Here is a 121,155-nt window from a genome sequence, read left to right on the forward strand (position 1 = left end):
TTCTGTAGGATTTCTTAACACATCAAAACAAAGCGAACTGCTAACGCGGCGCACTAGTGTGACAACGGACAGACACACACAGACAAAAGAATAGACTGCTTTTAAACTCTTTCCGTATTAATTTTGAATTGAGAAAAGAGTTTATCTTAAATATTAAAATAAATATAATTAATATTTAATATTTTCTTCGCTAGTTGTTCGCCTTATTGAGCGTTACATCGTTTTAAAAAAGAATAATTAAACTATCTTGAGAGATTTGACTAATATTGGCGTTTGAAATGAAGCATACGCCGGTTGCGTCGCCTTACTCAAATAGGTAGTATATAAAGGATTCGAATCGCAGCTGTAGATAAGAACATCGCATTTGCGTGAACCTTGGAGGAAGACCCCTCCATTGGAAGGCTAGACGTTTCTCGTAACCCTAGCCGATCGCCGCGTATGTCTTAACCTTAAGGATGATGGTGTTGTTAGAAGCCAGGTGTACAGACTGGTGTCCATGTGGGATGGACAAAAACAAAGACCGGAAGATGGTGGTGTTAGAAGCCAGGTGTACAGACTGGTGTCCATGTGGTATGGACAAAAACAAAGACCAGAAGATGGTGGTGTTAGGAGCCAGGTGTACAGACTGGTGTCCATGTGGAATAGACAAAGACGAGAAGGTGATGGTGTTTAGAAGCCAGTAAGTACAGACTGGTGTCCATGTGGGATGGACAAAAACAAAGACGAGAAGGTGGTGGTGTTTAGAAGCCAGTAAGTACGGACTGGTGTCCATGTGGAATGGACAAAGACGAGAAGGTGGTGGTGTTTAGAAGCCAGTAAGTACAGACTGGTGTCCATGAGAAATGGGCGAAAGACCAGAAGATGGTGGTGTTTAGAAGCCAGAAAGTTCAGACTGGTGTCCATGTGGGGTGGACAAATGAACAGAGTTGTTAGACAGGCTATGGAGTAATAGCCTGTAAGTTGAATACAATTTCCGGGACTGTAAATGCGGTCTGGAAATTGAATACACGTTTGCTCCGATTTGCAAACTGCGAACGCGGTCACGTGGGTGTAACAACAGACAGACACACAGACAGACACACAGACACGTCGAAATTAGAACCTCTCCGTGACATACGTCACTCGGAGAGGTAATTATAATAATTATGTCGGATTGGCGTAGTTTACCCAATTCTTTCCCGCCAATAAAAGGGAAAAATGATCCGTTGAAAATTGCGAGTACATCAGCGGTGGTGCCAGACCCGGAAGGCAAATCTTCGGAAGCGACTGACGCGGAAATCTTACAACCATTTCATTACATCATGGAAGTTCCCGGTAAAGAAATTAGAACTAAATGAACTAAAGCCTTTAACCATTGGTTAAACGTTCCAACTGAGCTATGCGTCCAAATTGGTGAGGTTATTAAAATGCTGCATAATGCTAGTCTACTAATAGACGATATTGAGGACAATTCTAAATTGCGCCGCGGTATCCCAGTAGCCCATTCCATTTTTGGTATCGCTAGCACGATAAACGCCGCGAATTACGCGTATTTCTTGGCTCTAGAACGTTTGCAAAAGCTTGGACACGCGGACGCTACCTTAGTTTATACAGAACAATTACTAGAGCTACATAGAGGTCAGGGTATGGAGATTTATTGGCGCGATAACTTCATTTGTCCTACTGAAAAACAATACTGCGAGATGGTTAAACGTAAAACCGGCGGATTATTTGGACTGGCAGTTAGATTACTTCAACTTTTCAGTCAAAATAAAACAGATTTTAATAATCTAATTGGCTTAATGGGACTTTATTTCCAAGTTCGCGATGATTATTGCAATTTAAAGTCGACGGAATATACCGTTAATAAGAGTTTCTGCGAAGATTTAACCGAAGGGAAGTTCTCATTCCCCATAATTCACGCTATTCAAACTCATCCTGAAGCGCCTCAAGTTATGAATATTTTGAGACAACGTACTACCGATGTTGATTTAAAGAAATATACAGTCGAATTACTGGAGCGTTTAGGCTCTTTCGAATATACCAGGAATTTTCTAACTAATTTGGATCAAAAAGCGCGCGAAGAAGTTAAAATAATTGGCGGGAATCCGCATTTACTCACTGTTTTAGATGAACTTATGAATTGGTGATTGTACTTAACAAAAAAATGTAATTTTTTGTGGCCTAAATGGAAAATAAAGTTATTTACTATGAAGTTACGTTGTTTATATTTCAATTATTAATTAGCTTTAAAATTTAAAGTCTTCAGCTATAATAGTTTTTTTTTTATAAAAAATAAAAACTATTATAGCTGGAGACTTTAAATTTTACAGGATAATATCAAACCTTTCAATGCAAGTCTCATTTAAAATTCAAGAGATTTGAACCAGTGGATGCACTATTTGGGCAAAAACTTTGAAAAAACTGGTCCCCTCCCATAGAGGCCCATGTTAAAACCAGACGGGTTTGAAAGTTTAGACCGAACCTATGTGACGCGCCGCATTCGCGAGTTAACATGTAAAAAAAATCGTTTGGACGGGCTTCTAGAGCGCGTGATCAAGTGGGCTATGTTACAACATAGGCCTATTTGAAAATAAATATAATTATTTAAAATTCTTGATTTATTATATAAAAATTCTTTAAATACAAATGATTGACTCGACGTCACATTAAATACATTTTCCTGACCGCCATTTTGTTTTGATAATATACAGACTTTGTGGTCGTGAGGTATGAGAGGTTGACTAGCCGGAAGGCTTTTAAATGATTTTAAAGCGATCGGGGTTGGCGACGATTTGTTTAAAAAAAATTCGGCCACTTGACCATTGGTGGATAGCGGTGGAATCTGAATTTCAATTAATTATACTTTAATTTAATATTAAAGAAATTAATTTTTTTTATTTAAATTATTCTAGGTTAGGGGAAGCTAACTTACAGGGGGAATCGTTATACAGGTTTACAGGTTTACAGGTTTAATTGTTCGCCGTACAATGGTACGCCCTTTTGAAACAGGGCGGCTCCCTACAATTGGGGGAGCGCAGCAGAAGTTAATAAGTCCAACAAAATGCGCAAATGTTTGTGGTGGCAGCGGGGGACGGAAGTCTTGAGACCTATCGGTCCAGATAATGTGGTATGGACGAGTCAGGGTGGGCGCGTCGCCAGGCTTCATTTTTGGTCCACCAGGTCGTGAGGATGGCCCGAACGGCGTCGTGGTCCCACACGGAGCCCTCCAGACCTAGGACACACCGATTTGGGGTAACAAAGTACCTCATTTCCATGAGTGAGGGCCGGGACTGCAACGGATTTCCATAAGGTTCGACCGACGGAGTATTCATTGTAGGACCCTTCCGCAAGGTTGCGGACGGACCAGCGGAGGCGGTTACACTTCTGTGCGAGCACGTTGGCGGCCTTGGACAGGTAGTTGCCGACATTGGTTAGCACTACCCCCAGATAAGCGTATTCGTCCACCTCTGGGACCCGGAAGCCTTGAAGAACGTAGCCGGGGTGCTGGACTAGTCGACAGAAAGCCATAGAGTTAGACTTTTCACGGCTAAACCGAAGGCCTGTCTCCAAGGCAAAGGAACTGCAGGCGTCCAGGAGGGCTTGCATGTCGCGGGGGGAGTTCGCGAAGAGAACGATATCATCAGCGTACAGGACGCAGGAGATGATAATCGCCTCCCCGTTCCCCACAGCCGGTAACGTTGCGCCACATTTGAGATGGATAAGACTAGCCACCAACCGATCAATGTATACCAGGAACAGAAGAGGCGAGAGGGGGCAGCCCTGACGAAGGCCAACGAGACTGGGAATGGGCGCGGTGGTGCAGCCATGCAGCGTATACTCATACGACGACCCCGTGTATAGGCGCCGGATCTCCTCTATAAACGCGGGCGGAATGCCTTTCGTAGCGAGAGTCGCCCACAGACGCGTTCTGTCCACGCTATCGTACGCCTTTTGGATGTCGAGAAAGACGACTTCGAGCGGAGTACCTGCCCGTTGGGCCAGATCTACTAACTGTGTGACAACGAAGAGGCTGTCGGCAAGGCGACGGTCGGGGCGAAAACCGCCCTGGGCTTCCTCCAAGAGGTGGCCGGTTTCAAGGAAAGGGCTTAGCCGGTTTTTCAGCAGGAGGGCATACATCTTGTAGAGGATGGATGACACAGCGATTGGGCGGTAGGAAGCGAGGTCGGCCTCGTCCTTGGACTTCCCCTTGAATATGAGAGAGACTCGGGCGCGCAGCCAGGACGCAGGGACTACGTTCTCTGCCCTCATGGAGTTGATAATGTTGAGAAGTGCGAAAGCGGCTGCTGGCCCAAGTGCTTTTAGCGGTTCGGTGTAGACGCCATCGGGGCCCGCAGCCTTACCAGATTTCAACTGGAGGAGGACATGGCGAAGTTCCGCAATATCAAACGCGTCACAGAGGTCCGAAGGTGGAGTCGGGAACGAAGGTGGGGACGGGGTATGTCCCTGAGACCCTGGCCCGCTGCCGGGTGGAGCAAGCAGCTCAGCTTCCAGGTCCTGGACATATTCGACTATGCGGAGGATTATGTCCTGGCGGGCCGTTAGGATGGCACCTTGCTTTGTTTTTATCCCCTATATAATGGAAAACCCATAGAACGCCTGTAAAAGTTTTACCCGCAATACACGCGTGTAATACAGCCCCGCGAACATAGTAATTTTGCCAATCTTCTCTTTGCTTAAAATCTCTTGGGCAAAAACTTTCTCAACAAAATAACGTTTTTGATGACAATATTTCCAGCCGTAAATAATGGTTGAAATTAATATTAATGCTAAATCTAATTAGAATTAAATTAAAAAGTAAATTAAACTTACTGGACAGTTTTTATTATTATTATAGCTTTTTACAAATTCTTTTTACAAATTCAGTTTAAATTCTTTTTACAAATTCAGTTTAAATTCTTTTTACAAATTCAGTTTAAATTCTTTTTACAAATTCAGTTTAAATTCTTTTTACAAATTCAGTTTAAATTCTTTTTACAAATTCAGTTTAAATTCTTTTTACAAATTCAGTTTAAATTCTTTTTACAAATTCAGTTTAAATTCTTTTTACAAATTCAGTTTAAATTCTTTTTACAAATTCAGTTTAAATTCTTTTTACAAATTCAGTTTAAATTCTTTTTACAAATTCAGTTTAAATTCTTTTTACAAATTCAGTTTAAATTCTTTTTACAAATTCAGTTTAAATTCTTTTTACAAATTCAGTTTAAATTCTTTTTACAAATTCAGTTAAAATTCAGTTAAAATTCAGTTAAAATTCAGTTAAAATTCAGTTAAAATTCAGTTAAAATTCAGTTAAAATTCAGTTAAAATTCAGTTAAAATTCAGTTAAAATTCAGTTAAAATTCAGTTAAAATTCAGTTAAAATTCAGTTAAAATTCAGTTAAAATTCAGTTAAAATTCAGTTAAAATTCAGTTAAAATTCAGTTAAAATTCAGTTAAAATTCAGTTAAAATTCAGTTAAAATTCAGTTAAAATTCAGTTAAAATTCAGTTAAAATTCAGTTAAAATTCAGTTAAAATTCAGTTAAAATTCAGTTAAAATTCAGTTAAAATTCAGTTAAAATTCAGTTAAAATTCAGTTAAAATTCAGTTAAAATTCAGTTAAAATTCAGTTAAAATTCAGTTAAAATTCAGTTAAAATTCAGTTAAAATTCAGTTAAAATTCAGTTAAAATTCAGTTAAAATTCAGTTAAAATTCAGTTAAAATTCAGTTAAAATTCAGTTAAAATTCAGTTAAAATTCAGTTAAAATTCAGTTAAAATTCAGTTAAAATTCAGTTAAAATTCAGTTAAAATTCAGTTAAAATTCAGTTAAAATTCAGTTAAAATTCAGTTAAAATTCAGTTAAAATTCAGTTAAAATTCAGTTAAAATTCAGTTAAAATTCAGTTAAAATTCAGTTAAAATTCAGTTAAAATTCAGTTAAAATTCAGTTAAAATTCAGTTAAAATTCAGTTAAAATTCAGTTAAAATTCAGTTAAAATTCAGTTAAAATTCAGTTAAAATTCAGTTAAAATTCAGTTAAAATTCAGTTAAAATTCAGTTAAAATTCAGTTAAAATTCAGTTAAAATTCAGTTAAAATTCAGTTAAAATTCAGTTAAAATTCAGTTAAAATTCAGTTAAAATTCAGTTAAAATTCAGTTAAAATTCAGTTTAAAATTCAGTTTAAAATTAGTTTAAAATTAGTTTAAAATTAGTTTAAAATTAGTTTAAAATTAGTTTAAAATTAGTTTAAAATTAGTTTAAAATTAGTTTAAAATTAGTTTAAAATTTAAAGATATCCAAGTGTTCGTCCGATTCGTCCAAATCCGGAACTTTAAGCTGGCCACGGTTTTTGTTCTTGACCCTGTGTGTTCTCTTCTTTTGCGCGGACATTTTTTCCATCAATGGCTCACTATCAAAATCATCATCATCTTCGTCATGGTCTAAAATAATGATGTCCGGAACTTTACGCTGGCAATCGTTTTTGTTCTCGACCAGTTGGGGAGACGGAGTCAGCGGTACAATGTCCTCGTGCCCCTTAGTTTTGGCAAGAACCAACTCCTGCGCGCGCAATTAAAACGTGCAAATTAAACCACCTTTTAGGGTGTCGCCGAGAACATCATTTTCAAGGCCACTTACCGCCTGCAATTGGTCAACTTCGTCCGCCTTCTCTTTCAAATTGCGCGTCAACTTCGAGACGAGATCGTCTGAGCTCTTGCTAGATTTCTTGACCGAGCTAACTTGATCCAAAAGGTCCATCATCTAAAGTCGCGAAGGAAAACTCGACTAATTCATATCTTAAGCCTCGGCTCGTCAATGTCGCAAAAAAAAACCCCTAAGCCTCGGCTCGTCAATGTCGCAAAAAAAACCCCTAAGCCTCGGCTCGTCAATTCCCAAGTAACCAACTAACTTACCTGGACATTGTGCTCATCCGTCAACTTCTTGATGGTTTCTCGCGACTCTTGAGCGGCTTTCTTCATCTCTCGATCGCAATCGCGGTGTTCTTTCCTTATTTGATCGAGGCTCGATCGAGCTTCGCGATAATCCCGAGTGACGTCATTATTCTTGGAGATTTGTTGCAACAGCATCTCGAATAAATAAGACAAAGCGCATTTGAATTCGGCCACTTTGCTCAACTCGTTCCATCGACTCTTTTCGTTTAACGTCAAATCTAAGCGAGCAAACAAAACATGAATGAATGAATCTAGTTTAGCGCGCAGATACTCAGGCGCACGCGTGTCCGTACCGTCCGATCCAGTCAGCATATCGCGATGAATGGCTTGTATGCTCGACGTGAATTCCTCCATACTTTGTTTAATTCGTGAAATGTCTCGTTCGATTTCCAACCTTTTTTCCAACGTATCCGAGGAATCAACTTCGGACAAGTCGAAGATGTCAATCGAGATGTCACACGAGACGCGTTTCTAGCCCCCCCAGAGACATCATTAGATATTCATTGATGGTATAAAGAAAACTAATTAACCCGGAGCAATTAGCGAAGGTTAAGTACCTTTGAAGGCGATTGAGACAAGTCTTCTAATTGTTCTTGCAAGTTTTCGAGTTCTTGGGCTAATTTAGCTGTTTTCTTTCAGAACTTCGATATGCTTTCTGGCCTCAATTCTGTTGAATTCAACGTCAATCTCTTGGTTCAACCAATCCTAGAAATATAACTTCACTTAGGACTCGAACGGCGATTCCAGTTTTCTACTATACGAAACTAGCGTAATCAGGACTGGCCGAGTCCAATTTTTCTAATACTCTAAAGGCTCTTTCAGACGATCCAACTTTTTGACTCAGCTCGATGGGTCAAAAAGTTGTATCAACTTGCCCTTGAACTTTTGAATGGAAAAGTGAAATAAATCCTTCCTATTCACACGACTAAACTTTTACCGCCAAATAAAACTTTTTAAGCGCCACCTACTTACGAAATAAGCCGCGAAAAAGGCTCTCTTTTTTGTAATTAATTTTGATTGGCTGGAGAAATGAACTTAAAAAGTTGAGTCAGCAAAAATTGGATCACTGATCGAATTTTTCCTAGCCAACTTTCTTGGTGACTCAACTCATCCAGCGTCTGAAAGAGCCTTTAGTTGAACTCGAAACCAGCGTAATCAGGACTCTAAACCGATTAATGATTAGGAAGAAACGAAAATACGTTCTTACCTTGACACGTTCACTCAAGTTGGCTCCTCGGAAGGTGGCGCCATCTTTAGCGAGCGCAGTTTGCTTAGCCAACGATATTTCTAGTTTCTGTTTGGCCGATTGCGCGGCTTTGAGGTTCATCGTGACTTGAGCCATTTCCTCGTTATGCTTCAGCATTTTGCGTTGTTCGTTTTGGATGCGGACATCCTGCGTTTGCACTTTGCGTTGAAGTTCCTCTATTCGTTCCGACTCTTCTTGCATTTTACGCATTAAAGACACTCGAGTGCTCTTAAGCTCCTAGAAAAGGACAATCGAACGACGACCAAGGCCTCAGAGACGATTTTAAAGCGAATAGAGCAGAGCTATCTCGGAAGCTTTAGTACGACGTCATCCGCGCTATTTTCCGGGCATAGAAGCGAAGCGGCGTACCCAAAACATGGCCGCCCATTGAAAGCGTGACTTACCATGATTTCATTCTCCAACTCCTTCCTCGGTTCCTGTTCTCTCTTCATGGACTGCAACCGCGATTTAATCTGACCTTCCAACGCTTTGATCTTTTTCAGACTCTCCTCGCTAAGCCTTAAATGAAAGTGTTTCGTAACAAATTAAATTTAATTTAATTAAAAACAAGTTGGGAAACCAAAATAAATAACTTCTCCTAAGAGTCGAGACCAAATTAAGAGGTTTTTCTTCAATAATTAAATAAATATAATTGAAATTAATGATTTTAATCGACAGTAATTTACTTTAATATTAGTTAAATCGTTTTAAGAAACTTTATTCATAAAATAATTTTAAACATAGCTATTGTTGACGTTTTAATTCTAGCGTATGCCTCTAACAATGTTTCCAAATTTAGGGTATATAAGTTAGGCGATTAATTCACGATAAATGATATTAAGAAAACCCGCAATTGCAATTGCGGCGATATAATTATGAAATTCATTGCAACCAATCTCAAATAGTCCCCCCCCCCCCCAAAAAAAAAACAATTTAATAAAAAACGCAACTCACTTGGCGTCAGCGTTCTTGGATGTTGATGGCACTCCGGATATTTCCAATTTTCCACAAGTCGCTCCTTCTCCAATCTCTTGATCTCGGATTGCAATTGCTTAACGCGAGCCTGCAACAACAGTATTATTGCCGGGTTGGTTTGAAGTGATTCGCGATAACAGGAGGAGTTATAGGACAACTGGGCTTCTTTTAAGTCCCTTTAACTTACGTTTTCTTCTTCAGTTTTCTCATCCCGTTGCTCATTGTCATTTTGGTAACGTAACAGCAACAATTGCTTCTCCCGGATGTTATCTTCGACGGACTGCAATTCTTTGCTGATGGCCACGCTCGCTTCCAGTCGCTTCATATCGCTTTCCTGATCGCCGCCGCTCGCCAAAACTAACTCTCTCTTAAAATTAAAATAAATCAATATGATTAAAGTTTCGGGGGTGGGGGGGGGGGGCGACAACTTGACCCCGCTCGAGAAAGGTCAACATGAGGCGGTGGTACTCACGGGGTTGCGTTTAGGATTCGGAGTCGGCTCATTAACAACGTTGAGAGTTTGGTCTATAGAATTTTTGGCGAATTCTGTGAATTGCCGTCTCGTGTTGTCTAGAGTATTTTCTGTCTGTTTGCGAAATTACGACAATTAATGTTATTAAATAACAATATACCGTTATTGAGGCGCGAAAAACGATAATAGCGGCGCGCATCAATAAATAATAGCAGCACCCTAGTCTGCGCATAGAAAGATAATACTCACGCATATCATTCTGCCACAGAATCCGACAATTTGGTTCATGGCACGTTGCAATTCCTCTTCGACTTTATTCTTTTCTTCCTGGAGTTTATGCAGTTGTTCCTTGAGGCGACTGTTGGTGGGGTCGTGATGGGAGACGGGCGAATTGTCATCGTAAGAGTCGCAGGCAGGAGGAACGCTCAAAGTATCGTAGGCGATGTAGACATCCAAATCATCATCATCATCTAAATCTCCATCTTTGACTTTAGTCGGCTCGTCTTTCAAGGGACATTTGGCGCGATGTCGAGACCATTCCATTTCCATCGTCCTGATCTAAATCTCCATCTTTGACTTTAGTCGGCTCGTCTTTCAAGGGACATTTGGCGCGATGTCGAGACCATTCCATTTCCATCGTCCTGATCTAAAGAACACCCAAGTAATTACTCCCAGTTATAAATAAACCAAAAATGCTCCCGACCTGTTTTTTAAGTTCCTCAATTTCCAGGATTCGGGGATCTTTATTGACAATCGGTTTGTTTCGGATTTTTTAGCTCGATCGGCGTATCGAAGCGTATTCAAAGTTTCCTCCAAATTACTATCGGCGGGACTGACGCAAGCCACCATCACCGTATAGCTATTACCTCCCAGCGAATCTTAATTGGCGGGACTGACGCAAGCCACCATCACCGTATAGCTATTACCTCCCAGCGAATCTTAATTGAGATTAATTCAAATTATGATTTATTGTTGTTCATTTTACGAATTTCAGTAGGATAAAGATGTATGCCTATCAATTATTAAATTAAATACCTTGTAGAAGTCTGGTTAGTTTCGAATCTCGATAGGGTATGTGCGACTTTCGGTCACAGAGGGCGCTGATGACGTTGCCAAGTGCCAATAATGCCTTATTGATGTTAACACCTTAAGTGACATTGAATTAAAATTTTAATTAAATTATACTTTTAGGACCAAATATTAAATTAGTTAATACATTTCAGGGCCAAACATTAAATTTAATGATTATTTTTTAATTTTTAGTTAATTTGCTTAACTACTCGGGCCCTAATTGTCGTAACCCCAAGTACTTAATATCATTGGAAAGGGGAGAAATTGGACTATGAAATACACTCGGAGGACTTCTAGTAGAACCAGAGTTATAACACTCCAAAGTTGCGTGTCAATAATATTTGCGCTATATTTTTCCTATTTTGCTTAATTACTGACAATAGACAAAAGAAATCTCAATGTCCACGATCTAAAATCCCGAGATTTAAATCCTGAAAATGAGAATTCCCTTTGTCTCCCGTCACTACACACAAACCTAGGCTTAGCTTTACGCGTCGTGACAACCGAAGCTGAAACCGAGTAACACTCTGACCATGGATTTATAATAGAAGCTTACGCTTCCTGGATATTTCACTGTAGCCTTCAGTAAGGCATTTTGATTTTAAACACATTTATGCCATAAAAACTCGCGCGCGTGGGGACTGGGGGGGCTGATGACGTAGAAATTGAGGCAAACTTTTTTATCTCGGAGCGCGTGTGCGCGCGCTTTTATTTATTTATTTATTTATTTGAATGTGTTGTTCACAAAGTCAACAGTGTGACGTATGTGTGAACATCGTAAGTCAATACATAGGCATGTTACGGAAAGACACTATGGGAGCACAATTATATGAGAACAAACAAACGGTTAATAATGTAATATTAAAAAAAAAAAAAAAAATAATAATAATAATAATAATAAGTATAACAATAAAATAGTAATTATACAATTAAATAATAATACTGATAACAATTAAAAACAATGTCAGAAAATTTAGAAAATTTAGAATTCGCTGCACAATGTAAGTTTTATATAATTATTAGGAGGAGGGTTGAATAAGTAGAGAGCTCACAAATTAGCACGGAAAATGTCTAATAATTTACGACGAAAATGGGATTTATTAGTTAGAGTGACAACATCATTGGGCAACGAATTCCAATCGTCAATGACAGCACATGCAAAGTGTGTTTGACGGAATGTAGTTAGCACCCTAGGTTTGACTAGTTTGTGTGAGTGACCACGGGTTCTAGCATTATTATGGCGGGTGAAAAATAACGAAAAATCTAAATCAAGGTTGTTATGTATAATGTCAAAAACTAAGCATAGGTTATTAATTTTATGTCGTAGAGTGATAGAATCAATATTTAATAAGGAGAGTCGTTGGGGAGCCGGAAGCTTACTAATTTTGTGTGGGAGTTTCGAATATGCGTTTTGAGCTTTTTGCAAAGCCTGTAGATCAGTTAAGAAATGGGGGGACCAAATTGGCGAACAGTAATCAATTATAGGGAGGACCAAGGAGTTGTACAGAGTTTTAATGAGAGGTATAGAGTTAAAATTTAAATTACGACGAATTATACCCGTTAAGCTCCTAATGCGTTTGGCAATTTTATTGGAATGGGCTGTATATTTGAGAAGGGGATCTATAAGGACACCTAAATCCCTCTCACAAGTGGACGTAGTTATAGTAGTGCTATTAATTGAGTAATCAAACATGGGATTGCGGCGTCCAAGGTGAAGAGTCTTACACTTAGTAATATTAAAAGATAACCCATGGTTGTGACCCCACTGAACGATGGCATCAAGATCAAGTTGTAGGGCAGCACGATCAGTAGAATCACAAACCCGGCGATAAAGCTTGGCGTCATCGGCAAACAAGATGACAGAGGAGTGCCTCACTACCGATGGCAAGGAGTTAATAAGTATGTTAAACAGAAGGGGACCCAAAATAGAACCCTGGGGAACTCCCGTTTCAACACATTTCCAATCAGTATTTACACCGTGAAGGACAACTCTCTGTTTGCGGCCGGAGAGATAGTTAGTTAGCCAAGCTAATGCTTTGCCAGTGACGCCAGCACCCTGAAGGGCAGAGAGAAGGGCATAATGAGGAATGGAATCAAAAGCCTTACTAAAATCAAGATATAAAACATCTACAGAGTAACCGTCGTCTAACCAGCGGGTCCATTCATTAGTTGTAGAGAGTAAGTTGGTTAGGCATGAACGACGAAATTATTTCTCGCGCGCTATTAAAAATTAGAACTCGATCGCGTGAAAAACTTCCACCCCCTCTGAATTTGCCTCAATTTCTACGTCATCAGCCCCCCCCCCCCCAGTCCCCACGCGGGCGAATTTTTATGGCATAAATGTTGTGCGCGTTTTAAGGCGAGTACAATATCCAGGAAGCGTAAGCTTCTATTATAAATCCATGCTCTGACAATAGACCACGTGGAGCTAAGTCCTAAATCTAACTGGCTTCACTATTCGTTGTCAGAAATCTTATATAACTTAATAATTAAACATTAATTACATACCTTCAACGTTGTTACTCCTTATCTAAGAAATGGAAGCCGAAAATATTCGACACGACTTAACGCGTACTGTCCACTCTACGGCCGCTACCGCGTTACTCAGTCTCTTCTTACTCAGTCTCTTCTCTAGGTCGTCTACGGGCACGGCGTCAGTGTCTTCTCTTTATAAAGCTAGCCAGCGCGGGATCACTGACAGCGTCACGTGTATCCGAAACGGATGAGATCACGCCCCCTTCCCGGCTAAACCATTGAGTTGAGAAAATTACCACTAGAATGGCCTTTGCGTGAACCTGCCTTTTGAGGAAACGGGGGACAACTTTTAAAGCAATGGGACGGACGGACAGGCACCAAGTTTATCAAACGATGGTGTCGCCATCTCGAAAACGAACTTTGAATTTCCGCCTTTTACATGTATTCTTGAAATTAGTCAAATTTCCCGCCTTTTGTTTTAGTTCTCTTTTTTGCACCACGATGGCGCCACAAGCGCGTGATAGAGTTCATTTCGGTCTACAATCTACATCCTTGCGGATGAAAGGCTACTCTAGTGGTAATTTTCTAAACTCAGTGGGCTAAACAGTTGTCTCGTGATGCGCGCGCAGTACTGAAAACACAACCAAACAGTTGATTGGTGGATATTTCCCGCTCATTCTCAACCGCGAATTTTAAAAATTATATACGTTATTTAGCAGTTAAAAAACTATTTATATTGTCATTTCCTCCCAAATTGTTCAGATGTAGGCCTACGTTTAATTTATAATAATAATAATAATGATTTTTTAAGCCTAAAAACATTTTCTTAAATCCAACTTTAATGGCGATTTTGTGTAAAACTAAACAACCAATGATAACTCTAGAAATTTGGCGCCTCTTTTTAAAACCGCAACTTCCAAAACGATTTGTTTTTTAATATAGTAGAAAGAGAAAATTGCTTCCCCAGAGGAATAATTTTTCATATACTTACCGACTCCCAAAAAAGAAGGGTTTGAAATATTCACGACTCGAATTCCCGCGGTTTTAAATTAATTATAGAAAGAAAATGGAATTTATAGTAGGGATCTTATAATTCCAAGCTAATCAGGGTCGCTGAGGCGTAGAATTGATTTTTCGAAACAAGCAAATGAAGTGAAGAGAAAAATCGTAAAAATTGCGTCATTAGATATGTTCAAGAAGTTATATCAGTATCTCAGAGAGAAGATATAAATTCGCCAGATTTCCAGCTTTATCTCCAGTCCTAACGTAGGTCCGCAGTCAATCCCCGTCTCTAAATTACAACCAGCATCTCATTGGTTCTTGAAAACTCACGTCAGCGCGACGACGCGAGTGAGGAAAATTTCCGACTGAGGAGAGCGAAATAGCCCGGCGCCTCCTTTTACGTCCCCCCTTGTATTTTGAAAGGGGGACTGGGACTATGGCGCGCGAATACAAAGGCATCTTATATCTTCTCTCTGAGATACTGATATAACTTCTTGATATGTTCCTTTCATAAGTATGACACTACCTATACTTCATAATGCTAGAGAACTCGTTCGAGAATACGCGGTTTTGCAGTCCATTTTCCCTATTTAGTTCGTGATAAGCCTTTGAACTTATGCTTGCATGCATTAAAAATAAAAACTTCTATCAAGAAATCCCATGCAAAGCTAAAGCATGCCTAGAATTGCAAGTTTATATTACCCAAAATAAATTCTTCCAAATTGATGCTATATTATTCCTTTATTTTTAATTTTTCTTTTTGTTTTCCATGATTTAAGTAAGGTTATTTCTTTAATAGTTCAACTGAATCATCGATAGGTTGCACCTTTTCGACTCGAAATTGTCCTTTTTACAAACTATCAGCTGTTAAACAAAGGCAACGGATTTTGTTTTAAGTTTACCGTTTACCTTCAACCAAAAATAAACTTATTAGAATTAAACACAGTATAATTGGCACGTTCTCTAGACGACGAATAAGCTCTGCAACTTGACGTCTAATTTCACTACGACTGCACAAATAACCGAACAACAAAATCTTTCCATTAGTTTCCTTGGCACCCTTCTTATGAACGTTCCACTGTAATTAAACCATAAAGGGAACAATATTATTTAATGAAAAAGGTTATTTAATTTTACATTCAAGAATTCTAATTAAAAGTCAAAACATTATATTAAAAAATTTATTATACCCAATTAAAATGTAATCCTCCGGCCACGTTCAGATGAACCAACAGCTAACAAATCTTGCCATTGACGTTCGGAGATATTCAATAAATGTTTAACATTGACCCCGGTACAATGAGGGGTGACTTGCGAGCTTCCATCATCCAAAATAAACTTGGCTTTAGCAGGCGGTATTTGACTGGCCTGACTAACACACTCCAAGATTTCCACGGATAAAACTCTGATGACAGTACTAAGCGACCTAAATGGTTGATTGTCATTAACGCGCATAAAGTACTTCAAAGGCGATGGGCTTCTGCAAAAGAAAAAAAAACTTACAACAATTAGCAATCAACCAATTGAATCTATCAATGGTGTTTAATCTTACTTTGTAGCATTCCAAAAGCTTTCTTCTATCATAGCGTTTTTGTCAACCACCTGAAGACCGAATCTTTTGGCCGATTTCGAATAATACGATCCACTTTGTTGGGCTTTTAAAACCTTAACACCCGATAAAAGAACGCAACTTCCGGGTAAAAGCCCATAAAGAGTCCAATCCGGGTGACTTTCAGTGATGTACAGAGTTAAAGTGGCGGAAGTGTTTTCTTTGTCGGCTAAAACCAAACTTATTTGCAATGGAGGATCACATTCTAAACAGAAAAATTATCAAATAATCCTCAATGAACTTTAAAAAACGGTATTTAAAGATAAATACCATTTTTCATTTCTTTATTTTTAACAATCCATTTTTCCTTTACAAATCCTTCAACCTCAATTGAATCAAATGGATTGTAAATTTCGCTAAAACATAAAAAGTAATTAGAAACATTTTTTAACTAAGATTTTATTTTAATTTAATTTAATTTAATTTATAGTTACCCATGAGTCGCCACTTCATCTATTGAATGATATTTGGTAATGAAGGAACAGAAGCAAGCTTCCTTTACAAGTTTAATTTTAGTATCCTGAAAACAAAAGAAGAAAAGAATCCATTTTAAATTAATTAAACGCCAACTAAAAAAAATACTACTTTTTTATCCAAAGGGGTAGTTGAATGTTTAGGGCAGAATTCCTCAGCTTCTCCATAGGGTTGAATAATAGTCCCTTTCACCAACGTCATTGGATTATTGGAATAGATGATGAATCTCCTTATTTCGGTAGTAACTTCCTCAATCTGTACCTTAACAGGAATCTTAACCAGTACTGCCTTGCCAACTTCAAACCACGGGTGCAAAGAAAGACACTCGTTGCTAACCAACAAATCCTTCTTTCTTCTTTCAAGAAACTCAGGCAAGTTACTGGCAACGTCACTATCAAAGATATCAACAAACTGGAAGCCAACGTCTTTTCTGTAATCAGGATCTCTTTGATCCATTTCCACGACAGTGTTACTGATGGTAACTCCCTCCACAACGAATTGATCCTTCCATTCGTCATTACTTAAGACTGCGAGGGATTTCTTCCTTGGTAAAAATACTTTACAAATGTTCATTGAGACTTCAGTTCGTTTCTTCTCTTCTTTATCGGCCACGGGTATTTTTCTTTCTTTCTCATTGAGGGAGATGATATCAGCGTCTTTGACGAGAATGTAGGTATGAGGAGAGGCATCCGTTAGGTTGCTCTTCTCCGTGACAACTTCGTAAGTGGAAATGGACACCAAGTGATTCAAGTTACTGCCTTGGCGGTTATGAGATACGGGGCACAATGAGAGTTTCTCCTCGTCTGGAGAATTTGATGAGGTTCTAACGACAGTGCAAGGAATGGCGCAAGATTGATCTCGAAGGTACACTGAACCATCCTCAGTGTTTGTAAGACCTAGAACCTATAAATCCGACAATAATCCATAAATAATAATTAATTAAAATTAGTTGGGAAATATAATTGGAGAGTTTAAAAACGGTTACATTTTTTTCTTCCTGAAGGGCATCCAATTTTGCGGAAAAACTTTTACTTTCTAAATGAAATTTTTCAGCTCTTAATGTTTCCTCACTTAATTTTGAGTTTGACTCGAGCAATGTTTCCTTAAACGATTCCATTTGCTTCTTTAATAGCGCATTTTCCTTCATTTCATAAAATAGCCAGGTCAATTAATTTTAATTCAAATCTAATGAAAGTAGGTGAAAATAGGCCAAAAATAAGGATCTTACTTTTTCTAATTGCAAATTATTTTCGAAGAATATTGCGTTCTCCTCTTTCAGTTCTTTATTTTGTTCTTGGAGCTCGTTGAAATTGCTCATTTTCTTTTTCAGAGATTCAATTGTACTTTCGTACAGTTGAATCTTTTCGGTTCTATATTTCAAGAAATCTAATTCGTCTGCTGCAACCTGCTCAGATAATTTCACATTCGACAATCGAAAATGAGCAAGTTCTTTCTCTAATATCTGAACTCTCGACTGATAATCATTTCGTTCCTCTTCAACCTTGAAAAAGCTTTCTTGTAAAACTTCGTGTTTTTGTTTTAAGTTTTGGAACTTTCTTCCAGTCTCAGTGCTAAATTTGTTTAATCAAGAATTAAGTTTATTAAGAGGATTATATTAAAAGTTGAATATTTTTAAGCAAGCACCAAGTCTAACGCGTATTTACATTTGAGATAGAACCTCCGCAAGTGCTACTCCATCAGAGAGTTCCTCAGCGGTGCTGTGTGGGGCTTGCACTTTGAATGTTTCAATCTAATAAGGGATTTAATTTTAATTATTTTCTAACCAATATGTAATTAGTTTATATAGATCGTATTATTCAGACAAAAACTGGCTGGCCCTGGGGACCCTATTCCCTAAAAATCTAAATCATTTGGACGAGGATCCAAATCAAAACGTTTGGATCGGTTCCATTTGGACAGGGCGCTTAAAACCGTATTCTCTAACCCAAATCCAAATCGACGTTTGGATCGGTTCCATTTGGACAGGGCGCTTAAAACCGTATTCTCTAACCCAAATCCAAATCGACGTTTGGATCGGTTCCATTTGGACAGGGCGCTTAAAACCGTATTCTCTAACCCAAATCCAAATCGACGTTTGGATCGGTTCCATTTGGACAGGGCGCTTAAAACCGTATTCTCTAACCCAAATCCAAATCAAAACGTTTGGATCGGTTCCATTTGGACAGGGCGCTTAAAACCGTATTCTCTAACCCAAATCCAAATCGACGTTTGGATCGGTTCCATTTGGACAGGGCGCTTAAAACCGTATTCTCTAACCCAAATCCAAATCGACGTTTGGATCGGTTCCATTTGGACAGGGCGCTTAAAACCGTATTCTCTAACCCAAATCCAAATCGACGTTTGGATCGGTTCCATTTGGACAGGGCGCTTAAAACCGTATTCTCTAACCCAAATCCAAATCGACGTTTGGATCGGTTCCATTTGGACAGGGCGCTTAAAACCGTATTCTCTAACCCAAATCCAAATCGACGTTTGGATCGGTTCCATTTGGACAGGGCGCTTAAAACCGTATTCTCTAACCCAAATCCAAATCGACGTTTGGATCGGTTCCATTTGGACAGGGCGCTTAAAACCGTATTCTCTAACCCAAATCCAAATCAAAACGTTTGGATCGGTTCCATTTGGACAGGGCGCTTAAAACCGTATTCTCTAACCCAAATCGACATTTGGATCTCTCGCCAAGACTTTATCCAAACCATTCATTACGTAATTTTACTTAGTGTTTATTGGTCAATTCTTTTGCAGCGTTTAAAATAAAAGTAAAATGTTTTTAAGCCTTGCATTTTTGCATGTTAGATTGAAATAATTTTGTAAAATTAAGAAACCTCTTAATTTGATAGTTTGAGCTTATGCGTTAGTTCTTTCTCCAATAACTAATCATAATATTTTCCCCCATATAATGCCCCGAAATTTCCCCCAACTTGTATGAACCTTATTATAAAGCCCGCTTTGAGAATTCCTCACCTTGTAGTACTCCACGTAACTGATCAATCCGGTCTTCCTCGTTTCGAACGTATCAGTTGGACACTTGGTACTGTCAAAATCATCCAAGGAGTAAGTCTTGTTGTTGTAAGACGTCATGACGATGCAACCGGCCAATTCCTTTGAGCAATTTTGAAGGTAATTGTTCCTATCTCTAGCGTAATGTTGGCGGAGCGGTTGCAAAACAGTGTCCATGCGTGGCACGACCTTGTGAATGACGTCCACCACCATCAAAAGGCTGTTCTCGTACATGCGAATGGCGGTCAAAACTCCGGGCCATAGCTCAATCCTGAAAAGAAAACGGGCCATTCAAGACCAACCTCGACAACTAATCCCAAGGTCGCCACCGTAAACTATATAAAGGTTCTTACTTGTATTGTTCAATTGGAAGTGCCGCTTCTTTATCAAACATGTTACGACCCATGGCGACAAAACCCATATGCAAAAAGTTCTTTCGTTGCTGAGTATTCATTAAACGCAACACTTCGGGGTGACGCCCATTCAACTTCCCAGTACGCTTAACGGTGATCTGAATGTTCTCGTCATCCGTTCTACGTTTGGACCATAAAATCATCTCCTAAACACAAACGAGAAAACCATTATTAAAGACACCTAGCGGGACAAAACTAGTCATTATATTTTTCCCATATATTCCCCGAATTTCCCCCGAGTTTTCCCCCATATAACGCCCCGAATTTTCCAATTACTTACATCTTTTTCAAGACTAGTGGTTGTTTTCACATCATCCATCCCATCAAAAACGAAACTTCGTCCAATGACGTCCAAATGATCAAAGAGCATGGCTCGACGCATTTTTGACGATTCAATTGACGGACTAAAGTCCACGCGATACTGATAGAAGATGAAGTCGGATCCAAAGGCGGACGTGACTTTGACGGGTGGGCGTCCTCTCATGGCGCCGCGTCCACCCGGTTGGCCAACTGTAACTGCCTCCATACCAGTGGTTATGGCTTGGACAGAGGCAACGGCGGGCCCATCTGATCTAGCTTCTGACGTCACACCGCCTCGATGGAGGGCGCGTCCAGCCCCCGCTGGTTGAGGGGGTTGGGCAACAGGGGGGCGAACTACCGTCGGGAATTGGCTGGCTGCAGCCGTAATTGCGATAACGTCAGTCGGACGTCTGGCTGGTTCAGGTGGTTTTTGACCCCTGGCACGTCCGCGGGCGCGTGCTCGCGACCATCCAACAGGGTTGTCAGAATCGTCCATTTTTCTACAGGATTTAAAAGTTAATTTCACAGTGGGTTCATGCAAGGAATACCGAATTCCCCGACAGGTCTTTTCGGCTGTACATTTGCCTAAGTTTAAAACGTTTTTCCCCCATATATTGAGTAATAATACCTGGAGCAACCACCTTAGAGCAAACTTAAAAATGAGAATTCCCTTTGTCTCCTGTCACTACACACAAACCTAGGCTTAGCTTTACGCGTGGTGACAACCGAAGCTGAAACCGTGTAACACTCTGACAATAGACCACGTGGAGCTAAGTCCTAAACCTAACTGGCTTCACTATTCGTTGTCAGAAATCTTATATAACTTAATAATTAAACATTAATTACATACCTTCAACGTTGTATATTAGTGAGAGGGGGAAGAGGGAGAGGGGGCATCCCGCTCGGAGAGAGAGGAAAGAAAGGTAGTTTAAATCTCGCGGGCTTTTTTGAGTGAAGGGAAACAAGATGATAATTTTCGTGCACTACTGCACTTTGTGCGCGTGATACATCAGAGATTATGCTGGATGGTTAGGTTAGGTTTCGTAAAATAGAGGGGACGCTTTACGGTCATAGTGATTTCTGGTTTAGGGGATCCAGGATTTTGTTTAAATACATTATTTGATTCGTATGGTTTTTAAAAATTATACTTTAGTGGGGTGCACAATTTAGTTTCATTAATATTATTTGAAATGTGACGTTATTAGAAATTAAAGGGATACACGATTGTGTTTCAGAAATGTTTTTAGTTGTACGATTTATTGGAGATCAACTATACGGGGGGGGGTCACGTGAGCCGTGTAAAATTACTATTAAGGCCCAGCCCTTGGGCCATCTTGTTCTGTTATGTTAAGAAAGCACGGTGTTTCCCGTCGGTGTTTGCACTCCTGATCGTGAAACTTCAGATGGACTTGGTACTGATGTACAATTGTTCAACTTTCCCAATACTCACATTACAATGAATATTTTTATCATCTGCAAAAAGGAAACTAGTAGTAGTATCTGTTCTATGTATCCATATTTGAGAGCTTATTACTTAATATCATAAGTTTATATGATATGTTCCATAAGTCTGTACTAAGCCAGGCTCGCTATACGGGATTTACGAGAGGTACTTCTGTGGGCGCTGACATTCGCTGTCGTCGAACGCGCTCCGTAGCCTTGGCAGAACAACTCTCCGAAAAGGGGGCGGTAACCTCGTAAGTCCCGTATACGAGAATCTATGAACTACGTCGCTTCATGACCAGCTCTCAGTAACCAGTGGCAAACGTATGGAACATATATTATGAACTTACGCTGCTATATCTGTAGCTTGATTGTCATGAAAAGAATAATTTCACAAGATAATAATACAACTCCAAAGGACCAACTCCTTGTTTCCGACAGAGACTCAAGTTCTGAAAGTTGTAACATAGAGCGTGCATAGATTACCAAATGGAGTTGTTGCATCATTGTATTAGAAAACAGGGAACTCAGAATGCATTTGATTAGGCGCTGCTCCGGCGCGTAGGGGGCCTCTACAGCGCCCCCCTCCTGCCTTCATCCCTGTGCCCAAATGGTACCTGCGGAACCGCCGTCAAGGCATACGGGATCGGCCAGCGGGCCCGGCAACGCCCCTTAAGCAGGTGACAGAGGCGGGACACCGTCGGCGGCGAGCCCAGCCAGGAGGTGGTCGGTGACAGGGCTCGGACTAAGGCAGCAGAAGGCTCGAGGGGCCGAGAAAACAGGGAACTATGATGATAAACGGGGGAATACGATAGTATCAGAAAAATACCAAAGGATAACAATACAACTCCAAGGGACGAACTCCTTGTTTTCGCCATCGACTCAAGTTCTGAAAGTTGTAACATAGAGCTTGCATAGATTACAAATGAAGTTGTTGCATCATTGCAGCTAAGCTTCTAGTATTGGGAAACAGGGAACTATGAAGGTAAAACGTGTATACGATAGTATATAAAAAATACCAAAGGATATCGATACAACTCCAAGGGACCAACTCCTTTATTTCGTCATCGACTCAAGTTCTGAAAGTTGTAACATTGGGTATTAGTATCGAAAAGAGAGTATAAAGATGGGAAACAGGGTATTGCAGACTTAAGAAAACCGTGTATTAATTAGGCTAGGGTGGTAAAACATTCCTAATGAATTCTTTTAAAGTTATATTTGACCAAAATGGAGTCGAAATCCCTTATACCGAACGTTTAAATTATCTACATAAATTAATCTGTTGAGAACGGAATACTGTTGTCCGCTTATTTTTTACCTGAACTAATAAAAAATTAAACCAATTTAAACATTATATAGGCCTATTTACGAGACCCGAAATGAATGAGATTTTGCGTTTGTTGGTATAAACATAACTTCCTATACTTCGTAATGCTAGAGACTTAATGAGAGCTGGTTCGAGAACGACGCGAGAATTGACTACACGCGGTTTTGCAGTCCATCTTCCCATTTAGTCTGTACTAAGCCTTTGACAGCGCATAACCAGGAGTCGCTTTACGAGAATCTATGACGTTTCATCTACGTCACTTCATGACAAGCTCTCAGTAACCAGTGACAAACTTATAGAACATATCTTATGAACTTATGGTATAAACAATAGGTAGATAAAATATAAGGTAGATAAAATATCTATATTTTTATTACTTTTATAAAAAAAGATACAATTTTTTTTTTCGATCTTGTAATTTTTTAATTAAATCTATGGGTGAAATCGGGAAAGAACAAAAGTAAAAGCATTTTATTTGTAAAACAGAAATTAATTAAATTGGATACATTTTAGCTATTTTTTAATTAATTTTTGATTATAGAGTAAAACATAAGTTTAATTAAATTGCCTTAAATACAGGTCTACGGTTAGTTGGTAAAAATATTAGGCTAAAGGGCAAAATCATAATTTAACAACAAAAACCAATTTTTACCTATTTTTGTTACTATTATAAATATTTATTACCTTACTAAATCTTTTGGGAATCTGAAGAAAGAATTGTCGCAATTTTTAATAGCGCAACATTGCTTGATACTGTTTGTAGGGCCCGCCATCAGGGCTCTACATAAGGCACTAGTCAAGGCATTTGACTACTAAAATAAATCGAAATCTGGGGGCTCACTAGTCAACTTGACTAGTAAAATAATGTCCCAAATATTCGTAAACCATGCGTCTCAAAATAATTTTTAATAGAGCTAAACATTTGACAAGTCTATACGCGTTTTCATATAACGGCAAAGGAACGGAATTTAAGACAGGGGGAAGAGATTAAGAGAATCCCACGACCCTTTAGTCATTTACTCAACTGGTATTAATAAAATCCTACTTTCATTCAGACGTGTCACGTTTCTGTTTTCTGTGCTTTAGTGGTAAAGCAAATATATACATTACCTTACCATCTTGTTTTTATACCCCCAATTTTTCCCCCACTAGTCAGTGACTACTAAAAAAAATTGGGATAGGGGGGCACACTAGTCAGGCTGACTACTAAAAAAAAGTACCCTCGTGAGTCGTGTTTTACCTTAGGCTCGCGTACCAAAAAAATGAGGGGGGGGGGAAGAGAGTGGGGGTTTACAATCAACTGAGAAAATATAGGAACGCTAGTGACATCTAGCGTAGAGTTAAACGACTAAAAAAAATGCTAACACCCTTGAACTTGATAACTTCATGAACGGTAACTTTCTTAGCGACTGCGTGATAAAAAAAGAACAGTTTCCCTGCCAGTAGTCCAGTGTTGGGCAAATCGCGAATGATGTTTTACTACCAAGCCGAGGGGGGGGGGGGAATTCGGCGAATGATCGAAAAATTCGCGAATTTGCCCACCACTGCAGGCTGCCACAAATTACTACTTGCAGCCAAATCCGAGTATTTCAAAACTATGTTCTCAAGCGACATGAAGGAAGCCAAGGAAAACTTAACAGGCTGGACGACGGTGTCCGCACCGTCTACGATTTACTATATTTCATCTACACCGGAAAAATTCCATCAAATATAGACAACACTTGCCAAACATTGATACACGCCGCCTATCTCTTTTTCATGAGAGATCTACGAGAGATATGCGGTGACCGACTGCAAACACTGATCAACCGGGAAAACGCCGTAGAAATTCTGCTAATTGCAATAAAATACGAAATGGAAAAACTTAAAAAAGTCGCCGTTAAATTCATCGCTAATCATGATATATACATTTTCCAGACAACTGCTTGGAATGAGGCTAACTTGGAAATAACACGTGATATGTTTAGTGCTGCAATGGATGTATTGCGCGATGTAATGCCAGAAGAGGCGCCCGAAAACTTAAGTTAGGTTTCATTTAAGTTTGTATTCTGAACGTGTACCAGAAGAAGACAACAGAATGGTCAACAATCCCCTTATCAATGATTGAAATGAGCTCCTTTTAGAACAATCCTAGGCCTAAATCTAACTTTTTCACGTTCAAATTTGATCAACTTTGGTCAAAACATTGGTTAAATACCGTTTTTTGTATATTTCTAATTCTTGTACTTAAAAAATTAAACAAAACTTATTTTCATGAAAATTTGTGTATCACCAAACCACGTCTAGTGAACATTCCCCTGTAGAGTATTCTAATAATTACTTGCAAAATGTAATAGGACATTTTCAACTCAAAAACGCCCTTTTTGGACTTATCAGACATTATTTATAAAAATAGCATACGAACGGCTTAGGGCCTATTCCATATTAAAGACGTTTCTTGTTGTCAGGACCTATCTTGGAACTTTGCCATCGGCCTTTGCAATGGAGGCCCGAGAAGCTCGTTCCAAACTCAGGTACCTCGGCCGCCTAAAGTTCCTCCCCCAAGTCAGATTGGCCAAACAAGTGTACGAGTCCATTCGTGCCAACGGTCTAGAGACCTCATGGACTTTCCGCGTCGCGGCGTTGGATAGGAAATATGGGGTCGGCACCGCTAGGGGTGACGCAACATCCTATGACACCTGGGCCAGCCAAGTCGACGGGGAAACAACCGAGCACGCCGAACGGACGTGGCGCTCCGCAATCTCCGCCAAGCAAAGCCTACGGCACTACGCGGCTAAAGCGCATCCCTCAGTGGAGGCCTGCTATGATGGCTCTCACGGAGGAGGCCTCCTTTTCCAGGCACGGACGGGGTCCCTGCTTACGGGTGTCCGCCGCGCCGACTTCGGCGATTACCAGCGCACCTGTCGCATCTGTGGTCCTAATGGCGTGTCCAGAGACGTGTGCCTCATCCGCGACCTCCAATTGGCGCCGTGTCAATCGTGGTAGCCCGTTGGAAGTCGTCCTGGGTCTGGAGGGCTCCGTTTGGGACCACGACGCCGTTCGGGCCATCCTCACGACCTGGTGGACCAAAAACGAAGCCTGGCGACGCGCCCACCCCGACTCATATATACCGCATTTTCTGGACCGGTAGGTCTCAAGGCTTCCGTTCCCCCGCTGCCACCACAAACAGTGTAACATTCGCGCATATTGTTTAACATATTAACTTCTGCTGCGCTCCCCCACTTTTAGGGAGCCGCCCTGATTCAAAAGGGCGTACCATTGTACGGCGAACAATTTAAACCTGTAAACCTGTATTGCATGACCATTGAAGGTCGTGTTGAAGTGTTGCGGTAACTTAAGAGACCCAACTCATAGTCTTGCTTAGCTTTCTTGAGCAAACGTTTGGCAATTTGTACACCCTTTTCCGCCAGCCCATTTGATTGCGGGTATTTGGGACTAGAGGTGGTGTGCGTGAACCCATACTCCTTAGAGAATAACTGGAACTCTTGTGAGCCAAACGGAACGTTATCCGAAAGAACCTCCCGTGGGATGCCGTGCCTTCCAAAATGCTTCTTTAGGCAATGGATGATGGTTGGGGCTCCAAGTGACTTAATGTCATCTACTTCCAGGTAATTGGAATAGCCATCAATTACGACGAGATAGTCCTTATCTTGATAATGAAATATATCAGTGCCCACGCGCTCCCATGGATCCATTGGCAACGGGCGCATAATTAACGGCTCTTGGGGCTGGGTATACTGATACTTGTCGCATGTTGAGCAACTCTTGCAAGTACGCTCAATATCAGCGTTGATATTCGGCCAATACAACGCCTGTCTGGCGCGGCGTCTGCATTTTTCAATTCCCAGATGGCCATCATGGATTATGTCCAGCATGCGTTCCCGGAGCGACGTCGGTATAACCATGCGGGTTCCTCTGCGTGCACTGTGGCATATGGGGTTTCCAGCCTGTTCTGATATGGTCTCTAACCCTCGTTAAAACGGGATCCTTACTAGTCTCTTCCTTGATGAGCTTTAACATAGCGTCACTAACTGGTAGGGACCTGAGTACGGAATTGACGTGAACCTCGAGCTCGTCAGATCAATATCTGACATAGCGTAGCGTCGCCGTGAGTTAATGGCAAGCTCGATCTGGATAGAGCATCGGCTACAACTAGGTCCTTCCATTGTTTGCCTCTCGCAACTGTTGATCATGATCGTTCCGAGTTTTACCCCATACTAGAACGTCATCATGCTTGCTTGCTTGACTCCATCAAAAATTTGACTGAACACCTTGTAAAATATTTCAGGTGCCGATGAGATTCCAAAAGGCAAACGTGTGAAGCAGTAGCGCCCATTCGGTGTGTTGAACGTCGTCAGTAACCGACTGTTTTCGTCTAGTGGGATCTGATAAAAGCCAGACGCAGCGTCCAACTTCGAAAAGTATTTGGCGCCTGCTAATTCCGCTTCGATTTCCTCTTTAGTAGGAATCTGATAATGTTCCCGACGTATGTTCTGGTTTAAAGGCTGCGGGTCCAGACACAGTGGGCTTTTCGCCGGACGCCGCGTTTCCAAAGGACTATTCGAAATTTTGAATTTAGAAAATGTAAAATCATCTTTTTCCAGTCTTGTATCGCGATGCCCTGGTTTTTAACTGCAAAATAAAGCTCAATTATTAGAAATTTCGATTACGATGCTTTTCCACCAATTTAGGCTATTTCTTAAAAATTCCCGGGTAATTTAGGCTATTTTTTAAAAATTCCCGGGTAATTTAGGCTAATTTCTTCCGGACCTTACATCCCTACTTTCAAATTTCCCCCGGAGCTGATAAGCCCTACTGGCAAATTTCCCCGGACCTTACATCCCTACTTTCAAATAATAATAACGGCTTTTATTTCGGAGAAATCCTTTCAGATAAAATCTGGTTTACAAAGGTGTCCTTATAATTTAAATTAACTCAAGACTAAAATAGAATAAAAAATACATTTAAGTTTTTAAAAATTTAGTTAACTCTTTTTTAAATAGGGTTATCGATTCAATGTTTTTTAGATATTGGGGCAGCTTGTTCCATAAGGTTATACCGCGAAATTTTGCACTTTTTTTTCTTAATGTTGTTTGAAGGTCTTCTACGTGGAAATTATTGTTGCTGGATCTAGTTGAATGGTTATGCATTTCCGTTTGTTTAGTAAGGAAGTCGTTCATATAGGCCGGAGTTTTCCCCTTATTGATCTGATAAGCCCTACTGGCAAATTCCCCCGGAGCTGACAAGCCCTACTGGCAAATTTCCCCCGGAGCTGATAAGCCCTACTGGCAAATTTCCCCCGGAGCTGATAAGCCCTACTGGCAAATTTCCCCCGGAGCTGATAAGCCCTACTGGCAAATTTCCCCCGGAGCTGATAAGCCCTACTGGCAAATTTCCCCCGGAGCTGATAAGCCCTACTGGCAAATTTCCCCCGGAGCTGATAAGCCCTACTGGCAAATTTCCCCCGGAGCTGATAAGCCCTACTTTCAAATTTCCCCCGGAGCTGATAAGCCCTACTGGCAAATTTCCCCCGGAGCTGATAAGCCCTACAAGCTCCGGGGTTATTTGAAAAGTGGGGCTACAAGCTCCGGGGTTATTTGAAAAGTGGGGCTACAAGCTCCGGGGTTATTTGAAAAGTGGGGCTACAAGCTCCGGGGTTATTTGAAAAGTGGGGCTACAAGCTCCGGGGTTATTTGAAAAGTGGGGCTACAAGCTCCGGGGTTATTTGAAAAGTGGGGCTACAAGCTCCGGGGTTATTTGAAAAGTGGGGCTACAAGCTCCGGGGTTATTTGAAAAGTGGGGCTACAAGCTCCGGGGTTATTTGAAAAGTGGGGCTACAAGCTCCGGGGTTATTTGAAAAGTGGGGCTACAAGCTCCGGGGTTATTTGAAAAGTGGGGCTACAAGCTCCGGGGTTATTTGAAAAGTGGGGCTACAAGCTCCGGGGTTATTTGAAAAGTGGGGCTACAAGCTCCGGGGTTATTTGAAAAGTGGGGCTACAAGCTCCGGGGTTATTTGAAAAGTGGGGCTACAAGCTCCGGGGTTATTTGAAAAGTGGGGCTACAAGCTCCGGGGTTATTTGAAAAGTGGGGCTACAAGCTCCGGGGTTATTTGAAAAGTGGGGCTACAAGCAAGGTTAAAATGTTAATATTCAAATAACCCCGACTAACCATTTTTCAGTTGCAAATTTGTCAGTTCTTTCCTCAAAACCTGGACTTCCGCCTTGTATTCATATATGGCGTTTTCCAGGTGGAAGACTTCTTCTTGTAAACAATGAAGCCTACGATTCTTTTGTTGAAGGAGTTTTCCAGCCACAGTGCTAAATTTGTTTAATCAAGAATTAAGAGTCTAAGAAATAAATTGCTAAAGTCTCTAACGAACCTAGCATCTTGTAGAAGCTCTTCACGTTCAAGGAGTAACGCTTTGTTTTCATCTTGGACAATTTCAAAATTAGTTTCAAGCTCTTGACATCGAGCGTTTAATTTTTTTCTTGCTTCATGATCTAGTTGAAGATATTCGGTCATTTTATTAACATCCCTGATGTCGGTCCTGAGAAGCTAAAGGATTTAAATTATTTTATTATTTAATCACGGTTATTTTTCGGGAAGAAAATAAAGATCCGATACCTGTTTGATCGCGTTCTTAACAACTTGTTGCGCATTTACCTCCAACCCAAAAATGGCTTCGTAGTAGTAGCAGTAATAAACACACTAACTCCGTGGGATCTGAAATTGTTAATAATTGACGTGGTTAACTTAATTTAATTTAATTAAATTAAATTAAATAATGACCAGGGCATTCGATGCAACAAAGTTTCTTGATGGCGTCATAACGATCCTCTTTGTTGTTTGGCACAATGGCCACAATAAGGGTGGCTCCCATCTTAAACGCCTCTTTGATTTCGTTGAGGAATGACGTCGTTCTGTCGTCACTGACGCTCATTCTAAAATAATTTAAAATTATATTTTTAAATATAGTACTTCATACCTTCAATGTCAGTACTCTCTCTCTCTCTCCACTTTTAATAATAAAATTTAATTTTAAATAATAATTTTAAAAATAGGAAAGTAAGTACTGTAAGATAAAAGTTTTTGCAGCCGCGACGCGAATACTACAAGTTAAAAGCAAGTACTATTAATTAAAAATCAATAAAATTACATTTTTGGAGCAGCGACATTCATCTTGAACGTTTCATACAACTCGTCGCAATTTGGACGATCGCGTTCGGTCGAAATGATCGCGAACTTGTCCATGTGACGAGGATTATCCTTGCCAAAATCCCTGTCTTTGGCAGAAAACTCCGACCTTCCTTGAATGATTTTTTCTTGCAACTGCAATGGTTCGCTTCCGTAACTTATTCCCCATTTTTCCATATCCTCTTTAACCTGAATAGTTAATTAAGTTAGTTAAGAACGCGACGCGCCAATTAAAATTTGACAATAATTTACCTTGGCGTTGGTAAGACAGCGATTCATGAAGCTCTTGACCATTTCAACGCGGCTTCTAGGTCCGGGACGAGTCGTTGTCGCCACTTCCCTCATCAAATTGAAATGGCTTCTCATGATGTCGGTTAAACCAGTCATGACGCACAGTTGAGGAATCAAATAAACGACGTCTTTAGCGTCCGAACGAAAATCTCGTTCTTTAGGTTGAAGATCACTAATGGTAATATCGTATTGCTACAAAACAAGAAAAAGAAACCGTAGATACCATTATTTCATACAACTTTATGAAAACCGATTTCCACGTTTTTTCGCCCCAATTTTTCCACGTTTCATCGCCCCAATTTTTCCACGTTTCATCGCCCCAATTTTTCCACGTTTCATCGCCCCAATTTTTCCACGTTTCATCGCCCCAATTTTTCCACGTTTCATCGCCCCAATTTTTCCACGTTTCATCGCCCCAATTTTTCCACGTTTCATCGCCCCAATTTTTCCACGTTTCATCGCCCCAATTTTTCCACGTTTCATCGCCCCAATTTTTCCACGTTTCATCGCCCCAATTTTTCCACGTTTCATCGCCCCAATTTTTCCACGTTTCATCGCCCCAATTTTTCCACGTTTCATCGCCCCAATTTTTCCACGTTTCATCGCCCCAATTTTTCCACGTTTCATCGCCCCAATTTTTCCACGTTTCATCGCCCCAATTTTTCCACGTTTCATCGCCCCAATTTTTCCACGTTTCATCGCCCCAATTTTTCCACGTTTCATCGCCCCAATTTTTCCACGTTTCATCGCCCCAATTTTTCCACGTTTCATCGCCCCAATTTTTCCACGTTTCATCGCTCCAATTTTTATAGAAATAGATAAAAAATACCGCATGTCACCCAAAAAGAACAAGGAGAAAGTTCTATTAATGTTACCTAATTGTGATATTAAGATTATAATATCAACAAGCCATTTTCCACCTTTCCTAAAAGTGTGATTCCCTTTTAGAATAAATATTGGTAAATTAGACCTAATTTAATTGAGATCTTTAATTATACTAATCTGAAACAATTTGAATTAAATTCAATACAAAGGTCCAGTTTACATTAAGAACAAACTAATTAACAAACATACTTTCAAATATTTCTTCTTCAGAGTCGTCTAATAATAACACCCCATTTGAGTTATTCAGACAATTTTTCCGCGTTTCATCGCCCCAATTTTTCCGCGTTTCATCGCCCCAATTTTTTCCGCGTTTCATCGCCCCAATTTTTTCCGCGTTTCATCGCCCCAATTTTTTCCGCGTTTCATCGCCCCAATTTTTTCCGCGTTTCATCGCCCCAATTTTTTCCGCGTTTCATCGCCCCAATTTTTTCCGCGTTTCATCGCCCCAATTTTTTCCGCGTTTCATCGCCCCAATTTTTTCCGCGTTTCATCGCCCCAATTTTTTCCGCGTTTCATCGCCCCAATTTTTTCCGCGTTTCATCGCCCCAATTTTTTCCGCGTTTCATCGCCCCAATTTTTTCCGCGTTTCATCGCCCCAATTTTTTCCGCGTTTCATCGCCCCAATTTTTTCCGCGTTTCATCGCCCCAATTTTTTCCGCGTTTTTTTCGCCCCAATTTTTTCCGCGTTTCATCGCCCCAATTTTTTCCGCGTTTCATCGCCCCAATTTTTCCACGTTTTTTCGCCCCAATTTTTCCACGTTTTTTCGCCCCAATTTTTCCACGTTTTTTCGCCCCAATTTTTCCACGTTTTTTCGCCCCAATTTTTCCACGTTTCATCGCCCCAATTTTTCCGCGTTTCATCGCCCCAATTTTTCCGCGTTTCATCGCCCCAATTTTTCCGCGTTTTTTTCGCCCCAATTTTTCCACGTTCTTCGCCCCCGCGTAAACCACGTTTTTCCCCATAAATTTCTCAGTTTTTTTCCCCCGACTTGTATGAACCTTATTATAAAGCCTGCTTTGAGAATTCCTCACCTTCTTGTAGTCCTCCACGTAACTGATCAATGCGGTCTTCCTCGTTTCGAAAGTATCAGTTGGACACTTGGTGCTGTCAAAATCATCCAAGGAGTAAGTCTTGTTGACGATGCAACCGGCCAATTCCTTCGAGCAATTTTGAAGGTAATTGTTCTTATCTCTAGCGTAACGTTGGCGAAGCTGTTGCAAAACAACAACCTTGTGAATGACGTCGACCACCATCAAAAGGCTGTTCTCGTACACGCGAATAGCAGTCAAGACTCCGGGCCATAGCTCAATCCTGAAAAGAAAACGGGCCATTCAAGACCAACCTTAACAACTAATCCCAAGGTCGCCACCGCAAACTAAAAAGGTTCTTACTTGTATTGTTCAATTGGAAGCGCCGCTTCTTTATCAAACATATTACGACCCATGGCGACAAAGCCCATATGCAAAAAGTTCTTTCTTTGCTGAGTATTCGTTAAACGCAACACTTCAGGGTGACGCCCATTCAACTCCCCAGTATGCTTAACGGTAATCTGAATGTTTTCGTCGTACGTTGTGCATTTGGACCATAAAATCAGCTCCTAAACACAAACGAAAACCATTAAAGAAACCTCACCCATATAACGCCCCGAATTTTCCACGTTTCCCCCATATAATGCCCCGAAATTTCCAATTACTTACATCCTTTGGAAGACGAGTAGTGGTGGTTTTCAGATCTTCCATGCCATCAAAAACGAAACTTCGTCCAATGACGTCCAAATGATCAAAGAGCATTTTTGACGATTCAATTGACGGACTAAAGTCCACGCGATACTGATAGAAGATGAAGTCAGACCCAAAGGCGGACGTGACTTTGGCGTAGTTGGTTAGTAGATCGGTTCCCCTTTTATCAACGCAGCTCGGGGGTCGGCAATGAACCTCGTCCTTGGCGGGTGGGCGTCCTCTCATGGCGCCACGTCCACCCGGTTGGCCAACTGTAACTGCCTCCATACCAGTGGTTATGGCTTGTACCGAGGCGGCGGCGGCGGCCCCATCTAATCTAGCTTCTGACGTCACACCTCCTCGATGGAGGGCGCGTCCAGCCCCCGCTGGTTGAGGGGGTTGGGAAACAGGGGGGCGAACTACCGCCGGGAATTGGCTGGCCGGAGTGGTAATTGCGATAACGTCCGTTGGACGTCTGGCTGGTTCGGGTGGTTTTTGACCCCTGGCACGTCCGCGGGCGCGTGCTCGCGACCTTCCGACAGGGTTGTCTGAATCGGCCATTGTTCTACAGGATTTAAAGTTAATTTCACAGTGGGTTCATGCAAGGAATACCGATTTCCCCGACAGGTTTTTCACCCATACGTTTGCCTAAGTTTAAAACGTTTTTTCCCATAGGCAATCACCTCAGATCAAACTTAGTCAAACCTCACAAATTTCCCCGAATTTTACTAAAAATTCCCGAGTTTTGACTAAGTTATTGTCAACTTTTTATTTCCCTGAGTTTTCCAGGTTTGTATGAACCCTGTTACCTTACAAGCCTTTTGTTGAAAAAAAAAAAAAAAATAAAACAAATCTACATAAATTAAATTAATTTTAAACTTCTTAAAACAAATTAATTTATTGATTAATTAAATAGTTCAAAATAAATTAAGTTCTAGTTTCAGTTTGAGTTAGAGCCAAGTTCAAACAGTTCTAGTTCTAGTTCCAGTTTGAGTTAGAGTTTGAGCTAAATTCAAACAGTTCTAGTTCCAGTTTGAGTTAGAGTTAGAGTTAGAGCTAAGTTCAAACAGTTCTAGTTCCAGTTTGAGTTAGAGTTAGAGCTAAGTTCAAACAGTTCTAGTTCCAGTTTGAGTTAGAGTTAGAGCTAAGTTCAAACAGTTCTATTTCCAGTTTGAGTTTGAGTTAGAGTTAAGTTCAAACAGTTCTATTTCCAGTTGGAGTTTGAGTTAGAGTTAAGTTCAAACAGTTCTATTTCCAGTTTGAGTTTGAGTTAGAGTTAGAGCTAAGTTCAAACAGTTCTATTTCCAGTTTGAGTTTGAGTTAGAGTTTGAGCTAAGTTCAGACAGTTCTAGTTCCAGTTTGAGTTTGAGTTAGAGTTTGAGCTAAGTTCAAACAGTTCTAGTTCCAGTTTGAGTTAGAGTTAGAGTTTGAGCTAAATTCAAACAGTTCTAGTTCCAGTTTGAGTTAGAGTTAGAGTTTGAGCTAAATTCAAACAGTTCTAGTTCCAGTTTGAATTAGAGTTAGAGTTTGAGCTAAATTCAAACAGTTCTAGTTCCAGTTTGAGTTAGAGTTAGAGTTTGAGCTAAATTCAAACAGTTCTAGTTCCAGTTTGAGTTAGAGTTAGAGCTAAGTTCAAACAGTTCTAGTTCCAGTTTGAGTTAGAGTTAGAGTTAGAGCTAAGTTCAAACAGTTCTAGTTCCAGTTTGAGTTAGAGTTAGAGTTTGAGCTAAATTCAAACAGTTCTAGTTCCAGTTTGAGTTAGAGTTAGAGTTTGAGCTAAATTCAAACAGTTCTAGTTCCAGTTTGAGTTAGAGTTAGAGTTTGAGCTAAATTCAAACAGTTCTAGTTCCAGTTTGAGTTTGAGTTAGAGCTAAGTTCAAACAGTTCTAGTTCCAGTTTGAGTTAGAGTTAGAGTTAGAGTTAGAGCTAAGTTCAAACAGTTCTAGTTCCAGTTTGAGTTAGAGTTAGAGTTAGAGCTAAGTTCAAACAGTTCTAGTTCCAGTTTGAGTTAGAGTTAGAGCTAAGTTCAAACAGTTCTAGTTCCAGTTTGAGTTAGAGTTAGAGTTTGAGCTAAATTCAAACAGTTCTAGTTCCAGTTTGAGTTAGAGTTAGAGTTTGAGCTAAATTCAAACAGTTCTAGTTCCAGTTTGAGTTAGAGTTAGAGTTTGAGCTAAATTCAAACAGTTCTAGTTCCAGTTTGAGTTAGAGTTAGAGCTAAGTTCAAACAGTTCTAGTTCCAGTTTGAGTTAGAGTTAGAGTTAGAGCTAAGTTCAAACAGTTCTAGTTCCAGTTTGAGTTAGAGTTAGAGTTAGAGCTAAGTTCAAACAGTTCTAGTTCCAGTTTGAGTTAAAGTTAGAGTTAGAGCTAAGTTCAAACAGTTCTAGTTCCAGTTTGAGTTAGAGTTAGAGTTAGAGCTAAGTTCAAACAGTTCTAGTTCCAGTTTGAGTTAGAGTTAGAGTTAGAGCTAAGTTCAAACAGTTCTAGTTCCAGTTTGAGTTAGAGTTAGAGTTAGAGCTAAGTTCAAACAGTTCTAGTTCCAGTTTGAGTTAGAGTTAGAGTTTGAGCTAAATTCAAACAGTTCTAGTTCCAGTTTGAGTTAGAGTTAGAGTTTGAGCTAAATTCAAACAGTTCTAGTTCCAGTTTGAGTTAGAGTTAGAGTTTGAGCTAAATTCAAACAGTTCTAGTTCCAGTTTGAGTTAGAGTTAGAGTTTGAGCTAAATTCAAACAGTTCTAGTTCCAGTTTGAGTTTGAGTTAGAGCTAAGTTCAAACAGTTCTAGTTCCAGTTTGAGTTAGAGTTAGAGTTAGAGTTAGAGCTAAGTTCAAACAGTTCTAGTTCCAGTTTGAGTTAGAGTTAGAGTTAGAGCTAAGTTCAAACAGTTCTAGTTCCAGTTTGAGTTAGAGTTAGAGCTAAGTTCAAACAGTTCTAGTTCCAGTTTGAGTTAGAGTTAGAGTTTGAGCTAAATTCAAACAGTTCTAGTTCCAGTTTGAGTTAGAGTTAGAGTTTGAGCTAAATTCAAACAGTTCTAGTTCCAGTTTGAGTTAGAGTTAGAGTTTGAGCTAAATTCAAACAGTTCTAGTTCCAGTTTGAGTTAGAGTTAGAGTTTGAGCTAAATTCAAACAGTTCTAGTTCCAGTTTGAGTTAGAGTTAGAGCTAAGTTCAAACAGTTCTAGTTCCAGTTTGAGTTAGAGTTAGAGTTAGAGCTAAGTTCAAACAGTTCTAGTTCCAGTTTGAGTTAGAGTTAGAGTTAGAGCTAAGTTCAAACAGTTCTAGTTCCAGTTTGAGTTAAAGTTAGAGTTAGAGCTAAGTTCAAACAGTTCTAGTTCCAGTTTGAGTTAGAGTTAGAGTTAGAGCTAAGTTCAAACAGTTCTAGTTCCAGTTTGAGTTAGAGTTAGAGTTAGAGCTAAGTTCAAACAGTTCTAGTTCCAGTTTGAGTTAGAGTTAGAGTTTGAGCTAAATTCAAACAGTTCTAGTTCCAGTTTGAGTTAGAGTTAGAGTTTGAGCTAAATTCAAACAGTTCTAGTTCCAGTTTGAGTTTGAGTTAGAGCTAAGTTCAAACAGTTCTAGTTCCAGTTTGAGTTAGAGTTAGAGTTAGAGTTAGAGCTAAGTTCAAACAGTTCTAGTTCCAGTTTGAGTTAGAGTTAGAGTTAGAGCTAAGTTCAAACAGTTCTAGTTCCAGTTTGAGTTAGAGTTAGAGCTAAGTTCAAACAGTTCTAGTTCCAGTTTGAGTTAGAGTTAGAGTTTGAGCTAAATTCAAACAGTTCTAGTTCCAGTTTGAGTTAGAGTTAGAGTTTGAGCTAAATTCAAACAGTTCTAGTTCCAGTTTGAGTTAGAGTTAGAGTTTGAGCTAAATTCAAACAGTTCTAGTTCCAGTTTGAGTTAGAGTTAGAGCTAAGTTCAAACAGTTCTAGTTCCAGTTTGAGTTAGAGTTAGAGTTAGAGCTAAGTTCAAACAGTTCTAGTTCCAGTTTGAGTTAGAGTTAGAGTTAGAGCTAAGTTCAAACAGTTCTAGTTCCAGTTTGAGTTAAAGTTAGAGTTAGAGCTAAGTTCAAACAGTTCTAGTTCCAGTTTGAGTTAGAGTTAGAGTTAGAGCTAAGTTCAAACAGTTCTAGTTCCAGTTTGAGTTAGAGTTAGAGTTAGAGCTAAGTTCAAACAGTTCTAGTTCCAGTTTGAGTTAGAGTTAGAGTTAGAGCTAAGTTCAAACAGTTCTAGTTCCAGTTTGAGTTAGAGTTAGAGTTTGAGCTAAATTCAAACAGTTCTAGTTCCAGTTTGAGTTAGAGTTAGAGTTTGAGCTAAATTCAAACAGTTCTAGTTCCAGTTTGAGTTAGAGTTAGAGTTTGAGCTAAATTCAAACAGTTCTAGTTCCAGTTTGAGTTTGAGTTAGAGCTAAGTTCAAACAGTTCTAGTTCCAGTTTGAGTTAGAGTTAGAGTTAGAGTTAGAGCTAAGTTCAAACAGTTCTAGTTCCAGTTTGAGTTAGAGTTAGAGTTAGAGCTAAGTTCAAACAGTTCTAGTTCCAGTTTGAGTTAGAGTTAGAGCTAAGTTCAAACAGTTCTAGTTCCAGTTTGAGTTAGAGTTAGAGTTTGAGCTAAATTCAAACAGTTCTAGTTCCAGTTTGAGTTAGAGTTAGAGTTTGAGCTAAATTCAAACAGTTCTAGTTCCAGTTTGAGTTAGAGTTAGAGTTTGAGCTAAATTCAAACAGTTCTAGTTCCAGTTTGAGTTAGAGTTAGAGTTTGAGCTAAATTCAAACAGTTCTAGTTCCAGTTTGAGTTAGAGTTGGAGCTAAGTTCAAACAGTTCTAGTTCCAGTTTGAGTTAGAGTTAGAGTTAGAGCTAAGTTCAAACAGTTCTAGTTCCAGTTTGAGTTAGAGTTAGAGTTAGAGCTAAGTTCAAACAGTTCTAGTTCCAGTTTGAGTTAAAGTTAGAGTTAGAGCTAAGTTCAAACAGTTCTAGTTCCAGTTTGAGTTAGAGTTAGAGTTAGAGCTAAGTTCAAACAGTTCTAGTTCCAGTTTGAGTTAGAGTTAGAGTTAGAGCTAAGTTCAAACAGTTCTAGTTCCAGTTTGAGTTAGAGTTAGAGTTTGAGCTAAATTCAAACAGTTCTAGTTCCAGTTTGAGTTAGAGTTAGAGTTTGAGCTAAATTCAAACAGTTCTAGTTCCAGTTTGAGTTAGAGTTAGAGTTTGAGCTAAATTCAAACAGTTCTAGTTCCAGTTTGAGTTTGAGTTAGAGCTAAGTTCAAACAGTTCTAGTTCCAGTTTGAGTTAGAGTTAGAGTTAGAGTTAGAGCTAAGTTCAAACAGTTCTAGTTCCAGTTTGAGTTAGAGTTAGAGTTAGAGCTAAGTTCAAACAGTTCTAGTTCCAGTTTGAGTTAGAGTTAGAGTTAGAGCTAAGTTCAAACAGTTCTAGTTCCAGTTTGAGTTAGAGTTAGAGTTAGAGCTAAGTTCAAACAGTTCTAGTTCCAGTTTGAGTTAGAGTTAGAGCTAAGTTCAAACAGTTCTAGTTCCAGTTTGAGTTAGAGTTAGAGCTAAGTTCAAACAGTTCTAGTTCCAGTTTGAGTTTGAGTTAGAGTTAGAGCTAAGTTCAAACAGTTCTAGTTCCAGTTTGAGTTAGAGTTTGAGCTAAATTCAAACAGTTCTAGTTCCAGTTTGAGTTAGAGTTAGAGCTAAATTCAAACAGTTCTAGTTCCAGTTTGAGTTAGAGTTAGAGTTTGAGCTAAATTCAAACAGTTCTAGTTCCAGTTTGAGTTAGAGTTAGAGTTTGAGCTAAATTCAAACAGTTCTAGTTCCAGTTTGAGTTAGAGTTAGAGCTAAGTTCAAACAGTTCTAGTTCCAGTTTGAGTTTGAGTTAGAGTTAAAACCATGAATAAAGAATAAGCCGCGTGAGGAAATTTGTTTTAACGCTGTAGGATTATACTCCGTTGTCAGTACGCGCAAAGGTAGGACTATAAAAACGAAGCTTTGTAAGTGCTGACAAGGGACAAAAGAAACCTCAAGGTGCACGATCTAAAATCCGTAAAATGAGAATTTCCTTTGTCTAATGTCAGTACGCACTAACCTAGGCTTAGCTTTACGCTGGTGACAACCGAAGCTGGAACCGAGTAATTCTGACAATAGACCACGTGGAGCTAAGTCCTAAACCTAACTGGCTTCACTATTCGTTGTCAGAAATCTTATATAACTTAATAATTACATACCTTCAACGTTTTTATTCGTTATCTAAGAAATGGAAGCCGAAAATATTCGACACGACTTAACGCGTACAGTTGAATCCGTTCTTTACTTCTTTGTTCTTCTTATCTCGACTCTGCCGCGTTTACGACGTTACTCTTACTCTACGGGCACGGCGTCAGTGTCTTCTCTTTATAAAGCCACAGAGAATATAAGGGAGGAGTGGAAGCTCCCCCGCTCCACAAGCGTAAATAGTTATGTCTCGCTTAAATTATACTAGCGGCAAGGCTAGCGGTACGAGGGAGTTTCCGGCTCAATAGCGCCACCTACGATACCATTTAATGTCTCAAACGGAAATGCCTCGGTACTGCGCATTGAAGATGCGCGGTAGAAAAGCGAGACAAGTTTTGCCCCTCTTTCCACTCCTCCCCTATTTTTTTTGTCCACCAACGTACACTAGTGCTTAGCCGTGAGGCCTTGAGCACCAGGAAGAAGTGAGCGTGAGACCCTACGCGGCCCAACACTGACGGGGGCCGCTAGGTCGTATGTGTGTAAACAGGGAAGGAAATGAGGTTTACTTGGGAGGTGACGGAAGGTGGAATTGGGGTAAGTCACCTCCGGCGGACACGGGACAGTCGGCACCTATAGGGTAGGATCGCCGACATGTGTCGTATTCCCTCAAACTTTGCCGCCCAGAAGCCTGGCTTACAGGAGTGCGCCACACTCCCGGCCTATACTCTCTTTGATAAAGCTAGCCAGCGCGGGATCACTGACAGTGTCACGTGTAACCGAAACGGGTGAGATCACGCCCCCTCCCCGGGAAACAGTTGTCTCGTGATGCGCGCGCAGTACTGAAAACACAACCAAACAGTTGATTGGTGGATATTTCCCGCTCATTCTCAACCGCGTATTTTAAAAATTATATACGTCATTTATCAGTTAAAATAACTATTTATTTTTTATTTTCACCCAAATTGCTCAGATGAACGTTTAATTTATAAAAATAATGATTTTTTAAGCCTAAAAACATTTTATAAATCCATCTTTTACCAGCGATTTTGGGTAAAACTAACCAACCAATGAAAACTCCAGGAATTTGGCGCCTCTTTTAAAAACCGCAACTACATAAAGGTACAAACATAACAATATATATTCAAATAAAAAAACAATATTCACTGTAAAGGTAAGATTCTAAAACAATAAACGTTTTTCAAAACCACATACCCTGAAATCTAACCCATAAATAAATGAAAATGGCTAAGCCTAATTTATATTCAAAAACCACGTGTAACTGTCTCGGTAGCTCAGCGCACCCACTTAAGTCGCTCTTACAAAGCCAAGGCCTGGCTTCGTTTACGCAATGCAAAGAAACGTGCAGCCTCCTCATCCACATTGATAAAACTTCGTGGCGACTATTGTGCGGCTCGCAACGCGCACACTACACATTATCGCAATGAACGGCGTCGTTACGAGAACTCACTTGTACGGCTTATTCATAAAAACCCTAAGTCCTTCTACTCCCAAATAAATAGCTTCCGCAAATGTCACTTCAAACTCCTCCAACTAACTTATCCTGATGGTTCTCGCACAACCACAGTTCCCGAAGCTGCTACCGTTCTTAACGACTATTTTGCCTCTACAGTTCAGTCCTTAGCCTGCCCTAGCTTACCGGTCCCCCCCAATACCTATTGCCCCTCCTCAAACCCTCAACTCTTTCGTGTGTGACCCTTGCGACATTCCGCGACTCTTCTCCCAATTGAATATTTGCAAATCCCCGGGTTCCGACGGTATCCATCCAAACCTTTTGCGGCAACTCGTGTCCACGTTGTCCCTTCCCACTTATCTCCTTATTACGAATTCTTTTTACACGAGTCGTGTTCCTACGGTGTGGAAAGAAGCCAATTTGACCCCCATACACAAAAAGGGCTCCAGAACAGACCCATCCAATTATCGCCCCATTAGTTCCCTTAACCAAGTTTCCAAAATATGTGAACACTTGGTCCATGAACAGTTAAAATCCTTCCTCGATCGTACCTCCTTCTTCACCCCAGCCCAGCATGGTTTCCTCCCCCGCCGTTCTTGCCTTACAAACTTACTGTGTGCCACTAATGACTGGACCCAATGGCTAGACGATGGTTCCTCCGTTGATATCTTATATTTGGACTGAGATTCGCTTCAGCCATAGCGGCTGGTCGTACCCGCATTGCCCCGCGACCAATAGATCGGTCTCCTAAAGAGATTTGTTGCATTCCAGCTTCTAAGAACGCTTCGGCGGGTCGTACAGATTGCGCTCCTCCGCCCCTGTGTAAAGCTCTCCCTGAGCCTGATGTAATTAAGGGTTGTGCAGCCGCAACAACCGCTTGTGGAACAGGTACTTGTGCCATAACGGGGACATCAGTGGGTCTACGAGCTGGTTCGGCTGGAGGCTGACCTCTTGCCCTCGCTCGAGCGCGTCCCGGAACCGCCGCCGCCGGTGGAGGATTGTTATCCATACTTTAACTCTAAAAAATTAAAAGCAATTACAGCTTATAAGCTTAATTTAATAAATTATATTATGATCAAATTTCATTTTAATTAACTTACGAAGATTATAAAACTATAAATAATAGATTTATTGGTGGTAAGTTGGTATAACTGACGTGGTACGTCTATCCCATGCGTCCCACGTTATAAATTAAAATGGCGGAGGGCCGGGATAGGTCCGGTTTGGACTGAGTACTAGTCGCAAACTATAACTAGAATCATGGACATATCTTATAGCCGGAAGCGATAAACTTTTATCTTATTGGCTATAAAGTTAAAGACTTGAAACATTGTATACAATAGCGAGATAAGATAAGTCAAAAGTTAACTCCCATTATTTATAGACAAGCCTATTCCGACTATAATGTAAATATTATATTAAAATATTAGACGCGGATATTTGCTACAATATAGAAACTAATTAACTACTAAATTAAGAGTATGAGTCTTAATTAATTACAAATGTAGAATAATAAAATAATAAATATGGTTAAGCTTAAGCCTAATCTGTAAATTATTTATTATATTAGTTAAGATTCATAATTCCGAGCGGATATTGGCTTCAAAGTAGAAACTAATTAACTAATTAGAGTAATAGAATAATTAGTCTCAGCTGTAGAATGACATAATGACGGATACGGTTAAGCCTATTCTGTAATGTAATGTAAATTATATTAAAATATTAAGATTTTGTTCCGAATTTCATAATTTCGCGCGGATATTGGCTACGAACTAATTATCTACTAATTAGAATAAAAGACTAATTAATTACAGCTGTTGAATGACCGAATAATAGATTTCATTAAGCCTATTCTATTCTGTGATTTAAACTATATATTATATTAAAACATACAATATTAGCTAAGCCTTTGTCATTAACCCATATAAATATAAACAGTTTAACTATTCGCTAAGCCTTTGTCATTAACCCACGAGGATATTAGGCCTAATTTTTAATTAAGAAATCGGATTTTTCATGAAACTTTTAACCTTTACTAAAGTTTTTACAATAAACACAAACAAAATTTTATTATCGAAGAAAAAACTCCGAACAACAACTTCAGTATTTGGCAACAATAATAATACACGAGGTAGTTTTTGATTTTGACAAGTTCGTAGTTGGCACTCTTTTGGTGTGTGTTTTAACTTTTAAGGCACTTAATATTTTGAGTTTAATGTGTTAAGTCTTATTAACATGCACAGGAACATAAAAAAATCACTAAATAAAACTGAAAAACAAAATTAAGATCAATGACCATATTTGGAATGTTTATAGAAAAATAACCGAAAATAATACTGAAGTATCGGAGAAGGAGACTCGTTCAAAAATGAGTTTTTTTTTTTTTTTAAAGTATCAAAATGTAATTGTAAAAAAATCAGGGAGGGAAAGGGAAGTCAGTGACTCAATATTTTGACTTAAGTTTTAAACCGAAAACAAAAAAACACCCGATTTTTACCTTACGTTAATAAATTGGAAATAGGAACATTTTAAACGGAAAAATTATCGAAGAAAGAACTTTTTTCTTCATTTAAAAAATAAAAAAGGGGAAATGAGGATGGTACTTAACTGACAGTTAAGTAGCAGTACTTATCTGACAATACCATCGATTGTTTTTTTTTGGTCGTCCTTTAAAGGAAAAACAACTGGTTACAGAGAATATCAGCGGGTTCTCTGTGCAAGGATTGGCCGACTAAGAAAGCCAATTTATGAGTGTATTGACAAGGAGCGGGGACTCTGATGGTTCCTTGCCAATTGACGTACATGTGGGTCAACTTGTAAGCGATTCTCTGCATGTGATCAGGTTTCAAACCAGTTGTATCCTCAATAACATTGAAGAGTGTCGGAGAGACAGTACCCTGACGAATGCTTTGTGAGATCAGGTAGAAATCATATCTAAAACAGAAGAATTAAAACAAAACCACCAATTAAGTTCAAAGCAATAACAAGAAAGGTTTTCCCTGTTTGTATGAACCCGCTAATTAATGAAGAAATGATGAAAAATAATAATTACCGCTCCGGTTTGGTCACTTCGGTATCAACAATAGTCCCAGGCGGCGGATTATCATATTGTCCCCTTCCATTGGTAAAGAAACGCGTACTAATCCTCTTATTCACGACGACAAAAGCGAATCTAGGAACTTTGTTCCCTCCGGTAACATCGGCATAAGCAGCCAGCAACTGTTTCACCTCATACTCCTTGGCATACTCCAACTCTCCATCGGAAAGTCCGTCGCGATAAACGATAATCAAATCAGGCGTATCCTTATTAATTCCATGGTACTTCTTAAGCAAGATGACGAAATTGGCCCTCAACTGGGAGGACAATTCCTCCCGATTATTATGGAAAGCCACTCGACTCGCCCAACAGGTGAATAGTTCATTCATGGAAGCAACGAGTCCGCCGACCGATCTCCCTTTTACCGAGGAATCGTGGTAAGTATCAATGCCCAAAATCATGGTCCTTTGTTTCAAAGGAATGGTCAGGGCCCAAGCCTCCCCTCCTAACTTGCAATTAATCTGAATGGCGATTTTAGTCGCCACTGACATCAACATTTGTTTCTTCGATAATGTTCGGCTTACGACGACTTGAGAAGGAACTGTTAAAAAAATGGTTAATAATTGACGAGGTTAATTTAATTAACTTAATTAAATTAAATAATGACCAGGGCATTCGATGCAACAAAGTTTCTTGATGGCGTCATAACGATCCGCTTTGTTATTTGGCACAATGGCCACGATAAGGGTGGCGCCCATTTTAATCGCGTCTTTGATAGCGTTGAGGAATGACGTAGTTCTGTCGTCACTGACGCTCATACTAAAATAATTAAAAATTAAATTTTATTATTAATTAATTATTAATTACAATTAAAAGTATAAGATAAAAGTTTTTGCAGACGCGACGCGAATACTACAAATTAAAAATTAAGTACTATTAATTAATTAAAAATCAATTAAATTACATTTTTGGAGCGGCGACATTCATCTTCATGGGTCCGCAAACCCTCTTGAACGTCTCGTACAACTCCTCGCAATTAGGACGATCGCGTTGAGTGGAAATCATGGCGAACTTGTCCATATGACGAGGATTATGCATGGGCTTACTCCTCATGTCCTTTCCGAAATCTCCGTCTTTGGCTGTGAACTCCGACCTTCCTTAAATAAATTAAATAGAAAAATTAATTAAAATAATTCACTTACTGTCGCTAGCCCTGAACCGACGCTAAGGGACCTTCTTTTTTGTTTCAAATTGGTTTTCTTTTGTGGCAATTCTAATATGGTTTCCTCCAAGATATCCAGTTCTTCCAGCGAATCCGCACCGACGCTGGTATTAGCAGGCTAGGAAATAAGACAGGTTTACGGGTCAAAAACCAGTTTATTAATAGCTTGGAATGAATTATTATGGGATAATGGCTCAGCTTTGAAATCTAGCTTTTTTTATTGGACTTTAAGGAAAAACAAAGACCCAAATTGGACCCGAAAGCTAATTTTGGGGATTTTGCAGGACCCCAAGTTTACCCGACTCCCAAAAATCTGGACGTTTCCATCTGGCCAGTTTTCTTCATTTCATAAATTAATTTTTATTCTAATCTAATCAAAGTAGGTGAAAATAGGCCAAAATAAAATATTAAGGATCTTACTTCTTCGAATTCTAAATTAACTTCATCAATAACCTTCTGCTTTGCCAGCTCCAGTTTTTCGCTGAAACATTTGGCCTCCAATTGAAATTTTAAGGCTTTTTGAGTTTCCTCAAAGAGTCTCATATTTAACTCTTCTAATTTTAATTTGGACATTCGGACCTTATTTTCCAATTCTGCATTTTTCTTCATTTCATAAAATAGTCAGGTCAATTAATTTTTATTCTAATCTAATCAAAGTAGGCGAAAATAGGCCAAAATAAAATATTAAGGATCTTACTTCTTGTAATTTCAAATTCCTTTGAAAATAGGTGCTGTTCTCTATTTCCGATTTTTTCAATTGTTTTTTGACATATTGAAAGTCACTAAGCTTAATTTTTAAATTTTCAATTACATGTTCACACTGGTCAACTTTTTCAGCTTTATATCGCAACATGTCTAGTCTAAGAATACTACAAATTAAAAGTAAGTACTGTAAGATAAAAGTTTATGCAGACGCGACGCGAAGCCTACAAATTAAAAGTAAGAACTAAAGAATTAAAAAATCAATAAAATTACATTTTTGGAGCGGCGACATTCATCTTCAAAGGTCCGCAAACCCTCTTGAACGTCTCGTACAACTCCTCGCAATTAGGACGATCGCGTTGAGTGGAAATCATGGCGAACTTGTCCATATGACGAGGATTATGCATGGGCTTACTCCTCATGTCCTTTCCGAAATCTCCGTCTTTGGCTGTGAACTCCGACCTTCCTTGAATGATTTTTTCTTGGGGGACTACGCGACCTTTTAGTTGCAACGGTTCGCTCCTGTAACTGATCCCCCACTTTTCCATATCCTCTTTTACCTGAATAATTAAATTAAATTAGTTAAGAACGCGACGCGCCAATTAAAATTAACAATAATAATTTACCTTAGCGTTGGTAAGACAGCGGTTCATGAAACTCTTCAGCATTTCAACCCGACTTCTTGGTCCGGGACGGGTAGTTTTAGCGACTTCTCTCATCAAATTGAAATCGCTTCTCATGTTGTCAATTAAACCAGTCATGACGCACAGTTCGGGAATCAGATAAACGGGATCTTTAGCGCCCGAACGAAAATCTCGTTCTTTAGGTCGACAAATAATCAATGGTTGTTGAAGATCACGAATGGTAATATCGTATTGCTACAAAACGCAAAAAAGATACGATTATTTCATACAACTTTATGAACACTGATTTCCCTAGTTTTCCACGTTCCCCCCCCCGACTTGTATGAACCTTATTATAAAGCCTGCTTTGAGAATTCCTCACCTTCTTATAGTAATCCATGTAACTGATCAATGCGGTCTTCCTCGTTTCGAACGTATCAGTTGGACACTTGGTGCTGTCAAAATCATCCAAGGAGTAAGTCTTATTGTTGTAAGACGTCATGACAATGCAACCGGCCAATTCCTTTGAGCAATTTTGAAGGTAATTGTTCTTATCTCTAGCGTAATGTTGGCGGAGCTGTTGCAAAACAGTGTCCATGCGAACGACCTTGTGAATCACGTCAACAACCATCAACAGGCTGTTCTCGTACATGCGAATGGCGGTCAAAACCCCAGGCCATAGTTCAATCCTGAAAAGAAAACGGGCCATTCAAGACCAACCTTAACAACTAATCCCAAGGTCGCCACCGCAAACTAAAAAGGTTCTTACTTGTATTGTACAACTGGAAGTGCCGCTTCTTTATCAAACATATTACGCCCCATGGCGACAAAACCCATATGCAAAAAGTTCTTTCTTTGCTGAGTATTCGTTAGACGCAACACTTCGGGGTGACGCCCATTCAACTTCCCAGTACGCTTAACGGTGATCTGAATGTTCTCGTCATCCGTTCTACGTTTGGACCATAAAATCATCTCCTAAACACAAACGAGAAAACCATTATTAAAGACACCTAGCGGGACAAAACTAGTCATTATATTTTTCCCATATATTCCCCGAATTTCCCCCGAGTTTTCCCCCATATAACGCCCCGAATTTTCCAATTACTTACATCTTTTTCAAGACTAGTGGTTGTTTTCACATCTTCCATCCCATCAAAAACGAAACTTCGTCCAATGACGTCCAAATGATCAAAGAGCATGGCTCGACGCATTTTTGACGATTCAATTGACGGACTAAAGTCCACGCGATACTGATAGAAGATGAAGTCGGATCCAAAGGCGGACGTGACTTTGACGGGTGGGCGTCCTCTCATGGCGCCGCGTCCACCCGGTTGGCCAACTGTAACTGCCTCCATACCAGTGGTTATGGCTTGGACAGAGGCAACGGCGGGCCCATCTAATCTAGCTTCTGACGTCACACCTCGATGGAGGGCGCGTCCAGCCCCCGCTGGTTGAGGGGGTTGGGCAACAGGGGGGCGAACTACCGCCGGGAATTGGCTGGCCGGAGTGGTAATTGCGATAACGTCCGTTGGACGTCTGGCTGGTTCGGGTGGTTTTTGACCCCTGGCACGTCCGCGGGCGCGTGCTCGCGACCTTCCGACAGGGTTGTCTGAATCGGCCATTGTTCTACAGGATTTAAAGTTAATTTCACAGTGGGTTCATGCAAGGAATACCGATTTCCCCGACAGGTTTTTCCCCCATACGTTTGCCTAAGTTTAAAACGTTTTTCCCCCATAAATAGAGTAATGAAAAGGGGAGTGTTCTTTAATACTTGAGGCAACCACCTCAGAGCAGACTTAGTCAAACCTCACAAATTTCCCTGAATTTTACTAAAAATTCCCGAGTTTTGACTAAGTTTTAGTCAACTATTTATTTCCCTGAGTTTTCCAGGTTTGTATGAACCCTGTTACCTTACAAGCCTTTTGTTGAAAAAAATAAAATAAAACGAGTCTACATAAATTAAATTAATTTTAAACTTCTTAAAACAAATTAAAGATTATTCATATTGATTAATTAAATAGTTCAAAATAAATTAAGTTCTAGTTTCAGTTTGATTTAGAGCTAAGTTCAAACAGTTCTAGTTCCAGTTTGAGTTTGAGTTAGAGTTAAGTTCAAACAGTTCTAGTTCCAGTTTGAGTTTGAGTTAGAGCTAAGTTCAAACAGTTCTAGTTCCAGTTTGAGTTTGAGTTAGAGCTAAGTTCAAACAGTTCTAGTTCCAGTTTGAGTTTGAGTTAGAGCTAAGTTCAAACAGTTCTAGTTCCAGTTTGAGTTTGAGTTAGAGCTAAGTTCAAACAGTTCTAGTTCCAGTTTGAGTTAGAGTTAGAGTTAAGTTCAAACAGTTCTAGTTCCAGTTAGAGTTAGAGCTAAGTTCAAACAGTTCTATTTCCAGTTTGAGTTAGAGTTAGAGTTTGAGCTAAGTTCAAACAGTTCTAGTTCCAGTTTGAGTTTGAGTTAGAGTTAGAGCTAAGTTCAAACAGTTCTAGTTCCAGTTTGAGTTAGAGTTTGAGCTAAGTTCAAACAGTTCTAGTTCCAGTTTGAGTTAGAGTTTGAGCTAAATTCAAACAGTTCTAGTTCCAGTTTGAGTTAGAGTTTGAGCTAAATTCAAACAGTTCTAGTTCCAGTTTGAGTTAGAGTTAGAGTTTGAGCTAAATTCAAACAGTTCTAGTTCCAGTTTGAGTTAGAGTTAGAGTTTGAGCTAAATTCAAACAGTTCTAGTTCCAGTTTGAGTTAGAGTTTGAGCTAAATTCAAACAGTTCTAGTTCCAGTTTGAGTTAGAGTTAGAGTTTGAGCTAAATTCAAACAGTTCTAGTTCCAGTTTGAGTTAGAGTTAGAGCTAAGTTCAAACAGTTCTAGTTCCAGTTTGAGTTAGAGTTAGAGCTAAGTTCAAACAGTTCTAGTTCCAGTTTGAGTTAGAGTTAGAGCTAAGTTCAAACAGTTCTAGTTCCAGTTTGAGTTAGAGTTAGAGCTAAGTTCAAACAGTTCTAGTTCCAGTTTGAGTTAGAGTTAGAGCTAAGTTCAAACAGTTCTATTTCCAGTTTGAGTTTGAGTTAGAGTTTGAGCTAAGTTCAAACAGTTCTAGTTCCAGTTTGAGTTTGAGTTAGAGTTTGAGCTAAATTCAAACAGTTCTAGTTCCAGTTTGAGTTAGAGTTTGAGCTAAATTCAAACAGTTCTAGTTCCAGTTTGAGTTAGAGTTTGAGCTAAATTCAAACAGTTCTAGTTCCAGTTTGAGTTAGAGTTTGAGCTAAATTCAAACAGTTCTAGTTCCAGTTTGAGTTAGAGTTTGAGCTAAATTCAAACAGTTCTAGTTCCAGTTTGAGTTAGAGTTAGAGCTAAGTTCAAACAGTTCTAGTTCCAGTTTGAGTTAGAGTTAGAGCTAAGTTCAAACAGTTCTAGTTCCAGTTTGAGTTAGAGTTAGAGCTAAGTTCAAACAGTTCTAGTTCCAGTTTGAGTTTGAGTTAAAACCATGAATAAAGAATAAGCCGCGTGAGGAAATTTGTTTTAACGCTGTAGGATTATACTCCGTTGTCAGTACGCGCAAAGGTAGATCTCTAAAAACGCAGCTTTGTAAGTGCTGACAAGAGACAAAAGAAATCACGATCTAAAAACCCCGAGATTTCCCTCCGTAAAATTAGAATTTCCTTTGTCTAATGTCAGTACGCACTAACCTAGGCTTAGCTTTACGCTGGTGACAACCGAAGCTGAACCCGAGTAACACTTAATTCCGACAATAGACCACGTGGGAGCTAAGTCCTAAACCTAACTGGCTTCACTATTCGTTATCAGAAATCTTCTATAACTTAATAATTAAACATTCATTACATACCTTCAACGTTTTTATTCGTTATCTAAGAAATGGAAGCCGAAAATATTCGACACGACTTAACGCGTACAGTTGAATCCGTTCTTTACTTCTTTGTTCTTCTTATCTCGACTCGACCGCGTTTACGAGTTACGACGTTACTCTATGGGCACGGCGTCAGTGTCTTCTCTTTAATAAAGCCATAGCCCACTTGATCACGCACGCTGGCTGCACGCGCTTTAGAAGCCCGTCCAAACGATTTTTTTACATGTTAACTCGCGAATACGGCGCGTCACATAGGTTCGGTCTAAACTTTCAAACCCGTCTGGTTTTAACATGGGCGTCTATGGGAGGGGACCAGTTTTTTCAACGTTTTTGACAATATTAGTGCATCTACTGGTTCAAATCTCTTGAATTTTTAATGAGACGTGTATTGAAAGGTTTGATATTATCCTGTAAAATTTCAAGTCTTCAGCTATAATAGTTTTTTTTATAAAAAATAGAAATCATCACATAGTAGTGAATTTTGCCCCTTCAATTTCTCTACTATGTGATGATTTTTATTTTTTATAAAAAAAAACTATTATAGCTGAAGACTTTAAATTTTACAGGATAATATCAAACCTTTCAATACACGTCTCATTAAAAATTCAAGAGATTTGAACCAGTAGATGCACTAATATTGTCAAAAACGTTGAAAAAACTGGTCCTCTCCCATAGAGGCCCATGTTAAAACCAGACGGGTTTGAATTTTAGACCGAACCTATGTTATTCTCATTTTTAGGGTCGATTGAGCGGGCTTCTATAGCGCGTGCAGCCAGCGTGATCAAGTGGGCTATGATAAAGCTAGCCAGCGCGGGATCACTGACAGCCAGTGTGGGAAATAAGGCACTTTCACAGGCCAATAGCCAGTTTAAAAATTACTTGGGCCAGTTTAAAAATTAAACGCTTTGGGGTCTACTGGCCCTGGTGGCCACTTAATTAATTCAAAGTTTTCCCCCTCAAGATTTTGGATCATTAAATAAATACTATGTTAATCCCTAAAATTGTCTCGTCTTTGCTTCTATGCTTTTTGCTTGCTTGGCCTGAATTGTGTATGTGGGAGTGGGATTATGGGTGGGTTTCGTATGTCTGTCTACGCTCAACACAGTGTAGAATCTGTAGATGAAGTGATTTTTTGCAGTTAGCTAAAGCATGGCTAAAGGGAAGATAATCTCTCCGTAGTCTTGTTTGGGTCTGGTCTCTAGGGAAAGGCAGCCTGCTGCCTTTCACTGTATTAGGGTCTATGGGAAGATAACAATGGAGTGTCAACTCCCTCCCTACGGGTCGAATTTTTTAATTTAGTATTACCAGAAGGGGATAATGGAAGAAGGATGCCACTCTGTATCCTCTTAATGCTTTAGTTATGTAACGTCATTCTTCCCAGGCTCACCCTTTTAGTTTGCTTTCCCGCTCATCGAACTACAAATGGGCATCGCACCGTAAGGTGGATTCTATAATTGTTTGGCACTAAATCCCCAGCAATCACCCCAGAAACCTCGTCTTGACATGGGACAAAATGCACAAGCGCGTCTTGCCAAATATTTAAACGCTAATAGAGTAATGATGAGGGAACTATTTATCGTGTATGTGATTCGGTTTAGTAACCTTGCTCTAAATGATCCGATGTTGGGAAGAGTGACGTTACACTTACCCCGCTTTGTGGTACACTTCTCTCGAAGAGATATATTATATACTTCTGGTATTACTCAATAAAGACTTATAGTTCATAATTTAAGACTCCAATATTTTTAAATACCCATAACTATAAAAACTAACCTACTAAGCCTACGCCCTAGCAAATATTGTCCAAAATAGATAATTTGGCCCTAAATTACGAAAGCCTGATTTTTGAGGCTAAAAGTGGTAGGTGGCACCGTGGCCAGTTTTTTAATTAAAATACCTAGGCTCTACTGGCCACAGGTCCAGTTTTAAAAAAATCCTTATTTCCCACACTGCTGACAGCGTCACGTGTAACCGAAACGGGTGAGATCACGCCCCCTCCCCAGGAAACAGTTGTCTTGTGATGCGCGCGCAGTACTGAAAACACAACCAAACAGTTGATTGGTGGATATTTCCCGCTCATTCTCAACCGCGTATTTAAAAATTATATATGTTATTAATTAGAAGTTAAAATAACTTTTTACTTTTTATTTTCACCAAAATTGCTCAGATGAACGTTTAACTTATAAAAATAATGATTTTTTAAGCCTAAAAACATTTTAAAAAGTCAACTTTTACTGGCGATTTTGGGTAAAACTAAAAAACCAATGAAAACTCCGGGAATTTGGCGCCTCTTTTAAAAACCGCAACTTTCAAAAGGAGTACATAAAGGTATAAACATAACAATATATATATTTAAAATTCAAATAAAAAACAACGAATATTCACTGTAGAGGTAAGATAACTAAGATTCTAACACAATAAACGTTTTTCAAAACCACATAGCTAAGCCTAATTTATATTCAAAATCTATTTGGCCAAGGCGTCATTCCAAGGCGTTTCGCGCCATAGAGATACAAGAGGAACAGTTGAGAGTCATTTTTGTGACGGTTTTAGGGCATTCGCCCCTTCGCATGTGTGATGGGGTGAAAGACTGGTGGCGCCCCCCTATCGACGAGCGAAGGAGTTATTAATAAGGATGAGCTTAGAGTAGTGGCACTCTATGTTAACTCTCTATAGGGAATAATAAGTCAAAACCTCGGAGATGCCATTACTCCATTTTATACGAGCTAAGAGCGGAAAAACGTATTTTATAAATTTTACACCTGTAAAATCTTTTAAAAAACACTTGGAACTTGTATTTCTACTTACTTTCGAGGAAATACCACCGTTTTCTGAAGGTAAGAGTCTTTTTTTATACATTTATTAGTAATAAAAACATTTAAGGCGAGCTAAGCCTTGGTCTTGTAAAACACGGCAGATTAGTGATTAGCGCGAGGATTAGCGTCGTTTTCAAAATCACTAATCTGCGGTGTTTTACAAGACCAAGGCTTAGCTCGCCTTAAATGTTTTTATTACTAATAAATGTATAAAAAAAGACTCTTACCTTCAGAAAACGGTGGTATTTCCTCGAAAGTAAGTAGAAATACAAGTTCCAAGTGTTTTTTAAAAGATTTTACAGGTGTAAAATTTAAAAATACGTTTTTCCGCTCTTAGCTCGTATAAAATGGAGTAATGGCATCTCCGAGGGTTTGACTTATTATGCCCTATAGGGAGTTAACATAGAGTGCCACTACTCCTTATTAATAACTCCTTCGCTCGTCGATAGGGGGCGCCACCAGTCATTCACCCTATCACGCATGCGAAGGAGGAGAAGCGAAAAATCCCTCACAAAAACGTTCAAGGACCGCTTTCCCCAATAGTTTGTCTAGGCTTTAATAGTGTTATAATGTCTATGTTTCGCGCCCTACAAAACAATGAAAAAGAAACAACAGTACATCACAGGGCCCCCAGCCGAATTTTGAAAATATTTATCGGAATTATAGGATTTTTTTCATAAAAATATAGGATTTTATAGGACGTTTTTCCAGAATTATAGGATTATATAGGACACTAAAATATTAGTTTTTATTTTGTTTTAAAGAACCTGTACTGCAAACAAAGGCCGAGTAATTAAACAAAATGTTCAAAAACATACCCTCCATAGGATAGCATTACACTAAACTTTGGAGGCTCAGAACTCTGGTTCTACTAGAGATGCGGGGATCTCCTTTGTGTATGTTATAGTTCTATTTGCCCCCCCCCCATACAACCATACTTAAAACTTAGGGCTACGACAAACAGGGGCCGAGTAATTAAGCAAAATGTTCATAAACATACTCCCCTCCATAGGAAAAGCATTACACGCAATTTTGGAGGCTCATAACTCTGGTTCTATTACTAGAGATACGGGTATGCCCCTTGAGTATGTTATACTCCTATTTGCCCCCCATCCAACCATACTAAAAACTTAGGGCTGTGACAAACAGGGGCTTCCAGAATAATAGAATTATATAGGACAATAAAATAAATGGTGGTGCACACTGAACGTTCTGTTATCAGAACCATAATATACCGAGCTATTTTTAACTAGTTAAGATACAATACGAGGGAAACCATCCCCATTTCATGATATTTTATAGACCCGAATCCTGGTTTAACCGATGGTTTGCTTAGAATTCGCCCAAATTTCAAAAATTATATTATTTTATAGGATTTTTGGCGATTTTGACCATAATTATAGGATTTTATAGGACAGTTTTAAAAATATAGGATTTTATAGGAATTATACGACCTCTGGGGGCCCTCTATCACGTGCAACTCTCGCGTGAAACGAAAAGAGTTATGAATGATAGAAACCCTTAAAGTTAGGCCTAAATGACGAAATTGAAAACCATAATTAACAATTTCAAATACATTTGAAGAAGCTAAAACCGGTTGATTCACAGCCCCTCGCGCGTGTTTTTTTTTTTAACCAAGTTTCAAGCCATATTTGTATTTCACATAAAATTTAAAATTTATTAATATCTAATTAGTGTCTAAAACTATTGACTCGAAAAAAAAAATGACTTGTCATTAATTAACAAATTGCTACATGGTATTTTATAATTATCAAGATTAACCCTAAGACTAAAATTAATTAATTAAAATAATGATTTCTTTTTTAGAAGTTAAAATTTTTAAAATATCTAAAAACAAGTTTCTTTTTTTTAGAAGGTAAAATTTTTAAAATATCTAGGAACATAAGTTTCTTTTTTTTTTAGAAGTTAAAAGTTTATGTTTTTCGATTTATTTATTTTTGTCCGAATCGCAGGGAGTTGATGGTTTCCGATACGTTTTCCGCCTCCGGACCAACTGTGATTATCATCAAGATCCTAGCTGGATCTACCACCCAGCGAATTTTTCAGTACGCGTGTTAACGGACTATCTCAGTAAGGTATATGGCGCGCCTAATAGAAAATACCCAAAATAATTTTTAATAAAACAAACGAGTTACAAAAAAAAAGTAGAGGAGTGTTACTTTTTGTGATAACGCCATCAACACATTCCCGAGATGGGTTAATGATTGGTTTATGCCAATCGTTTCCGTTTTGTTTTTATGTGCCTGTACCAAATTTCCTTCGCCAAGTTTCTCACTTCTCAATTTAACGCAGCTAGATATAAAAGAAATCCAAAGTTATGATCATTAACCAAAAATAAATAATGATGCCAGAAACTTACCCTTGAAACTTTGGCCCGAGGCTTTTTAAATGAGGTCTTCAATATGTATATGGAATGAGACCGCGAGGAAGCAACATTTTTAGTTGTTGGGGCAATATTCCTTTGTTTCCGTGCTTGAACTATTATTTCCATGGCCTGAAATAAATTATTTAATTTTGAGACCGAGAAAAACGAGTGTCATCGTGACATCAGTTTGGTGGCCTTACTTCTTTCGCTGTGAGGACTCTGTGTACAGCTAAATTTTCCACTGTGATCTTTCCCCCTCTTTCATTTGTATTCAAAGCCACTTTTTCTGTTCTCGTCAAATCAAATATTGAATCGCCGTAAATCTCCAAAGCGCTAACATCGATTTCAAACTGCAAAAAAAAAAAAAAGAAAAACCAGGTTTTATAACACATGTAAAGGACTTCACGCAACAATACCATAATAACAATAAGTGAAAGGCTTGTAACCGTAAAATTTAAAACTAGGAAAGGGGCCCAATTTTCATGGCTCGCAAAGATAATTGCGGTGGACAGTTACAGGCTACCAGAAATAACATTAAGAACAAGTGATACGAACATGATAATACCAGTAAGCGAGATACTATCATAAGTAACGCAATATCAATAAGTGATAGCAGAAGTAATATAAGAAACCTTAGGGAGGTTGCAAACTCACTCAAACCTAACAAATCTCCCCGATTTCCTTAAATTTTAGTGAAAATTATATTAATCATTAGGCTTTAAAATAAATTAAACAACATTAATACTACGGTCTTAAGTATTTAAACGTTACGGTAATTATTGAAACTTAGAACTTGTTACCTTCCATCCATCAAGGGCCATTTCTTGGGAAAGTTTAAATGCTTCTAGCATGCTCCTCGGGATGACCCCTATATCCGGGTCGTCGCTAACGAAATTGTTCGCCGCCAGGGGACCTTCCATTGTGTGAGTCAGGCTGGGAAATAAGGATATTTTTTAAACTAGTCCTTTGGACCAGTGACCCCCTAGTGTCTGAAATTATTTACTGGTCTCCGGACTGGTCCCAGCCTTTGCTGTCCAATAGATTTGCAATTAATAAACTGGTCCCGAGGACCAGTAACCCCCACTTATTGAATTAAAAAACTAGTCCAAGCAATTAATAAACTGGTTTTGGACCAGAGGAAGTGTGCTATTTCCCAGCCTGGTGTGAGTCTTCCCTGACCCCGTCTGGCCATAAGCAAAAATACACACGTTGTTGCCTTTTAAAACATATTCTACGCATTTTCGCACTTCTTTAAAGACATCCATTTGTGTGGCGTCTTGCGCGAAAATGCGGTCAACCACGTAATCTCTTTTCACCTGAATAGTTAATTAAATTAGTTAAGAACGCACCGCGCCAATTAAAATTTAACCATAATTTACCTTGGCGTTGGTAAGACAGCGATTCATAAAGCTCTGAACCATTTCGACCCGGCTGCTAGGTCCAGGGCGAGTCGTTTTCGCCACTTCCCTCATCAAATTGAAATCGCTTCTCATGTTGTCGGTTAAACCAGTCATGACGCACAGTTCAGGAATCAAATAAACGACGTCTTTAGCGTCCGAACGAAAATCTCGTTCTTTAGGTTGAAGATCACTAATGGTAATATCGTATTGCTACAAAACAAGAAAAAAGAAGCCGTAGATACCATTATTTCATAAAACTTTATGAAAACCGATTTCCGAGGTTTCCACGTTTCATCGCCCCAATTTTTCCGCGTTTCATCGCCCCAATTTTTCCGCGTTTCATCGCCCCAATTTTTCCGCGTTTCATCGCCCCAATTTTTCCGCGTTTCATCGCCCCAATTTTTCCGCGTTTCATCGCAACACTTCAGGGTGACGCCCATTCAACTCCCCAGTATGCTTAACGGTAATCTGAATGTTTTCGTCGTACGTTGTGCATTTGGACCATAAAATCAGCTCCTAAACACAAACGAAAACCATTAAAGAAACCTCACCCATATAACGCCCCGAATTTTCCACGTTTCCCCCATATAATGCCCCGAAATTTCCAATTACTTACATCCTTTGGAAGACGAGTAGTGGTGGTTTTCAGATCTTCCATGCCATCAAAAACGAAACTTCGTCCAATGACGTCCAAATGATCAAAGAGCATTTTTGACGATTCAATTGACGGACTAAAGTCCACGCGATACTGATAGAAGATGAAGTCAGACCCAAAGGCGGACGTGACTTTGGCGTAGTTGGTTAGTAGATCGGTTCCCCTTTTATCAACGCAGCTCGGGGGTCGGCAATGAACCTCGTCCTTGGCGGGTGGGCGTCCTCTCATGGCGCCACGTCCACCCGGTTGGCCAACTGTAACTGCCAACTGTTACTGTAACCAGTGGTTATGGCTTGTACCGAGGCGGAGGCGGCCCCATCTAATCTAGCTTCTGACGTCACACCTCCTCGATGGAGGGCGCGTCCAGCCCCCGCTGGTTGAGGGGGTTGGGCAACAGGGGGGCGAACTACCGCCGGGAATTGGCTGGCCGGAGTGGTAATTGCGATAACGTCCGTTGGACGTCTGGCTGGTTCGGGTGGTTTTTGACCCCTGGCACGTCCGCGGGCGACCTTCCGACAGGGTTGTCTGAATCGGCCATTTTTCAACAGGATTTAAAGTTAATTTCACAGTGGGTTCATGCAAGGAATACCGATTTCCCCGACAGGTTTTTCCCCCTAAGTTTAAAACGTTTCCTCCCATAGAGTAATAATAAGGTTAAAGGGGAGTGTTCTTTAATACTTGAGGCACCCACCTCAGAGCAAACTTAGTCAAACCTCACAAATATCCCTGAATTTTACTAAAATTTCCCGAGCTTTAATGTCAACTATTTTTAATGTCAAGCCTTTTGTTGAAAAAAATAAAACAAGTCTACATAAATTAATTTCAAACTTCTTAAAACAAATTAAAGATTATTCATATTGATTAAATAGGGAGCTAACAACTGGCTAGGGGAAGAGATAGTCTGACGTCACTCAGCCCCTCTCTGGTTGGCATTTTTGCGCGTAGCCGTAGAATACTGTTGCCAACCGTTAGGGGCGGGGGGATGAAACTACAGTAAGAGATAGAAGGGTGTCAGAACTGTTAGCTCCCTATAGTTCAAAATAAATTAAGTTCTAGTTCCAGTAGTTAAGTTCGAACAGAGTTGAGTTATATAATATAAATATAATAACAGGAAATTGGGGCGAAGTTTAAGTTTATATATTTAGGAATAATTTTAAATGACTCTTAAAATGGTTCACTGAAGTAATGGAAACTAGGTAATCAGGAAAAAGGAGTTACGTAAGATATTGGTACGGGAAGGGGGAAGAAAAAGTTTACGGCTGTGGCCTCTAGTACCCTTACTATGGGAAGCAAATAAAAAATATTTCTGGGAGGAGTGGGATAGGATTTTAAAAAGGCTCACTAGGTCGAGGTAGGTACGACGGAGAGAGAGTGGAACCCAGCCAAGAGCGGACAAACGGAGTACCCGAGGTTTAGAGCGCAGGGCAGAAGGAATGCGGGAAGCACGCGCAAGAACATTTTCGAGCATATCAGTATCCCTGTTGGTACTGGGGTTCCATATTTGACTTCCGAATTCTAGGATTGGACGCACATAACACTGGAATAAGCGCGTTAAGAGAGGGAGGGAAATACCGGGGAAATTGGCCTTAATCACAGATATGAGACTGTTAGCACGCTTACACGTATGCATAACGTGAGATCGCGAAGATAAATTATGGGTGACAATTAAACCTAGATCGCGGCATTCATTGACCCTCTTTATGTTATGACCGTGGAGGTAATATGGTGAGGGAGTAGATAAGTCTGTGGGGCGACGTTGGAGCGTCAGGACTAGGGATTTATCGGTGTCCAGGTTTCGAGAGAGTTAAGATCCCGCTGTAGGCATGCAACATCATCATAATTATTAATAACGCGAAAGATCTTGAGGTCGTCAGCGTATAAGCGGGGATGTGAGGTAAGAACTTGCGGAAGATCGTTAACATAAAGGACAAATAGTAGAGGGCCAAGATCGCTTCCCTGCGGAACTCCACTCAACACCGGAAGAAAGTCACTAAGGGAGGATGCCACCCTAACTGCCTGGGTACGATGGAGCCTATTTTTAAAATCCCCGGGCAATTTGGGCTCCGGGGGAATTTGAAAAGTAGGGTTATAAACTCCGGGGGAATTTGAAAAGTAGGGTGATAAGCTCCGGGGGAATTTGAAAAGTAGGGTTATAAGCTCCGGGGGAATTTGAAAAGTAGGGTTATAAGCTCCGGGGGAATTTGAAAAGTAGGGTTATAAGCTCCGGGGGAATTTGAAAAGTAGGGTTATAAGCTCCGGGGGAATTTGAAAAATAGGGCTATAAGCTCCGGGGGAATTCCCCGGGCAATTTGGGCTATTTTTTTATAAGCTCCGGGGGAATTTGAAAAGTAGGGCTATAAGCTCCGGGGAATTTGAAAAGTAGGGCTATAAGCTCCGGGGGAATTTGAAAAGTAGGGCTATAAGCTCCGGGGAATTTGAAAAGTAGGGCAAAGTCCCTGGACATTTTGGGCTATGTTTCAAAGTCCCTGGACAATTTAGGCTATTTTTTAAAATCCCCGGCCAATTTTGGCCTATTTTTTAATCCCCGTGCAATTATTGCCTATTTTTAAAATCACCGGGCAATTTGGGCTATTTTTAAAATCCCCGGGCAATTTGGCCTATTTTTTAATCCCCGGGCAATTTTTGCCTGTTTTTAAAATCCCCGGGCAATTTGGGCTCCGGGGGGAATTTGAAAAGTAGGGCTATAAGCTCCGGGGAAATTTGAAAAGTAGGGCTATAAGTTCCGGGGGAAATTTGAAAAGTAGGGCTATAAGCTCCGGGGGAATTTAGGCTATTTTTAAAATACCCGGGCAATTTGGGCTATTTTCAAAGTCCCCGGGCAATTTGGGCTATTTTCAAAGTCCCCGGGCAATTTGGGCTATTTTCAAAGTCCCCGGACAATTTGGGCTACTTTTTAAAATCCCCGGACAATTTTGGCCTATTTTTTAAAATCCCCGGGCAATTTGGGCTATTTTTTAAAATATCCCCCAGACCTTATAGCCCTAGTTTCAAATTTCCCTGCTGGGCAGTTTTCTTCATTTCATAAAATAGTCGGGTCAATTAATTTTTATTCTAATCTAATCAAATTAGGTGAAAATAGGCGAAAATAAAATATTAAGGATCTTACTTCTTCTAATTTTAAATTCCTTTCAACATAAGAAGAGTTCTCCATTTCCAGTTTTACAATTTGTTTTTTGACATCAGTTAGGTCACTCAGCTTAATAGTTGAGGCTCTCCAGGTTTGTAATAAAATAAATACTTGGCATTTCGCAATTTTGCTCAAACCTCCGCCTTTAACCAATGATAAACGTTTCCCAATTGAATTTAGTTCCTTAATATCAGCACCACGACTTGTAAGTAGCTTAGTAGCCAGTAACTTATCATCTAAAGTTACTGGAGGATTGGGATATGGCAACAAAGCCATATCCCCCCCGTCTTTAAATATAAAATAACAACCAGACGGTTACTATTTCAATAACTATGGTCAGTAGCCCTATCTTGGAACTCTTTCTCAAGCTCTTTGGAAAGTGAGATTTTTCAGTACCAAATAAGTTACTGAAGTGAACAAGCAGACCAATACAATAAGTTTGAATTATTGCCGATCGATTGCACCCATTTTCAGATTGCAAAGACGCATACTTTTCCTGCAAAATGAGTTTTAGAAAAGGTCGATTTCAGCCCTAACTTGGAACGGTCCGTCCTAAATTGGAACGCCCCCGTCCTAAATTGGAACACCCCGTCCTAATTTGGAACACCCTATTTTAAATACAAAAAAATCTGAGTTTTTGTAACTAATAATAAGCAAATATAATTTGTTAGCGGTGCTACGACCATCTAGCGACCAACGTTTACCCTTTTATACCTGTACATATATTTTAAAGGGCACTGAGTGTCATCTGCTTAGAGCTCCAAAAATTGGCGCGCTCTCATGTTCATTACGGTTAAACATTGTAAATTAAATGCACTCTAACGGTATTTCGAGTGAAATAATTACAAAGTTAGATCAAAGTAACCTACACTGTTAAGTTTTTGTGGCGTAATTGTGTCGAATCCTCATTTTACATCAAGTGAGTCATGATACGGTGTTTGAAACCCAATATCACTAGGCGAAACATGCTAAATCAGCTAAAATTGGCATCACGTTTATGACTAAATCTGGATACTGGGCTAATAATTCCCGTATCTTTTTTGCATCTTAATCTACGCTTACGGGACCAAAATTATTAAGCAGGTAATGAATCAACGCATCTTCTAAGGTCTTTTTTGTTGTCCTTTAGTGAGTAAAACATTAGTTATGGAAGTAAAAAGATAGAGTAAATTTTCGTGTTTCGGGGTGTTCCATTTTAGGCAAATGAGGACATATTTTCAATTCGAGTTTTCTCAATAATTTTTAGGCCTAACCTGGCGTTTAAAGTGTTTAATTTGAAGAGAAAGATCCGAAGTTTTCAATGGAATTGTTTTCGTAAGCCTATGTTTTTCCCATTGGCCGTGAAAGCTTATGTCCCGAGACCCATGGGCATTTTGGAAAAAATAAATTATGCGAAATATGAGGTTGTCTAATTATGCTTGTATCTTCTCTGGATTTTATGATAGAGTCTTAAGGCCGTGTTATATGGATAGAGGGATTTTCAATCTTCCAAATAAGCCCTTAAAATATTTATTTGAAGCTCACAAACTTATGTTATGACCATTTTAAGAAAAGTGTTCCAAATTAGAGCTGTTCCAAATTAGGGCTGCTGACCCTAGTAGCGTAATTAAAACATTTAAACGTCCCTACCACTGATTAAAATCATTTGGTGATGGGGATTCAACGCAATTGTAAATTGATTTTGCAGCGTTTGAGGCATCATTATCTGGAAGATTGTTCTTATCGCCTTCGTGAATTTCAATTCTGCTCTCGGGGTTATTAACAATGTAGCTTTGTTTCATTCCAATTGGAACAGATATAATCCCACCCATCAAATGTTCGCTAACAACTTTCTCTAAGGCACTACACATACCAGTTACGGCTTTACCAAATCCAACGATATGGATATTTTTACGCAAATGATATTCGTGTTTTTCTACCTGAATTTTATCGTGGTCTAAAGGTTTAACAAAGTTTTTCATCAAAACATCGGACTTAACCGCCTCGGTGCCGTACTTTAAAATATCCCGAACATGCGTTTTTCTAAGCATTTTTTTAAGAAATTATTGTTAAACGTTTGTAAGTTTAGACTGGCGATACACCCTTCTTTTGTTCCTAAACCCTATAGTGTGCTACCGCGAAGCTGGGGGGGAGGAAACTGTGACGTCAATATTGGGTCCCGAATTTGTATTGCCCAAGCTGACGACCTCGCGACTGCCAATATGGTCGCCTGAAAATAAGATAAGAGCACGTGACGTCACTACAAAGTTCGTGGTAACACACTATTTTATGATAAGAAATCCAATCAGAAAATCTTTGCTTCACTAAGCCTTGGTTAGTCAACCGCTTTTGGCTGAGTGATAACAGCCATCTAATCGTAATCGCTTATCAAACACATTAAAAACCAATAAAATAGTGATGTATATTTACCCTTAATCCGGAATAAACGCGATAAAAACTGATCTAATTAATGAAAATTAATTAAAAGGCTAAACAAACTCTAAAAATAGCGCTAATAACTTGGCGTGGCGGTGGCGGCCATTACTGTGCAAAGTTCAAGCAAAGAGAATATAGGGGAGGAGTGGAAAGAGGGGAAAATCAAGAGGCTCTTTTCTACCGCGCATCTTCAATGCGCAGTACCGAGGCATTTCCGTTTGAGACATTTACGGAATCGTAGGTGGCGCGACTGAGCCGGAAACTCCCTCGGGCCGGAAATAAGAAAACTTTTTTATGGGACAAGTGTCCAGTGACCCCCTGTTTGAATGAGAAATTTATAGGACATTGTCCACTGAGTTTGCAAAAATAGTGTCGCTTCTCCATAGCCAAGCTATCAAAAATTCGGTAAATTTATTGGTCAAACTGTCCAGTGACCCCCTTAGTTTTTAAAAATTTTTTGGACATTTTAAAATTTTATTGGACAATGTCCAGTGTCCTGTGCTTATTTCCGGCCCTGACCAAGCGGGGGAGCTTCCACTCCTCCCCTACATTCTCTTTGGTTCAAGTGTTCAACCTGCAGGGCTCAGTCTTGGAAATAAGGATTTTTTTGAAACTAGTCCTCGGGACCAGTGACCCCCAGCGTCTACAATATTAAACTGGTCCTTGGGACCAGTGACCCTATCCCTAATTTATTTTTTACTAATCCTATTGAAAAATTAAGGGAGTATTTCGTTGACGCACAGCCCACTCGATCGGGCTATAGATGCAAAATTATGTCAAAAATCAGAGTTAACTCTTAACATTTCCGTCCTAATTTTGAAAATACTGGTTGAAATCTCTTGAAATTTTAATGAGATTTGCAAAATAATGTTTGGTATTTTTGTGCAAAGTTTTTCTCTTACAAAGCTTTTTGTAACAACATTAAAACGAAAATGAACCATAATTTAATGGCTTAGTCTCAAACAGTTTAAATTTGTTTCTTTCAGCTTCACTGGTTCGAGTCTCTTGAAATTTTAGTGAAAGGCATATTTAAAGTTTTTAAATTATTGTGGAAAATTTCGAACTTTTAAAACGAATAGTCCTTTTCCTAAAATTTCCCTAAGCGACTAAATAGGTTGTAGGATTATGCACAAGCACAATTTTAATGAATTTTTTGGAAGTGAATTGTTTCTTTGAAAACTTTGAAACTTTGCATCATAACTTAAAACCGTTCAATGTGCCTCTCACTAAAATTTTAAGAGATTCGAACAAGTGAAACGGAAAAACTTATTAAACCGTTCCAAGACCAAGCCCTTTAAGTAGGGCTAATTTTCGTTCTAATATTTATACAAAAAAAAGAAGGGAAACTTTTCAAAATTTCCAAAACATAGCAAACGTTGTTTTTTCACATCTCTTTAAAATTTCAAGAGGTTTGCACCAATAGTTTCAAAATTATGGCAAAATAACGGTGTTCCTCCCATAGCCGGTCATGTTAAAAGCTGGCTCCTTGGATTTTTCGAGCGAAAAAGCTCAAAATTACCAACACGCGCTTTTACATAGGAAAAACATTGTGTGGAGGGGCTTCTATAATCTATAGCAAAGCGTGTGAAGCCAAAGCGTGATCGAGTGGGCAGGAAAGAATTAGAAAATGTCAAGGCTAGGAGACTATATCCATGGAGTAGAAATTTATAATGTCTAGAATTTTTAAACTGGTCCCTCCTGAATTTTCATAAAAATTCTCAATTAATAAACTGGTCCCAAGGACCAGTAACCCCCGGATTTTGAATAAAAAAACTGGTCCGAGCAATTAATAAACTGGTTTTTGACCTGTGGACCTGTGCTATTTCCAAGACTGGGGCCCAGGGCTGAGCCGCTAAGGGCTGTATATAAGTCATTTTCACGAACCACAATGGCAAGAAATCCACGAAAATACGGTTTTTAGAAACCTCATACTAATTAAAAATGGTCAATTATTGAAATATTATATAACATTATTTGACTGTTATTTTCTTACTTTCAAATGAACATAATAATCGAATGGTAGCCGACATCCAGGGGAAATTCGCTCCATGTATTTCCTATGGGCGCCTGTAAAACTTTAACCCGCAATACTCGGGAGTACCTGCAAACTAAAATGAATAAACCAAGTCATTATCTCATGAATATCATTAATATAAGTTTGGCCGATTGAGGGGTTAGACATTAATTTGGGGTATATTTTGTTTTTCGACAAAAGAATGGTTTTTATTTTTTAGTTTGTTTTTGGGGGGAAATTTTTTGTTTATCTTTCTCACAAAAATGGGACATAGAAATTGTCAGTAGCATTAAAAAAATATTTTTCAGCCTCCAATTACACAACAGGCACGACAGTTTTTTTATTTTGTAATCAACGTTTTTATTCCTTATTTTTAATTATTTTTTGTTGTTTATATATTAATATTATTATTATGTTTGTTTGTTTGTTTACCTGTTTTTCAATTCACCACCAACACAATAATTTCGGTTTATTTATTTCAGTATGTGTGTTGCTCGTTTAGTTCTGTTATTTTAACAACAATGCCGTGTTGTTGTTGTTGAAAAATGTTCTAATTGTTATTTATTATTGTTATTTTTGGTCTGAGTGTCTGTAAATTGTTTCTTTATCTTTCGCACGTATTAAACATATTTATTATTTATTCCTCGCTTTCAAAAATGCAATTCGGGTTCATGTTTATTTTAAGCTTTGTTGTTTTATTCATCAATTAAATTAAATTAAATACTTACCTTAATTTTAATTAGTTTTAAATTATTTCCAATTTAAAACTAATTATATTATGGAATTAAAAAATGATAAATACGTCATCAAAGCTTAAAATTTATTAAATTCGGTTAATTTCTTTCTTTTTAAATTCGGTTAGATTAAATGCGCCCTTAGTTAATTTATTTTTTAATTAAACTTTATCATTATTGGTTGGGGGAGGGAGGAAGTTGGCATTATCAAAGTAGGTGAAGTTCATGACAACTTTCCTTGCTTCATGATCAAGTTGAAGATCATTTCGTTCACCTCCGTGAGGTCCGTCCTGTGAAGCTAAAGGATTTAAATTATTTTATTATTTAATCACGGTTATTTTTCGGGAAGAAAATAAAGATCCGATACCTGTTTGATGGCGTTCATAACAACTTCTCGGGCATTTACCTCCAAAGCATAAATGGCTTCCAAGTAAATTTCTTTGTTAGAGCAATTTATTGCACATCCTAATACGAGCAGCAACAAACAGGTAAACTCCGTGGGATCTTGTTTCTTAACAATTTCATTGACATTTGGCTCGAGCAGACTCAACATTTCATTTCCCAATGACTCCATGTTATAGCGATGGATGCGGCTGAGAATTTCGATTAGGTTTCCTCGCTAAATAAAACGGTTTAAAATTATTATTTCTCAGTTACTATTATAAAGAGTATTTAAAACAAACCTTGATTTTGCTATTAAAAAAAGAGGCCTTTTTGATGCGAACAAGCCAATTGGAATTGAAATATTTTGGCTCACTGTAGTTTATTAAGAGGATTATATGAAAAGTTGAATATTTTTAAGCAAGCACTAACGTGTATTTACATTTGAGCCAGCACCTGTGCCAGTGCTACTCCATCGGACAGTTCAAAAGCGGTGCTGTGAGGCGCTTGAACTTGGAATGATTTGATCTAATAAGGGATTTAATTTTAAATATTTTCTAATCAATATGTGATCAGTTTGGCAAAATTTAAGAATAGCCCCTGCTCTTCCAAACTTAATAAATCATATACCAAATGAAAGCTCACGCCTTCCTCTATTCATTGCACACCATTATAGTGAGCGCAAACAATAATTAACATTAAAAAACTAATTATATATTTAACAGTGCCAAAGACTTTGCCGGGACTCGCTGTGATGATACACGCACGCCCGTTACCAAAAAATGAATATAAATATAGCTTCAAACATTCGAAGTTTCAGTGATCAAAGAATCGCATTTTTAAAAATACAAAACGCACCTAACCTAATAAAACCAAACCAAAGCTAAAATCTATGATTTAAGGTAATTTTAACAAAATTCATTGCGCATAAATTATTTTATTTTTACATAATTTACACGTTATTTTAGGGTAGGTTTGGTTTGGTTAAGTGCGGCGCCGCTGCGTGTATCATCACAGCGAGTCCCGGCAAAGCCTTTGGCACTGCTATATATATAATTAGTTTTTTTAATGTTAATTATTGTTTGCGCACACTGTGTGCAATGAATAGAGGAAGGCGTGAGCTTTCATTTGGTATATGATTTATTAAGTTTGGAAGAGATCATATTAATCACACAAAAACTGGTAGATTATTTTATACAGGTCTTATTATTAAAGGGCCATTCTAATCTTCCTTCCTTCAACTTCCTTGCATTAACAAAAAGCCAAGACTTACCCAAACTATAAGACTGTCTAGGATATCCTCCATAGAGTCCATCTCGGATGAATTCGAAGAACTTGGATTATTTTGTAATTCTAATTCCGTCTCCAAACGGGAATTTTTATCGTCTGAAAGAGCTTGTAGGAAAGTTACCCGCTGTTCATCAGCAGTCTGTTTCTTTCTGGCTTCGACAATTTTATTCCATAACTCTTCGGGTACATCGCCACAATGTTGCCAACAGGTAATAGCGGAAGAATGAAGACTGGATAGGTAAGAGAGACGGAATTGGGGAAACCCTTCCGATAATAGATCAATTACAACTATCTCCTCTTCGGCTAAAGCTATTAAAGCTTTGGGGCTACCTAATTCTGCAAAATTAACTTAAGTCATTAGTTTTAACTAATAGGCGGCTAAATAAGAGATTATTTTGATATTACCATCATCATCTATCGTAAAAAAGTCAACAACTTTGGAAGTAAAATCGAGAACTTGGTGTTTTTCACCACCGATTATGGACAAAGTATGTCGGTCGCCATAACTGGCGCGAGGCATACCACCCGTAAATACGATGAAATCATCCCTAATTTCATTTAAAATAACCTTTAAAACCCAACCCGAAATACTTATAGATCAATAATTAACAACTGTACCCGTCTTCCCCAGCATTCAACACCAATTTCGTGATGGATTTGCAAGGAAATGGACCATGAGGCCATTGAGGCTTTTCCTTTGGTTTGGATGGATCGGAAACATCCCACGTAATATAGCTGCCATCATTATGGGCACTAATAAAAGACTTTCCATTCCTGCTCCACGAAATGGACTCCAACTGCTGTTGGTTGCCCACAAAAGTACTTTCAACAGCCATTTTAGTACAATCCCACAAGACGATTAAACCGCGATTATAACCAATTAAAATCTTATCCGAATCGGCTGGGTGTTGCGAAATGGCTTCAACCGCGCCAGGGTTGACTTTAAAGTCGTCGGGAACGCTAGAAAGTTCGTTTGTTTAAGTCTTATTGAAGAGTCCTGGACGATAAGGATAAGATACCTGTGCATAACTACATCCTGGCAAATAAGTTTTTCCTCAAGAACCTTCAATTTCAATACATCGAGAGTGTAAATGTTGCCCGATTCGGTTCCCAACCATAGCTGCTCATTATTGGACCGTACGCAAGTCGCGGATACTTTTTGTAGCCTAAAATATTTTAATTAGTGCCCAAATACTTAAAAATATTTTAGCTGAAGCTAATAATTTGAAGTTTAAATATTGCGTTCACAATAATCATTTTCTGTACTAACATTACGTTCTTGTGAAAATTTAGAGAATAATGATTAAAAAAAAAATAGATTCAAGGCAAGAAGTGATATCTAGTTTACTAGGGAGAAGGTATAAATTCGGCACATTTCCAGCTTTAACTCCAGGATTACAAACGTAGGTCCGGAGTTAATCCCCGCCGCCTCTAAATTACAACCAGCATCTCATTGGTTCTTGAAAACTCGTGCACGTCAGCGCGACGCGAATGACGAAAATTACGTATTTTCCGACTGAGGAGAGGCGAAATAGTCCGTCCTCCTTTTACGTCCCCCCCCCGTTTTGTATTTTGAAAGGGGGACTGGGACTATGGCGCGCGAATACTTAGGCATCTGATACCTTCTCCCTAATAAACTAGATATCACTTACTGTAAAAGGTAATGTTTAAACTTCAACTACTGTCTTCTAGCCACAAAATTTAACTTACCGCTTCTCTAATTCTAACTCTTTAACTTCAATTAAGACGGATTTATCATTTTTAACATCAATTTGCCACAAATGTAAAGTACTATCATCAAGAAGGGTAATTAACCTTCCCTAAAGTCCAATTAAAAATAATTTAATAACAAAACTAGTCTCCGAATTGCTAAAAGACTAAAACATAGACTACGGACTTGATTTTCCAAGAACTGAATACGAGTAACGGCAGCTTCATTTTCGTGTTGATTACTAAATTCCACACCTGGTTTCCCATAAACCCTAATTTGCCCATTACGGGTACCAATAGCCGTTAATTTTAATTTCGGGTCCCATGCTAATGCACTTGGGCGATGTGGGAAGCCGTGTGCTATGGTCTGTTTGTTGAAATTTCTCAGTAAAAAGTTTCATATCACTTAATCCCCTCAAAATACCACAATACCTTTGAAAATTGAGACAACTCCTTTTGTAACTTCAACAACCTTTCAGCGCTAGGCTGATGTCCTTTCCCTTTTATAAATCTAAGCATTTTGCAGCATCTACAAACCCAACCAGAAAACCCAAAATTTTTCAAAGGTACAAGATTTCCTTTAGAAAAAAGAGGGGCTATACACTCCAATCAGAAGCGATACATTGGTTTAATAAGCTAATGAAAAGGTTTTTGAAAAGGTCGTGGGTCTGAACTCATTTGACAGAGTGAATGACTCAAGTAAAATTAGGTCTACTTAAATTATAGAACATGGAAAGTGCTCCAAGTTTGACTGTATGAAGCAATAACATGATGTGCCATTAGCCTATTTCAGCGTCTAGTTTTTGGCTGTTATGATAACTGTAACATCGTTTTCAGACTAGGAGGATTGATACCATTACACCAGGAGGCTAGGCTACTTGGTACTACACTTTGTCCACCAAGTAGCCCAACCTCCCCTTTTAAAGGGTATCAATAGTTCTACTGAGAAACACTACATCAGTTCCCGAAAGAACCCTTCTCAAATGTTCTTGGGGGTATAATCATTTAAAAATATTTTGTAAGAATGATATCACGCATTTTGTCCAATCTGAATGGAAGTAACAAAAGCAAAACACTTTAGTCTGTCACTATGAATTCATAATTTGCATCTACTAATAACTTGTTTACACACATGGAGGATTCATTTACACCAATCACCAGAAGGCCAAGCTACCTGGAGGACAGAAACCCGTCTGCTTTTGTCCTTAAGGTAGCCCTGCCTCCTGGTGTAAATGGTATGAATCCTCCATGTGTGTAAACTATCAATTCCGAAGTGAGTAGCCCCTCGGTTACAATTTTTAAACCCTTCGTTAGCCCCAACACAGTTAAGTATTTCCCCCGGTTTTTTTTTAATCTTTAGAATATTAAGTAAATCAAATGGCAGTGTCACACGCTTGCAGATAAAACCAAGCGTATATGATACGCTCCTAGGAGCATTGAGAAACCTTTTCATGAAGCCAAATATTTAAAAACATAAAAAAAAATCGACAATTTCTCTAAGCCTAACTTAAAAATTCTAAAATAAAAATATTCCCAATTCATACCCCAATGGAATTCCTTAATTACGAAGTATATCTTCGGCGAGTCTTGGCATAAAAAAACAACACACGCAACTTATAAAATTGATGAGAGTTCGCTAGGCCTAAATAGTGGGTTGTTTGGTCGAAACGGATGTTCACCTTACGCGTACATGTACCCACCAAGTTTTTGGGAAACCGTAAAAAAAATAGGTGATTATATAACTTGTTAAAAAATAAGAAATCGTCATCACAGTTGCGCGCGATTTTGCACGTGACGTGAGCCTGGTTTTTTATTGTTAAGCCATGGATGTAGAATTTTTTCACAATATCTTATTGCAAGAAAACAAATTTCCTCACGCGCATTCTTTCCAAGATCTTACGAATTTGAGCGCGAGCGTCATTTCTCCAGACTTTGAACTTGACTCGTGACAATTTGTTATATTTTTCAATTAGCTCCTCCTACTTTATATTTTTACCTATTGCAGGCCTACAATATTATATCCAAGGTCTTTGACAAAGGGGGGGGGGGTCATAACACGAGGGGATAAGAGACAAGACAATGTCTAGGGCTAAGAGCTAAACCTAATTTTTGACATTGTTCTCACGTACCTATGAATCAATCTTGCCAAAAAGCCGTACAAAAGAAACCCTAAAAACGCGTCTAGAGACAAAGCACACCCTTTTAAAAACACAAAAACGGTTTACTCACGGATAATGAACCGTAGTTTGGGGGTTTATTTTACCGCACAATGATGCTAAGTAAAGTTGCGCAGGTTTATTTCAGGTAAAACCGTACGATGCACTATAAAGCTACACAAGGCTTACTGGTTTAGTCTGAACTGACAGGTGTAACTAGCGCCGAAAAGGTAGAGAACGCAACACCAGGTAAAACCTATACGAATATCTGTCGTTTTGCCGCAAATGACAGCCGCACTTGAACACCGGCGTCTAAAAATAAACTACTACACCACGAACTGACAGCCGCTACGGACGAAGCCACCCCAAAAATGTCTTTAACTTGAAGTCTGTAGACAAAAGCAAAGCTTGCCCAGCGCGCGAAAGCCGACGGAGGCGAGGTACTCTATTCCTATTGGTCGAGATAATTTATTATAAAAAACTAATTACACGTGATATTTAATTTACATCATAGTTTTGCGTACAAACGAGATAAGTTTCGATTTTTATAATAAATTTTAAATCTATTTTTACTGATTTATCATTCAAATATGACCTAATAATAAGGGAACTATTTTATTCAGTGACAGTGAGAGAGGTATCTCGGGGCGGCACCCGTTTTATCCCACGTGACCTTTGCACGTGACGTAATGAATGGCGCGTAGGTCTTCGTTTCGCGCCTTATAAAAAAATACTTGTAGCAGTTGCTTAATTCCTATTTAAACGTTTCGAAAATAGTGAGGTGAATTAATTTTTATTCTAATCTAATCAAAGTAGGGGAAAATAGGCCAAAATAAAATATTAAGGATCTTACTTCTTCTAATTTTAAATTCCTTTCAACATAAGAAACATTCTCCTTTTCCAGTTTTTTAAGGGAATCCAAATTTTCGGAGAAACGTTTCATAAAAAAGTCAGGTCAATTAATTTTTATTCTAATCTAATCAAAGTAGGTGAAAATAGGCCAAAATAAAATATTAAAGGGATACTCTCAATGTTTTCCGACTAGTACATGATGAGGGCAGTTTTAGGTAAAAAACAAGTTGGGAAAACCAAAATATTACCTCTCCGAGTCTAGAGGTCTACTACTACAAACTTATTTACCTAGATATGGAATTATTTCTCTTTTTTGAAGTAAAAATTTACGAAATATTGAAGCAGTATTCCAAGCATAGCGAATATACAGTAAAGCAGACGACATTTTACATCCAATAAGGATAAATCTTGGACATATGGAAAACAGTCAATGGGGAAAGAACAGGAAATGAAGTCTACGCTTCAGCTGTTTACCGTATATTCTGATAGCTACATTCACAACTGGTTTGCAGTGTAAACACTATCGTCTCGTCTCACCTCAACAATATTCTTAGTTTGCCAACATGAATGTTAACGTTAAATAACACCAAAGTTATATTGTAGCTAGACGCACTAATAGTCAATGCGCACCATAAAGAGAATATAATGTCTGTAGGTACTACCCGTTTACCATTAGCCCTTTTACTATTCTAATTGCCACCATGATCTTTTCTTCTATTATAAAATCTTAACCCGATTATTTAAGAGTGTATTTAACTTTCGGCTCACTCTGAACCGTTGATGTCTCTTCATTTCAGACACGAAAATCAAAGCCCAAAGTTTACTTCACCTCAGGCCTCAATTATATACTATTTGCTTCACTAAGCGTATTGCGGATAATACTTGATATACCCGCCGGAGTTTCAGTCTTAATTTTCTTCATGAAATCACTAAACCAAGGATTATTCTATATACAGATGTAGTATAGCTTAAGTAATATATAAACAGCCATTTCAAATAATAATATTAAAAAACATCCTTGGAATATCAAAATGAAACAGAGCTTTAAAGCTACAAAAGTACTAAATGCATCGTAACTACGAAAACGATTTCCACATATTCACTTTATATTATGGAAAAAGTGAATATTAAGGTTTTGTAGGATTTTTTAACACATCAAAACAAAGCGAACTGCTAACGCGACGCACTAGTGTGACAACGGACAGACACACACAGACAAAAAAATAGACTGCTTTTTAACTCTTTCCGTATTAATTTTGAATTGAGAAAAGAGATTATCTTAAATATTAAAATAAATATAATTAATATTAAATATTTTTTTCGTTAGTTGTTCGCCTTATTGTGCGTTACATCGTTTTAAAAAAGAAAAATTAAACAACCTTGAGAGACTTGACTAATATTGACGTTTGAATTGAAGGATATGACTGCTGCTTCGCCTTACTAAAATAGGTAGTATATAAGGGTTTCGAATCGCAGCTATGGATAAGAACATCGCAATTGCGTGAACCTTGGCGGAAGACCCCGTCAATGGAAGGCTAGACGTTTCTCGTAACCCTAGCCGATCGCCGCGTATGTCTTAACCTTAAGGATGATGGTGGTGTTAGAAGCCAGGTGTACAGACTGGTGTCCATGTGGGATGGACAAAAACCAAGACCAGAAGATGGTGGTGTTAGAAGCCAGGTGTACAGACTGGTGTCCATGTGGGATGGACAAAAACAAAGACCAGAAGATGGTGGTGTTAGAAGCCAGGTGTACAGACTGGTGTCCATGTGGGATGGACAAAAGCAAAGACCAGAAGATGGTGGTGTTAGAAGCCAGGTGTACAGACTGGTGTCCATGTGGGATGGACAAAAGCAAAGACCACAAGATGGTGGTGTTAGAAGCCAGGTGTACAGACTGGTGTCCATGTGGGATGGACAAAAACAAAGACCAGAAGATGGTGGTGTTAGAAGCCAGGTGTACAGACTGGTGTCCATGTGGGATGGACAAAAACAAAGACCAGAAGATGGTGGTGTTAGAAGCCAGGTGTACAGACTGGTGTCCATGTGGGGTGGACAAAAACAAAGACCAGAAGATAGTGGTGTTAGAAGCCAGGTGTACAGACTGGTGTCCATGTGGGATGGACAAAAACAAAGACCAGAAGATGGTGGTGTTAGAAGCTAGGTGTACAGACTGGTGTCCATGTGGGATGGACAAAAACAAAGACCAGAAGATGGTGGTGTTAGAAGCCAGGTGTACAGACTGGTGTCCATGTGGAATGGACAAAGACGAGAAGGTGGTGGTGTTTAGAAGCCAGTAAGTACAAACTGGTGTCGATGTGGAATGGGCGAAAGACTAGAAGATGGTGGTGTTTAGAAGTTAGTAAGTTCAGATTGGTGTCCATGTGGGGTGGACAAATGAACAGAGTTGTTAGACAGGCAATGGAGTAATAGCCTGTAAGTGGAATACAATTTCCGGGACTGTAAATGCAGTCTGGAAATTGAATACACGTTTGCTCCGATTTGCAAACTGCGAACGCGGTCACGTGGGTGTAACAACGGACAGACAGACACACAGACAGACACACAGACAGACAGACACACAGACACGTCGAAATTAGAACCTCTCCGTGACATACGTCACTCGGAGAGGTAATAGTAAGTTCAGATTGGTGTCCATGTGGGGTGGACAAATGAACAGAGTTGTTAGACAGGCAATGGAGTAATAGCCTGTAAGTGGAATACAATTTCCGGGACTGTAAATGCAGTCTGGAAATTGAATACACGTTTGCTCCGATTTGCAAACTGCGAACGCGGTCACGTGGGTGTAACAACGGACAGACAGACACACAGACAGACACACAGACAGACAGACACACAGACACGTCGAAATTAGAACCTCTCCGTGACATACGTCACTCGGAGAGGTAAAAAATGTGCCTAAAATTATGTGTGCCAAAAAAAATCGAATTAAAACGTTTAAAATTAAGAAAAGTACGTTAGATATTTTGAAATTCAAACCAACCGCGGAATACCGGCCAACTTGTTTTCCCCGTAGTGACGTCGCTAAGGGGACTATGATTCATTGGTTGTTTGTAAATAGGATCGTTTGAAATTCGCCAATGGAGTGAGGAAAATTCGAATTCGGATGATGGGCAGGAAGAATTCAATATTCAACCTTACCAATTTGAGCCTTTGCTTCCCGAAGAGCCTGCTTTGGTCCTTTGGAAGGCGAAAACCAATGGCGAAAACTTGCTGGTGATGGAAGTTGATCACCCCAATTCAATTACTGTGAACCAGGGCTGAGCCGCTAAGGGCTGCATATAAGTCATTCTCACGAACCACAATCGCGAGAAATCCACGAAAATACGGTTTTTAGAAACATCATGCAAATTAAAAATTAATTACGGTTAATTTTTCTAATATTATATAACATTATTTGTCGATAAAATACTGGTAATATTCTTACTTTCAAATGAACGTAATAATCGAATGGTAGCCGACATCCAGGGGAAATTCACTCCATATATTTCCTATGGGCGCCTGTAAAACTTCAACCCGCAACACTCGGGAGTACATGCAAACAAAAAATGAAGAAACGGTCTTCCCTTTTATTTTTGATATCATTCTAATATTATAAAAAAACGTCTTGGTTTGGACCAAGGCCGAAAAAACAAACGATATGTGTGAGGTTTATCAATTGGCTGAAGTTTCAGATATTGCAATTTTTTTAGTTATTTTTATCCATTTAATCCTTAATCAATATTAAATTCAATCAACTGATTTTACTGTTAATCGATCTATTCCCTCTAAATTAATTGAAAAAATTACATATCTACGCTTTTTCAAGAACAATTACATTTTCCGAAAACATTTTATCATGAAATTAATTATTTTGAAGGGAGTACGTGTTGAGGGATTTAATATTGAATATTTGAAATACTGTGTCTAAGAAGGCCAAGCGAACTTTGACATAATTCGAAAGGAAGATGTAAATATTTAATAGTGGATGCCAAACCAGGGTGTTGCACGAATTCATACATTTAATTTCGTATATCGAAATGCTACATTTCTAATGTCGCGACTGTGAAAGAAAGGTTGCACTGCAATTTTCATCTTCGTACTTTATACTTTCTTGGGGCGGGGGGTTAAGTTAAGTGTGACCTTCTTCGTTTAACTGGTAATGAATGGAAATGAATACAAAAGCCATTGGTACTGAAACGTATTTCTTTTTATGTAATCTTTACCTATACCTTTGGTTATATTTATACCGATATCATATTTTTCCAGTGCTACAGATAGCTACTTACTAACAAAAACCACACAGGATAAACGATGTTGCTTTGTCTTAAGTATACGGCATTCGTTTATTAACTAGTCTGAACAAAATAAATTTAAATTATCATATTTTTTTTAACATCAGTCTTCTTAGCAACTTACCGATTTAAAGGAATAGCGACGTAATTTAAAAATTATCTCAAATCTAAAGAAAACCTTACTTTTTTGAGAGTATAAACTCTTCTGATTCCAAATATATGCTTGATTAATATTTAAATATGAAGGAAAACACAGAAAAAACACTTTGAAAACTTGAAATTTGGGGGGCAAAAGCAAATTTGCGGAGAAGATTTTTGGCGGGGTTTCTCCTTGCTACGTCACTCACGGCATCTCGCGGAAAAGCCAAGCGCGCGCGCCCGAGACTCCCGAGTATACCAATGCCGCGCGAATCTGAATAAAATAGGCTTAACGCGGCGCTGAGACACTTATAGGCGTCACGTGAGCGACATCAAGAGTGAAAGTTTCTCCTTACTACGTCATCAAGCGAAACAAAATTTTAACTAGGCCTTTTCCAAACACTAAACTTTGATTGCAATTTAACTAATTTCTACGAAACCAAATACAAAAGTAAACATATCATAATAAACTAGATTTTTCAAGGATTTTTTTAGCATTATAAGTTTGTGGGTGACGAAAATTATGTCGCTAACACTTTAAGTTTTTTTTTTTTTTTGATGCAAACTTGAAAATTTGTCAAGCCAGCAACAATTAAAACTATGTCCGTCAAGTGCTTACACGAAATCCCTTCAAAATAATTAATTTCATGATAAAATGTTTTCGGAAAATGTAATTGTTCTTGAAAAAGCGTAGATATGTAATTTTTTCAATTAATTTAGAGGGAATAGATCGATTAACAGTAAAATCAGTTGATTGAATTTAATATTGATTAAGGATTAAATGGATAAAAATAACTAAAAAAATTGCAATATCTGAAACTTCAGCCAATTGATAAACCTCACACATATCGTTTGTTTTTTCGGCCTTGGTCCAAACCAAGACGTTTTTTTATAATATCTGTTACTTCAGTCTTAATGTAATTAAATTTTGAATAATTATGTTTGCTTTACCGTCATACATTTGGGGTTGATCTATTTCTAATTGCTTAAAGAAGTACTTCAGTATCGTTAATTACATTTAACTTATATCCAATAACATTGATTTCGATAAGCATATAATGTTGCACTTTATTTATGAAAGAAGCTTAAAAACGACGGTATTTGAAATATGGAAGAAAAATATTTGTTTCGTACACTGTATACGTATACAGTGGTGTCGAGATCAGACCAACAGCTTCCTTTATGTACAACCCCCAATACTGCCAACGGGTGATGTCATACTAAATTATACAGGGTGTAAATAAATGTTTAGAATTCATGTTTTATTGTATGCAAGTGACAACGAGTGACAAGGTACAAAAAGAATACTGGAGAATGCAACAAAATATTTTAAAGCACTGTCCTACGATTAGTCTTAGAACGTGGGCCTCAAATTGCAACCTCTTAACTGTTTGGTAAACACCTCAACGTAAATATTCGACGTTTCTACCATTGTGGTTTAGGCAATCTTCCAGACGACTGTCCATGTCTTGCAATACATTTGCAAGCAGTAAACTCATGACGCATGGTAAGACTAATGGTATTGCCGTCTTGGGAAATCCTCGTCCGTTAAGGCTTGATGTAGGGGGTATGATAATGCCAGTAATGATGCCCTTGTAAACTGGCACAAACAGTAGAATGGCTTAGTGCAACTTCTTGTTCCACCGCTCTACTATTAGCATGAATTGGCTTCAAAACGTGCTACGATGTCAAAATCTATATCCTCATTACAGACTATACAGTCTCTTCTACGTTCATGATCTTGCACTACCGAAATCACGAAGGTGCTCGCCAATGTCGGAAAAGGTGCTTCGCACCGGATGTTGTCGGTGTGGAAACCGTTCGGCATAAAGCACTGCCTTTAGTTGAACGTTACTGCGACCTTCACCCAAAAAAACATCCTGTCCAATTTGTCCTGGTTAGAACAGGTTGGCATTTTGCTAGGAAACGAGACTAACTACTGTAATTCTACTACTTAGCTCCTACACTGAAGACCCTGTATATCAAAAGGGACCGGAAGTACCTCAAAGTTGAGTTTTCAAAGATTGCCAGATTGAGCAGGTCATGGGATTTAAAGTGATGAAGGTCGCTTTAACGTTCAACAAGTGACACCGCGGTATGTTTTTGGTGCTCCAATGTCCTCACCCGATAGGTCCAAACAATTACCATCCTGGTTTTTCGGCTCAGCGTTGCGGTATTGCCGGTTCCATTAGAAATACAAGGTCTGTAGTGTTACAATTGTAACAATACTCCTGTTAAAAAGGCACACAAACTGTACCCCCGCCCCCTCCCCCCAAAACACTTTTAAATTTCGCGCCTTTTCAATGGCTCTCTTTTCAATATGGGAAAAATGATTTTAAATTTTTTAAGTGTAAGAATTAAACAGGAAAATGGAGGCTGAGTGAAAGATAAGTGTAGTTTTAATTATAATTTGTTAGTTTAATTATAAGGTATCCATGAATTTACCAAAAACATTCGTGTTTTGGGTTAATTTCACATTAATTATACTTAATTAAGTTTAATTTAACGGTTTATCTAGTGTGGATTTAGTTTATAATACAAGTTTCAATGAAATATTAACTTTAATTGCAATTACTCTAAAATAAGTATGAGCTTTTGATGTATTTTAATGATGAATTAAATTAATTCGAAAGCGAAATAGGAAACATCTGTGGCTGTGCGAAAAACTTGCGTTGTTTTAATCTTAATTTGAGCGCAGTTCGGGAGAGTGGATTAAGCTTAAAAGTATAATTTATTGGAATTTTTTACCCTAATTGGAATATTTTGTGCAGTTTAACATTTTTGCCACAGTCATTATTTTACCCTAAACTTTTGAATTTCGCGCCAATTAATGTACTTTAAACATAGTTGAAATTAACTGAAGTGTGAAATAGAAAACATTGGGATTTACCAACGGCTTGGGTAGTTTTAATCTTAATTAAACAGTTTATTTAAAAGTTATTTGAGCTTTTAATCCAAAAAATGAATATTTTTGGTTTAATTTCACGTTAATTATATTTAATTGATTTAAAATTAACGTAAGATTGTATTTCGGCAGTGTACATTTAGGTTATAAATGACTTTCAATATATACTTAACCTTAATTGCAATTTTTAGTGGGTTTTGACTCTTATTTTACCTTAAACTTTCAAATTTCGCGCCTATTAATGTACTTTAAAGATAATTTAAATTAACTAAGTATGAGATAGAAAACATGGGGCTATACTAACAGCTTGTGCAGTTTTAATCTTAATTAAGTATTTTATTTCAGAGTTACTCGAGTTCTCATCCAAATATGTATATTTCATGTTTAAATTAACGTTAATTATACATAATTAAGATGAAATTAATGAAGGATTGAGGTTTGGCAGTGTTGATTTAGCTTATAAAATGAGTTTCAAATCACCTTAATTGTAAAGTTTAGAAGAGTTTTTCATTCTTGCCAACACAATGTGTTAAACTTTTATCATACCACGTGCTAAATTTGCGGTAACATAAAGATCATCTATAACATATGTTAATGAATGATGTGATTCTATAGTTTAGCAACTTTGGCTTCAATAACAGTAATTAAATTAAATACCTAAACAATTCATAGCAATTTAGACAAATAAATGTGAACTGTGGAGATAGCCAACAACGTAACCCTCCGTTGCTGACGTGGTTACGTTGGAAAAATCTGCGCTGATGTAAACATGGAAATTATTTGACTAATTAAATTACATAACGACACTGACCTCCTGGATTAATCAGCACCACTGTTACTTATATTTATGAATTAACAAAATCCACTGTTGGTAACAAATAGTTAAGCTGCGCTAACGTAAACATCACGACTCTGCAGTAGGGAAAACATATTAAACTTTTTGTCATCTTACGAGTAGTATTTTGAAGTTTTCGATCTTTTCACAGGGTGAAAAGCATTATCTTTATTTCAACACGTTAATAATTTGAATAGGTATGCCATTTATTGGAAGCGCACACGGTAAATACAGCATAAAAAGCCTAGTGTTAACCCGGTTAGGCTATGTTTCTAGCATAAAATTGAGCAGACTATACACAGGATTCCAAAACAAATGAGAGCTGGAAATCAGCCTTTTTAATAATCTTTAAAGAGTAACTAAAATAGGGTAATGGCAGCCCTCTGCCTTCGACTGTATTAAGCTCTATGGGGAAATAAGATGGGGTGCTATTAGTCTATACAACTTAAGCCTTGGCCGTAAAGAACGTTCAAAAACTTACTTTAAATGATATAAAAACCTCTGTTAACTGTAATTATTTACCTGAATTACTTTTCTAGACGAAAATTCGACCTGATAACGACGTATTTCTTATTAAGGGTGCTACAGTTAATTAGAAAATACATATAAAGGTGCTCAAGCTCGGTTGAAATACCAAAGTAATTTGTTAGCGTCCACTGCTAAGAAATTAGGAAAATCAGCAAGAAAGCCAACATTTGAAATATGTCAACGTAACTTGTTAGCACCCACAAACCTAGGCCCTTCTAGTTGTCAACGAGAACGAAATGTAGAATTAGGTTTAAGCGTGCTATAAGGTTAGGCTGACTTCTGGCCCAAAAGTAATTTTTTGACGTACTATCTTAATTAGTTAAATTACAAAAATTAGAATTCATTAATTAAAAATCGAAACACGTAAGTTTCCCATTTAATAAATGCTTGTTAATTTAGAAGTATTGCGAAAACTAACTTCGCTATACTTTTCCCGTATGACCTATGACCATTTCGTTAAAAAACCGAAAATTTTTTAATGCTTTTTCTATGGGACGCTAACCCTAAAAGGTGTGACTTTTTCTTTAACATTACGGAAGGGTGTCATGTCATATCTACAAGGGCCTACCGGCCCTGTAGAATAAATCGTTAATTGTATTAGAAACTCTAAGGTTTTTATACTGGTGTTTAAAATGTTGTATATGCGGATCAAATATATTTGGATCATCAAAGTATGGGAGTTCCTTATTAGCCGTATTTTGCACTCGAGTCATGGGGCTTAAAAGTAATATTTGTGAAATGCCTATTTTAAAAAACTATAATTGAAATGCACCCGCCTATTGGTATGCCCAATGGAAACGTTGGTACCCCGACTAAAGTCTTCATGGATCTAATACGTCAATGCCGATTACCTTCTTCGGTAATTGGGAAACTGGGCTTGGAATTCCCTCGATCGAGGGCCAAACAAAAGTACAGTAGTGTACCATTCGATTATGGACCAAAGTGGACAGCCGAGAATGGGACAGGAAGTACCCAAGATGGAAAACACGAGTTCGTCAGGACATCGAGGGGACATCTCAAAAACCAGTTTATTAATAGCTTGGAGCACTTTTTTTATTCAAAACGCGCGGGTCACTGCTCCCAATGACTAGTTTATTAAAAATTGCTATGGGGACCTCTTTAATTATTTTCATTTTAACATAAATTTCGACTCCAGGAGTCCAGTTGTGTATACAACCCTAAGCCGAGGGAGATTTTTTTGGAAGAGAGAACGACCACAAGTCCTGGGACCAGTAGAAAATTAAATTGGGACCAGTTTCGTATTTAAGACATCAGGGGTCACTGGTCCGGAGGACTAGTTCAGAAATAAACCTTATTTCCAAGCCTGCATCTAATTACTGATAAGTTCGTGGACAGGAAACAACAACCGATAGAGGATGAACCGCCGCTAGAGGATATTAGCCAATCAGGGGTAACTACTTGAGGCTTCCATAAGTTTATAAATGGCAGAGTGACGACGACAATGATACTTGCAAAGAATGGGAACGTCACGAAAGCCTACATAATGACGTAACACGCAGTCAAGAGCGCGCCAAAGAGCGTCTCTTTGAAGAAGAGATTGAACTCAAATGGGAAAAAGGTGGATCTGGTTTGCTTTCCTACACGGATGCCCAGTATTGTTTGATGAAAAAACTGCCGATGACGTCGATATGAGTATTTATTACGAACAAGGTAAATTAAGATCCAATCACAAGTCCAAGAAATATTTCCTAACTTCTTAAGGCGCTGGTGACAAAGACGCCAAAGGCCATGAGGCAAGAAACTAGTTTAAGAAGTGGCACTAACGATTTTCAACGCGATACGGGCAAAATTGGTGGTTTCGAACGATACGCGAAAGTGAGTGTACCAAGAAGAGTGTTGGTAAGGAATTGCGTACTTACCCTTTTTGACGTTCTTGCAGGGTTTCGGTAGACGCATTATGAAGGAACAAAGTTGGAATGAAGGTGATGGACTTGGAAAGACCATTATTGGACCAGCGCAACCCATAATTGATGTTGGCCAAAAACCCTGGGATAAAAAGGCATTTTGGGTGAGAATAATTGTTGTTTCATCTTATTTACACTTGTTTTTATTTACTTTTGACGCAATTAATTTAACAGTTTTCAGGGGGAGAAGTTGGAACTTTAAAGTTTATATAAATATTTCCTTAAAAAAAATTATTAAACTAACTAATTTAACCTTAAAATTACTATATAAAATTTGTATAATTTAGTCTTTAATTGCTCGCGTAAAAATAGTTCTAAAATTAATCATGCAACATTGCGGGATTTGCTTATTATTTTTGGTAAAATTAATTAAATCCAGATATTAATTAGAAAAAGGGTTTGATTTCAAAAGACCATGCGGTAAATAATTTTTTTTTAACGTAGGAATTGGCATAGTTGCTCTTAATATTCAAAGAAGACGACAAGCGTGGGTAAGAAATGAATTTACCTTGTGGCAACACTTGGTATATTTAAACGTTTGGAAGTTGCCTTGAAAGAAACGTTTGAGCTTGAGGAGATATTTGACGCATTCTTTCTTCAGCCGTTTTTCTTTCAAGTTGAGCACCCTAAATTAATTAATTTGATAACTAATTAATGTTTCCTAAATGATTTGATTTAATTTACCACGTAATAAAGCGCCGAGGTTAAAAGCTGCGATTCATATTCTCTCTTTCTGTAATTAGCATAGGTTAATTAATTAGAGGAATTTTTTGATTGGCCTTCGCGGGAAGTACAAACGCACTAAACTGTCTATTGGCTAAAACGTTTACAAGTAGATTCTATCATTAAATAAACTAAAAACACTCGGAATTAATTTCAAAATATCATATTTATTAGGAACGTAATGACAATTGAATAAAATTTATATGGAATAGAAAAATTTAGTGAAAATAACAAAAAGGAAAAATTTTTAAGGACACTTTATTCATGTTTGAGAGAGACTTTCTTAACCCAACGAATCCATCCTATGAACATCCAAATCGTGACCACCTGCCCACATTGCTGAGGGCTTGAGCTCGGGAATGCTGCTGCGTTTGACCAGACTGTTCAGGTTGAGTCGCGACATACTGACGTGTTGGCAAATGTTCAGATTAAGGCCTATTTTTTAAAATCTCCCCGGGCAATTAAGGCCTATTTTTTAAAATCCCCCCCCCGGCAATTAAGGCCTATTTTTTTAAAAATCCCCGGGCAATTAAGGCCTATATTTTAAAATCCCCGGGCAATTTGGGCTATTTTTTTAAAAATCCCCGGGGCAATTTGGGCTATTTTTTAAAAATCCCCGGGGCAATTTAGGCTATTTTTTAAAAATCCCCGGGCAATTTGGGCTATTTTTTTAAAAATCCCCGGGCAATTTGGGATATTTTTTAAAAATCCCCGGGCAATTTGGGCTATTTTTTTAAAAATCCCCGGGGCAATTTAGGCTATTTTTTAAAAATCCCCGGGCAATTTGGGCTATTTTTTTAAAAATCCCCGGGCAATTTGGGATATTTTTTAAAAATCCCCGGGTAATTTGGGCTATTTTTTAAAAATCCCCGGGTAATTTGCGCTGTTTTTTAAAAAATTCCCGGGTAATTTGGGCTATTTTTTAAAAATCCCCGGGCAATTTGGCCTATTTTTTAATCCCCGGGCAATTTGGGCTATTTTTTTAAAAATCCCCGGGCAATTTGGGATATTTTTTAAAAATCCCCGGGTAATTTGGGCTATTTTTTAAAAATCCCCGGGTAATTTGGGCTATTTTTAAAATCCCCGGGCAATTTGGGCTATTTTTAAAATCCCCGGGCAATTTGGGCTATTTTTTAAAATCCCCGGGCAAAAAAAAGCTCCGGGGGTTTTTGAAAAGTAGGGCTATAAGCTCCGGGGGAAATAATTTGGGCTATTTATTAAAATCCCCGGGCAATTTGCGCTATTTTTTAAAAATCCCCGGGCAATTTGGGCTATTTTTTAATAATCCCCGAGCATTTTGGCTATTTTTCAAAAATCCCCAGGCAATTTGGGCTATTTTTTAAAAATCCCCGGGCAATTTGGGCTATTTTTTAAAAATCCACGGGCAATTTGGCCTATTTTTTAAAATAGTATCGGATCGGTTGGTTTTGGATCATATCGGTATCGGTTCATGTTTGTACCGGTATCGATCGGTATCGGGTTAAGCCTGGTATCGGCCATCTCTAATTATAACCGTAAGCATATCAAACCATGCTTATGTTACAACTTTTATACTGTATGCAAAATTTCATTGTTAAAGTCATTTATTCTGTTTATTAAGAGTGTGTCATGTCAACCTATTCGGCTCGCCCTTTTTAATTTTACACGGAATTTTAATTACGGTAAAATTTAAGAAACGGCACCAAAACCCCTGTCCCTGTCCCGGACGCGTCCGCGAAACGAACGCTTACGATGAGAGAGAGAGGGAAACCGGTCGCGTCCGCGAAACGTACGCTTACGATGAGAGAGAGAGATCGCTAGCGTACGCGGTGGCGATACGAAGCTCCGCGTAGAGAGAGAACTGCCTGCCTGGTATATTAGTGAGAGGGGGAAGAGGGAGAGGGGGCATCCCGCTCGGAGAGAGAGGAAAGAAAGGTAGTTTAAATCTCGCGGGCTTTTTTGAGTGAAGGGAAACAAGATGATAATTTTCGTGCACTACTGCACTTTGTGCGCGTGATACATCAGAGATTATGCTGGATGGTTAGGTTAGGTTTCGTAAAATAGAGGGGACGCTTTACGGTCATAGTGATTTCTGGTTTAGGGGATCCAGGATTTTGTTTAAATACATTATTTGATTCGTATGGTTTTTAAAAATTATACTTTAGTGGGGTGCACAATTTAGTTTCATTAATATTATTTGAAATGTGACGTTATTAGAAATTAAAGGGATACACGATTGTGTTTCAGAAATGTTTTTAGTTGTACGATTTATTGGAGATCAACTATACGGGGGGGGGGTCACGTGAGCCGTGTAAAATTACTATTAAGGCCCAGCCCTTGGGCCATCTTGTTCTGTTATGTTAAGAAAGCACGGTGTTTCCCGTCGGTGTTTGCACTCCTGATCGTGAAACTTCAGATGGACTTGGTACTGATGTACAATTGTTCAACTTTCCCAATACTCACATTACAATGAATATTTTTATCATCTGCAAAAAGGAAACTAGTAGTAGTATCTGTTCTATGTATCCATATTTGAGAGCTTATTACTTAATATCATAAGTTTATATGATATGTTCCATAAGTCTGTACTAAGCCAGGCTCGCTATACGGGATTTACGAGAGGTACTTCTGTGGGCGCTGACATTCGCTGTCGTCGAACGCGCTCCGTAGCCTTGGCAGAACAACTCTCCGAAAAGGGGGCGGTAACCTCGTAAGTCCCGTATACGAGAATCTATGAACTACGTCGCTTCATGACCAGCTCTCAGTAACCAGTGGCAAACGTATGGAACATATATTATGAACTTACGCTGCTATATCTGTAGCTTGATTGTCATGAAAAGAATAATTTCACAAGATAATAATACAACTCCAAAGGACCAACTCCTTGTTTCCGACAGAGACTCAAGTTCTGAAAGTTGTAACATAGAGCGTGCATAGATTACCAAATGGAGTTGTTGCATCATTGTATTAGAAAACAGGGAACTCAGAATGCATTTGATTAGGCGCTGCTCCGGCGCGTAGGGGGCCTCTACAGCGCCCCCCTCCTGCCTTCATCCCTGTGCCCAAATGGTACCTGCGGAACCGCCGTCAAGGCATACGGGATCGGCCAGCGGGCCCGGCAACGCCCCTTAAGCAGGTGACAGAGGCGGGACACCGTCGGCGGCGAGCCCAGCCAGGAGGTGGTCGGTGACAGGGCTCGGACTAAGGCAGCAGAAGGCTCGAGGGGCCGAGAAAACAGGGAACTATGATGATAAACGGGGGAATACGATAGTATCAGAAAAATACCAAAGGATAACAATACAACTCCAAGGGACGAACTCCTTGTTTTCGCCATCGACTCAAGTTCTGAAAGTTGTAACATAGAGCTTGCATGAAGTTGTTGCATCATTGCAGCTAAGCTTCTAGTATTGGGAAACAGGGAACTATGAAGGTAAACCGTGTATACGATAGTATATAAAAAATACCAAAGGATAACAATACAACTCCAAGGGACGAACTCCTTGTTTTCGCCATCGACTCAAGTTCTGAAAGTTGTAACATAGAGCTTGCATGAAGTTGTTGCATCATTGCAGCTAAGCTTCTAGTATTGGGAAACAGGGAACTATGAAGGTAAAACGTGTATACGATAGTATATAAAAAATACCAAAGGATATCGATACAACTCCAAGGGACCAACTCCTTTTTTTCGTCATCGACTTAAGTTCTGAAAGTTGTAACATTGGGTATTAGTATCGAAAAGAGAGTATAAAGATGGGAAACAGGGTATTGCAGACTTAAGAAAACCGTGTATTAATTAGGCTAGGGTGGTAAAACATTCCTAATGAATTCTTTTAAAGTTATATTTGACCAAAATGGAGTCGAAATCCCTTATACCGAACGTTTAAATTATCTACATAAATTAATCTGTTGAGAACGGAATACTGTTGTCCGCTTATTTTTAACCTGAACTAATAAAAAATTAAACCAATTTAAACATTATATAGGCCTATTTACGAGACCCGAAATGAATGAGATTTTGCGTTTGTTGGTATAAACATAACTTCCTATACTTCGTAATGCTAGAGACTTAATGAGAGCTGGTTCGAGAACGACGCGAGAATTGACTACACGCGGTTTTGCAGTCCATCTTCCCATTTAGTCTGTACTAAGCCTTTGACAGCGCATAACCAGGAGTCGCTTTACGAGAATCTATGACGTTTCATCTACGTCACTTCATGACAAGCTCTCAGTAACCAGTGACAAACTTATAGAACATATCTTATGAACTTATGGTATAAACAATAGGTAGATAAAATATAAGGTAGATAAAATATCTATATTTTTATTACTTTTATAAAAAAAGATACAATTTTTTTTTTCGATCTTGTAATTTTTTAATTAAATCTATGGGTGAAATCGGGAAAGAAAAAAAGTAAAAGCATTTTATTTGTAAAACAGAAATTAATTAAATTGGATACATTTTAGCTATTTTTTAATTAATTTTTGATTATAGAGTAAAACATAAGTTTAATTAAATTGCCTTAAATACAGGTCTACGGTTAGTTGGTAAAAATATTAGGCTAAAGGGCAAAATCATAATTTAACAACAACAAGTTGGGAAAACCAAAATATTACCTCTCCGTGTCAAGAGGTCTACTACTACAAACGTATTTACCTAGATATGGAATTATTTCACTTTTTTGAAGTAAAAATTTACGAAATATTGAAGCAGTATTCCAAACATAGCGAATGTACAGTAAAGCAGACGACATTTTACATCCAATAAGGTTAAATCTTGGACACATGGAAATCAGTCAATGGGGAAAAGAACAGGAAATGAAGTCTACGCTTCAGCTGTTTACCCTTTATTCTGAAAGCTACATTCACAACTGGTTTGCAGTGTAAACACTATCGTCTCGTCTACCCTCAACAATATTCTTAGTTCGCCAACATGATTGTTAACGTTAAATAACACCAAAGCTAAATTGTAGCTAGACGCACTAATAGTCAATGCGCACCATAAAGAGAATAATAAGTCTGTAGTTACTAGCCGTTTACCATTAGCCCTTTTACTAACCTTATTATTATTATTTAAGAGTGTATTTAACTTTCGGCTCACTCTGAACCGTTGATGTCTGTTCATTTCAGACACGAAAATCAAAGCCAAAAGTTTACTTCACCTCAGGCCTCAATTATTTACTCTTTGTTTCACTAAGCCTATTGCGGATAATACTTGTTATACGCGCCTGAGTCTAGGTCTTAGTTTTCATCATGAAATTACTAAACCAAGGAATATTCTATATACAGATGTAGTATAGCTTACGCAATATATAAACAGCCATTTCAAATACCAATATTAAAATAAATCTTTGGAATATCAAAATGAAACAGAGCTTTAAAGCTACAAAAGTACTAAATGCATCATAATTACGAAAAATACTTCCACATATTCACTTTATATTATGGAAAAAGGGAATATTAAGGTTCTGTATGATTTCTTAACACATCAACACAAGGCTAACTGCTAACGCGACGCACTAGTGTAACAATGGACGGACACACACAGACAAAAACATAGACTGCTTTTTAAATCTTTCCGTATTAATTTTGAGTTGAGAAACAAGATTATCTTTAATATTTAAATAAATAAAATTATTTTTAATTATTTTAATCTTCAATTATTAACATTAATAATAGTTAAATCGTTTAAAATAAAGTTATACCTATTATCTTCTCAAACTTTTCTAATATTGACGTTTAAAGTGAAGGGTACCCCTCTTGCCCGCTTTCTTCAAATTTTGGGGTATATATACAATTCGTTTCCATTATAATAGTAAGGAAAAAGCGCAATTGCGAAAACCTTTGGTGGCCGATCCCACCTTAGGGAGGCTAGACGTTTCTCGTAACCCTAGCTGATCGCCGCGTATATCCTAAAACCAAACGATGATAATGGAGTAGAAGCCAATGATACAGATTGGTGTCTATGTGGAATAGACGGAAGACCAGTGGATGGTGGTGTTAGAAGCCAATGATACAGATTGGTGTCTATGTGGAATAGACGGAAGACCAGTGGATGGTGGTGTTAGAAGCCAATGATACAGATTGGTGTCTATATGGTATAGACGGAAGACCAGTGGATGGTGGTGTTAGAAGCCAGTGTAAGTGCGGACTGGTGTCAATGTGGGATTGACAAATAATAGAAGATGGTGGTGCAGGAAGCCAGAGAAGTACCAGACTGGTGTTTATATGGGATGGACGAAGACCAAACAGGGTGGTGTGAGAACTCAAGTATAGAGTAGCCAACGGAGAGAAATACAATTTTCCAAATTTCTGTGAACTGTCAATGCGGTCCGGAAATTGGGAACACGTTTGCTCCGATACGCAAACTGCGAACGCGGTCACGTGGGTGTAACAACGGACAGACAGACAGACACACACACAGACAGACAGACAGACAGACAGACAGACACGGCCGTTACAGAACCTCTCCTGGACTACGTCACACGGAGAGGTAAAAACCAATTTTTACCTATTTTTGTTACTATTATAAATATTTATTACCTTACTAAATCTTTTGGGAATCTGAAGAAAGAATTGTCGCAATTTTTAATAGCGCAACATTGCTTGATACTGTTTGTAGGGCCCGCCATCAGGGCTCTACATAAGGCACTAGTCAAGGCATTTGACTACTAAAATAAATCGAAATCTGGGGGCTCACTAGTCAACTTGACTAGTAAAATAATGTCCCAAATATTCGTAAACCATGCGTCTCAAAATAATTTTTAATAGAGCTAAACATTTGACAAGTCTATACGCGTTTTCATATAACGGCAAAGGAACGGAATTTAAGACAGGGGGAAGAGATTAAGAGAATCCCACGACCCTTTAGTCATTTACTCAACTGGTATTAATAAAATCCTACTTTCATTCAGACGTGTCACGTTTCTGTTTTCTGTGCTTTAGTGGTAAAGCAAATATATACATTACCTTACCATCTTGTTTTTATACCCCCAATTTTTCCCCCACTAGTCAGTGACTACTAAAAAAAATTGGGATAGGGGGGCACACTAGTCAGGCTGACTACTAAAAAAAAGTACCCTCGTGAGTCGTGTTTTACCTTAGGCTCGCGTACCAAAAAAATGAGGGGGGGGGGGGGGGAAGAGAGTGGGGGTTTACAATCAACTGAGAAAATATAGGAACGCTAGTGACATCTAGCGTAGAGTTAAACGACTAAAAAAAATGCTAACACCCTTGAACTTGATAACTTCATGAACGGTAACTTTCTTAGCGACTGCGTGATAAAAAAAGAACAGTTTCCCTGCCAGTAGTCCAGTGTTGGGCAAATCGCGAATGATGTTGTACTACCAAGCCGGGGGGGGGGGGGAAATTCGGCGAATGATCGAAAAATTCGCGAATTTGCCCACCACTGCAGGCTGCCACAAATTACTACTTGCAGCCAAATCCGAGTATTTCAAAACTATGTTCTCAAGCGACATGAAGGAAGCCAAGGAAAACTTAACAGGCTGGACGACGGTGTCCGCACCGTCTACGATTTACTATATTTCATCTACACCGGAAAAATTCCATCAAATATAGACAACACTTGCCAAACATTGATACACGCCGCCTATCTCTTTTTCATGAGAGATCTACGAGAGATATGCGGTGACCGACTGCAAACACTGATCAACCGGGAAAACGCCGTAGAAATTCTGCTAATTGCAATAAAATACGAAATGGAAAAACTTAAAAAAGTCGCCGTTAAATTCATCGCTAATCATGATATATACATTTTCCAGACAACTGCTTGGAATGAGGCTAACTTGGAAATAACACGTGATATGTTTAGTGCTGCAATGGATGTATTGCGCGATGTAATGCCAGAAGAGGCGCCCGAAAACTTAAGTTAGGTTTCATTTAAGTTTGTATTCTGAACGTGTACCAGAAGAAGACAACAGAATGGTCAACAATCCCCTTATCAATGATTGAAATGAGCTCCTTTTAGAACAATCCTAGGCCTAAATCTAACTTTTTCACGTTCAAATTTGATCAACTTTGGTCAAAACATTGGTTAAATACCGTTTTTTGTATATTTCTAATTCTTGTACTTAAAAAATTAAACAAAACTTATTTTCATGAAAATTTGTGTATCACCAAACCACGTCTAGTGAACATTTCCCTGTAGAGTATTCTAATAATTACTTGCAAAATGTAATAGGACATTTTCAACTCAAAAACGCCCTTTTTGGACTTATCAGACATTATTTATAAAAATAGCATACGAACGGCTTAGGGCCTATTCCATATTAAAGACGTTTCTTGTTGTCAGGACCTATCTTGGAACTTTGCCATCGGCCTTTGCAATGGAGGCCCGAGAAGCTCGTTCCAAACTCAGGTACCTCGGCCGCCTAAAGTTCCTCCCCCAAGTCAGATTGGCCAAACAAGTGTGCGAGTCCATTCGTGCCAACGGTCTAGAGACCTCATGGACTTTCCGCGTCGCGGCGTTGGATAGGAAATATGGGGTCGGCACCGCTAGGGGTGACGCAACATCCTATGACACCTGGGCCAGCCAAGTCGACGGGGAAACAACCGAGCACGCCGAACGGACGTGGCGCTCCGCAATCTCCGCCAAGCAAAGCCTACGGCACTACGCGGCTAAAGCGCATCCCTCAGTGGAGGCCTGCTATGATGGCTCTCACGGAGGAGGCCTCCTTTTCCAGGCACGGACGGGGTCCCTGCTTACGGGTGTCCGCCGCGCCGACTTCGGCGATTACCAGCGCACCTGTCGCCTCTGTGGTCTCCAAGACGAAGATGTCTTTCACGTCATAATGGCGTGTCCAGAGACGTGTGCCTCATCCGCGACCTCCAACTGGCGCCGTGTCAATCGTGGTAGCCCGTTGGAAGTCGTCCTGGGTCTGGAGGGCTCCGTTTGGGACCACGACGCCGTTCGGGCCATCCTCACGACCTGGTGGACCAAAAACGAAGCCTGGCGACGCGCCCACCCCGACTCATATATACCGCATTTTCTGGACCGGTAGGTCTCAAGGCTTCCGTTCCCCCGCTGCCACCACAAACAGTGTAACATTCGCGCATATTGTTTAACATATTAACTTCTGCTGCGCTCCCCCACTTTTAGGGAGCCGCCCTGATTCAAAAGGGCGTACCATTGTACGGCGAACAATTTAAACCTGTAAACCTGTATTGCATGACCATTGAAGGTCGTGTTGAAGTGTTGCGGTAACTTAAAGGCGCAGTTGCCTGAAGAATATTTAGCGACGACGGCTTGCAGTGAGTGGACCCCAGTCGTCGTCTAGCTAAAACTAACTTTTCTTATAGGCCTACGTGATCAGCTTTCAAATTATATCTTTCCCGAAACTTAGTTAAAAGTTAGTTGCAAAAAGTTAGTTGCTATGGGGATCGTTTGATTTTATCTTGGTAAAGACAGTGTTGTGTATTGACCGCAAGGCGGCGCTCCAAGATGAACATCACGTGATAGAGTGATGTAGAGCAGACTTAGAAATAAGGATAATTTTTAAACTAGTCCTTGGGACCAGTGACCCCCCTAGTGTCCTAAATAATAAACTGGTCTCCGGAGTGGTCCCAGCCTTTGTTCTCCTATAGATTTGCAATTAATAAACTGGTCCCGAGGACCAGTAACCCCCACTTTTTGAATTAAAAAACTAGTCCAAGCAATTAATAAACTGGTTTTGGACCAGTGGACGTGTGCTATTTCTAAGTCTGATGTAGAGTGACAGAGCGAATGAAGAGACTAAGCTATATAGACGTTTTTCTAAGTCGTGAATTAATCATTCTCAATATCTTTGTTGTAACTCAATCAGTATTAAAGTATGTTCGTTAATTAAGTACCTGTGACTTTTACTAAACACGAAACATAACATTGGCGACGGAGGCTTTCTTTCCTTCGCGGGTCCGTTTTTTCCGTTTCACGCTACCGCTCGCGAGCCGAGGCTTAGGCCTTCCTACGCCGTTCTCGTTCAACGGGGGATTATTCCTCTAGAGATTTGGCGTTTCTTTCGAAAATGGTGCGCCGCGCGTTTGTATATGTGAATGACGTCACTGAATGTCTAGGATTAGCTAGAAACCACAAAAGGGAGTCTTATACTATAATGGAATTTTGTCTGTCAATTTTACGGGTATCTTTTTACTTGTGAAATTTTTACCACTACACTACCCCAGAGGAAGAATTTAAATAAAATTATAAATTTTATTGCTAATCTCTTCTTTTCGAAAGTAAATAAGAATATGATTAAATTCTGAAATAAAAATAATAACTCGGCCTAGGATTGAATTGTTTCTTTTAAAAATTACTATACTGATATGAAAGAAATATTTGAGTCTATGTGAATAATTATTTTAATTTATTCCATCAACAATACATGGCATTGCCATTTAATAAAAACAGTAATACAATCTTAATAACTCCATATTATGGCCGCTGCTTAAGTATTAATTTTTTCACTCTTATAGTTAACATTTTATAATCATTTTTATTTGCTTAACTTTTTAATTTTCTTTTCTTTTTTTCTCTCTTGGGCATCTTGATTAGTTTTATTATTGAGATATTTCATTCTAATAAGGGTTCGCATTTTAATATATGAGAAAATGATCTCTCTGGGATATTCTGGGAATAAAGGAGTTAAATAATCTGTCAAATTGTTAACAACGCCCTTTTCACTTCTTAAAATACTGCAGCTATTTTTGGTTGATGCGGCTTGATTGTGATATGTTACGAAATGGTTTTCAAATTTTCTAGAGTTATTCAAAAAACTTAAAGAAGGTACAACGATACCACCATAATTTAAACTTGAGACCCAAGATGGTACGCTATAACAGTGATCCATCAAATGCCCTGACTGACTTTTAAGGCTGATATCAGGGTATTTTTTGTAGTATTTGTTTGCCACCCAGCCAGCGAGGTACTCCATTCCAGACTCTTCATAATCCGTGAAAACCGTTTCATTTTCTTTCCCAAAATGCACATTTTTGTTTGGTGAAAGAAACGCTTTGCTAATTAATGAATTCGTATCTGGTCTACCACTCTCGCATAGAATTTTGGGGCTTTTTTTAATTGGGGACTGGGTTGGCGTTCTTACAGGTACAATATTCATAGCATTAGTTATTTCTGTGTTTGCACTAAAAATGTCTTCTATATAATCGTTGATTTCAATGTCCTCGGGTATAATATCAGATTGAAACATAACATCAGTAATAAAATACTCATCAGTAATTTGAGAAACAGTATTTGTATTTCGCTGCACAACCCCTGGGTTTTTACCTAGAATTATCATTCTAATACGAAACAAAGCATTAAGGGGTGTTGGGTGGTCGTCCAGCCCCCCTCTTGTTCTAAGCTGGGAAAAAAAATTCTCTAAACAATCTTGGTTTACCCTATGGGTTAATATATACGTAATGCCATATTTGTTATTAAGATCATGCCAAAGATCTCTTAAGGACGTGTTGCTTATAATTATTCCCTTTTGAAAAACTTGGAGCGATTGATAAACTTCAACGGTTGGGCTTGGTTTCTTTGGATTGGGTTTTTTTATGCATTTCATATTTTTCACTAGATGTGTCATTTTATCAAGAATCTCATCTTGTTCTTCCATATGAACCCCATAACCGCATTTAGGATTTGACGAATCATATTTGATATAACTGTTCATTACGTCGAACCATTGATTTACTGTTTGAATAAATTCAGCCGTGGTATCACTTAATCCTGACCTCTTAACAGCCATGGCAACACTATGGGACATAAGTTCCGCTGCCAGTCGAACATTTTGCCGTTGAGTGTTTATGCATTCTAAATGCCATTTTGTTAATTTATGACAAGTTTTGAGTTCCCCTTCATCTTTTTTTAAAATTTCCTCCACGGGTTTTTTATTAATTATTTTCTTGTCAATAAGGAAGCCAGTATCGAGAAACCAATTTCGAATTAATTTTAAAAGATGAGGAGTATCAGCGAAACAGTATATATATTCTCCTTGTTTGGCTGGGTTATGAAACCATGTTCTATTAATACTGACTCCCAACTCCCTCCACAGACCCAGATTTCCACCACCCATATCGTTAACACAGGCAACTACTGTAAATCCTATTTTATTTAGTTCCATAATTGCTGACGTTAGAATCGATTTTGTCATTTTTTGATCAAACCCTAAATATATAGGTTGTTTCCAACCTGAGAAAAGGCCACGTGCCATTATTACTTGTAACTGGTTATGGGGACCAATAACCTGATCTCTTTTAACATCGTACTCTCTCGTAGCTGTCACCTTAACTTCGTCAAAAGTTAGAACGACTAGTTTGTCTTTTATTTTCATGCTGTGAGCATTTGCTTGCATTAAGTTTAGTATGTCCTTGAGTATTCCTTGAGTTAAATCTATTTGAGAGGCGTATCTTCTCAGTGTTGATAAGTGAGGTAAAGGAATTCCACGTTTTTCCCTTAAATAAGTGTAAGCTCTTTTGCTTAAGTACCTTAAGGCAAAGGCATTTGCTAAATCTTCCTTCGACCACCTAACTTTTTTCTTCCCCATTAGCATTTTTATTTGACTAGGTGTAAAAACCTTTTCAACTATGGAATTGTATCTTTGGTGGAGTTTCTCTAGTTCTCTATTTCGTTTCGTTAATACTTTAAAATCTTTTTTGATTTTTCTACTTAAAAACATTTCTGAATGTCGTTGCGCATTTAACCTCTTTAACTTCTGGTTTTTCTTAAACAACCGACAACAAACTTTACCAACCCTTTTATCAGCTTTTTTTAGCCTTAACCTAAGTTTTTCACATTTATCCCCCCACTCCTTAACATTGCAAGTACATTGTCTCGGGGTTGAAGAATTGGGTGGTTTTTCTCTCTCATCATTTGCCAAAGATTCAATACTATTCCTAAACACAGAATCTGAATCTATAATTTTACATTTCTCTTGTGAATCAAATTTTGAAACACTTTTGGATGTACTGTGATCCTCAGTATGATGATTAACCTGATCTCTGGTCGCTATATGACAAATATCTAATGCTGAAAAAGTTAAGTCTGATGCCAACGATTCACTCCTTGTATCGTTCTCACTATTAATTTGATTTTGAATAGGAGTACTTTGACAACCATTGAAAAATAAAAAGGTATTTCGTTCATCAACAATAGACTCATTAATCTGGCTGTCGCTAATATCAAAGAAAGCTTGGCTCTCACTAACATCGTTATTAATACCACATATATTTTGACTCTCCTCAATACTGAAAATATCACAAGAGTTATAGCTCTCACTAACATTAATATTACTAACAGTTTGGCCCTCCTTAATATTGACACTCTTTTCACAAACAGTTTGCCCCTCATTATTGACACTCTTATCACAAACGGTTTGCCCCTCGTTATTGACATTCTTATCACAGAAAGTTTGGACCTCATTACTGACATTTTTATCACAGACAATTTGGCCCTCATTAATGACATTATCACAAACAGTTTGGCGTTCATTATTGACATTATTATCACAAACAGTTTGGCGTTCATTGTTGACATTATTATCGCAGACAGTTTGGCTATCCCACACGTTGACTTGTGGATGGTTCTTTATACCAAGGTTTTTAGAAAATTCTCTTTGGAATGCGCATGAATCAGGATTTTGAGATGTGCGGTTCGATTTAACAGTATTACTATTAATAAGTGATCGAAACGGCTGACGTGAAGGTCGTTCTGAGGCTGGCGTTGTTTGACATAAAGATTCTTTTTCCCCCAAATTTAGTGACGGGAAAGCACCTGGCTTTAGAATTTGTTTTGGTTTTGAATTCATTAGCTCAGCTTTTAAATCTCTTTCAAAATCCTCCTTTTGAAAATGAACAGAGCAAATCCTCGCGTACCGGGGATTAAACTTTGCAGACGGTAGTGCATTGCATTTACTTAACCATAAATGCCTTTGGTTCTTCTCTGCTGGAAACCTATGATACGAGACATCCTTTCCCCTGGTATTATTAAAATAGTTATTACATCCAAATACGGCACAATGTAGTCCAGGCATGACGATGGGGTTGATTTGCGATAATTAATTCTGGGTACAATATCCCTTATATACTTCAATCATCGTGAGCCCTGGATCAAGCATTAGCTTTTTTACAATTTCATTATTTATCTGCGAGAATTACCCGTTGTTACTATATTTCTAAAAGATTATTTAAATGTTTAAAGACAATCATTATATTTACCTTGATTTCTGATCTAGTAGTTATAGTTTGTCTGACAATAATTGACACTTTTCGAGCTAAGCCTTTGTAACAGTTTCCTTATTCCTTAATATTTAACATGTAATAATTTCAGTATAGGAATGTAGTATGAACAAACTAAGCAAAACAGTTATTTAATTTAAATATTTACCTTGTTTCCAAATCTAGCTTAATTAAGATCAGTTAAGAATATTTAAGAAAGCCAAGTCCGAAGCCCGGCTACCCGAGAAAAACTACACAACAACACAGGGTAGGACCGTAGGAAAGCAAAAGAGTTCGAGCCTTCGACTTCGAGGTTCTAAAAAATAGGACGCGTCAGTCGTCGCGCCTTGTTTCTTTTCTATAGACATTCAGTGACGTCACTCGTAGGGAATAAGTGTGTCTTCCCCCTCGAGCTCGTCATTTTGAAAACTGGGTCTTGGAGACCCCCTATATAAGCGAACCTTATAATGCGAAGAATTATTTTACGAACCTTGGTTCTCGTTTTCCGGTAGGCCCCTCTTGTGGTTACTGTTCTGACGGTACGTGTTACTTCGAGTTGCGCAATACGATGGCAACTTTTGGCCATATAGAAGAATTTCGCCCCGATGCCTCCGTGTCTTGGCCTGAATACCAGGAACGTTTGGACTTATACTTCTCCGCGAATACCATTACTGATGCTGCAAAGAAACGGGACATATTTTTATCGGTTTGTGGGCCTGCCCTATATTCGATAATTCGCTCTCTCCGTTCGCCGGCCCTTCCGAGTGCCGTGTCCTACACCGACTTAATCGCTACGGTCTCCGGTCATTTTGCTCCTGTCCCTAGCGAGATCCTTTCTCGTTTCAAGTTTCACAAACGGGATCAGCTCCCTAATGAGACTGTGGCCACATTTATCGCCGACCTTCGTCGTCTATCGGAACATTGTAATTTCGGCACACACTTGGACTCTATGCTCCGGGATCGCTTGGTTTGCGGCCTCCGCGATGACGCGATACAACGACGCCTTTTGGCTGATGCTACGCTCACCTTAACCACTGCTACTGCTCAGGCTTTAGCGGGGGAAGCCGCTACGCACAATACCCTGGAAATTCGCGGACTTCAACATCAAGCAAGTAACACGAATTATTTCAAACCTAACGAGTCAAATTCTTCCCGAAAGAAACAAGCACCCACTCGAAAGTTCACTTGTTATCGATGTGGCGATAATCACGAGGCTGACCATTGTAAATTCAAATCGGTAACTTGCGACTACTGTAGGAAAACGGGTCATATCGCTAAAGTATGCCACAGTAAAGCTCATGATATGAAGAAACCGAAGCCTAAACATAACCGCAAGTTGCATAACGTTGAAGCTACTCCAACTAACCCTGAAGTCACTGGTTCTACTTCCATTACTTCCCATGCACCTGAATATGATACACCTAGCTGTTTTCATAATATATACAGTCTTTCATCTTATGAAGACCCGCCACCTTACGATCTTACAGTCAAACTAAATGGCTTAGCTCATTGTATGGAAGTCGATAGTGGCTCAATGCACTCGATTATCAGCTCTGCCACTTATGTAAAGCTTTGGCCTGTCACACCACCTGCATTATTACCTGTAAACGATCAGCTGCTGCGAACTTGGACTCTTGAGAAGCTGGAAATTATAGGCTATACTGACGTTTCAGTATCCTATAAGTCGGTGGAAGCTAAGTTACCTCTGGTTGTCATACAAGGCAAAGGTAAATCTCTCATCGGCAGAAGTTGGTTCAAACGCCTTGGAATATCTGTTATCCAGGACCCACAACTTAACCGACTTGAGATGGTCTCTACCGAGTCAATCCTACAAAAGTACGACCACTTATTCCAAAACAAGCTGGGTACCTTCAAGGGGCCACCTATTTCCATAAAAGTGGAGAAGAGGTGTCCGCCACGGTTTCTAAAGGCCCGCCCAGTGCCCTTCGCGTTGCGAGATCGAATTTCGGATAAACTGGATGAGATGACAAAAAAGGGTATCCTAGCCCCGGTTTCATATTCCGACTGGGCTACACCAATAGTTCCCGTAATTAAACCGGACGGAAGTATCCGGGTCTGTGGTGATTACCGTAGCACGGTTAATCAGGCTATAATTCAATTTGTTTACCCGCTACCCACGGTAACGGACATATTGACTACTGTCAATGGCGGAACAGTTTTCTCAAAACTGGACCTAACGGACGCCTACTTACAACTCCCAGTCGATGAACCTACATCGCAAATGCTGACCTTGAACACTCATAAAGGGTTATTTAACGTCCTGCGACTACCTTTTGGCATCTCGGTTGCTGTGGCCATTTTCCAGAAAAGAATGGAAGAACTTTTATCTGGTATTGACGGGGTCATACCATACCTGGATGACGTGTTCGTCCAGGGAAGGGGAATGGAAGATCACAATAACCGACTCGAACAGGTTCTTCAACGTTTCGATGGCGCGGGTATTCAGCTTCGCCGTTCGAAATGTAATTTCGCCGTAACCGAATTAGAACTATTAGGGTTCAAAGTCAATGCGAATGGCATACAGCCTACCCCGGAAAAGGTGTCCGCCATACATAACTTACCGGCACCACACGATAAGACGACCTTGCAAGCGTTCTTGGGGTTGTTGAATTTCTACGGCTGTTTCCTAAAAAATCGAGCTGAGACCCTTGAACCGCTACACCGGCTCCTGCAAAAGGAGACGCCCTGGTCATGGACAGACAGCCATAGTAAAGCTTTCGAGGCAGCTAAAGCCCTTCTACAAGAAGATGACTTGCTCGTTCATTACGATCCAAACCTGCCGTTGACTGTTACCTGCGACGCATCCTCCTATGGAGTGGGTGCCGTTTTGGGCCATATACTTCCCACTGGCTCGGAAGCGCCGATCGCATACTATTCGCGCACCATGACACCCACGGAACGGAACTACAGTCAAGTCGACAAGGAAGCTTTGGCCATAGTGGCTGCCGTAAAGAAGTTCCATCAATTCCTTTATGGTCGACACTTTCGAATCTACACTGATCACAAGCCACTATTGGGGTTGTTAACTCCCACTAAACCGCTTCCGCCCATGGTTTCACCACGGGTTATAAGATGGAGTCTCCTCTTATCGGCTTACAATTATGAACTTGTTTACCGTCCGGGAACCAAAATTGCTAATGCTGACGCTCTTAGTCGGTTGCCGGCCGCGACGCCAGACGTTGAGGTCCCGCAACTCTCCGAAGTCCTACTCTTGGAGAACGTCCCGGTCGACCGCATCGACGCGCTTACCATAGCCCGCTCGACCAAGTCCGACCCCACCTTATCTCGCGTGGCCTTGTGGTCTCTCAATGGCTGGCCACCTACCGTACCAGAGGAGCGATTTCTTCCGTACTACCGTAGACGCCACGAAATAAGCGTCCATCGTGATTGCGTCCTTTGGGGTTGTCGAGTCATTGTTCCCGAGGATCTGCGGTGCGACGTTCTTACAATCTTACACGGTTCCCATCCAGGAATCGTTCGAATGAAGGGTCTAGCCCGTAGTTATGTATGGTGGCCAAATCTGGATAGAGCGATCGAAACTACCGTACAAGCGTGCGACACGTGTCAAGAAACGCGTAGGAACCCTCCGAAGGCACCAATTCACCCTTGGGAATGGACTGAAAAACCATGGTCTCGATTACACATAGACTTTGCCGGTCCGTACCAAGGCCAGACGTTCTTCTTAGTCGTGGACTCTCACTCTAAATGGCTCGAAGTTATGCCCGTGACTTCTTTGTCCGCCAAGACCACTATAGCGAAACTACGGACTCTCTTCGCTACGCATGGTTTACCAGACACCATTGCTTCAGATAACGGAACCACATTTTCTTCGGAAGAATTCCGCACGTTCCTACAATCGAACCTAATTCGACAAGTATTCGTCGCGCCATACCACCCATCGTCGAACGGACAGGCCGAACGCATGGTGGCAACTACCAAAGAGGCTCTCAAACGAATCATAAGTGGCGACTGGCAAACCAGATTAGCCCGTTTCCTATACTCACAGCACACACTTCCATGCACTACGACAGGGAAATCACCGGCCGAATTATTAATGAATCGCCGCTTAACTTCGCTATTGGATCGTCTTCACCCTGATTTAAATAAAGCTATGCGTGAGAAACAACAGGAGGTAACCTCTGCGGCACAGACCCACACAAAGATTCGGTCGTTTTCACCTAACGATCCAGTATATGTTCGCAACTATACGACCGGCCCTCGTTGGACCCCAGCTACCGTAGTAGACGCCACGGGTCCTCTCTCATATCGGGCCGCCACTATGGACGGTACCGTTATTCGACGACACGCGGACCAGATTAGACAACGGGTTGACTCAACCGCGCATGAAACGCCTTCCATGCCCCCAACTACAGCACGATCACCATCACCTTCGCAACAGGTGGACTCGCCCCGCGATACTCAACCTGCTCAATCCGACGCGTCAACTAATGCCGAATCTTCCGCGTCAACCGCAGTTACTCCTCGCCGTTCCCTACGTCCCCGGGTCCCTCCGAAATATCTTGCTGACTTTGTCCATCAATTATTGGGGGAAGGAGTGTTGTGTATTGACCGCAAGGCGGCGCTCCAAGATGAACATCACGTGATAGAGTGATGTAGAGTGACAGAGCGAATGAAGAGACTAAGCTATATAGACGTTTTTCTAAGTCGTGAATTAATCATTCTCAATATCTTTGTTGTAACTCAATCAGTATTAAAGTATGTTCGTTAATTAAGTACCTGTGACTTTTACTAAACACGAAACATAACAGACAGATTTTATCAAATTGAGAGATTGACGAAATTGATATTGCAGCGGCACGTGATTGCACTTCAAAAGGTGCAAGCATGACCCTGCATTAATACCATCATAAGTTTATAAGTGATATGTTCGCTCCATAAGTATGATATGCACTACCTATACGATTCGTAATGCTACTGAGAGACTTACAGCAGCTCGAGATAACTAGTTCGAGAAGGAGAACGAGGGGGAGCGAGTCAGTTGAAGTCCTAAGTACACTCGGTGGTGGTTAATTAATTTTGCATCCTAGGACCTATTCCATCTAGGCACTCCTATTTAGTCCGCATTACTAAGCCCAAATTTGACAGCAGCGCCACCTCACTCACTCACCAGGCTTCCCTCGTTTTACCTCCTCTCGAATCTATGACCTACCTCACTCACTCACTCACTCACTTCAAAATTACAAGCCTTTAAATTCAGTTTGTCATGACCAGAGATTAATTAAACAAACTTATGGAACATAACATATCTTATAAACTTATGGTAAAGGGGTTTACATCATGGTACGTGGCTCATAGACTAATACTTAACTTACGAAGTGTGTTAAGGGGCATAAGGAAAAACTTATATGACATAATATTAGTTTTGAAAAAGTTTCCATGAAAGTTTTCAACACGCCGTTAATTTACAAATAGGCAATTTTTCCCAGCCAGAGCAGACTCTACTATACTAAAGATGGCAACAGATAACCTTTAACCTTATCTATAATCCAGGACCCATTGTTCAAATCGAGTACGACCATTGAATTGATAACTTTGCTAAAATTTAAAGCAATCTTGCATCGTAGACAAAAGCGCTTATAGCAAACGATTGCAAAACGAAAAAAATATCATTAAATGAAATCAAAGATCTTCTTACGTATCTACAAAAGATGAGGCAGGAATTGATACAGCTACTAAGAATCATTGCGTATTGCCATCCATGTTATTTTCACTCAACGTATCTAGGGCAGATTTTGTGGGAGGAGCTATACGTATGACGAATTTTAAAATGGAGAACATGGGGGACACACAATGATTCCAATAAGCTGTATGCATTCCTGGATGGAAAAATTCAGAAAGGACTTTTCCAGTTAGCTGATCTGGAAAGATTATCCGCAATCGGTTGCGGCTATACGAAAGGCGTACAATGAAATTATCAAAAACTGACCGAAAGGCAGTCTGGGTATTATCAGAAAGTGTCGAATAAGATCAAAGAAGCCGATTTCCTCAAAAGAGAAGCATCCCACAATGGGAACGAAAGAAATATCGCTTAACTTCCAATGGTTTGGAAACCTGATTGTGTGCCCTAGTTAACTTATACGTTTGCGACTTCAAAAGTTGACGACGTTCGCTAAAGAAGTTCAAAAACCCATTCTTGGACTGAAAGATTAGAACTGTCTTCTTTATCTACAAAGTCAATTAAAAACTGTCTACAAAGTCGATTAAAAAACTGTCTACAAAATCAATTAAAAACTGTATACACAGTCGATTAAAGCTGTCTGCAAAATTATTTAAAAACCACCTACAAAATCAATTAAAAACCACCTACAAAATCAATTAAAAACCACCTACAAAATCTATTAAAATCTAACACACTCCGATTAGAGTCCAAAGACATTAGAAGTGACTTAAAAACGTACTTAGGTGCACACAAGACTGGTAACTTAATTATCTTCTTTACATCCACATAACTCCCTTTTTAACCCTTAAATATGAAGCAGACGACACTAAACCCCGCCCCCTTTTCGCAATGGTCAATTCTTCAACCTATCCACATTATTTCATTTCAACCAAGTCTTTATAATAAAGTCCCCTATAATAAATATATAAAGTAGGTTTTTATATAACCTTTAACCAAAAGAATAAACATGATTTTTCCTTCCAGCGAGACGAACACACTAGGGGATTAAAGTTCTATGGGAAGTTTTGTTCTCTGATCTTCCTGGTGCTGCATGGTGACCTCTATTATTTTAACCCCCTACGGATGACCCTTCCCTTCCCTCCCCCTGCCCCCGGAACAAACAAAGATATATATTTATATATATTGTTAGACAGGATCCGGGCATCATACAGTTGGCGGCGGGAAAAATAGGCGCCAAAAACTATGGGACCCCTATAAAGTGCGCGAGCTCTCAATTCTTATATTGCGAATCCATAATAAAACAAAAACATCATAAGTCTATATGATAACTCTTCATAAGTTTAACTAGCCGTAAGTAATTTGTGAGTATCAAAGAGTTATACAGGGTGTTTATGTCCATTACAAAATGAGCTCCTTGGGTAATTATAGTTTGCCTAAGTAGTAACATGATTTCAGTTGGATGCATCTATACTTCTATGACCACACCGATTTTGTTTGACCCCCCATAAGGGACATGTACTGAACAGCCCCTAACACAAGTTAAAGTTATGAACATTGATTGAAAACAGTGTTTTAGGGATGACCCCTTAAAGCATTCATTGTCTTTCATCGTTTCTTACGTTAAATTTAATATAATTAAAGGGGTTATCAGTAAAACATTTATAACTTATAAGGGTTTATCTTATTTATTTATTTATGATAATATAAAATGTATAGCCATATTTTTCTTACAACCCCTATGCATATAATAAATGACACGCTATATATTAATATTTATACGTATGTTTACGTTGGCGGGGTTCGTGAAAATTTATAGTATGTTAGCGTCTTGGAAAGACATAAATATATAAAGAAAACTGCGGTTCTTTTATTATATTTTGACGTGTTTTTGTATAAAGTTTAGTCTGTTATTATATTTTTTTTTCACTGTTAATAATAAAACTTTGAGGTAAAAACCGAGGGGCTAATCACTGTCAAATTCCCTATACACCGATTACGTAATACATGCAATAATTTTTGCACTGTTAAGGGCGGAGTTTTTAAAGATTACGCGTAATCACATTAGAACAGTCAAAGGTACATTCGTGTACATCGATTACACTAAGAGACCAGCCCCTCGGTAAAAATACAATATGGTGTTGACTACGTAACATTGCACTGGTGGGGAAAAAATAAAATACCACCGTGACGTCATTTGATTCATTTTGGAATAAGGCACTGGTATTTCCTTTTGGAATAAAATATTTTCGCAAGTTAAATAAATTGAGTAAATAGGTTATGGTGTTGTTTCGTAATAATGTATTTATGCATTTTAAAGAAAAAAGGGAGGTTTTCGACGCATTTCCACGATCGATTAATATCTTAATAACCCTTTGGCGTGTTCAACATTCATATACGGTACCGTTGCATTATTTTGAACATTTAATAAAGGTCTACGTGGTGTTGCAATAGAAGGGGTAATTTAATTATAGTTTGACCAAGAAGTGATATCTAGTTTATTAGGGAGAAGGTATAAATTCATTCATCCACATTTCTAGCTCTTTATCTCCAGTCCAAACGTAGACGTGTCCGGAGTTAATCCCCGCCACTTCTAAATTACAATAACCAGCATCTCATTGGTTCTTGAAAACTCGTGCACGTCAGCGCGACGCGAATGAGGACGAAAATTACAGTCATATTTTCCGACTGAGGAGAGGAGGAGAAATAGCCCGGTCTCCTCCTTTTATGTCCCCATTTGTATTTTGAAAGGGGGGACTGCAGGACTATGGCGGGCCAATACTTAGGCATCTTCTCCCTAATAAACTAGATATCACTTCTTGGTTTGACTTAGTACATGATGCAGTGGGATTCATGGATGGTAAGTTCTATGGGAAATCAATCTGGAGTCCGAAAATGTTCTATACATCTATACTTCTATGTCCACCCATAAGATTTGGTTTGGCCCCATAAGGGATGCACGGACCACATGTATTTTAAATTGTCATGGCGAAATTAAGGAAAATTCGTTAGTAACCAATCCATACCCTAGGAAAAACCTTAAATTCAGTTAAACGCATTCGGCATGCATTCCTTGAACCTTAGGGAACAATTAAGGCACCAAATTGGTTGGCGCCTTTTCCACTCCTTGCAATTAAAACTACACTCACACACATACTCAGGGTTAAGTGTCACGTGACTCTACTCTTGTTACAAATATGTTAGGCAGGTAGAAACCATGACAACGGTAATAGCTCGTGCGTCAGCTCGTGCAAGTCGAAAAAGGCGCGGCATTTTTTTAAAGAACGTGGCAGGAATTTTTAATGCACGCTTTTTAGACTAGGCCGAGTACTCTTGTCAAATTTTAGTTCAGGGGGTGGGGTTAGGGTTTTTTTTTTTAATTTGTTTATGGAGTTTCAAACGATTAATTGGATACACGTTAATTAATGATATTATAGGATAGGCGTGTGTATGTTGGTGTAGTCGTTAATTAAACCTGGATCGTTTTTAATTAAATTAAATTAATTAATTATTTAATTTAGACAAATACTTTTTTTAAGTTTTATATTATATTATAAAAATAAAATTATTTATTAAAATGTCTAAATTTTAATATAAAAACCCACCATTATACCATGACAAAGGGAAGATAATGAAGTAGAAAAAGTTAATTATTTTATCAAGAAGTTCTTTAAATCTTTAAGAACTTAAATAATAAGGTAGGCCTTGGAAAACTTTCTTATTCTTGAATACCCAAGAGATGGGGAGAAAAGAGAGATAAGCTCTTTAAAAAGGATTAAAAATTGTAAAGAAGGGTCCCTTAAAAGCTCTTTCTCACCAAAATAGTATGTGTAATAATCCTTTTTCAAAGTCCGGGTAAAAGAAGATGAAAACTTTCTTTTCTTACACCTCAAAGAAATAATAAAAAATGGAATTTATGAAATACGGTTTTTGATGGACTAAGAATATTATTCATTTTTTTTAGGTGGGGGTCCATCTTTCAAAAATTTTTGACCGCATTATTAAGTCAAGTTCTATTCAATAACCTAAATGTATTTTAAGACCAAAACCTTTATGTTAAAATTATTTTAAAGGTATTTTTAGACAAAAATTTTATGTTTAAATTATTATAAAAGTATTCTTAGACAAAAAATTTTATTTTTAAATTATTTTAAATGTATTTTTAGACAAAAAAATTATAATTAAATTATTTTAAATGTATTTTTAGACCAAATATTTTATGTTTAAATTATTATAAACGTATTTTTAGACAAAAAATTTCCGTTTAAATTATTATTTACTTTTTAATATTATAATTAAATATAGTAAAATTTACCCTTGACCCTATCTGGACCCTAGTTCATTATAAGCACGCACGCATACCTTATGTCCCTAGTGCATTAATTTATAACTTGGCTTTCAGTTTTATATGATCCTGGAAGCTGGAATACTAGCTAAATTCCCCAATAGAAAAATCGGGTTAACGATTTTTAAAAGCATAGGCATACTTCGAATGGATGGAAGGAACACAAGCTCATTAAGGGTTTTCGGTTACGTCACAAGGGCAAGGGGAATAGGTCCCTGCTTAGGATTATACGGACCTGGTAGGGCCTTTTAGCTTAATGAACCTTCAAATTTAAATATACGACGAGAACAGGAGAGGCGAGGCGAGCGGGCCTGGATTAAAGGAAAATTCGAACCCGAATTGAATTTAAATTTTTAACTTTTAACCTTTGAACTTTCTTTATAAAAATAAATAAATAAATAAACAACCCCATTTAAAAAAAATAATTCAAAGGATAATTCAAGGATAATTTTTCCTTACACTATTCCTTTATAAAATCAGTAGAAATCGGTTTAACGTTAAGAGGGAGGTAAGTATTTTAAGAAAAAAACCCGGTTTTTTCTTGAAGAGGGTTTTTTGTCTATAGCCTTAGATCAGGTCAAATGAGCCTTACTTCTGTGGTTAGTTAGTTAGTATATTGGAGAATCTCCATTGGGTTTGAGGGGGAAAGTTTGAGGGGGAGGATTTGACTAATGATTACATCCGTATAAATCTACTTTGAAGTCCCTGAAGTCCTGCCCAGACAGTTGTTGACGTATTGCTACTGTATTTTTATAACTTAATTTTGGTACTAGTTTGTATATTTTTTTTATATAAATTAATTTTGGTATTAGTAATTTAATTTTTAAACTCATTTCTGAATTTCCTAATTAAGAATAAAAGTTAAAACTAAAATTAAAGAAAACTGACTTTAGATAGTCAGGAAAAACCTATAGAGCCGGAGAAGTCAGGGAATTTTTGAAACGAAAAATACGTCTCAAACATATGCGCAAAATAATAATTTAAAATTTAAATCACACCTATTCTACTGAATTTGAGTGTATAACATTATTAGAATAAATGGCGTGAAAATTACACGTGCCACAAATTTTGGCGCGAGCGAAAAGGAGCTGGTAAATGGCGGGAAAATTACACGTGCAGCAGTTTTGGGCGCGCGAGAAAAGGAGCTAGCAAATGGCGGGAAAATTACACGTGCAGCAGTTTTGGGCCGGCGCGAGCGAAAAGGAGCCGGTATTTATAACACAACGTCATAATTATTAGCCCCTGTGTTTTCTCCATGCAGTCACCAAGTCTAGGCGCGAATTATTAATGAACCTCTATTGTTCGCGTTAAACGAGCCACCAGTTTTGATAATATATTCAATTTCACTCTAAGAAAATACCAAGAGCGTAAGCAGGGGGGGATACGCAACGTAGCTTCAACAACGGTACATTCTTAACTTGAAAAACATTCATATATTTTAAAGATGTTCTCCCAATTTTTCGCTAAAAGCCTTTTATACCTCAGAATTTAAATTTTAATAATAATAATATTGAACATTTCGTTCAGAATCAGTCGGAGTTTGCTTTATTTTCGTTAATAAAGGTTTGTAATTTTTCAATTGACTTTATTGCAAATTGAGGTATGGGTAGTTGCACTAAGTGCTATCCCGTTGTTGTTGTTTTAAAATTCACCGCTTTCAAACCCCCCCCCCCCCCCAATCTCAATTTGCGCCAACCAAAACCAAGCTTTGAAACGACTACGTTGGTCATTTTGGTTTTAGTTACAAAACAAAATTAAAAAATATTTGGGTAAGTTAAAATCAAAGGGATAATGAAGTAGTTTACAAATTTAGCCCTAGATACGTTAAGTGAAAATGCCTACACAATTATTCCTAGTAACTGTATGCATTCCAGTAGCTACATATTACAACATACAAAAAAATAATAATATTGTAATAAAAATAATACAGGGCAACCAAAAAATAAAAACACGCAAATCGATACACAACAATATTTCGATATTAAACTAATTTTAAATATGTAAATTAAGGCCTTATAACGTAACCCATTTTCGTAGCTGCAGAAGAAATTTTAAATTTAAATTTTTTACCATGCAGCTATATAGTCTTAAACTGCGTATATAAAAAAGAAAAATACATTCTGTTTCAAGTTACACTTGCACTAAGGCAGGCCCCAAGGTAAACCATAATATATATTTTAAATATAAGCCAGGTATAGCCTTGCAACAAATTTGCATTTAAATTTAATTACGTTGCACGGCGAATATTGTCAAAAATATTTATAAACTTAACCAGAAGGGAATAAGAGAGAAGGGACACACTTTATATCTCCATAATGCTTTACACTGGTAACAACAGTCTTACTAACCTCAAATCAACTACCCTTCACTGATTGGCTATCTAATTTCTGCCTTAGCTGTGACGTCACATAACAAGGTGACGTCTCGGTTGACGAATAAAAAGTAGTTTTGTTTACAAATTTACATTGAAGGAGATAAAATGGCCGAATTTCATGTTGATAAACGAAATCAAGCTGTGGAATTAATTTAGATGCACGGGAATTGAGAACATACCAAAATCAGATAATTTGAAGGTAATAAATAGATGAAAACTAATTATTCTGAATCAATATTAAAAATTAAAAATTATTTTCAATAAAATACATACTTGAGGTTATAATTACACAAGAACGAAACATCGACAGCCCTAAGCCTTTGGAGAATGAAAATCTAGCAGACAAATGGGCCGATACCGCGGAGAACTTAAAGAATTATTTTTGCAGTAAATTGGTTAAAAGCTGTGTACTTGCGCAAAGTTTTCGCGGTTTTCTTGAGGTTGGTCGGACTCTCGTTACCAAAGCAGGCTCTAATGTCTCCCTTCTCTCTTATTCCCTTCTGACTTAACTTAAAAGGGTTTATATTCTATATAGACTTTTATTTCCGAGTACCACCAAAATATGTCGCCTAAAGGTCATTCACCTTTCATTAAATAAATATATGCATATATATACCACGTATTTTAATTAAATTTTAATTTTAATATTATTAATTAAGAAAATTTCAATTTGCCCCCTGGAAGATGATGTTTATGCGAACACCGGAGTGCTGCGGGGAAGTAGTTTTACAGGCGTTCGCGCCGTAAAAGGTGAAATGGCCTGGTCTACTTTCGAAGAAAGAGAGGCAAAAAGTAAACTCCGGTATCTGGGTAGGCTTATGTTTATGGCGGAATCGCGCGTTGCACAGCGGGTGTTTATATACGTCCGGGCGATGACCCGCAAGACACCGTGGTTAAAACGCGTAGAGTATTTACACGAGCAATATGGGGCCGGTTTGTCGCGAGGAGCTGTTGACTCCCTACATCTATGGTACAGCCGAGTTGATCAGGCGGTGGCTGAGTCTTCGCAGACACGATGGCGGTTAGAGCTCGCTCGCCATCCGAGCTTGAACCTATACGCTTTAAAGAGTAGCCCGGGCATAGAACCCTTTTATGACAACTCTCGGGCTAGTGGGTTTTTGTTCCTGGCTCGGTCTGGGGCGCTGCCCACAGCCGAACGGTTGTCCAGTATCTTTGGGCATGCAGAGCGTAGTTGCCCGCTCTGTGGAGCGGATAGGGAGGATGTCGCGCATGTAGTGCTAGATTGTCCAGCTTTAAGTACAGAGAGAGAACCGTACAAGACATTTGGGGCTGTTACGCTGGCTGATAGGCTGTCGCTTGGTGCTAATGTAGATGTAGCTGTAGATATTGAAATTGCTGGTATAACCAAATCTCTCTTCGAAAAATGGGCAAATGCTCGCCTCCAGCGCCCCCCTTAACCTGTTCTGTGATTTGGTGGTATATTGTCGTCATAAAGAGTTATTTTGTTTAGTATACTTTCATAATTTTGTTGTAGTTTATTTAAATTTTTTCCGGACCTGTGAACCCAAATAAGAGGGTTCCTCCCTGTTACAAAAGGGATTGTAATTTTTCAAGGGTCAATAAATCATTCATTCATTCATTCATATGGAAAACCCATGTTAACGTTTGCCCCTGTAGGTTATCTTCGCCCCTTGGAATATAAAGTTTCAGTAAACACCGGAGTATTGCGGTGAAATAGTTTTACAGACGTTCTATGGAAAACCCACGTTAACGTTTTGCCCCTGTAGGTTATCTTTGCCCCTTTAAAAATTTAATGGTACTAAATATTGATTTTTAAGTGGTTTAAAAGTCACAATTATAAACAATAATTACTTTTTAAACATATTTATATGATGAGCTAATTATTTTGTTTGTAAATAACTTTAATAACCATTGTTTCTCATTGCTTTAAAAGTTATTCATTTACAGTAATGCAGATAAACTATGTTAATTCATTCACTCATAGTTTTATCAAATTTCCTGACATTTCCCAGTGAGTGTTTTATAACGACAGAGTTTGAAATCTCCCTGACATTTAAGAACCTTTTCCCAAATTCAATAACTCTTCCACGTCATTTATGTCATCTACGTTTTTTAAAAAAAAATCCCTGACAATTTAAAGTTATTTCAAAAACTCCACGTTAAATTTCCCTTTCGTTTTCTTGTATTTGTATTTGTTATTGTTTAGGGAAAAGTGTATATTTATAACTATAATTTACATCGTAAATCGAAAGTTAAGCAATAATAATAACAACAAACGTAGAGTGTAAGTATATACATCTTAGTGTGATTTTAGCAACTGCATGCTACGTTCGGGATATACAGAAGTAGAGTTGGATGCTCTTTTGGCAACGGGTTGTACCAGTCTCGACCCTCCCTTTCCCTCTCCCTAACTCCGCCGCTTTTCCCAGAATATTTGAATCTGGACCAATTTTTGTCGCCCGAGCTTAAAGGGAAGTTAAAATGCCTTATCTTGATCCCTAAAACAAACATTTCTACACATATTTTTTATTTTTGAAATTACGTGTCAATAACATTACTTATTGAGTCTCAATTTCGACTACAGAGTTAAAAGAAAATTGGTAAATTATATTTTCCACGATTTTCCTGACAATGTTTTTTTCAAAATCCCTGACTCAAAACCCCAAATCCCCTGATCTAGAAAACCAGCATGCATTATCAGAAATACTGGACAGTAATGAAATCAATGGAGAGGTCAACCATAGTTACCATATTTTCAAAATCACTGACGTCGTCCCTGACTAAAAAACCTAATTGCCTGATCTAGAAACAACGCATTATCAGAAACTCTGGACCCTGACTTAAAACCCCAATCCCCTGATCAAGATAATCAAGTATTATGAGAAACAATGAACCCTATAATCGATGAAGAGGTCAAAATCACCTTCTGTCTCCCTGATTCAAAACCCCAATTCCAATTCCCCTGATCTAGTAAAACACCCTGAATTACCAGAAACAGTGGACCTTAATCAATAAAGAGGTCAAAGGGCATATAGTTAAATATTTAAAAATATATCCAGACAAAAGCCTATAAGATTGTTTACGCCTGTGTTATACATCATAACTACAGCATGGGAAGTAAATAGAGATGCACCCTTCTTCAAATATAAACTTCTGCTAATAAAAAAAACGTACACTCATGTTATAAGTCATAACTACAGCATGGGAAGTAAATAGAGATGCACCCTTCTTCAAATATCAACTTCTGTTAATAAAACCTCAATAAAATGACCCAATTGGCGACATTAAAATCATTTTGAGCCTTACACCCTTCTTCAAATATCAACTTCTGTTAATAAAAACTTACACTCATGTTATAAGTCATAACTACAGCATGGGAAGTGAATAGAGATACACCCTTCTTCAATTATCAACTTCTGTTAATAAAACTTCAATAAAATGACCCAAGTGGTGACATTAAAATCAGTTTGAGCCTCTCTTTAATGTTGAAAACACGCTTTTGAGGGCTACGACTGGCTGCGTCTAATTTTAGGGTATAGCGGTGGCGTTGGTTGGATGGGGAGAGGAGTTTAGAAAGCATGGGGCAAAGCTAGCCATCGTGACGTCACCCCCGTATATTTTTTATCTTCCTTCCCCTAACAAAACTGTTCTTTTTCTTTTCAAGCCCCTTTCAAATCATATTTCTTTTTTTTATTATCTATGTATATATAACCTATATATACCTGGCTCTCTTCCGTCCCCTAACCGCCAGTGTGTGTGCCCGTGTGTCCATTAGTGTTTTTTTAATTAATTTATTTTGTTGGTTTTTGTTTTTGTTTTCTATCTGTTCATATTGTTCTTTTTTATGTGCTACTATGCTGTTTTTGTTTTTACCATGGAGGGGGGTTGTACCCAAGCCCTGGTGGCTTCACAACCCTATCCCTCGAGTTCCACTAAATAAATAAATAAAATAAATATATATATATTACTCTGTACCTACATGGTTATAAATCTTTAAACATTGCATGAATCAATAAATCTATACTAGTAATCGTTTAGTATAGTTGTAGTACTCATTTTTCATCCATTTTTGGGTCATGGAACTCACGTGGTCTTTTAACAATATAGTTGGTAAACAAAGCCGATTCTTTTTCTTATTATTCACAACCGATATTTATTATTATTTCACAACCGTTTTAATATTTAACATATATATTTCTTTCATATAAAACTATAATTTGAATAATAATTTTCAAATAGTGTTAACTTATTTTTATTATTATTTATTTTTGGCGCGGTTTTAACAATAAGGCGCGCAATAAAAGAGCTTTTTGGCGGGTAATTTTGTCGCGCGCGTTTTCAGATTCGGATAAGGAAGGCTCTCTCGCGCGCGAGACCTAACCCTTTCAGTAACGGCGTGCTTCTAAAAGAGCTCTCACGTCTGAGAGCTCGAGCTCACGAGCTAGGGAGCGAACGAGAGCACGAGCTATAGCTTGCTTTAAACCACTCAACAAGTTAGAATGTCACGTGAAAAAATGCCTAGGGTTTTCCCAACGACCGTTTTACTAGTTTTCTCGCCGCTAGTTTCGATAATGGCGCTGTATGTTATATGGGTTATCAGCGAAGCTAGGCGGACGAGTCGGAAAATAAGGGGGAATTTCTCATTCACAGTCAAAGTCTGAATATACTACATATAAGTGTGCAGTGACTAAAGCCTGCATGGACTATAAAGAAATTAATTTGAATCCACTGTTTTCTTCGAGTTATGACTTGATGAGTGTTTAAAGGGGGCGTTTTGAATGACCTTGATATACTACAATTCAAATCCCCACCTCCCCTTTGCTTGTGAGTTGTGATTCGTGAAGTGAATGTTGTTTATTTTATCGACAATGAAATCAGCCAGTTTATGGTTTATTCAATTCACGATTACGATTTACGCAGAAAGCTCAGTGTAGTGCGTGTGTCTCATTCCGTTACCATGACAACCGCGAAATCAAATTACTTTCGCGTTCCACCACTAAATATGTTAATTACCTAACTAGGGTAGGGTGAACAGCTGAGCGCTGTTATTTTTCAAACTAAACTAATTCACTTTGAATAAAAACGAAAAAGTGCACTTAAAAGTTATTTTAAGGTGCACACATAAAATTTTCACAAAATGACTGGATAACGAACGTGGTAAAAACCAAATAAAAATTATTTTAAAATCCTAATAAATAAATAACTAAAATATACAAACATTAAGGCTTAATAAAAAGGCTTTTTTAATTAATTAACTGACTAATTAATAAATCTAATTGGCGTTTAAATAACAAATAAAAATATTATTCCAACGCTAATAAATAAATAAATAAATAAATAAACATTATGGCCTAGTATAAAGTTGTTTTTAATTAAACTAACTAATTCAAATATCAAAATTTGCATAAATAAATAACCCAAAAAAAATACCACAAAAATTTATTTAAAATGAAAAACCCTACAACCCTTTACCCATTAAATTCTTAACCCAATCTCAGACTCACACGTTTTTTTAACTTAACTATCTCTAGTATAAATAACAGTACAATCTCACCTTGAAAAAAGAAAACCTACAGTTTAAACCAGCCAGCGTAAGTTCCCCAATCAATAACACCTTTACATTTTCAGGACAGGTAGACCTATCAAGGTTTTTGTCGGGAAATTAAATCCCTCCAAAGGTAAACAAACGCACACAAGAAGGGAGCGATAAAAACGGTTAACGGCATTTACGCTTACAATTTTCATTATAAGCCCTAACTGTAAATTCAATAGAACCTATACTCTGCATTCTAGTATAGGTCAGGTTTGGAATTAGAAAATGTATAGTGAAATCTTGCAAAACCATTTCATTTGCAATGCTGCCAGAAATAAAGACAACAAAACTACAGCTCTAAATTGTCGTTGGTGGCGCGAACAGATTTAATGACCCCAATTTAACTTCCGGGACCTTCTCCTAAACCCTAAAATGTTTTATTTTGTCAAGTAAACACAACGAGGACCCCGTTAATATTCCTTATATTCTTTTCTTAGAAAACAAAGGCTTAACTTTAACGATGTCGACAAAAAACTTTTTCTTAGCCTCTATCTGCTGTTGTGAATTTTATCAGAAGGGGATAATGGAAGAAGTGTGACACTCTCTATCCTCTTAATATGCTTAAGTTATGTAACATCATGTTTCCCAGGCGAGGGAGCCCTTTTAGCTGCGAATTTCATCAGAAGGGGGTACTAGAAGAAGTGTGAAACTCTGTATCCTCTTAATATGCTTTAGTTATGTAATATGATTCTACCCAGGCGAGCCCTTTTTGAACATTTGCTTTCCCGTTCATCAAACTTAATTAAGATGGGCATCGCACCGTGCAAGGGTGAATTCTACAACAGTTTGGTTATACTAAATCCTCAGCAATCAACCCACAAACCTCGTCTTGACATGGGGGACAAAAAATACATAAGCACTTACGCCTTGGCAAATAGTTAAGCGCTAATAGAGCATGATTCGGTTTAGTAACCTTGTGCACTCCAAATGTAAAATGATGTTGCATGGAAGAATCATGTTACAATTACTAATTTCCACTCTTTGTAGTGGTACACTTCTCTCCAAGAGAATAAGTATTATATACGTCTGATTTTACAGAAATATTATGGGGGCGTTTGTTTGGGGATGCACCATTAATAAAAATGTCTTCATTCCCATTTATGGATTACACGGTCTGTTTAAATCTTTATGTGTTTCATCTTTGTTCCTCAAAAGTTTGGCAACGAGAGCGTGTTAGCAAACATTTTGTTCCATCCATGTTTATATTTACGTCACATTATTTATTTCAAGTTCCATTATGACGTGACGCGCATCCTTCAAAAATAATTAATAACCTTCTCTAACGCTAAGCCTAACTCATCACCGAAACCATAACCTTTTCAAGGTCCATTTATCAATACAGTCATTGGTTACTTACGAACCCTTATATGAAAAGGCGGGGAAACGATTTTCCAGGCTGACACTTGACCTTAGCAACCTTTACCTAAGTCATTCCTACACATGCACGTGCGATAAAGAAGGCGCCTGCTGCTGGTAAATGATTGATCACGTGACAGCCTCGCTGCTATGGTATGTACTTAACTAAAAAAGGCGGGAAAACGATTCGCGCCTTTTATTTATATAAGTGTAGAGAGAGAAAAAAAATCCGGGCCATATTTCATAGCAACGCCTTGAGGATGGGGGCCCATTTCTAAAAGCAAGATGTTGTGGGTCCCACGCGGTCTTAAGGACTCGATAGTAATTAAAAGACTCGACTCGAGATTGTATTTGTATTAGAGCTTTTTTAAGGACTCGAGACTCGACTCGAACCCCAAAAAACTGGACTCGCACAGGCCTACAAATTTTGTAGGCTAAAAGAAGAACACTTCAGTCAGCCTGCCTGCTTGAAGTGGTACATATTATACTTTTTAACATAGAGCGAAAAAATAAAAAATTAACGTTTTTTTAAAGACGAAATTTAATGGGAATGTAGTGTTTATTTTACGTAATCTATATTATTCTTTTTTGAAACTGTAAAGTCACGATTAGGTAACGTCTAGTCTAATCTGTCAACGCTAGGTCTCATTGTCATTCGCGCTCCAGTTGAACGGTTGATAAAACCAGTACACGTTGTATAATTATTGATAGGCTTAAGGTTCGAAAATAATTCTTTGACGCTAAATTATGGCCACCGAAGCGACATCAACCCAAAGAATTTTCAGTATAAGAAAGCAAAGATTTCGTCAAAAAATATCAGACCTTCTTCTATGGACCATAAATGTTGCAGTGCATGCTCAAGTTGGAGATGAAGTACACCCGTGGATAATGGAGAGTTACTACAAAGATTACGGAAGTTACGGTGATGAGCGGTTCTTGGATTTGAGCGGGTGCTGTGCAAAGAAAATGAAGTACAAAAGATGCTATTGCAAGGTACAATTTTACAGTAAAGATGAAAAAATCACGATCCACAAGGGATACATGCAAGAGCCATGGTTCAATCAATTCGTATTTACTAACATCTACTACTTGGAGGATTATGAAAATTTATCGCGTCACTACGAAGAATTCGAAATCATTATCACCATTGCTTCGTGCGACGAGAAAAAGTTTATCGAAAGACCAAAGACTTTGTTGGACGAAGGAATTCTAACAGACACCGTCATCAAAACCGAGGATCAGGAATTTCCATGTCACAAGTTCGTATTGGCGTCGCACTCGGAATACTTCAAGAAAATGTTCCAAACCGATATGAAGGAAACTCGAACGAATTCCGTCGACTGGAGGGGCGTATTTGACGCCCAAGTGGTCAAGGATTTATTGCATTTCCTCTACACCGGTCAAAACCCCCCCCCCCCCCCAACATTGTGGAAAACCATTTCGAACTGTTAAAAGTCGCCCATCTCTGTCTTTTACCCGACTTGAAGATCTTGTGTGAGAAGAGCATAATATCAAATATTTCCATAGATAATATAGATTGTGTAGTTCAGTCAGTGATAACGTACGAATCTAAGCATTTGAGAAAAGAGTTCTTGGAATTCATGGCTGTCTATTGGGATGATATATTAGAAACAGATTTCTTTAAAAAATTGGAACGAAACGTTTGCGTAGAATTATTCAAAAGTGTTTTCGAACTGTTCAGGGAAGACATTCTGCTAGGGGTATATCGTTTTAATAAAGAATGTCCATCTTTGACATGCTCTTAAGAAAAAATGATAAAAAAAAATTATGTTTAATTTTTCTTTAAGAAGTTTTTATTAATCATTTGAAATGTTCTGTTCTTAAAGTTTTTACTGTATTCGGATTTTTGTTTTAATAAATTAAATATGAATTATGAATAAACTACGTGGTTTAGTATCAGGCGTCAAACATTCGTAAAAAGGTATCAGATATAGGCCTATAACAAGTACCAAGATCTCATTCAAGTTAAGAGAGAACGTTCGAGTCAGTCTAATCCGCTTCCATGAAGTCAGAGTTATGTTTTTTTTTTCTGGGAGGGGCCTACTTTAAGTCGGTTTAGCGCGCCACCTCCTAACCGGAAATTACTGAATAAAATGTTAAATGGACGCGGCCAGTAGCGACCCGAGAGTCGGCCTAGGCAAGAAGTCGAAATAAACTATTGACAACAATGTTAAGTAATAGTATAAGATTCAGATTAATAACATCGGATCGGCCTTATTAAAAATATATTTTTTATCAATCGGGGTAGGGACAGATAAAAACAATGTTGATTTTAGATTAAAATATGGCTATTTACTGGTTAGCAGTTTAAACAGTACTGTCTCGTTTCACCTCAACGATATTCATAATTTGCCAACGCGAGTATTAAAGTTAAATAAGACCTATAACCGCGGCGAACTTATTATTGTGGTCATGGCTCGTGTTTCTATTTTTAGTCAACTGAATTATTAGATACATGTTGAATTCAGTTATACTCTTTGGAATTGCTTCCGGCACTCTCTCTAAGGCGGAATAGGTATGTCTGTTTGCAGATACAACTATACAACTAAAGTCTAAGCTGATGGTGATACCTGGTGACTTATTTTTTGAACAATATAAATAATTTTTTTGCGAGTTTGAAACTTAATACCCTGATGAATCTAACAAAGTGAAACAAGTTGGAAAATATAGGAGAAAACCTTCGATTATAGGAATTTATAGGAAGGCATTGGAAAAATAGGAAAAAATAGGAAATATAGGAAGTCTAGTCACCCTGAAAGGGTGTCGAACTACAGTTAAAAGCAAGAACAACCGCAATTGCGAAAACCTTTGGTGGACAACCCACCCTAGGGAGGCTAGACGTTTCTCGCAACCCTAGCTGATCGCCGCGAATGTCTTAAACCAAACGATGACGATGGAGTTAGAAGCCAATGAGACAGATTGGTGTCTATGTGGAATAGACGGAAGACCAGTAGATGGTGGTGTTTAGAAGCCAGTATGTACAGACTGGTGTCCAAGTGGGATGGACAAAGACCAGAAGATGGTGGTGATTAGAAGCCAGTATGTACAGACTGGTGTCCAAGTGGAATGGACGAAGACCAGAAGATGGTGGTGATTAGAAGCCAGTATGTACAGACTGGTGTCCTAATAAACTGGATATCACTTCTTGGTATAATCAGTTATAGATAGATATTTGAGAAAGCGGTATATTTGCTTGTTGTTTATGGACAGTCACAATAGGCCATTATAGAAAGTTTTCACGGCTTGCGCACCTTGTTGATTTGTCCCGCCGCGCCTGCGCATTATAACAGCCATACGTCACCAAAATTCTCTCGGAAGTGACGTCACTAAACTCAACAACCAAGGCTTAGATCAAAATTCTTAAATAAATATACTTTACGTTAGATCTAATCATTATAAATTCATACGAGTATCAAATATCAACATTAGAATAGTTCGGCATAATATGAATAAGATTTGCTGGCACAAAGTAGAGAAAACAAACGAAGAACAAACGCGTTAAAAAAAGCCCACCATTTTATCAGTCTGCTTTATCTCTCCAAATCTTGCCTCCAGTTCGTTTTTTTTATAACACAAAACTGGCTGAACTGAACTGACTCAGTTTGAACTACAAGAGGGGACAAGTACCCATAATTCCTTTAGAACTTTCTGTAAAGGCCTATTCGTTACCAAATTTGACTAAACTGCAAGTTGATATCAGTAGGGATAGATTTAATTTTAGATGTAGGAATAGTTTCCGGTTAGTATTCACTTCAGTCCGACTCATAGCCCACTATAGAGCCCCTCCCTCCAACACGTACCGAAAATTTTAAATTATCTTATTGGCTCACTTAATCAACGTTTTGATGACGTTGCTAACGGGGACGGTGGCGAAAAATACGTAATTCCTTTTTACCTCTGTCGCTATGACCCGCCTCTTCTTTCATACCCCCCGTCCCGGGGAAGGGGGTCCGGGACTTTGACGCGACTCGAAGCCCAAAAAACTGGACTCGCACAGGCCTACAAATTTTGTAGGCTAAAAGAAGAACACTTCAGTCAGCCTACCTGCTTGAAGTGGTACATATTTCTTATAGAGCGAAAAAATAAAAAATTTCCTAACAAAAACTCGAGTATTCAAACACATTCCAGTGCCAGTTTTTTTACCTCCGTTGTAACTACTTTCTATGGAATCACGTGAAAACGTAATTTAACATAGTTAACGTTTTTTTAAAGACGAAATTTAATGGGAAGTATAGTGTTTATTTTACGTAATCTAAGCCTATATTATTTTTTTTTGAAAATGTAAAACCACGATTAGGTAAGGTCGAGTCTAATCTGTCAGAGCTAGGTCTCATTGTCATTCGCGCTCCAGTTGAACGGTTGATAAAACCAGTACGCGTTGTATAATTATTGATAGGCTTAAGGTTCGAAAATAAT

General features: G+C 38.6%; 15 protein-coding genes, 1 long non-coding RNA gene and 1 pseudogene across 22 annotated transcripts; 3 read left to right on the forward strand and 14 right to left on the reverse strand.

Annotated features, from left to right (window-relative positions):
* The first annotated feature begins 1,401 nt into the window (after positions 1-1,401).
* On the forward strand, positions 1,402-2,194 carry LOC149615420 (terpene synthase-like). The gene has a single exon (XM_089856400.1). The coding sequence runs from the start codon at positions 1,407-1,409 to the stop codon at positions 2,127-2,129; it is 723 nt and encodes a 240-aa protein (XP_089712526.1). The 5' UTR covers positions 1,402-1,406; the 3' UTR covers positions 2,130-2,194.
* A 3,850-nt stretch (positions 2,195-6,044) lies between these two features.
* LOC149615421 (uncharacterized) lies at positions 6,045-7,627 on the reverse strand. Its single transcript, XM_089856642.1, has 5 exons — positions 7,491-7,627; positions 7,227-7,404; positions 6,895-7,151; positions 6,620-6,742; positions 6,045-6,541 (listed from the first exon to the last, which is right to left on the reverse strand). The coding sequence occupies exons 2-5, from the start codon at positions 7,285-7,287 to the stop codon at positions 6,263-6,265; spliced, it is 720 nt and encodes a 239-aa protein (XP_089712768.1). The 5' UTR covers positions 7,288-7,404; positions 7,491-7,627; the 3' UTR covers positions 6,045-6,262.
* Positions 7,628-8,277: 650 nt separating this feature from the next.
* LOC149615422 (uncharacterized) lies at positions 8,278-13,327 on the reverse strand. 4 transcript variants are annotated; one of them, XM_089856639.1, is made up of 9 exons: positions 13,206-13,327; positions 10,662-10,772; positions 10,330-10,504; positions 9,876-10,272; positions 9,627-9,740; positions 9,342-9,521; positions 9,134-9,242; positions 8,584-8,698; positions 8,278-8,416 (listed from the first exon to the last, which is right to left on the reverse strand). In XM_089856639.1, the coding sequence occupies exons 4-8, from the start codon at positions 10,173-10,175 to the stop codon at positions 8,679-8,681; spliced, it is 723 nt and encodes a 240-aa protein (XP_089712765.1). In that variant the 5' UTR covers positions 10,176-10,272; positions 10,330-10,504; positions 10,662-10,772; positions 13,206-13,327; the 3' UTR covers positions 8,278-8,416; positions 8,584-8,678. The 4 variants fall into 4 exon arrangements, with proteins under 4 accessions (XP_089712765.1, XP_089712764.1, XP_089712766.1 ...); XM_089856638.1 differs by having other exon boundaries at positions 10,330-10,564; XM_089856640.1 differs by lacking the exon at positions 13,206-13,327 and adding an exon at positions 10,843-11,124 and having other exon boundaries at positions 10,330-10,564.
* Positions 13,328-14,896: 1,569 nt separating this feature from the next.
* Positions 14,897-17,835, reverse strand: LOC149615423 (uncharacterized). Its single transcript, XM_089856391.1, has 8 exons — positions 17,486-17,835; positions 17,243-17,398; positions 16,369-17,160; positions 16,218-16,303; positions 16,054-16,139; positions 15,727-15,988; positions 15,365-15,654; positions 14,897-15,252 (listed from the first exon to the last, which is right to left on the reverse strand). Exons 1-7 carry the CDS (start codon positions 17,573-17,575, stop codon positions 15,369-15,371), a joined length of 1,758 nt encoding a protein of 585 aa, XP_089712517.1. The 5' UTR covers positions 17,576-17,835; the 3' UTR covers positions 14,897-15,252; positions 15,365-15,368.
* Positions 17,836-17,917: 82 nt separating this feature from the next.
* Positions 17,918-20,666, reverse strand: LOC149615424 (piwi-like protein Siwi). The gene is made up of 5 exons (XM_089857136.1): positions 20,620-20,666; positions 19,972-20,491; positions 19,632-19,837; positions 19,243-19,549; positions 17,918-18,007 (listed from the first exon to the last, which is right to left on the reverse strand). The coding sequence occupies exons 2-5, from the start codon at positions 20,485-20,487 to the stop codon at positions 17,918-17,920; spliced, it is 1,119 nt and encodes a 372-aa protein (XP_089713262.1). The 5' UTR covers positions 20,488-20,491; positions 20,620-20,666.
* A 419-nt stretch (positions 20,667-21,085) lies between these two features.
* On the reverse strand, positions 21,086-22,720 carry LOC149615425 (uncharacterized). Its single transcript, XM_089857234.1, has 3 exons — positions 22,052-22,720; positions 21,785-21,886; positions 21,086-21,464 (listed from the first exon to the last, which is right to left on the reverse strand). The coding sequence occupies exons 1-2, from the start codon at positions 22,337-22,339 to the stop codon at positions 21,809-21,811; spliced, it is 366 nt and encodes a 121-aa protein (XP_089713360.1). The 5' UTR covers positions 22,340-22,720; the 3' UTR covers positions 21,086-21,464; positions 21,785-21,808.
* Positions 22,721-23,213: 493 nt separating this feature from the next.
* LOC149615426 (piwi-like protein 1) lies at positions 23,214-39,440 on the reverse strand. The gene is made up of 11 exons (XM_089857235.1): positions 39,036-39,440; positions 32,830-33,415; positions 32,524-32,729; positions 32,164-32,443; positions 30,208-30,438; positions 29,918-30,144; positions 29,551-29,702; positions 29,386-29,484; positions 29,141-29,316; positions 28,930-29,078; positions 23,214-27,393 (listed from the first exon to the last, which is right to left on the reverse strand). Exons 2-8 carry the CDS (start codon positions 33,409-33,411, stop codon positions 29,402-29,404), a joined length of 1,761 nt encoding a protein of 586 aa, XP_089713361.1. The 5' UTR covers positions 33,412-33,415; positions 39,036-39,440; the 3' UTR covers positions 23,214-27,393; positions 28,930-29,078; positions 29,141-29,316; positions 29,386-29,401.
* An 8-nt stretch (positions 39,441-39,448) lies between these two features.
* On the reverse strand, positions 39,449-41,943 carry LOC149615427 (uncharacterized). 2 transcript variants are annotated; one of them, XM_089857237.1, is made up of 3 exons: positions 41,593-41,943; positions 41,106-41,510; positions 39,449-40,130 (listed from the first exon to the last, which is right to left on the reverse strand). In XM_089857237.1, the coding sequence occupies exon 2, from the start codon at positions 41,499-41,501 to the stop codon at positions 41,115-41,117; it is 387 nt and encodes a 128-aa protein (XP_089713363.1). In that variant the 5' UTR covers positions 41,502-41,510; positions 41,593-41,943; the 3' UTR covers positions 39,449-40,130; positions 41,106-41,114. The 2 variants fall into 2 exon arrangements, with proteins under 2 accessions (XP_089713363.1, XP_089713362.1); XM_089857236.1 differs by having other exon boundaries at positions 41,102-41,510; positions 41,593-41,942.
* A 559-nt stretch (positions 41,944-42,502) lies between these two features.
* Positions 42,503-50,037, reverse strand: LOC149615428 (piwi-like protein 1). Of its 2 annotated transcripts, none has more exons than XM_089857646.1 (13): positions 49,900-50,037; positions 47,186-47,702; positions 46,846-47,051; positions 46,459-46,765; positions 46,080-46,331; positions 45,727-46,013; positions 45,449-45,611; positions 45,172-45,354; positions 44,763-44,869; positions 44,494-44,682; positions 44,197-44,348; positions 43,545-44,130; positions 42,503-43,426 (listed from the first exon to the last, which is right to left on the reverse strand). In XM_089857646.1, the coding sequence occupies exons 2-13, from the start codon at positions 47,696-47,698 to the stop codon at positions 43,162-43,164; spliced, it is 3,210 nt and encodes a 1,069-aa protein (XP_089713772.1). In that variant the 5' UTR covers positions 47,699-47,702; positions 49,900-50,037; the 3' UTR covers positions 42,503-43,161. The 2 variants fall into 2 exon arrangements, with proteins under 2 accessions (XP_089713772.1, XP_089713771.1); XM_089857645.1 differs by having other exon boundaries at positions 45,449-45,620.
* A 4,350-nt stretch (positions 50,038-54,387) lies between these two features.
* LOC149615429 (uncharacterized) lies at positions 54,388-56,266 on the reverse strand. The gene is made up of 6 exons (XM_089857627.1): positions 56,126-56,266; positions 55,923-56,055; positions 55,323-55,472; positions 55,117-55,251; positions 54,917-55,049; positions 54,388-54,845 (listed from the first exon to the last, which is right to left on the reverse strand). Exons 2-5 carry the CDS (start codon positions 56,040-56,042, stop codon positions 55,041-55,043), a joined length of 414 nt encoding a protein of 137 aa, XP_089713753.1. The 5' UTR covers positions 56,043-56,055; positions 56,126-56,266; the 3' UTR covers positions 54,388-54,845; positions 54,917-55,040.
* LOC149615430 (piwi-like protein Siwi) lies at positions 56,223-63,168 on the reverse strand. Its single transcript, XM_089857625.1, has 4 exons — positions 62,735-63,168; positions 57,139-60,468; positions 56,502-56,732; positions 56,223-56,438 (listed from the first exon to the last, which is right to left on the reverse strand). The coding sequence occupies exons 2-4, from the start codon at positions 57,403-57,405 to the stop codon at positions 56,223-56,225; spliced, it is 714 nt and encodes a 237-aa protein (XP_089713751.1). The 5' UTR covers positions 57,406-60,468; positions 62,735-63,168.
* Positions 60,305-62,355, reverse strand: LOC149615431 (glycerate kinase-like). The gene is made up of 2 exons (XM_089857626.1): positions 61,958-62,355; positions 60,305-60,612 (listed from the first exon to the last, which is right to left on the reverse strand). The coding sequence occupies exons 1-2, from the start codon at positions 62,353-62,355 to the stop codon at positions 60,558-60,560; spliced, it is 453 nt and encodes a 150-aa protein (XP_089713752.1). The 3' UTR covers positions 60,305-60,557.
* A 2,153-nt stretch (positions 63,169-65,321) lies between the features above and the next one.
* On the reverse strand, positions 65,322-71,936 carry LOC149615432 (lethal(2) giant larvae protein homolog 1-like). Its single transcript, XM_089857138.1, has 13 exons — positions 71,879-71,936; positions 71,099-71,779; positions 69,302-69,398; positions 69,057-69,236; positions 68,870-68,979; positions 68,179-68,325; positions 67,778-68,119; positions 67,565-67,707; positions 67,143-67,495; positions 66,312-66,397; positions 66,172-66,244; positions 65,856-66,107; positions 65,322-65,786 (listed from the first exon to the last, which is right to left on the reverse strand). The coding sequence occupies exons 3-13, from the start codon at positions 69,386-69,388 to the stop codon at positions 65,712-65,714; spliced, it is 1,848 nt and encodes a 615-aa protein (XP_089713264.1). The 5' UTR covers positions 69,389-69,398; positions 71,099-71,779; positions 71,879-71,936; the 3' UTR covers positions 65,322-65,711.
* A 5,614-nt stretch (positions 71,937-77,550) lies between these two features.
* Positions 77,551-80,011, reverse strand: LOC149615433 (uncharacterized). Of its 2 annotated transcripts, none has more exons than XR_016376027.1 (2): positions 79,872-80,011; positions 77,551-79,793 (listed from the first exon to the last, which is right to left on the reverse strand). It is a non-coding gene; the product is annotated as an uncharacterized LOC149615433 (long non-coding RNA). The 2 variants fall into 2 exon arrangements; XR_016376026.1 differs by having other exon boundaries at positions 77,551-79,766; positions 79,872-80,008.
* A 1,332-nt stretch (positions 80,012-81,343) lies between these two features.
* On the forward strand, positions 81,344-82,230 carry LOC149615434 (G patch domain-containing protein 3 pseudogene; annotated as a pseudogene).
* A 60-nt stretch (positions 82,231-82,290) lies between these two features.
* LOC149615435 (G patch domain-containing protein 3-like) lies at positions 82,291-83,696 on the forward strand. Its single transcript, XM_089857204.1, has 3 exons — positions 82,291-82,413; positions 82,478-82,606; positions 82,677-83,696. The coding sequence occupies exons 1-3, from the start codon at positions 82,327-82,329 to the stop codon at positions 82,713-82,715; spliced, it is 255 nt and encodes an 84-aa protein (XP_089713330.1). The 5' UTR covers positions 82,291-82,326; the 3' UTR covers positions 82,716-83,696.
* Positions 83,697-93,545: 9,849 nt separating this feature from the next.
* Positions 93,546-97,989, reverse strand: LOC149615436 (uncharacterized). The gene is made up of 4 exons (XM_089857447.1): positions 97,900-97,989; positions 97,579-97,725; positions 97,410-97,493; positions 93,546-97,336 (listed from the first exon to the last, which is right to left on the reverse strand). The coding sequence occupies exon 4, from the start codon at positions 97,223-97,225 to the stop codon at positions 93,692-93,694; it is 3,534 nt and encodes a 1,177-aa protein (XP_089713573.1). The 5' UTR covers positions 97,226-97,336; positions 97,410-97,493; positions 97,579-97,725; positions 97,900-97,989; the 3' UTR covers positions 93,546-93,691.
* Between the last annotated feature and the right edge of the window lie 23,166 nt (positions 97,990-121,155).

The sequence above is a fragment of the Phalangium opilio genome, unplaced genomic scaffold (assembly GCF_054372755.1).
Source record: "Phalangium opilio isolate 3A_F unplaced genomic scaffold, DU_Popi_V2 ptg000217l_1, whole genome shotgun sequence".
NCBI classification, from domain to species: domain Eukaryota; kingdom Metazoa; phylum Arthropoda; class Arachnida; order Opiliones; family Phalangiidae; genus Phalangium; species Phalangium opilio.

Coding starts and splice junctions, on each gene's coding strand:
- LOC149615436 (XM_089857447.1), bottom strand. CDS start 97,225: ATGCCTGGACTACATTGTGCCGTATTTGGATGTAATAACTATTTTAAT.
- LOC149615422 (XM_089856639.1), bottom strand. CDS start 10,175: ATGGAAATGGAATGGTCTCGACATCGCGCCAAATGTCCCTTGAAAGAC. Junction 9,741..9,875: donor TCTGTGGCAGAATGATATGC/GTGAGTATTATC, acceptor TTTCGCAAACAG/ACAGAAAATACTCTAGACAA. Junction 9,522..9,626: donor CGAATCCTAAACGCAACCCC/GTGAGTACCACC, acceptor TTTAATTTTAAG/AGAGAGTTAGTTTTGGCGAG.
- LOC149615431 (XM_089857626.1), bottom strand. CDS start 62,355: ATGCTTAGAAAAACGCATGTTCGGGATATTTTAAAGTACGGCACCGAG. Junction 60,613..61,957: donor TCACCAAATGATTTTAATCA/GTGGTAGGGACG, acceptor TTATATTTAAAG/ACGGGGGGGATATGGCTTTG.
- LOC149615424 (XM_089857136.1), bottom strand. CDS start 20,487: ATGGACGATTCTGACAACCCTGTTGGATGGTCGCGAGCACGCGCCCGC. Junction 19,838..19,971: donor CCACTAGTCTTGAAAAAGAT/GTAAGTAATTGG, acceptor GTTTGTGTTTAG/GAGATGATTTTATGGTCCAA. Junction 18,008..19,242: donor GTTACGTGGAGTACTACAAG/GTGAGGAATTCT, acceptor ATCCCTTATTAG/ATTGAAACATTCAAAGTGCA.
- LOC149615427 (XM_089857237.1), bottom strand. CDS start 41,501: ATGGATAACAATCCTCCACCGGCGGCGGCGGTTCCGGGACGCGCTCGA.
- LOC149615435 (XM_089857204.1), top strand. CDS start 82,327: ATGAGGCAAGAAACTAGTTTAAGAAGTGGCACTAACGATTTTCAACGC. Junction 82,414..82,477: donor GTTTCGAACGATACGCGAAA/GTGAGTGTACCA, acceptor ACGTTCTTGCAG/GGTTTCGGTAGACGCATTAT. Junction 82,607..82,676: donor GGGATAAAAAGGCATTTTGG/GTGAGAATAATT, acceptor TTAATTTAACAG/TTTTCAGGGGGAGAAGTTGG.
- LOC149615430 (XM_089857625.1), bottom strand. CDS start 57,405: ATGAGAGGACGCCCACCCGCCAAGGACGAGGTTCATTGCCGACCCCCG. Junction 56,733..57,138: donor CTACTCGTCTTCCAAAGGAT/GTAAGTAATTGG, acceptor CTTGTTTTGTAG/CAATACGATATTACCATTAG. Junction 56,439..56,501: donor GCTGTCTTACCAACGCCAAG/GTAAATTATGGT, acceptor TTAACTATTCAG/GTGAAAAGAGATTACGTGGT.
- LOC149615428 (XM_089857645.1), bottom strand. CDS start 47,698: ATGGCCGATTCAGACAACCCTGTCGGAAGGTCGCGAGCACGCGCCCGC. Junction 47,052..47,185: donor CCACTAGTCTTGAAAAAGAT/GTAAGTAATTGG, acceptor GTTTGTGTTTAG/GAGATGATTTTATGGTCCAA. Junction 45,355..45,448: donor GGAATTTGAAATTACAAGAA/GTAAGATCCTTA, acceptor TATGAAATGAAG/AAAAATGCAGAATTGGAAAA.
- LOC149615429 (XM_089857627.1), bottom strand. CDS start 56,042: ATGGAAGGTCCCCTGGCGGCGAACAATTTCGTTAGCGACGACCCGGAT. Junction 55,473..55,922: donor TGGCCCTTGATGGATGGAAG/GTAACAAGTTCT, acceptor TTTTTTTTGCAG/TTTGAAATCGATGTTAGCGC. Junction 55,252..55,322: donor GAGTCCTCACAGCGAAAGAA/GTAAGGCCACCA, acceptor AATTTATTTCAG/GCCATGGAAATAATAGTTCA.
- LOC149615420 (XM_089856400.1), top strand. CDS start 1,407: ATGCTGCATAATGCTAGTCTACTAATAGACGATATTGAGGACAATTCT.
- LOC149615423 (XM_089856391.1), bottom strand. CDS start 17,575: ATGAGCAATTTCAACGAGCTCCAAGAACAAAATAAAGAACTGAAAGAG. Junction 17,399..17,485: donor ATAATTTGCAATTAGAAAAA/GTAAGATCCTTA, acceptor TATGAAATGAAG/GAAAATGCGCTATTAAAGAA. Junction 15,655..15,726: donor AGCTTTTGGAATGCTACAAA/GTAAGATTAAAC, acceptor TTTCTTTTGCAG/AAGCCCATCGCCTTTGAAGT.
- LOC149615425 (XM_089857234.1), bottom strand. CDS start 22,339: ATGTTACAACTTTCAGAACTTGAGTCGATGGCGAAAACAAGGAGTTCG. Junction 21,887..22,051: donor CCTTGACGGCGGTTCCGCAG/GTACCATTTGGG, acceptor TACAACTTTCAG/AACTTGAGTCTCTGTCGGAA.
- LOC149615421 (XM_089856642.1), bottom strand. CDS start 7,287: ATGGAGGAATTCACGTCGAGCATACAAGCCATTCATCGCGATATGCTG. Junction 6,743..6,894: donor CGGATGAGCACAATGTCCAG/GTAAGTTAGTTG, acceptor TCGCGACTTTAG/ATGATGGACCTTTTGGATCA. Junction 6,542..6,619: donor AAGTTGACCAATTGCAGGCG/GTAAGTGGCCTT, acceptor TTGCGCGCGCAG/GAGTTGGTTCTTGCCAAAAC.
- LOC149615432 (XM_089857138.1), bottom strand. CDS start 69,388: ATGCTTAGATTTATAAAAGGGAAAGGACATCAGCCTAGCGCTGAAAGG. Junction 66,398..67,142: donor TAGACAGTCTTATAGTTTGG/GTAAGTCTTGGC, acceptor ATCCCTTATTAG/ATCAAATCATTCCAAGTTCA. Junction 66,108..66,171: donor TTTTTAATAGCAAAATCAAG/GTTTGTTTTAAA, acceptor CGTTTTATTTAG/CGAGGAAACCTAATCGAAAT.
- LOC149615426 (XM_089857235.1), bottom strand. CDS start 33,411: ATGGCCGATTCAGACAACCCTGTCGGAAGGTCGCGAGCACGCGCCCGC. Junction 32,730..32,829: donor CTACTCGTCTTCCAAAGGAT/GTAAGTAATTGG, acceptor GTTTGTGTTTAG/GAGCTGATTTTATGGTCCAA. Junction 29,485..29,550: donor TTGTTGCATCGAATGCCCTG/GTCATTATTTAA, acceptor TAACAATTTCAG/ATCCCACGGAGTTAGTGTGT.